At 36.3% G+C, this 144,179-nt stretch overlaps 1 long non-coding RNA gene across 3 annotated transcripts; it reads left to right on the top strand.

The window, feature by feature from the left end:
- Positions 1-48,193: 48,193 nt before the first annotated feature.
- LOC102154585 lies at positions 48,194-122,357 on the top strand. 3 transcript variants are annotated; one of them, XR_005383639.1, is made up of 7 exons: positions 48,194-48,308; positions 76,576-76,716; positions 81,095-81,143; positions 89,445-89,558; positions 89,978-90,115; positions 117,138-120,664; positions 121,104-122,357. It is a non-coding gene; the product is annotated as an uncharacterized LOC102154585 (long non-coding RNA). The 3 variants fall into 3 exon arrangements; XR_005383638.1 differs by lacking the exons at positions 89,445-89,558; positions 89,978-90,115; XR_005383637.1 differs by lacking the exons at positions 81,095-81,143; positions 89,445-89,558; positions 89,978-90,115.
- Positions 122,358-144,179: the final 21,822 nt, after the last annotated feature.

Here is a 144,179-nt window from a genome sequence, read left to right as displayed (position 1 = left end):
AAAAGAAAAAAGTAAAAAGGAAGAAAAAAAGAGAAAAAAGAGAACGAAAAAGAAAGAAAGGAAAAAAAAAGGGTGGGGGAAGCAAACAAATAAAAAAAAAAAAAACACGGGGGAGTATCTTCTGATTCTGTGTACTTTAAGTCCCTTGACTTCCCCTGGAACTTGTCTGGCTAGCTGGTGTTCTGGGGGAGAGGCCTGTTGTGCTGATTTTCGGGTGTTTTCACTTGGGGGAGCTCCTCTGACCCCTCCTGGTGCAGGGCTCAGTGGGGGTTGTTTACCCCGTGAGGCCCCAGGAGGAACAACCGCTGTGGCGGGGCCAGCTCTGCAGCCCTGGAGTCAGCCCCCGCTGTAGCTCCGGAGCTCTCCGTCTACAGGGCCTGGAGGCTCCGGGGCGGGGCCGCTGATCTGCTCAGCTGGGGCAGGAGCTTCCTCGCTGTCCTGGGCCCTCCCGGCCTCTGCCTGTCCCGGGGGGAGGCCGGATCCTGGGCTGTGTCCCGGCGCCCTGTGCTACGGGGCCTGCGCTGATGGATTCGGGCTCCCGCCCCGCAGCCCCCTCCGCGGAGTCTCCCCCGAGCCCCACCCGAGCTGCTCCCGCCCCGCAGCCCCCTCCGCGGAGCCGCCGCCCGAGCCCCTCCGAGGTGCTCTGGGTCCCGCCCTGCGTGCTGCAGCCCTTAGGGAGCTCGGCGCACTCTCCCGGGGCGCAGGTGTCTGTCAGTGTCCCCGGGAGCCCGAGGGCATCCCCGCCCTCCTGGGTCCTGCTCCACCTCCCTGCGAGGCCTTTCAGCCCGGGAAGGTCGGTGCAGCTCCTGCGTCTCCGGGACGGGGCTCTCCTGTCCTGGGGACACTCGCCCTGGCCTTAGCCCGGCTCCTCGCGAGCCCCCCCCCCCCCCCCCCCCCCTCCGCCTTGGCCGCCTTTTATTTCTTTATTTCTTTTTCCCCGTCTTCCTGCCTTGATAGAAGCACGAACTCTTCTCACTGTAGCGTTCCAGCTGGTCTCTCTTTAACTCTCAGGCCGAATTCGTAGATTTTCAGGGCGATTTGAAGGTTATCTAGGTAATTTGGTGGGGACAGCTGACTTGGGGACCCTACTCTTCCGCCGTCTTGCCCCTCCCCTCCTCTATTGGTCTTTTTAAAACTGTTTTACAAACTACTAAAGAAAACAGAGCTTCATGCTTTTTTTCTTCTAATTGTTTCATTTTGATTTCTTTCCAGAAGGGAGAATCTACAGTAAAGTCTACTTGAACAGTTCCTTAAGGAAGACAATTTAGAAGAATTTATCAGAGCCTTCCAGACACTTGATGGAAGTAATAGAAGTTTGATCGGGCACCTCATCTGAGAGCAGTTTGCTTGTACTAAGCAGTGGTTCTCCTGTTTCAGCCCTGAGACGCAGGTGTCAGACACTTCCTCACTTTGGCTCCATCTACTGTGTACTGCACCAAGCTGCCTCACGAAGATAACTCCACTGCATCTTTATCAGCTGCACCATGTGGCAGTAGTGATCTGTCCTGGACCTTCTGAGACACGGTCGCAGGGGCTCTCCAAAGGATCCAGCTTGGCTCTGACCCATATATATCAGTGTCTAAAGGGGGGAGGAGTTAATACCCTTCAGCCATCAGCCAGCCTTTGGCCAGTGGAGGATTCACCTTTCCGTTCCATTGTTAGTGAGTTCTATGGTGCATTCTACACCATCCCCCCTAGTGTCCCAGCAGGATCAAACACCATCAAATTCAGTGGTGATCCACTCAAAAGACAGACAATTAAGTTAACTTTTCCACCTTCTGTGTCTTCATCTTCTCAATACCTTATTTTGATTCCTTGGTGTCCGTTTCCCAAATAAATGCCTTATATATGAGTTTTTGTTCCAGGCTCTGCTTTCTGGGAGAAAATCAGGCCAAGGCATTCATTATCTGTGTTTCTTTCCTATTATCTTCTTTTGTGTCTTATTAATCCTATTCCTATTTTCTTACCTTTTCCAATTTCCTTAAAGTCTTTTTCTTTCATTTTCATTTTGACTTCTGTCATTTGGGGGATGAAAAATGATTTGCAGTTATAAAAGAGCAACTCGAAATATCCTTAAGATGATGGAAGTGTTCTGTATCTTGACTGTGGTAGTGGATATACAAACCTACATGTGTGATACAACTGAATAGAACTAAATACATGCAAACACAAATACAAGTAAAATTTGAATAAAATCTGTGGATTGCATCAATGTCACTGTGATGGTTGTGTTATAATATTACAGTTTTGCCAGATATTACCACTGGAAGGAACTGGTAAAGAATACGCAGGAGGTCTCTGTATTGATACTTACCATTGCATATGAATCTATAATTATCTCAAAATAAAAAGAGTTTAAAGAAAACACAACTTTGTTTTTCTTTAACAATAGTCCCTTGATTTACATACACATACAAACTGCAATCTTTTAGCAGATTAATGACCAGGTTAAATATTTATATATACATTTGTAAGAGCATATCACTTAAATTATGAGCTCATATTCAAAAGTTTATTTTGCTATTAACTAAAAGCCATTTATTAGACTTCTTGTTCTGACCAAACTGAAATCTATAGAAATAGTTACATTGTCTGGAAAGGGCTATACCAAATTAAAAAAGTATTCTAATTTAGGGCTTTCAATATTTATTAAGAAGGAAAGCATTCCTAAGCTATTTAATCTATGATAACAGAATCTATCTTTTGTAAAGGAAACTGTGTAAGATATGGTTAGTTTACAGCTTTTTCTTCCTTTTTTTGGTTAGAAGATTTGTACTCAGTTAAACCCATTTGAATGGTTTTTAAATTGACCATTTATTGGAATGCCTGGGTGGCTCAGTGCTTGAGCGTCTGCCTTTGGCTCAGGGCGTGATCTCTGGTCCTGGGATGGAGTCCCCCATCTGTCTCTCTGCAAGAAGCCATTAAATTGTGAGCTCATATTCAAAAGTTTATTTTGCTATTAACTAAAAGCCATTTAACTGGAATCGAGTCCCACATCAGGCTTCTTGCAGGGAGCCTGCTTCTCCCTCTGCCTGTGTCTCTGCCTCTCTCTCTGTCTCTCATGAATAAATAAATAAAATCTTTAAAAATAAATAAATAAATTGACCATTTACATTAGGGAAAAAAAAAGGTGTCATCTGGCTGGATCAGCTACCTGTTTCCTAAGAACCCAGAGACTGAATTTGTATTATGTAAAAATCACTTAAGTCGTATACTTAAGTATACGACTAATACAAAAATTCTATAGGCAATGCTTATAATTTTAAGTACTATCATTTGTCAGCATTATTTTTTGCAACCCAGGACAACTTTGGGAATGGAAGAAATGAAAAAAATAAATGGGCTCAGTGCTTTCCTGAAAATGCTTACCACTCTCCAGCCAATACATGCCTAATCCATGCAGTTTGCATTTGTCTACATCATTCTCAAATGTTCTCTTTCCCTGTTTTAGTTACCCTTGGCCTATACCTTGACCTTCTGCTGCCTGTCTCAATAAATTCAGAACACAACCATTTACTTGCAGCAAGTGGGAATGATTTCCCCAGAAATATAGCATCCAATAAAAGCCAAAGCCAAAGGAAATAGAAAGGTGAGGTCGAGCAGAATTCTCTCATCACAGGCTCCCCTGCTTTTTTCCTTTTGGCCTTAGATACTGTGCTGACCTCTGTCTATTTTTATGGCTAGATTAATTCTGCTATTTCAATGAGTCTGACTTTTCAGAATCATATGGTTGAGATGACCTTATGAAATGCTAACCTCTAAAAAGATTATGTGAAAAAATGATAAAAAGATGAAAAAAATTGAGAATTGCTGACCAAGAAAATACTGTAGAGATGGTCTTACTCAACCTTCTAGTTTCACAAAGAGGAAGGTAGGAAAAGAACAATTGAGTGATGTTATGTTAAGCTCATGGCCTTCAACACCAGCTGTCAAATCAGCAGTACAGCAGACCCAAGGCCAACTATATCCCCAGCTGGCAGAAGTATAAGGAATTCTAGAATGAGCGCTAAATAATTCAGATTAAAAACTAGAATTTCTAATGCTGAAATTCTGAATATCCACCCACCTGCAGTTGATTTTACCTTATTACTGGATCCCTGCTTTGTTCATTGCAATAGTCAGTGACTGGATGACATTTGCAAGTGATATACATCATATCCATGTTTCCCTGCATCATGTTCTTTAGGAGGTTTGTCCTGACTTTCTCCCTCCCAGCCCTCTCTCTTCTCACAAACTTCACACAGCCTGTAGAAGGACCCATGATTCTCATTTATTATGGATAAAACATACTACTTGTCTTCAGACTCTTACATGTCAACCTAACCAACGCTATGAAAGCTTGCTTTTCTAAGGACTTTCCGTCTTGGTCATAATCAAGACGGAACTATAACTAACCAAATTAGTTATTAATAACTAATAAAATAGTTATTCAACTTTCTAACTATTTTCCTTAAGCACAATAACCATGATAGTATTATTTTGTGGTTGTGGATGTTTGCTTTTTAAAAATATCACACCATAGTTAGCGTTATGTAAGACATACGAGGTACTTAAGAGATAACTGCCCTTTCTAACAGAGGTCTGTGGCATACAAATGAAAAAAATATATAAAAATGCTTTATTCTCAAGCATGATGCAAAAGTAAAATGTAAAATCTTATACTGAAGAGAGTAGACATAATGCAAACTGAGGATTGTTATAAATTTGAAAAGTAATTATTTTGTAATTTACAATTTTGGCACTTACTGTGGAGGATGGTTAAGAGATATTTCTTATTTTTCTTTCAAGCTACATTATTGTCTATAATTCTCTCTAGCTAATCAAAAGGCAAAGGGAAAATATCGTGAGAAAACCATGGTACCTAGGGAAAAAGGCAATAAATTTTCATTTTTATTTAAAAAACTTGTCAATTGGCAAATACATTTACAGTTCACATAATATATTCATATAGAATAAACACATTTATTATATATAAATAACATTGAATTTTAAGTCTTAAAAAACCTGTCCAATTAAAAATACTAATTAGCAATGAGAATGTACTGCAATTATACACACAAAGATAAATAAATATCATCAACCTAATGTTGAGCAAAAGAAGCTAAATACAAAAGTGAACATTCTGTACAATTCCATTTATGGGACAGTCAAAATCACACAATGCTTACAAGGTTCCTAGAAGTCAGGCTAGTGGTTGACTGTGGGTGGGAGTAATGCCCAAAAGGGGGTTTGTGTATCTGAAATTGTGATGCTTGTTCTCCATCTGGGATCTCGGTGCTGGTTTCATGTGTGTGTTTGCTTTGTAAAGATGTGTTGAGCTACAGTCATGTAATATACACACAGATGTCCCATGAGCTGTCTAGCTAGTTTTGTTTATGGCGTTCAAGTAAAATCCTAATTAGTGGGAAGCGTGTGTTTGGTAAGGGCATGCTACGTAATTTGGCTATATGGGAGTTACCATTTTAAGCCCTATCAGAACTTAAACAGACCAGTTTAGTCCTTACTGGAAACAAACAGATTTTGTGAAATCATGAGTCATTGTCTGAGCTGAATCAAATCTTCACGTTTTGAGTGGGATGCTCAGATGTGGAACGGTACTATGAGTGGACATTTCTAGTGGTTAACAGAAACCACATTGTATGCTTCTAAATATAGCTAAGCTCCAGTTGTCCTATTTTTTTTTGCATGACTTAATTGAAAGATAATAGCCATAATATTATAATTTAAAGCTATAAATACAATAGCTGCTTTGTGTAAAAGACAAGTCTGACAGTTAGTCACCTTATCTAGGACTGTAATTTCATTAGAATCATAACATGAATACTATATGGAATGCCTTATGTAGCTCTTTGGGTAACTGGGAAAAGTAAAACAATTTTTCAGGTTTTTTCTTTGTCCATTTTCTTTCCCTACTTGGCCAAAGCAATAATCACAACAACAATAACCACTGCCCCCACCCCACCCCCTGCCAAAAAAAAAAAAAAAAAAAAGTAATGAAAGAAAAAAAAGAGACGGCTTATTTTTATGATTCTATAAATAAGAAAACGAAGTCAGCAAAGCAGCTGACAACATTTGCATTCTTTGAGATGCCTTTCAGTTTTACAAAATACAGCTTTAGTGCTCATAAAATGAAAGAGTCACAGCAATGATTAATGCAAAAACTTTTTGCAGGCAGATATTCTACTACCATAGAAGAATATTGTCTAGTGATGGAAAGTTTATATATTGCAACTTTATGGGGAGCCCCTGTAAATGTTTTATCTTTAAACTAACCATAATCTCAATGCTCAAGCCTAAAATAAGTAGTTGGTAATAAGTAAACTTTCAGAGCTCTGACAGAAAATATAATATTGAGATTACCTTCTATGGTTGCTTTTTTCTAAGTGTTTCTGTAAAAATGTAGATTTCTCAGATAGCCTTTTCTTAATCCAAAATTTCATTATGTAGGTTTATTTTGGCCAATCACCTACTATGTGAATATAATAATTTAGACAGAGAAGAAGAGAAGTTCAGCAGGATAATTCTATTGGTGGGCTGGAGAGAAACATGAAGGCAGTGGTGAAAATGGATGTGCACAGCAAGGAGTAGACTTAATTTTCACCTAAGTGGATAGAATTAAGTTCCTCAAGTGATTTATTATTTGTATTCTTTTTTTGGAGAATATAACTGACAGAGAATTTGATTAAATAATAAATTGTACCAAAAAATTACTTAGAAAAAGAACTCTGGCACGGTGTTCTACCAGGGAATTTGTTTGTTTGGGTTTTTTTTTGAAAGATACTTTATTTCTTTAAGTGATCCCTACACCCAACATGGGGCTCAGACTTACAACCTCAGGATCAAGTCTCATGCTCCACGGATGGGGCTAGCCAGGTGCTTCTCTTCTGGGGAATTTTTAAATGGGTGATACGAATGCTATTTCCACCTGCCCGTTGTGTGGCTCAGCTAATTTTCTGGATCTCAGATTGCTCATCTGTGATATCAGGAATATGAACCAAATTGTCTGTAAGGTTCTCTCCAGTTCCAAAAGTTTAAAGTGCAATTGCACAATTTCCCCCTTATTTTTAATCAATTTGAACAGATTGTATAAATGACCACATGAGTGGCTTACGACATTCTTGGGCAGCGGCAAATGTGAACTGTCTTCTCATTGTGTTCATATGATATTTTTACAGGAAAGGATGATGGAAGAGTATATGGTGGAAAGAAGCATAACATGTAAACCAATCCAGGTGAGTGGTATTTTTAATAACTCAACTCGCCTGTTATGTGGCTACCATGTAATTGTCTCTCCTTTGCCTTACAGCAAAAACTACTATCTATGAATGAATGCACATGTTACATACTAATGTGTTATATTTAAAGCTCCCATATTGTCACTATTTTCCCTTGACCAATTTAATGTTATTCATTTTAAAAAACAGCTTATTGAAGTATAAATGACACACTAAACTACACTATTTTAAGTGTACAATTTGACAAGTATTGGGCATATTCACTGTCTTGATTGTGGTGATGGTTTCACAGGTATAAATTAGTATTTCAACACTGGGTCTCCTCTATCCTGGATAGATTCAGCACTTTCTACTATAACAATCTGCCTTCTTGGTTCCTTCAGTATACTTACTCTTGTAAGGCATATTAGGAAAAATACCCAACCTAACAAATCCACGTTGGAAATAGTGACAGCTAGTGGACAAATCAGGGTTATCTAATTATTATACGGGGGGATCCCTGGGTGGTTCTGTGGTTTGGCACCTGCCTTTCGCCCAGGGCGCAATCCTGGAGTCCCAGGATCGAGTCCCGCATCAGGATCCTGACATGGAACCTGCTTCTCCCTCTGCCTGTGTCTCTGCCTCTCTCTCTCTCTCTCCTCTATCATGAATAAATCAATAAAATCTTTTAAAACAATTATTATACGTTTTTTATTCATTATTTGATTTCTTCAATTTGATTTTTTTTCTTTCATTATGAGCCAGGAACTTTGCTGAGCATTAGAGATATTATCAGGCTGGATGAGAAGAGGTTGCAGTTTCCAAGACCTAATTGGAGACACACGTAAGGCAGCAATAGCATGAGGATGTGATGTAAGAGAAACATAGGAAGCTCTGGGGACTTTTTGAGGAGCTATATCCAATCTTGTGCATGAAGGAAGACTTCCTGGAGGGTATGGTGTCTAAAATCAAGTAGGATTTATCCAGGGAATGGAGTTTGTGAAATATTCCAGGAAGAAGAACCTAAATTTGCAAGATCTCCAGGGGAAGATAGGATTATGGAACTTGCAAGTAGCTCAGCACTCTGCGCTCAGAGTTAAGAGTTTATCAGGACCTGGGGCATGCAGGACCTGGTGGATTTTGTTTAGACACCTAATCCACCTGTCTGGAAATAACAGGATTCAGATTTGGCTAAGTCAAGTGGCTATTTGGAGAATTGTGGTTTGAATTTTGGTGATATGATTTTAGTCTAAATTAGGTGAATGAAATTGTGAAGTAAATAGCTTAAGAAGTATTTCAAACAGGGATCCCTGGGTGGTGCAGCGGTTTGGCGCCTGCCTGCCTTTGGCCCAGGGCGCGATCCTGGAGACCCGGGATCGAATCCCACATCGGGCTCCCGGTGCATGGAGCCTGCTTCTTCCTCTGCCTATGTCTCTGCCTCTCTCTCTCTCTCTCTCTGTGACTATCATAAATAAATAAAAATTAAAAAAAAAAAAGAAGTATTTCAAACAGAGAAGGTAGATTCTGTTGAAAACAAGAATTAAGGCTACTGCCCAGGTTTGTGGTTTGAACAATGCATTCGAACAGAATCATGATGTTGCTCACAGGATTAAGGCTTGTGGGGAAGAAGAAGGTTTGGTTTGTTTGATCCATAGTGTATTAAAATCGACCTGTCTGGTGAATAATTAGATACTTGGGTTTAAAGCTCAGTAAAGAGATCAGAGCTGGACTGGAAATTTTAAAAAATGAGATATAATTGCATAAGTTTAAGGTGTTGAAGTTGTTGATTTGATGCATTTATATATTGCAATGTGATTACTACCTTCGCATTAGTGAATATCTCCATTACATCACATAATTATTATTTCTTTTTTTAACGGTGAGAACTATGAAGGTCAGGTCTCTTAGTGACTTTGAGATTTATAATACAGTATTATTGATTATAATCACCAAGTAAGTTGTGCAATAGATCTCCAGAACTTACCTATTTACTAGTTGCAAGTTTGTACTCTTAAATAACATCTCCCCAGATTGTCTACCCCCAGCCTCTGGTATATACCATTCCACTTTCTGTTTGTAGAAGTTCAGCTTTTTTAGATCACAGATAAGTGATATCATTGCAGTCTGTGATTGATCCCTTAAGAATAACTGAAATGCAGGGGTACCTGGGTAGCTCTATGGGTTAAGAGCCTGACTCTTGGCTTCAGCTTAGGTCATAATCTCAGAGTCATGAGATGGAGCCCCGCATTGGGCTTGAGCTGGCTTGAGATTCTCTCCTCCTCTCTCCTTCCCCTTCTGCTCCTTCCCCTGCTTCTGCTCACTCTCTCTCTCATATAAATAAATAAATAAAATCTTTTTTAAAAAAGAATAACTTAAAATCAGTGTAAAAATTTCCATAGTTATACATTTTTTTCTTTCATACATGGTTCTGAGTTTTCTAAATTCTAATTACATATATATATTATTAAACAGAAATACCTAAAGACCTTACACGTTCTAATCTTAAAAAGCTTTGCCAAGGCCCTTGAATCTCTGACCTTTCTCTTTAGAAAAAAGAAGAAAAGATGCATTATGATTTATTTAAAAAAAAAGACTCATGCAGGGAATTAATCAAATTAATATCGAAGTCCCCACACAATACAAAATAAATGTGACTTTTATAGTCTGTGAGATAAAAAATCCAAATGGAACTGTTTTTAGCTATGTGTGGTGACATTTATGTCTAAGATAAACAGATTTTTCCACACCTTTATTTCTAGATAGTAGTATTTTAATAGAAGGATTATTAATCTTCAAATAATACTACAGATAATGAAATATCTTTATAAATCATGGATATTGATCTGAATAAGTCATTCATCCAAGAGATTAAAAAGAAAAGATAGAATGAAGTAGCAGAACGATGGTAATGTTTTAGTCTTCACTTTTAGTAATGGCAAAGCCAGGCAATCAAATGAGGAAGATACATTTTCAATCATTTTTGTGAGTCTAAATATAACTTTACAAGAAAATTGGATTCTGGATAGCAATATAAAAAAATGGGATATTGATATAAGTGTTTATGTTCTTATGAATAAAGTACTTTTATTATGACACTTAATTATTTTTATATGAATATAAAACCCTGATGTAGTGATAACTGTTTTTCACAAAATAATATGACAAAAATATTTCCATGAAAAAGAATATATGATTTTTAGCCCAGTTTAGATACCGGTTTATATTGATTCTTTTATCTGTTATTCTATATAAAATATTTAATACTTAAATATTTACAATTTTGATCTTTCCTCCATTTATTCCCTATTTTAAGGTAAGGGGATATTTTTCTTTTGAAAACTCTGGATGGTTTTGTGTCAATTAATTGTTGTTGAGTAATATATCACCCCTAAATTTAGTGGCTCCAAACAATAAACAATATTTCACATGTGCCTACTTCGATTTGATGGCTTTATGATTGGGCTGGACTTGTCATGCATCGGTAGTTGGATCTGTGGGAGTGAGCTGGTTTGGGAAGACCTAGGCTGGGCCTGCTGCGCTTGTCTCAGCTCCCCATGGCTCCTCATGCTCCAGAACATTATTAGCCCAGGCTTGTTTCTTGTTATGGTCAGAGCACCAAGAGAGTCGGTAGAGTGAGCATCTAGGGGCTTAGGTAAGTCATAGGCTCAGTCCAGGTTCCACAGAAAAAATTCCAAAATCAGGTAGCAAAGAATGAGAGAGCATGGTAGGGTTAAAGAAAGGGCCATTTTCCAATATTATATTATAAAGTGGAATTTCAATAAGAACTTAAAAAAAAAGAATAGGGGCCATTTTCTTGATATCAATCTGACACATGTGTGCTCTATTTATTTAATTGATTACAAACTGTTCAGGAATGGAAAAGGGATTTTTAAAAAGACATAACCTTTGGTGATGATGAAGATCTAAATCGTTATTTTAATATTTTCATTATTATTGGTTCCTGTAGCCAGTTGCAATTTATACATTGACTTTTTTTTTTAAGATTTTATTTATTCATGAGAGACACAGAGATACAGAGAGAGGCAGAGACACAGGCAGAGGGAGAAGCAGGCTCCACACAGGGAGCCCGATGCAGGACTCTGTCTGGGGACTCAATCCCTGGGACTCCAGGACCACACCCTAGGACTGAAAGCAGGCACTAAACCGCTGAGCCACCCAGGGATCCCCACACTGACTTTTAAATATTTTATAGGGAGACACAAAGACAAAAGAAAAAATACATCTTTTTTTTCTAAGTGCACTGTGAAATGCACAGTGACAGTCATGGATGAGAAAACATCTAGTCCCTTCTGTGGGAGTCACGGAATGTTTCCAATAGACAGGAAGGCTTGATCTCCAGTTGAAGAGATGAGCAAGGGTTTATCACATAGAAGGGGAAGGGCAGGATGTTCCTAGCCAGGGAGGCAAGGAGGACATGTTACATACAGGGACCACTAAATGAAAACAGTGTAGCCAGCAGTCAAGAGGAGAAGGTTGAGGTAGAAGTTGGAAAGTTTGTGAGGGCTGGATGGTGGAGGAATACAGACCTTATTTGGGAGAACTGTTCAAATCTGTGAATCTGTAAGACTTTCAAACTCTGCTTTCAAGTGTCCTGTGTATTCACAAATTCATGTCTACATCCAGAAAGCATGTCTTTTTCTATCCCACCTTGCATCCACCATGCTTTTCCTCTATCCCAAGGATTTGCTAATTTGACTGGGGACTCTAAGAAAGTGATTGGGCCATTTCCCACTTTTTTTCCTTTTCTTTTTTTCATAATCCTTAAAAAACCAAAAAGGGAAAGGAGTATAGTTCAACCATACTTGTTTTCAGAGTGTTCACCGGGAGATCACAACATAACCCTTCATTATTTGTAAAATAAATTAGTTCATTTGACTTTGGCTGGTAAGCCTAATATACTAAATATACCTTACTGATTTTAGTAGAGAAGCTGATACTTGCTTCCCTATCTATACTGTCTTTATAGATACTCTGCAGCCAATCAAAGGTGCAACCATCTTTTTCTACACCCCCCCCCCCCCCACTTTGGGATAACGTGTAACTCCTTTAATAGCATAGCAGGAGTGGAGTTTTGACCCAAGGAACCTAACCCATATGGTATGGTATAGAGTGAATCTTTCTGATTCGGTAAGGATTTGGACCAGAAACCTTAGAGTCTAGGCTAATTAGATATTGCTAAGTGTCAAGAGGTCATTAGATAGAAAGCCAGAGTAGATGAGACAGCTTGCTGGAGCCACTGGGGATAACCGAAGGCAAAATTCATTATGAGTTTTGTATTTGTAGAGAATTGAAAGTTCATTAAATTTACCAGTGAGAAGTAGAAATGAAAGGATGGCTTCTGTTTCTAACTTTCCAATTCCAGATGCATTTACCTTGGATAAGCATGTTTTCTAGTTTCACAAATATTTGTAAGATCATCTATATGTGTTAACAAAATAAAGTTCTATACATGTATCAGCATGAATGTCTTTCTGTTCTTGCAATTAAATAACCAATACATGATAGCTTTTGAGGCTTCTGAATTTTAAGTCCACCATGAGAAATATGTTTTCTGAAATGTTTCTCAAAAATATCTGTTTGTTTGTTTTTTTAAGTATTCTTTGGTAGTTAGGATTAATACTACTGGGGTTGACTTTCTTCAGGCCACTCTATTTTCCAGTTCTTGATATGACCTTTGGTTGCAAAGGGCACCTGCTCCATCAGACTCTAAAATATTGATAAGGAACACTGTCTAGCTGATGAACCACCAAGCACCACTAGGCAAGTGTTTGAAAGCATGCTTCCCTGCTCAATTTTCCATTCTGCAAATGTGTGTTGGCTTAAAGGTCAAGAATGGTACCACAGGGACTTTTGATTGCATTATTCTGATTTCTCAGCTATGAATCACTTTCTTTCCAAAGCTATCAAAGCAAAGGCTCTAAAATAAATTTAGTCATTACCCTTTATGATATTACTTCCACTTTTTTCCTGTCTGGCAAAATGCCTGATGTTGGCTGACATTGGGAAAGAGCGTTTCAATTCTGCCTAAGAAGAATGGGGAAGAGACAAATAAAATAAACAAAAGAAGCCACAAAATACTCCTTTCTATTTTCTATTATATGCCAGTGACTGGTTTTCTAGAACACTGAGCATACCTGCTTAAAGTGGTCAAATCAGAGTTCCTATACAATTTAATCTGTTAATCGATTTATTTATTAATAGACATAACATTGAAATATTTATTCAGAATAAATAATTTTTTGCTTTTAAGAAAGTTATATTTTATTATAGGAAATGTATAAATCTAACTTAGAAACACAAGACCACACATCTGTATATATGTCTGTGTATATATAGTTATTTAGACCATTGGCATTGTTTATGTGATTTCAAAGAAAGTAAGAAGACAACCCGTGGCTAAGGTATTATTAATTTTTACACCTTTTATCCACACAAATACATTTCTTTTTTCTTTTTTTTTCACACAAATACATTTCTTTTGCTTAATGCACTCATCACAAATTTAACACCTCATGTAAAATATAGATCTTTGTTTTTTCATACTAGTGTATTCACAATTTTGTTCAAGTTACTTTCACATTTAAATATTAATCTCTAATATCTTGGATTCCCTTTTGTGTACAGCTACATTTTTCTATAATATCTTTCTAGACAGATATATGTATATTTATCGATACTTATCTATACTTATTTATATATTATTATATTTCTATAATATCTTTCTAGACAGATATATGTATATTTATCTATACTATCTATACTTATTTATATATAAACACACTTTACTATCCTTTTTCCTGTTCCACTAATATCTTAATTTCAACGTGATCTGTTATGGTCATGCAGTGGTCCTGTCTGTCCATGATCTCTTTTCTTTTGCCTTTTGTGGCTATTGTGCTGTCCCATTAGTGAAATACCCCTTCCTCACATCATGTATTCCTGATAGGGAATCAATGGCAATGCTCACTGCACCTTGACCATGGGATAGACACCTAAACCAAGTTAAGCCAGAGATTTGTACACAGGAATGTGAAATGAACTTTGAGAAAGCAAATGATAGGAAGCAACTGTTCATTCAATCTTATAGTTTTAGTTACTTTATTAAGACATTCCAGTTCACTTTTGATTCAGCCTTAATAAATTTTATTCAATCTCATTTTTAATTCAAAGGTGCCTCTGTGGCTCACCGTTTGGAGAGACTCTGATGTCACTATTTGAGCTGAGACTGCAGTACAGGTGATGATATGGATTCATGTGTTTCACATACAGGCTTCCTCTCCCTAGATTTCTCCTAGGGTTGTATTTTGGGAAGGGAGAATTGAAAACAATGTTCTCTATTTATGGTATAAATTGAAAATTCCTTCTTGTTGGTTTTGTTCTGAACCATTGTAATCCTACATAAGAAATCTTAAGTCAGGCCCTTGACTGAAAGAGAACAAATCTAACATAGCACCATGCCCTGCCCCCCACCTGCCCATGGAAGGGAAAGGGAAAAAAGGGGAAGAGAGTCGAAAACTCTACCTTCTTAAATAAAGGAGTCACTATCTTCCTCTTCCTTCATAACCCTCATTATAAAAAAGTTGGGGATTTTTCTATGCATTGCTGTATTCAACATTTTCAGTGACTTTGCAAATCATTATGTACGCTAAGATACATCTAAAGAAGAGTGTATTGATGAATGGACATGAAAATAAGAAATTTTCAGACCCAAAGCACAGTGAAAGCAGAATTTCTGGGAGGAAAGTAAGGGCCAGAACTAACTTTCACTCTGCCACACACTAGAAAACTTGAATTCTGACTTAATGATCAATGGCACTATATATGACAGTGATAATATTTAGAGTTTGCTTAATGTGGAGAAGATAACAAGGTGAATAAGAATTCAGCAGGGTGGTCTGGATTCCTGTAGATCCAGTATGATCTAGATAATCAAGAGAATGAATAAGCTAAGACTTCAGAACAACACAAATTAAAAAAATATATTCCAGCCTAGACACAGCCCAGAGAAACTGTAGAACAGAAAAGCAAAGGAAAAGATTTTAACGTGGTGGATAAATTTGGAGAAGTGGCCATTTTCAGAGTAAGGAAGACTAATAGGCTCTTAGTAGCAATAGGGAAGGTGGAACATAATAGAATTACATCTATATTGAATCAGAAAAAAATATCTGTAATCTAGTAGTCTACTCTTGACGAAAGATCTTTTAGGAAAGAAGAAAGATAAAGATACTTTTAAATAAGAGCAAAATTTACCACCAACTACCCTTCTCAGGAAGGAGAGAAAATGGATAGTTTCCAACAAAAAAAGGAAGGACAAACAAAGATGTTTGTAAAAATGAGACTAAAACTCAGCAAACATTGATTGAATAAAAGCGAGAGCAGAAGTGATGGATAAAGCCATAATTTGATTTAAGTTAAAATTTAAGATTATGTGCATTAAATAGAGTAAGCATAAAAAACATAGCATGTAGGGATCCCTGGGTGGCGAAGCGGTTTGGAGCCTGCCTTTGGCCCAGGGTGTGATCCTGGAGACCCAGGATAGAATCCCATGTCAGGCTCCCGGTGCATGGAGCCTGCTTCTCCCTCTGCCTGTGTCTCTGCCTCTCTCTCTCTCTCTCCCTGTGTGACTATCATAAATAAATAAAAATTAAAAAAATATATAGCATGTAACACCCCAAAAAGTAGAGGAGGAAAGAATAAGGTTGAACAACACTCGATTGATGCAGAGGTTGGAGAGGTGAGGAGGGTGAGGTGAGGTTTTTATCACTAGTCTTGCCTGAAATGACAGCTATCAGCAAGCCTCTAGACAGTTTACCATCAGCTGATCCTTTGAACTCAGACTATAGATTAAGTAATGCCTTAGAACGGATTGGCTGCTAATCCATCATTGTCAATTCTAGGAACTCAGAAATAATGTGCACTACCATTCCTCATAATTAATTGGGAAGGGGCAGAGTTCACCTGGGAACAATTTGTTTTCTGGTTGGGAAGGGTCCTGGTATTAATACAGGTATAAACCACTCTTCATTGGTTGTAACTTGCAATACGCAAAAAAAATGTAGAGACTTATTATTATTATTTTTTTAATTGAAAAGCATTTCATTCTGTGATGGTGTTTAAGATCAGGCCATCCTATTTTCTATAGGACTCATCTTATAAATTTTATTCTTGTGTGTAAGTCCAAATATCCTGTAATGTAAACCATTAACATTTGTTTTGGTATGTTTTAATATTATTTTCCTTAAATAAACAAATACTGGCCTTCTAATAATTTGTTTGTATCTTAGGTGTTACTATTTTAAAAAGTGGATTCTTCAAATGTCAGCAAAAATATATCAGGGCCAAAGAGAATAAGAAAATTAGTTTCCACAAAAATTTTAGTCTTTAAATATAATGTTATTTTCTTAGAAAAATTTCTAATGATCACATAATGAATATATAATAATACATTTTGGGAAATGAACTTACTAAAATGTCCTTTCATTTTTATTTGTTTTTATAGACAGGTGACATTAACTCATTAGATAATGAAAAGCTACCCTATAATTTAAAGGTCTAATCAAAGTAATTAGAGTTCTGAGGATTCAATTATTTGATTTGATTAATTTGAAGCATTATAATGTTTTTATTTAGAGAAATCAAAGAGCAAGTGTGAAACTGAGTGAGATGAAGGATATCAAAAAGTAAAACATAGCTTTCAGGGATGGGAGACACTAAAATATCTTATATCTGGAAATTACATTAGAATTTTCCAAACTTTCTGATATGTTGAATTATGTAGGGAATGAGGATTGTTTGTCAGTGATCTTTTTAATTAAAGTAATTTCTTTCTTATAAGCTGAATTTTTCTTGCACTTTTGCCACCTTTCTTGTTGGTCCTTATAATTATTTTCTGATCATGTTCACTGTGATATACTTTTACCTATACACGAAGACTTATGTTAAGAAACATATCCGGTTAATTTTAAACTTTTTTTTTTTTAATTTTAAACTTAATAAATATCTTGTCATATGTTGTTTGCCTTAGATTAGTGTTTATCCATTTTAAACTCCTGATTTTTCTGAATTATATCTGTCATATTACTATGTCTTTTTTTAAAAGATTTTATTTATTTATTCATTAGAGACACAGAGAGAGAGAGAGAGAGGCAGAGACATAGGCAGAGGGAGAAGCAGGCTCCATGCAGGGAGCCTAATGTGGGACTCGATTCCAGGACTCCAGGATCACTCCCTGGGCCAAAGGCAGGTGCTAAACTGCTGAGCCACCCAGGGATCCCCGATATTACTTTGTCTTTGATGATTAAATAGATATTAACTACTCCCTTTTAAAAACTCTTAATCTCAGAATTTATTGTTGTCTCTATAGAGCCTTGGGATAATTTAGTGAATGAATGACTTATTTACTTATTTCACATATCTGGGCTCTGGTATCTTGCTTATTCTTTGATTAAGTACTTCAATAAAAACAAAACAAAACAACCCTCCCTGAATCGTGCTTTGTTATAATGAAAATAAGTTAAATTTTTGTCTGACTATATGAAATATTATTCTTTAATTAAAGGTAAGTATACATGGCACAAAAATAGACACAGTTCAATAGAAGAGAATACAGAGTCCAGAAATAAATCCATGCTTTTATGGTTAGTTAATCTATTACAAAGGAGGCAAAAACATGCAATGGGAAGTTGTCTCTTCAACAAATGGTATTTAGAAAACTGGACAGCTACCTGCAAAAGAATGAACTGGAACAATTTTTTACACTATAAACAAAAACAAACTCAAAATGGATTAAAGGCTTAAATGTGAGACCCCAATCCATAAAAATGGAAGGAGAAATTTGCAAATGATATATGTAATAAGGGATTAGTATCCAAAATGTATGAAGAACTTCTACAACTCAACACACACACAAAAACAAATAATCCATTTAAATGGGCAGAGGACATGAATAGACATTTTTTCAAAGAAGACATAGAAATGGCCAACAGATGCATGGGGAGATGCTCAACATCACTAATCATCAGAGAAAGGCAAATCAAAATTCTCATAAGACATCACCTCCCATCTGTCAGAATGGCTAAAATAAAAAATGCAAAAGGTAACAAGTGTTGGTAAGGATGTAGAGAAAAAGGACCCCTATGCACTGCTGGAAATGCAAACTGGTGCAGCCATTGTGAAAAACAGGATAGAGTTTCCTCAGAAAGATAAGTTGCCATATTTTCTAGTAATTCCATTACTGGATATTTACCCAAAGAATACAAAAACACTAATTCAAAAAGATATATACACCTCTATGTTTATTGCAGAAATATTTACAATAGCTAAGATATAGAAGCAACCCAACTGTGCATCAGAACAGATGAAGAAGATGTGAAATATGGAAGTGGAATATTACTCAGCCATAAAAAAGAATGAAATGTTGCCGTTTACAAACAGCATGGATGAATCTAAAGGGTATGATGTTAAGTGAAATAAATCAGTGAGAGAAAGATAAGTACCATATAAATTCCACTCATATGTGGAATTTAAGAAACAAAACAAAGAGGAAAAAGATACATACAAAAGCCAGACTCTTAAATATAGAGAACAAACTCATGATTGCCAGAGGGAAGTGGGTCGGGATATTGGTGAAATAGGTGAAGGGGATTAACAGTACACTTATGGTGATGAGCACTGAGAAATGTATGGAACTGTTGAATCATTATATTGTACACCTGAAACTAATGTAACACTGTAAGTTAATTATACTTGAATAATAACAAAATGATAGGTAGCACACAGAATTTTTCTTCCTCAAAATAATTTTTATCTAAGTTCTGCTAACCAGTGGATTTTGTTACCAGGTAAAAATGGTTTTATTATTGTATTTATTTATTATTAGAAAGGTCTTTACGTACTTTATCCATCAAGAATCTGGAGGAACTACTTAGCTTACATTAAATGGCAACTAAATCTTTAGGTTTCCCAAGCAAGCACAGAGTATTAACAAGGCAGACAGGGATGACTCTGTTAGTGTACGGAACAAGACAAAAATAAGGCATGTCCTTAACCACAGAGATGCCCAAATATCTCCTTCTTTTGTCCAGTGTGAATGATTTTTGCTTTGTTACCAATGACATTGCTAGCCCCATTTTATTCTTTCAACATCCTTGATAAATATTTTACAATTTATAGGTTAATAATAATATAGTAATCCTTAACCACATGATACAAATTATACATTATGTATTATAATACACATATGTTACATACTGCTAATACATTTTAATATAGTATATATTATGTGCAGAATATAATACACATTAAACTATATAATAATAAATATATAATTTTATTTATATAATCATACATTTATTTATATTGTATAGTTATATTTATAATATACTTATCTTTTATTAATACAATTAGTTTTATAATATAACACATATTTACGTTATTATACTGTAACATTGCTTCTCATTTTTGACAGTTCTAGTCCAGGACTGGCTCCTGCTTCCTTAAACCAGTTTACTTAGAATTTTCCAGCATAGGCCCAAATTTCCTATGAATGCCTTTCCAAGTCCCTTTTATTGAGATGCCCCAAAGTTGTCCTGGGTTGCATTCACCCTTGCTGTATGTACCTAAATAAATAAATATGACTTTGCTTATGTGTTCATCTACAGTTTTTACTACAGGGATAATATAATTCAGCCTATCAGAGGCTGAAGATGAGCATTGTCTACTTTTACTTCTGTGTAACCTTAGGCAAGCACTTCTAGTGCCATTATAATCTTAGAGTCATCTAATAATGTGAAAATACAAATTTGTGTTGTTTTGAGTACTAGATGAGGAGATAACTTTTTATGAAATATAAAATGATATTCAAGCTTTAGTTGTTAATGTTGTCATATTCTATTGTCTTATTATTTAGGCAAAATTCCCTTTCTGTTCATTCATTGCCCAATGAGCTCTGGCTGCTTGCTTTCTCTGGTAGAAAATGCTACCTTCTACACTACCACCTAGAGATAAGTCTGATTTCTTAATATCAAGGCTGAATTAATTAAAGAGGCAGTGCTCAGAAATAAATTGCTGTGGTTTCTATAGGTAGTTCCATGATTTCTGTGGTTGATGTTTTTTAGTTGACTCCACTGACCGTAATTTTAAGTAGTTTATATGAAGCAGAGTGTAACTGGCAAGTTCTCTAATAAGTGCTATTGTTTCCTAAATATAGTTTTATTCTTAACTAAGTGAAGTGCCCAAACATATCAGACTTCTATAGTCATAGTTTGTAAGCAAAAGCAGGATTCCATTTCAGACCTAATAAAGACTCTAGGGCTAGAACCCAATAACCTGCATGTTTTAGAAATAATCTCAGCTTCCTAACCATGCTAAAGAGATACATTTGGATTGAAGGTATAGACAGCTAAACTCTTGACAAATTTTATCTGCATCTTAAATTCTAAAAAAGAATTTCACTTGTAGCATAAAACCTTACTTTTCAAATCAGAGAAGGAAAAAAAATCCATGAATTAAAACCATTAACAAATAGCCAAAACATTTGTTTTAAATTTTCCCAAAATACCTTAGTATTTCATTTTATTTATTTATTTTTCTTCCAAGATTTTATTTAAATTCAAGGTAGTTCACATACAGTGTAGTATTGGTTTTAGGAGTAGAATTTAGGGATTCATCGGTTACATACAACATCCAGTGCTCATCACAACGCAAGCAGTCCTTGATGCCCATTCCCCATCTAGCCCTTCTCCCACCCCTGCCTCCAGCAACCCTCAGTGTGTTCTCTATGGTTAAGAGTGTCTTATGGTTTGTCTCCTTCTCTGTTTTTATCTAATTTTATTTTTCTTTCCCTGCTCCTATGTTCATCTGTTTTGTTTCTTAAATTCTGCGTATGAGTGAAATCATATGGTATTTGTCCTTCTCTGATTTATTTCACTTGGCATAATACCCTCTACTTCCATCCATATCATTGCCAAAATACCATAGTATTTCAAAGGAAAACAGGTCATAAGGAAAAATGAAACATTTACTTACTCCAGAAAAAAAGACGATGAAAAAATTATTCAATTGTGATTTAAGACATTGATAATAGATTGATTACAAAAATGGTCTAAATTCCCTAACATTATTTGCATCCATGTACTTTGTACATATTTTTGCTCCCCCCAAAAAAGTGTACCCAAAAAACTTTCAGTTGTAATTTTTAACATGTATGGAAGATTGATTGCAAAAGTCATCCAATTCTGTAATTCACCCTCAATTCTGAACTAAGGTACCGAGAGGCTTTCCATGTTTCTGGTGCCTCTGGGATCTCTGCCAAACAGTGGGAAGCTAGATGGTGAGAGCTCAGACTCAGGAGAAGGTGGATTACCCACCTCCCAGCTGACCTGAACCCATTTGCAAGTACATGAAAAAGCCCTCCAGAGTTCCACAGGTGCAGCCCAATCTGTCCAACTGCCAGCTGACCTTCAGACTCATGAGTAATGATTATGCTTATGGTTGAATACCACTGAATTTTCAGAGGGTTTATTACACACATTATTACATTAATGAGCAATAGCTCATTAATACATCTACATTAAAATTTAGAAGTCACTTCATATGTAAACAAGATAGCTCATTGGAACAACAGTTGGTATTAAAATTTAGAGTTTGACTCATATACAAAATAAATCTCAGCATATAAATAAAGTAATATTGTTGGGCCTTCAGAGAAGGAAAGTAAATAAATAAGTAGGTATTAAATAAGTAAATAGATGGCTGAGGGTGAGTTTTTTCAAGCATTCTCAGTCAGCCCTACTGTGGTTTATACCAGCTTTAAAATTGTTAAAGTTAAAATAGAACAGGAATCAGAAAGCTTTTCCTGTAATGGGCCAGATGGGAAATATTTTAGGTTTTTGGGTATACAGTCTTTATCACAACAACTCAAGCCTGCCATTGTAGCACAAAAGCAGTCATAGGCAAACATTAGTGAATGGGTATGGATGTGTTCCAATAAAAATTAATTTACCAAAACAAGAGCAGGCCTGACATCAGAGTTAATCCCTTTTTTGCTGCTTATAGTTAGGAAATCTACGTGTAGTAAAATTGTTGAGACCATCTGAGGACTTGGCAAATAACACAGAACCTAGGGAATCATGATGTGTGAAACCCAGAATTTAAATATTCTTTTGTGGCTTAGGATGCATATTTTCTGGATTTTTCCTGAGTACAATTTTGTGTTATTTTTCTGTTTCTTTAACATTTTAATTTATCTTAAACCCAGTTTACTACTGTAATTGCAAAATACATTATCTAGCAAACAAAAGAATAGTTATTTACCAATATTTCTGTGTTCCTGCATGAGTTAATTTAGTAACAAGCAAAGTAAATCTTTTATGAAACATTATTTGTTCATCCTGTAATCACCCAAATGAGTTATTTTCACGGATATTGCCACTTCAGCAGTAAATATTGACCCAAATGTTAATCTCTCATCATACTTAAAATATTTTTTAAAATATGCAGTGACAGAGGATTAGAGCATGTAAATATTTTTATGATATGTTAATTATTTTTTCACATTTGACAATATTGTCATGATTAAGAAAATAATAAAACCAAATTAATGTATTTTCCTTTGCCATAGCCACTTGGACACTATTAGCATATCTTGTAACTCAGAAAACACATTTCTAAAAGCTTTGCATTCTGATATAGTCAGTCTCAAGTAACAAGAGTTTTCTGAAAGTCTGAGTGCCAGGAGCATCCTAAAAGCTGAGCAGTTTGAAATATACCATGATAAAATAGTTTGGTTTTTAATGAAACCAGATTATCCAGTCAAAAATTTCAATTGCCCTACAATAATCTGAATTATAGATAATACCTCCTTTTTCTATTCTGGAAGCTATTAGTTCCTTAAATTAGACTCATTCCCATCCCTTATTATTGTAAGTAGAAATTTAACTTATTGTTATTATTTTTTTCTTATAGGAAACTGGAGGTCCCCCCCACAAGATCAGCCACATGGAATTTGCACACTAAATATGACTAAATACTCTGCGTGTGATAAGCACAGAGGTCCGTGCTCTCCAGTGACTCCCAGAAATTAGTTTGCAGAATTGAAGCTCCATTGATCCAGAGTGATACCTGGCTTGACAAAGCAGTTTATAATTGTCTTCCCTTCCCTCCTTGGTTGGCTCACAATCTTGGGATTTCCCAGGAGAAATCTGAAACTGCCCAGTACACAAAGCAAGGAGAAGACAGAGGGAGGGCACCCCAGATTAGTGAGTGGCAATTTTAGCAGGCAAGGGAATTTATTTATGGGCCTTGTGCCTGCAGCTGTGAGACAAGTCATCTCTGCAGCCACCAGAGAGTTAAGATTCTCTGCCAGAATCTTAACTGTTTACATAGAAGTTTGAACAGAGTTCAGTCACATGCACCACGTTGGGGATGGTCATCGAGAAGACATGACCACAAAACAACCTGTGAGCTAGACCCGGGCACTGGAGGCTCCTCTCCCCACCATTATCCTTGGAACGTGGCTTTTGCTTGCCTTTCCCGCCCTCAGAGGCAGTTGCAAGAACACACCCTGGAGGATAGTCACGTGGTGTTGAGAACACCTACTTGGTATACATTATACACCCAGTGAAATCTTTTTATTAATTTTGAAGATCTGGTGGGCAAGTGCAAGGATCTGGTTGCAATCCTCATTTTTAAGTTTCCTTTGCTTATTCAAATTACCTACCACCTTGGAGTGGCCTGCCTCTTTCCTCTGGTGTCTCCTTCCCGCTGCCTATGGAGAGTTCACCCAGAAAGCTCAGTAGAGAGTTTTGAATCAATACTGGACCAGATGGTCTCCACCCCACACAACTCTCTCAAGGCTGCATCCTTGAAAAGGGTTCCTACTGTGAGAGCAGCAAGCAAGGGTACATTCCAAGAACAGGGAGTATGCAAGGAGCCCCGGATTGTCCAGGCTCGGCTCCTGGCTCAGCCGGTGGTTACAACCTCTCGATGACCTCCTCCAACAGGTATCACTCCGCTGCCCTCTGCTGCTGTTTTCTTCACCTCCTAAATAAGATGCTTGACCATGTATCTTAATCTGGACATTCACCTTTGGAGGAATTCGGTCACCAGGCAAAACTGGTAAGCGTTATCCCTCTGACAGTCCTTTTATCAACAATGATAGTATTACTTTGAGATATCAAAAGAAAATGTAATTTTCAACCTTTTGAATTGTTTTAAATTGATTAAACTTTGATTATTTGGATACTTTATAAGGGAGGTTAAAAATCTATAAAGAGAGAAAACCAAAGTAATTAGTCCCAAAGCAATGTCTTGCTTATTTTTTGTCTGTATAAAAAACATAGTAAATTATACATAAGATGGTAAATTCAATGTGGCATATGAGGTACTTATAATATGCTTGAAATTACTATACTTAAAGCTAATGTTATGGGTTTTTAAAAAAGATTTTATATATTTATTTGAGAGGGAGAGCAGAGAGAGAGAGAGAGCGTGAGCTGAGGTGGGGGTGGGAGCAGAGGGAGAAGCAGATTCCTGGTTGCAGGGAGTCCCACAAGGGGCTTGATCCCAGGATGATGGGATCACGACCTGAGCCAGGTCAGACACTTCACCGCCTGAACCATCCAGGTGAACCGCTAATGTTATATTTTATTACACATGTACTTCTATAGATTAAGAACATGCATATGCATATTGTCATTATTGATCAGAGTAACTCATAAATAAGAGGAATAAAACATTAACTCGAAAGAAAATTGTTTTTAAGCAGCACACCAAATATCGGTGTGTTCTGCCCAGAGAACAGTTACAGGATCATTGTCTGATCAATAATGACAATATGCATATGCATGTTCTTAATCTATTGAAGTACATGTGTAATAAAATGTAACAGAGCAGAAAACTCTCATTTCATGAGAACCTGTTAACTTATTGTGCTTTTTTTTTCTTATTGTGCTTTTGATGTTAATTTTATCATGTTCTTGAGTTGTTTTTAACAAAAGTTCTGACTTCTACAAAAAATAAAATTCATAATCATTGTTGGTTTTCTTTATTTGAAGAATAGTGTCTAACATTAATTGTATAAACAAGACGGCAATGGTTTCTTGTCCTGAGATACCTGTAACTTATACTTATTTATGGGTGTGCTAGTAAGTCTTCTCTGATAATTCTTTTCAATATTGTCGTTCTAAAAGTTCCCAAATTAAAAGTAGCTGTGGGGAATACCAAAGGCTCACTCCAGCAGTTTGTAACTCTGAGACAATGGTATGTGCGGGGAAGGAGGGATGATAAAGTAAGGTCTGGAAGGAGGGATGATAAAGTAAGGTCTGGAAATTTTGTATTTTCTTTCTTTTTAAAAAAGATTTTATTTATTTATACATGAGAGTCACAGAGAGAGAGGCAGAGACACAGGCAGAGAGAGTAGCAGGCTCCATGCAGGGAGCCCGATGTGGGACTCGATCCCAGGACCCCGGGATTACGACCTGGGTCAAAGGCAGGCGCCAACCACTGAGCGACCCGGGGATCCCCATTTTGTATTTTCTATTTTATTTTATTTTTTTAAAGATTTTATTTATTTATTTGAGACAGAGAGAATGTGAGCAGGGGGAGGGGCTGAGGGAGAGGAAGAAGCCTAAGGTGAGCCAAAATCAGACGCTTAACTGACTCAGCCATGCAGGTACCCTTCTATGTTTTTAAGTAACTCAATAAGGCACTGAAAAATTTTTATCAAGACCATAATTTTAATAGAAATATGTCATATATATTATGTTTGCAATTGATATAAATATATTCTAATCATAAGTCATGTGGAAACTCTAGCACAGTATTTGTTAACTGATTTTTAAGAAAATTTTGTTTCTAGGAATAAAATATACTTGCCAATGTTGAAAATCTTAACACTTGCTTCATAGGATAGGTTCAAAAGTCTTGGAGTTTACAAATGCCCTCACTGATCCTGATGTTTTCTTAATCGCAAGAGTAACTGTTAGCTGACTCCATGTGACATAGTTGTATTTCATGCCTGACTAAGGAATTCTATCTCCCTCCATTCTGATCTTGTATTCTCTCTCAGTAGGTTGTCAGCATTATTCTCTTGTTATTGCTTAAAAGCTCCTGCTCCAAGACATAAAGAAAAAGTTAAATCTCCAGGGAAAAACAAATAATAAGACCAGTTTCTCAGATTGTTGGCAGAAAGGGCTGTAGCAGGCGCTCTGGACACCTGATACAGGAAGTAGGGCCAGAGGCTCAGGCTCCCAGTACCAGATGGCTCTGCTTCTGAAGCAAACATCTCACATATGGGGACTGAGTCAGGATTTTCAGGTTTATTGCTGAAGCAGATGATTTCAGGAGGTGAACTGCTGACTTAAGATTAGAAGAACAAGAATTAGTTATATAGGTCTGTATAGAACTGGGGGAAAGTTTAACTGTAGCTATTTGCTTGGAAATATTGTTGATATTGTTGAATGTTCTTTGTTCTGGTGGGACTGTGAGAAAACCTTTCTTTTTCTTTTTCATTTTTTTTTTTTTACTTCACTATCAGTTTAAAAGCATTTACTTGAAAAATTGTAACGATACAAATTTTGAGGGGAGGCTTCTAACTGACCTCAGAATTCATGAAAATAAAAACCTTATGGGAAGCCATGTTATATATTAAACCTAAGTGAAACAAGAATAACTAGAAAAGGTGATCTAACTAGTGATCTAAGTCCTATAATTTTATGCAAAAAATTATTAGAGTAATGTAAACAAAAAACAAATTCGCAACCATGTCTATGCGAGAGGAAAACACCATTTGTTTAGATATGACATTTCAAAATTAAAAAATAAAGGTTGTGTTTCCTGCATTTAGAATATGTCTCCAAACTCCTCTTTTTCAACGGATCTGATACTACTCTGGGGCTTACAAAAAACCAGCTTTGCTGTTAATATGGAATGCTATATCTTGGCAGGTGCATTGATGAATTTGGAGATTCTAGTTTCCAGGCTTGGACTGAATGACACGAAAAGGAAGAGAAGTTATGTTTCACACAAGAAATAGGGTGAGTAAATAACTTAAGGTGCTTTAAAAAGCCTCTTTATTTAATATTTTCTAGTTTTAAATCCTACAACAGGATATCATTATATATTCATCAACACCAACAGTTTTCCCTCTGTGAATAATATAGGCAAAATAGAACAGATTATCAAACTAATGTTTCTGAATAAGAAAAATCACTGTTTAATCAAATCCATGCCTTATGGATGGCCACAACAAGGTGCCAGGATTGCAAATCTCTCTATCCTCAGCCTCATCACACATTTTGATGGGAGGAAAATAAAAAGTAGACCAAAAAGAGCTTATGAATTGTGAAGGCTGAGAAAATTAAGGCCGTTCCACTTTAAGTTCAGCGTTAGCACAAGTACAGCTATCCCAGGCCCCTGCGAAGAAGAGCTGAAATGTACATTACTTCAGTTACAGGAAAAAAACAAAAGTCTACAGCTTAATGTCCTAGAAAACCCCATATTAGAATGAGAAGAGAGCCCAAGCCAGTGGCAGGAAGTCCCATGTCCGAATGAGAATAGAGCTCAATGCCCTTGAAAGCCCCATATCAGAATGTAAACAGAACTTGAAAAATTCCTCCAGCCCTCCTGGAGGTCCCCTAGACCAGCCCTTAAAACTCAGCTGAAACCCACCTCGGGGTCCAAGTCCCTGCTCTGCTGTGTCAGGTATACTTGGACCCAAGCTCGAGCTTGTAAATAAACCCTCGTGTGTTTGCACCAGTGTTGGCTCCTCAGTGGTTTCTCAGATTCGCAATCTTGGGCACAACATTTGGGGGCTCGTCCAGGATCCGAGAAACCCCCAGGACCCCATCCGGAGGGTTTCACGCATGGTGAGTTGCACTCAACTTTTTCCACCTTTTGCATGCATATTCTCTGAGAGCTCTAAACTGTACTTTTACCTGTAGGAATTCCAATCTATATTGGGTCGACATTGGCTTAGGCGGACGCGCTGGCCGGCTGTCGACGGGGGGTCTTGAGGAGATGTCCCTTGCCCCTGCCCAGAGGACAAGGGTCCTCATCTGTAAGGAAGACAGGGTCCTCATCTGTAAGGAGGACAGAGCTCCTCTTCTGTAAGGAGGATGGGGTCCTCGTCTGTAAGGGGGACAGAGATCCTCATCTGTAAGGAGGACGGGGTCCTCATTTGTAAGGAGGATGGAGGTCCTCATCTGTAAGGATGGCCAGCTGCCAGCCCTTCGGGTTACTTTCTGTTTTGTCTCTGTGGCCGCACTGGAACGATTGTCTGTGTTACTATGTCCTTGTTAACTGTTTGTGCATTTGTCTGTGTTACTGTGTCTTTGTTAACTGTCATAGCTGTTTACATAAGGAGAGAGAAATTTCAAATTTATTGCATATCAGAATGGCCAACCTTTGATGTGGGATGGCCCCGAGAAGGAACTTTCCACTTACCTATTATCTTATAGGTTAAGGCCGTGATCTTCAGGGACAAACCGGGTGGACACCCTGACCAGGTGCCCTACATACTGGCCTGGCAGGACATGATGGAGAATCCCCCTCCTTGGTTAAAACCATTTTTACCCCCCAAAGCAGAACCCATCGAGATTCTAGCCCTGCAGAAAGCTGAGAAGGAGACCGACTCTACGCACCGAGCGCCCCTTTATCAGGTCTTCCAGGATTCCTCCCTGGAGGACCTGATTCTCCCGCCGCCCTACCAGCACCCCCTCCCCCTTCTGCCCCTCCATTGGAGGCACCGGGGGCTGCAGAAGGGGCACCCCCCTCCCTGACGAGGGAGTCCCTGTGTGCCAGCTGGCAGCGGGGACACACGGATGGACACACCGGGCGGCCTCACCCCCTAAGGTGGGGCGGCAGACTCCACTGCCCTTCCCCTTAGCGTTTCCCCTCCACGCCATGGGACCCCCCCCCCCCCCCCCCCCCCCCCCGCCATGAGACTGGCGGACAGCTGATGTTGTACTGGCCGTTCTCCACCAGTGATTTATATAATTGGAAAACCCAAAATGCAAAGTTCTTTGATAATCCAAGAGATCTAATCGGGCTTTTAGATACTGTTCTCTTTACCCACCAGCCTACTTGGGATGATGCCGACAGCTCTTGCAGGTTCTCTTCACCATCGAAGAGAGAGAACGAATTCAGGTGGAAGCCTGGAAGTCTGTCTTGGGAGAGGACAGACAGCCAACTCAAAACCCAGACCTCATAAAAATGCTGCCTTCCTTTTATCCCGCCCCACCTGGGACCACAACTTGGCTGAAGGTAAGGAGAGACTCCGGGTCCACCGCCAGACTCTAGGGGCAGGTCTTCAGGCTGCCGCACACAAGCCTACCGGTCTGGCCAAGATATATGGTATGAGACAGGGTAAGGATGAGAGTCCAGCAGCCTTCTTAGAGAGAGTCATAGAGGCTTTTAGGCAGTACACTCCTATGAACCCAGAAGCCCTGGAAACAAAGGCCGCAATTATCATGGCTTTTGTTAACCAGGCTGCTCCAGACATTGAAAAGAAATTGCAAAGAGTAGAGAGATTGGGAGAGAAGAGCTTGCAGGACTTAGTGATAGTAGCAGAACGAGTCTATAATAATAGAGAAGTCCAGAAGAACAACAAACTAAACTAAGTGACTGGCAGACCTGAAACCTGGCCAAGATCCTGCTGGCCACAACCATGGACGGTCCACAGGAAAGACGGAGGCACCTCAAGAAGCTGGCTTCAGGGACAGGTAAGGAGGATGGCCCTGGTCCCCGTCGGGAGCGCCCTAAACTGAACAAAAACAAATGTGCTTATTGCAAAGAAGAGGGCCACTGGGTGAAAAACTGCTGTAACAAAAGATCTAAGGCCCCTGCCAAGATCTTGGAAACGGAGGACCTGGACGATTAGGGGAATTGGGGTTCAGCACCCCTCCCTGAGCCCAGGGTAACTCTTAGAGTGGAGGGGCAACCTGTTGAATTCCTAGTGGACACTGGGGCACAACATTTGGTTTTATTACAACCCCAAGGGAAAGTGGCAAACAAGACTTCATGGGTGCAAGGGGCCACAGGCACCAAACAGTACTCATGGACTACCTGAAGAACTGTGGATCTCGGTATGGGCTGGGTATCCTTCATGGTCATCCCTGAGTGTTCCTACCAGTTGTTAGGTCAGGATTTGCTAACCAAGATGGGGGCACAAATTTGCTTCCACCCCAAAGGGGCAAAAATCCTAAACAAAGAGGGGCATCTGATTCGGGTGCTTGTCCGAAGTTTAGAAGATGAATATCATCTCCACCAAACACCCTCAGCCCCAATGACTGACATTGACCATTGGCTGCGGAATTTCCCCAAGTGTGGGCAGAAACTGGGGAAACTGGGCTGGCCCGGCACCAACCGGCCATATACATAAAACTAAAGTGGGGGGTAGACCCTGTCAGGGTCCGCCAATACCCCATGCCTCTCGTAGCATGAAAGGGAATCACACCCCAAACATGACGACTACTGGATTCGGGCATATTGAGGCCTTGCCAATTGGCATGGAATACTCCCTTGCTGCGGGTTTGGAAACTGCACTCTAATGATTACAGGCCCGTCCAGGACTTAAGGGAAGTCAACCGGTGAGTAGAGGATATGCACCCTATGGTCCCAAACCCATAACCCTCCTCTCCACCCTGCCTCCAGACAAAACTTGGTATACAGTATTAGATTTAAGATGCCTTTTTCAGCCTGCCTTTAACACCCAAGAGCCAAGGCCTCTTTGCCTTTGAATGGATGGACCCTGAGAAAGGCATCAATGACCAGCTCACCTGGATTCAAAAATTCACTGACCATCTTCGATGAGGCCTTACACAAAGACTTGGGTGAGTTCCATTCCAAGCACCCTCATTTGACTTTATTACAATATGTAGATGATATCCTGTTGGTGGTGGAGGACCAGGACACATGCCTGCGAGGCACCAGGGACTTGCTCCAGACCATAGTGGCCCTAGGATACCGGACCTCAGCTAAAAAAGCCCAGATGTGCAGAGCAGAGGTGACTTACCTTGGCTACAAATTAAAGGGTGGACAAAGATGGTTGATGGATGCACGAAAGGAACTGTCTTAAGGATCCCACAGCCACAAACCGTCTGCCAGGTATGTGAATTCTGGGGTCAGCAGGGTTCTGTCGATTATGGATTCCGGGTTTTGCTGAGATGGCCAGACCCCTCTATGAGGCCACCAGGCACCAGCAAAATTTTGAATGGACAGAGGCCATGAACAGAGCCTTTAATGACCTTAAACAGGTCTTGCTGTCTGCCCCAACTCTCGGGTTGCCTGATCTAGCCAAGCCCTTCTACCTGTATGTGGATGAGAAAGATGAGGTGGCAAAAGGGGTCCTTGTCCAGTACTTACTTAGGTCCCTGGAAGAAGCCCATAGCCTATCTCTCCAAAAAGCTGGACACAGTGGCTGCTGGATGGCCCCCATGAGTAAAAATTATTGCTGCAGTGGCCACTATGGTCAAGGACGCAGACAAGCTGGCCATGGGGCAAGAACTGCGTGTTACCACCCCACACGCTATTAAAGGGGTACTCAAACAGCCCCCAGACCGCTGGATCAGCAATGCCCGTCTGACCCATTATCAGAGCCTACTGCTAAACCCCACCAGAATTTTATTTAAGCCACCGACAACCCTGAATCCGGCAACGCTACTCCCTAACCCAGACTGAGACCCCCCTCTGCACGACTGTCAAGAAATTGTGGCACAGGTGCACGGAGTCAGAGCTGACCTCCAGGACCAGCCACTGCCGAACGCCGATGCCACCTGGTACACGGACGGCAGCAGCTTTGTCCGAGAAGGAGTCAGATGTGCGGGGGCAGCCGTGACCACGGAGCCGAGACCGTCTGGGCGGGGCCACTGGCAGCCGGAGCGTCGGCCCAACGGGCAGAGCTGACCGCACTGGCCAAGGCGCTGACCGTGGGGGAAGGTAAACGAATCAACATCTACCCCGACAGCGGGTCCGCCCTCGCCGCCGCTCACAGGGAGAGGGCTCCTGACCGCAGAGGGAAAGACTGTTCAAAACAAAACGGAGATCCTTGACCTCCTGAGGGCCCTCTGGCTGCCCAAGGCCCTGGCCATCATCCACTGTCCGGGGCACCCAAAGGCAGACACGCCAGTAGCCAGGGGAAACCGGCGAGCCGATTTGAAGGCAAAGGAGGTGGCCCTTTCAGTGACCCAGGTCTTAGCAACCACAGTACCTGATCCAGGGGCACCGACCCTGCCCGACACCCCCAACTATACTGATGCTGATTTACACTGGATCAAACGCTTGCCCATGACCCAGTGCTTCCGTGGCTGGTGGAGGGCCGCAGACTCCAGCATCATCCTGCCAGAGGAACTGGGACGGCGAGTCCTATCCGAAATACATCGGAGTCCTCCCACGGGAACAAGGAAGATGGAAGACCTCATACGACATGCAAAGATCACTATTAAAGACTCTCGAGCAAAGATCGAGCAGATTGTGGCGAGCTGCCACGCATGCCAGTTAACTAATGCCACCGCCCATGGATAACCTGGCTCTAAGGGGACTGCCCAGGAACCTACTGGGAAGTGGACTTCATTGAGGTAAAACCTGGAAAATACGGATACAGGTATTTACTAGTGTTTGTAGATACTTTTTCAGGATGGACAGAGGCTTTTCCCACCAAACATGAAACAGTACAGTCCTGTGACCAAGAAATTGCTGGAAGACATCTTACCGAGGTATGGTTATCCTGTTAGGATTGGATCAGACAACGGCCCAGGATTCATCTCTAAGGTAACACGGGGAGTCGCACTAGTACCTGGGACAAATTGGAAAACCTTAACTAAATTAGCCCTGGAGACTGGTGGGGACTGGGTGATTCTCCTCCCCTTCGCCCTATATAGGGTGAGGAACTCCCCATATAAGATGGGACTGACTCCCTAAGAGATTCCGTCTTCCTCCACCTGTTATGCCCAATTTAAAACCTGAGGGGCTTGCTGAATTTGATGATCACCAACTTCTTTTCTCCCTCCAAATGTTACAACAAACCCATGAGCAGGTGTGGCCTAAGCTGAGGGCCCTCTACGAGACTGGACCATCCCCGGATCCCCATCGATATCCGCCGGGTGACTGGGTGTACGTGCGGAGATACCAACACAGACACTTCAACCTCGCTGGAAGGGGCCTTACATTGTGATCCTGACCACTCCCACTGCTCCCAAGGTCGACGGGATTACTCCCTCGGTCCACTACACCCACACGCCATTCTCAAGGACTTTGTTCCAGAATGGAAAAGCCAACCTGACAAGGACAATCCTCTAAAGCTAAGACTGCGCCATTCTCACTTATTTCCCACCTCCGAGACTCCCTAGTCTGAGGTTGTCCTTCAAAATAGAAGGGGATTAGACTTAGTCTTCTTACAACAAAGGGTGGGGGGGAGTTATGTGCTGCCTCAAACTTAGGATGTTGCTTCTTTGCTGAAATGTAAATGGGAGCGAGAACAGCAACAAGGTTGGTGAGAATCCTGGTTTAATCATTCCCCCTGGCTCACTCTGAGAGCAACCTGGACCCATAATTGGGTCCTTCCTTAAGTTCCTCTGAGAGGGGGAAATGTTGAGGCTGAGAAAATTAAGGCCATTCCACTTTAAGTTCAGCGTTAGCACACGTACAGCCATCCCAGGCCCCTGCGAAGAAGAGCTGAAATTTCCATTACTTCAGTTACAGGAAAAACACAAAAGTTTACAGCTTAATGTCCTAGAAAGCCCCACATTAGCATAAGAATAGAGTCCAGGCCAAGGGCAGGAAGCCCCTATTGAATGAGAACAGAGCTCAATGCCCTTGAAGGCCCCAATTCAAAATGTAAACAGAACTTGAGGAATTGTTCTAGCCCTTCTGGAGGTCCCCGAGACAAGCCCTTAAAACTAAGCTAAAACCCACTTCGGGGTCCAAGTCCTTGCTCCGCTGTGTCGGGTGTACTTGGACACAAGCTCGAGCTTGTAAATAAAGCCTCGTGTGTTTGCATCGGTGTCGGCTTCTCGGTGGTTTCTCGGATTCGCAATCTTGGGCACAACACATATAATATATGTATTTACATATGCATTTATATATGCATATATACATATATTAAGTACATATATACACTTAATACATGTATTATATTTATAAATATATATATGAATTTATATGATATAGACAATCAAATCTAGGAACTTCTTGAAGGCCAGGAAAATTAGAGCATTCCCAAAGCCCTGAATTTTGAAATTGGCCAGAAGTAGACAGAAGCATCTTACATTAAAATTGACTGAAGTTTATCTCAATGAAATAATTGTTGACTATACAATAGTCTGAAATGTAAATACTGCTTTCACTCTTTGAAAGCCAGTTGCCTTGAGAGTCAGACTCCTTTGCATATGTTTTTGTGTTATTAGAAAACTTTCACTCAGGGCTCACGAGTTGTCCACATTTTTTTTCTCTAAAATACGAAATATTCTATCACATTCCAGATAATAGAAATCAGCAAATACCTGAAACAGATCATAAAATTTTCAAATTTAGGAAACCTTTTCCAACCTGCAAAAATCCTATGCCTATGTAAGGATTGTCATTTACAACTTACTTTATGCCTATTAGAGGCTTAAGTTCACTTGGTAGAGGTAAATTTGACAGGGATTATATTCCAATAATGTGTTCTTCGATGAAGAGGGTGGAGGAAGAAAATCTTGTTTTATCAAGTAAGGAGTTCAAAGGAAACACTACATTTCCTTTTCATTCTAGAAGGTGAATTGATATCTTTATGTTCATACCTGATAGCACTGATTTACTATTAAATGGATTTTTACTTTTAAATGGATATTACAATGTACTTGCATATGAAATTCATTGCATCTTCTTTATTCAGCAAAGTTTTCCTAAGTGTGTCGGTGTCTGCTCCTTGGTGGTTTCTCGGATTCGCGATCTTGGGCACAACAATCTCAGTGGTTTCTATTATCATCATAATATTTAAAGAATACTGTCAGAGAAAAATACAAGGAAGTATGCCATGAATTGGCATGATAGTAGAATGATGACATGTATAGTAGAATTTTACGTGGGAAACCACTGATTTTATAGAAGCTCTGAAAGATGTAAAAAATTTGACTAGGCACAGATTAATTGAATTCCAATCCTTCACATCTTGTGGAAGATTTCAAAAAAAAAAAAAAAAGCAAGATTGATTTATTTTAAATTGAAATTATTTTAAATTAAAATGATTGATGGTATTTTCAAGGGAATATTACTGGTTCTGATTTTTAAAATTATCTGTGTAATATTGGCTTCCAAAAATTAACTGATTATTTTCTATTAATTTATTTTGAATGTTTGGGAATTGTTACTCCTGATTTATAACTGATACACAAAGACATATTTCCTTGTTATCATTCCCTCTTGGTTAGTTAAAGACATGAGTTTTTTGAGCTCTGTCAAAATGCAGAGATCGTCTAGTTCATCCAGCTCATGTTTATCAGGAAAGGAGTTTTCTGGGAGAGGATGGGTGACTGCCACTTCAAGGTTGCCAGCTGACTGAGTCAGAGTGGAAGGTAGGCTTGAGACAGTTAGAATTGGGAAGACAGCTAGGGTCTCTGCATTACTGATGGAAGCTTTTACTTCTTTCTTGTTTAGAAGACACTTGGTACTTCCTCTGAGATTTAAAAGTTGAACTTACTTGTGAAACTAGTTTGAAATAGTGCAAAAATATGAATTATTTTTAAATTAACAGTCATGAGTTAGCAGAGGCTCAATTTGGCACAAAGTTGGGCATTCAAAAATACACTTGGAAACCTGATTTTATTGTTTTTAAATATGGCTTTTGTGGTAGGTCTTATTTTAATGAAGAAACATTTCATAAACTGCAAATTGAAATACAGGCATAAGTAGTTTTCTTGGACTGTATTAATATGAAATTGTATGTGAATGCAAATTTGTAAAGAGTTTGGAAATTTGATGTCCCAAATATAAATAAAACCTTTTAATAAATACTTAAAATATGGTTTAAAATATAGTCTCATTGACTTTAGAAATTTTCCTACAAAAATGGCTGTGCTTCATTTTCAAAATAAAACAATTGAAATCAGAGTAATTGTGTACATTTCTCAGGTAATCTAGTAATGATAAGCCTAGATTCCAAGTGCACCTGTTCATGTAGACTTTGTCTTTTTCTAAATAAAGTAAAAATGTGATTCAAAGAAAATTCGATTAGGAAGTTAGGTTATTTAAAAAAAGTATATATTCTAAATTTTCTAACTAAGGAGCTAGCAGGTGCAGGACTTCTTAAGGAAAATAAAAAGATGATAAGAAAAAATTGTAGTTCTGATTATTTGCAAGACTATTGGCCTAAAATCGGAAACACAATTTACTTTGATAGTGTAGAAACTTGTATTCTCAAAATTTTCAACTTAGTTTCCTGCAGAGTTTAAAATATGATTGCCATTCTTATTCTACCAAAGTTTTGCATCATTTTACTACAGCAAAAATTGAGATAATATCAACACTACTATGAGAATATTATTATGTCCAATAAATTCTAGGAATTGTTTGGAAATATCAGTTGTATGGTTGACTAATTTTAAACAGGGAGTTAAGAATTCATTCAGATGCCCTCAATGAAACATCACAGTGATTCACTTAGAGAATGGAAAATCATTTCTAAGCAGTAAAATTACAAGTTTTAATCAGTCAATGGTTACTAGTCTAGCTCTACTTATAAAAAAAATAACTTCCATTTTTATGGTATTTGACAGTTAAGAGTTAAGATAGATACTACCTTGTTAACTCTTCATACCAACTGTTGGAATTAGTGAGATGAGTATGTTAAAAAAACTCCTAAGAGTGAGCAAGATTACACGTATCTGGTCTTTTTATTCTAAATCAATTTGTTTGTTTCCTCCCTACTTATGACACCATGTGTAAATCAACACTAGCCTTGAACTGTGATGAAGTCACTAACTTCAGTATTTTTTTTTATCCAATAAATGAGTTAAGTCCACTATCCATGAAACAATAAAGTAAGAGGGGGAAATTTCCCTAGTGATTGCACTGGCTAGGGAAACCTAATATAAGATGCAAAGTTTTAGGCTATCTATGCCCTACATATTCTCAGAAAAACCTTTGGAGATTCAACTGATTTAGAGTAATCTCACTCTCCAACAGTGTTCTGTGCCATAGCATTGCACTCATCATGGCTCACCTTCTCTCTAAGTTATATGTGATATAATTGGTTCTCATCTCAAATTCTTAGGGTTCCTGAAGGCCACAACTGGTTATGTTTCATCCCTGTATCTCTTATAATACTCATCAGAGTGGTCCTTGACAGTTTTGTGGAATAAAAAATTGCTGTATATATAGCTAGAAATCACTTGAGAGAGACATTATAAACATCAGTATATTTAAAAATGTAGAAACTGAAGCTCTACAATATTGACAAGGTTTTCTGTATAAGTAACAAAGTCGGATGCAGTCCAATTTATCTGTGTCCAAACTACCTGCTGCTTTCCTCTGAATAGTAATGCTTTCCATTACAGATATTCTTTGGTAACAACAGGTAGCCCATATCCCAAGTGGGCACATCATGTTTTTGATTCTGTTTGAAAGTGTAGGAATCTCATGTAAACTGTGCTCACACAATTCTGGGCTTACCTCAGGTTATCACTTATAATTTTTAGAATTTTTAAAAGAATTTCACATCTAGTTCTGCAACAAACCATCCTGTCTTTAAGAAATGATTTTCCCTTTGTGCATTCATCACAACACAGTTCTGGCTGTCAATTTTACTAAGATGAGATGTCACAAGTGCCCTAAGCACAGTCTTAGGGTACTACTCCAATTACTTAATTAACTAATTAAAAAATAGGAAGTCAAATTTTGCTCTCTCTTTCTCCTCTTTTCTTTCTCTTCCCTTCCCTTCTCTTATCTCTTTTTGTGAAAGATACAATTGCCAGCCATGGTCCTCTATCTAGTGCTCCAAATGCATTAGAAGATCTTGGGAAGTCATCATCAAGATAAAACAATCAACAAAACTAAAAGGCAGGCTTTGGAATGGGAGAAGATATTTGCAAATGACATATCTGATAAAGGGTTAGTATCCAAAATCTATAAAGAACTTGTAAAACTCAACACCCAAAAAGCAAATAACCTGATTAAGAAACAAGCAGCAGACATGAATACACTTTTCCAAAGAAGACATCCCGATGGCCAACAGACACAAGAAAAGATGCTCAACATCATTCATTATCAGAGAAATGTAAACCAAAACCATAATGCGATACCACTTCACACCTGTCAGAATGGCTAAAATCAGAGACACAGGAAACAACAAATGTTGACAAGAATGAGGAGAAAGGAAACCCTCTTGCACTGTTGGTGGGAATGCAAACTAGTGTAGTCATTTTGGAGAACAGTATGGAGATTCCTAAAAAAGTTAAAAATAGAATTACCCAATGGTCCAGTAATTGCACTATTAGGTATTTATCCAAAGGATACAAAATACAGATTTGAAGGGGTGCATGCATCCTGATGTTTAATGTAGCATTATCAACAATAGCCAAACTATGGAGAGAGCCCACATGTCCACTGATTGATGAATGGATAAAGAAGATATATATATATATAAAGGTGTATATATATATATACACAGGTATATATATATACCTGTATATATAAAAGAATATTGCTTAGACCTCAAAAGAATGAAATCTTGCAGTCTGCAATGATGTGGATGGAGCTAGAAACTATTATGCTAAATGCAATAGGCCTGTCAGAGAAAGACAACTACCATATGATTTCATCACATGTGGAATTTAAGAAACAAGGCAAATGAATATATGGGGGGGAGGGGAGAAAAAAGAGAGAGGGAAACAAACCACAGGAGACTCTTAAAGACAGAGAACAAACCAAGGGGTGATTCAGGGAAGTGGGAGATGGGTTAGATAGGTAAAGGGTTTTAAGGAGGGCACCTGATATAATGAGCACTGGGTATTCTATGTAAGTGATGAATCACTGAATTTTACCCCTGAAATCAATATTGCACTGTATATTAACTAAATAGAATTTAAAGTTAGTAAGAAAAAAATCTTGAGAACTCATTGAATTATAAAGAAAGTTGATTGAAACAATAATTTAGAATTTTTTTCCATATGTTCATTCATAGGCATTTATTAGGTATTTACTATGTGCTAGGCAAATTGCCCAGACACCGAGATATAAGCTGATTGCTCTGGCCAGCTCATAATCTAGGAAAGTTACAATTTTGTAAATAAACAAGTATTCAAGATACAATGGTAATAAAAAAGGACAGAAAAAGTTACAAAATATATATTTTAAAAATATTTTATTTATTTTATTTGAGAGAGAGTGGACATGAACAGGGGGAGGGGTAGACCTAGAGGGAGAAGCAGACTTCCCACTGAGCAGGGAGCCTGATGCTCCATCCCAGGACCCTGGGATCTCCTGACCTGAGCTGAAGGCAGACACTTAACCAACTGAGCCACCCAGGTGCCCTCCAAAATTACAAAAATATTTGATAACATCAAGGTCTGCTCTTCTAGAATATTTTCCCCACCTCCTACAACAATATTAAAAATATTCCATCATCAGTGCATTTGTGATTATCATAGCAATATGTTTCTATTGATGACCAAAATCTCCTGCAATTCAAAGGTTTTTTCAGGCATATGGCAGATGTTCAATAAACATGTTCACTAGGCCTGCTACAGGCTTGGAAGGGATTAGTAGATTTGAAGAAAGTAGCTTAATTTGAATAATAAAGAAGACCAAAAGATTCTTATTTTACTTAGCTTTATTAATAAGTTCAAACAATGCAAACTACTAAACATCTACAACACACTTCTCACAAATTCTGCACACTCTTCAAGGTTTCCAACAAACTCTGAACCATAAAGTATATATATACATATATATATGCATATGATATATATATATGATATTATTTCTTTCCAACCTTTAACAACTAGATTTAATAAAGCTTTTCTTAAAGATAGAACAGTTGTATTGCTTTTCATTATGAAGACATATTACAGTTAGGGATAGTAAAAGGGAAGTAATACTGACATCTGAATTTGAGGCATCCAACAGGAAATCTGCAAGGCTCACCATATAAAATTTTTCTTAAGAGTGAACGTGCATAGTCATTGTACCCATTTATATATCTCAACATACTTTTCAAGTTGCAACTATATGCTGAACCTATGAAGTAGTATATTGCTTAAGCATATATACACATCTATATATGCATGTATTAAATACTTTCTCTAATAGACTTATGCTATTTTAGCAATAAAATTATTAACTACCTACTTAAATAACAAGTGGAAGCCATTTGGGGGAAATTTTGATTTTCTTTTAGTGAGGATTTCAGAAATAAATGGTAGTTAACAGTGAAAAAGTTTCATAGTTCTTTCTAGTGATGACATAAGAAAGAAAGCAGTGATATAGAGGATTTCATTCTGTGTGAGCTGGCACACAAATAAGTGAGACAGTATAAACTCTGGGTGTAAGATTCTTGAGGCTGTCTGTGTTTTATTTTTTTTAAGGAAATTATTCCAGGCTATTTAATATAATTTATTGCATGTTATAAACACTCAAAAACAAGAGAAAGTTTGTGAAGACATATGAAAAGCTTCAAGCTGACACCTTTAGTTGAAATAGAAGATGATTGAGTTTAGGCGCATCAAGGCACACCTCTTGGAATCTTTTAGAAACAATTGAAGTGGAATTTCTTTTGGTGTTTGAAAGATATGAATCTTTATGTATAGAACTGTGCCTCTAATTGTAGGATATTTATCATTTCTGGGCCATCTGCAAACCCCACCCCCTAAAACACTGAATATAAATGGCACCTGCCTCCCCTAATTACATTGACAACCAAAAACATTGATCCTCCCATCTAAGGATCCCTAGAAACCCAGTTGAAAACCATTTAAATAGAGGAAAGGAGTTGGATAAAAAGAAGATGATTGATTCCCATCTTAACTAAGGTTTTCTTGTTGGTCTAATGTGTTTTATTTTGGTTTTTTTTCCCGCTGAGTAACAAACTCAACTCTGGCTATCCAAGGGGGAAAGTAATGAAAATATATTTGTCAGAAGAACTACTGGAGTCACCTAAAAATTTAAAGAAGATCATAAATCAATGCTCCGCTAGAGTTATTGAGTCTTACTATTTTTGTTGTCACCTTATAAGATGATGTGTTACCTACCCACCCTCAAATGAATATCTCTTATTTTATTTTAAATTCACAGCAGAGAGTGTGTTTGGTCTAGTCATGGTTATGACTCCCTCACTTAACGAGTCACTCAACTAAGGAACCAGGAGATTAGCTCAGGATATGCCACTAGAGAAGTACCATCCTACTAACCTTACAACTAATTCAAGAGATCTGCAACAACACATTTTTTTAAGGCTTCCTAATATTTGAAATTGTTTGACTTAGGTGTCAACATTTAAAAATCAGAAGGTTCCATGTGAACAGTTGGATAACACTTTGAAAACTCAATAATCAAGCAATATCATGTCTTTATTTTCACATATCTACAAACAATCCTAAAGCCAAGAAGAGTTCTCTTTCGATGGGGAAGCTACTCAGTATGTGCCAGATAATGAACTCTGGTTTCTTAAATTATTTATCAGGTCCTGCTGACATCTGAGTGTGACTCTCACATGTATTAATGAAGTGGGTCTTAGAAGCTTCATTCTCCTGGGATGGACAAAAGATCTCTCTAAGAGAAACTAGTTTTAAATTTCATATTAGGAGCAATGCAAATTAAGAAAAGTAAAAAAAAAAGTGCAAATATGATGTATAAAATCTGTAGCTTTAAGCTTTTCTGTTACCATTACTTCTCTAGATAGAAAAAAAAAAACTTAACAATTTCTTCTAAATGTAGAAGGAAAAGGAAAATATGTTGATTTTGAAGAAACAGCCATGTGCTATTTATAATGCCTTTTAAAAGGCAAGTGAGTTTCTGGAATGTGCTGACTGCCCTGTTTTTGGCAACTTCTTTTCTGCTCATTAGCTATTTCATATAAAGTAACATGAGAGTCCCAGCTGTACCTATTAATTCATTAGAGAACTGATTGCATTTTCATTTTCACCTTTTTGAGCTATCAGATGCATATTTATTCCTCATAAAAATGTCTTCACTTGCCTCCTTCACTTTCCGCTTTTATTTTAAACAACAAAAATATTCTTTTTTCTTTTAGATGCATTTTGACTTGTTATTTGCTCAAATCAGCAAACCAGAGTTTATTTTTTGCTTCCCTTTTTCTATTTTTTTATCAAGTTCCAACAGTTGATAATGATTTTTCTTTTAAGAAAAGGAACAACTTATCTTTGGATATTTCTATTTCCAAATAAAATGGAGTTTCTTGAAAATTTACCCTACAATTAAAAAGAATCAGCATGATATTATTTCTTTATAACCTTTAACAACTAGATTTAATAAAGCTTTTCTTAAAGATAGAACAGTTGTATTGCTTTTCATTATGAAGACATATTACAGTTAGGGATAGTAAAAGGGAAATAATACTGACATCTGAATTTGAGGCATCCAACAGGAAATCTGCAAGGCTCACCATATAAAATTTTTCTTAAGAGTGAACGTGCATTCATGTGTACGTGTAGTCATTGTACCCATTTATATATCTCAACATACTTTTCAAATTGCAACTATATGCTGAACCCATGAAGTAGTATATTGCTTAAGCAGCTAATAGAAATATTGATGAAATAATTAGCACAATCATAGTCACATGGTTAATTTTTGGAAAGAAATAATAGGCAGTATATAGTAGTAGAACCTTTGCTTTCTTTCATGTCATTATTTATAGATACAGAATTAATTATACCCATTAAATTCTTTTGCCAACTCCTAATGCATATTAATAATTCACTTCACATTAAACAGTGGGTCCTTAGGAAAATATTGGATAGTTCAGTGAGCAAGAAAACACACCAAACCTAGGACCTTGAGAGAATGCTGACTTTATTTTTGTTTGGTAAGCCTTTCATTCTTGGAAATCTTACACTGAGTCTCCATTAATCCTTCAACTACTGAAATGACAAATACAGTTTTGTAACTAGAATAAAATGAGCTCTCTTTTTGCATTAGTTATCTATTGTGAATAACAAATTACTACAAACCTACTGACTTAAAACTACAGATAGTTATGGGTCAAAGTCCAGGCATGGCTTAGCTTTGCCCAATGTTTTGGGTGTCTTGTGAGTTGGCATCATGGTGTCAACGACTGTCAGGAATATAATTTGAAGACCTGATTAGGGCAGGATCTTTTTCCCAGTTCACACGGTGTTGGTGGATTTCATCTTCTTTTGGGCTGTTAGGTTGAGGGCCAGAGTTTCTACATGGTTATTGACCTGAGGCTGCTCTAGGTTTTTTTGAACGAAAGGGGCTTTCCAACATGAAAACTTCCTATGTCTAAGGCAGCAAGGGTGAGAATAGGCTATCAGTACAGAAGTTACAACACTATAGATTGTAATCATGGAAACAAGGTCTCCTAACTTTGCTATATTTTATTTCTTAGGAAGGAGTCACAGGTTCTGTCTATAGTCAAGGGAGAGAGGAATACACAAGGCACAAATACCAAGAAATGAGGGCCTTTGAGGGCTTAGAGCCTATGCGCCATGCTATTGTACATACTATGGTTCAGTCCTTTGCAGATCTTCAATCCAATGAACCATTCAAGATAAAAGTTTTAAGCAGAAAAATTGCAAAAGTCATGCATGTTTTTCATGTTATTAAAGTTTACACTAAATAAATGTCATAGTGCATTGAATCAAATATGCTATTACATTTGTCCTTATTAATTTATTTGAATAATGTTGCATTTGAACTTCATGAAATACAGAGAAATGTGATGCTGGCAATTATATCTCAAATACTGTCAGATGTAAAATTTACCCATAAGCTTCTTTGTGACAATGCCCATAGTCAGGAAAAAAACATTTTAAGGGATTTTCAAATTTATGCACAGATTTATAGATGTTGGGATTAGTAATTTTGATCAAAGGAGTTAAGATGACAGCTGCCCAACCTCCAAACTCCATGGTGTGCTCAAATATGTTGGGAATGTCATTGCTATGTGAAGTGAATTAGAATGCCATGCAATACCTCTAAGCTTTCAAAGAGGCACCTCTGACTCTCAAAGGGAAAAATGGCTTTATGGGGATCAAATTAAGTATTATCATTTAAGGGACAAATCAGCTCAAGTTGAATGAAGAGAATTAAAAACACTTTGTAGCCAATAGATTAATCTCCTTGGTCGACATATATTTTGAATTAATACAGTGACTACAAGCTCTAATAAAAGCATTAACCAATCTTGATTAGATAAATTAATCCTTTCCGAAAGCAGGTTGTAATCTTGTTTTAGGTGTTATTAGATTATGTACTGTACAATCACAAATATTCATATTCATAGAATTTCCTCTTGAATAGTTAAGTTCTGCCAACCAAGGGATATTTGCTTTTGGATGCACTTCCAAAGAAGCATTTCTTCTTGTGAACTGGACTTCTAATATTATACTCCATATCTTTGTTTAATTCTTTTATTTAACATAACCTGAATTTATATAATGTCTTGTGTTCTCAAGTCTATACTCTCAAGGCTCATTTTTTCAGTTTTTAGGGTCCATTTTAAAGTTAAATAGGTGATTTACATGTGAAGTTTTCCTAGCTTTCTGTCAAAATTTATTGTTGTATCCAGTGTTAAGTCTATTACATAGAAAAAATGCTGAACATTGAAAAGCTAACATGATACAAAATAGGACTTATATTTCAATTCTTAATTCTACCTTAGAACAGTTTACTGCATGATGTCTTTGGACTCTTTGAAAGTACCCTTCTCTCAATTATGGCTTTTAAAAATAAGAAGTATAACTTATCTATTTATAATTTCTTTATGTGTACTATTACAGTCATATGTGATTTAAATAACACATATTCACACTTCTATATAAAATGCAGGATGAGAAATTTCTAGAGAATGAGATAATCATAAACAGATGTTCTAATATTTTCTTTCCTTACCTTACTGCAGTGTTTTTCATAGCCAGTTTTAGAAATCTAGATAGTAGGGGTGCGATAATGGTACAGATCAATGGTATAAAATATTGGCTCAGATATATTAAAAATAAAAATGAGTAATTAATAATTTTCACTCAAGGTAATAGCAAAGTGTAATCAACTCATACTGTTCTAAACCTATCCATATTCAGTTGTTCTAAAAATAATATTTAGAAGAAAAACATGGGAAAAATTTAATCTTTTATCTGCAATTTCAAAATTTAAATAAAGTGACCAGAATTTGTTGGCTTGTGGGTTTCTAATAAGTGTGCTATAATATTTAGTATTTATATAAATTCAGTCACATAGGTAACAGGTAGAAGCCAGTTGTAAGAAAGCTAAACATTTGCTTTAGAAATTTTGCTTAATAACATTTCAGGTTTGAAAAATAGAAATATAATATAGATAAGATACAGTTTTTATTTAAATTTGCAATACATTTTAAACTATAGCATTTGTTCCTATGTGAATGATAAAGTAGTAATTAAAAATATATAGCTAATTCCTACAAAAATGTTTTCTAATTTATAGATTAGTTTTACTCAAAAGAAAGATCATTAAACAAGATAGCTATTTTAAATTTAATTTGCATAATTGAATACAGTTAGTTGGCACATTGAGTTATTTGGCTTACCCCATCGTCACTAACTTCAAGTTATGCCTCATGGTAGCTGTCTTTGAAAATTGCACTTTCATTCTCCACATGAATGCATTTGAATTAATCTAAAACTACCTCATTTTAAAATTCCAACTTTCTCTTTAGGTTTTATCTCTATTGTTTAAAGCTCTTGCTTCACTCAAAATCATTGTCAGTGTTTTGGCATTGAAATACATGCGACCTTGTTCTAAAATATGTTTTTGTAGGTACATGTAGTAAACTGCTAGAACCAGAGGGACATAATGTCATCTCTGTTTGATTCATTCAGGTCCTGTAAGATCTTTTAATATAACATCATTATACACAACAATTACTATTGCACACTGCTGCTACCCAGAAGGTTGATTTTGGCATTTGCCTCACCAGAGGTAGAGATTTATTCAAAGGTGTAAACATGAATGCCATGAAATTGACCCACCTCACCTTGCTGACTCAAGTATGGGCAGACTCAGTTAGAAACTCTTAACTGTCAAGTAAGATCAGCTTTTCCTAGAGAAATGTCATGCTAATGATTAAGATTATTAATAGTTCACTTTTGGGGTTAAAGTAGCCTGACAAATTCTTTTCAGAGAGTGAGTTTTGAAAACAGTGCAGCTTGAAAGACTGAATTACACTGGGTGTATGGGATAGAGTACTAGATATCAATAAGATTTAAGAACAGGTATGAAAAAGAGAGATATGTATGCCAGATACATATTTTTAATGTAAACTTATAAAGTTGTGATAACCAATACTCTTTTACTTAAAAAGCACATTACTTGGTAGCATAGGGTCATCTATGAGTACATTTTTCACTCTCTAAAATTTATTCTCTTTCTTTCCAAATAGAGTTTAGTCCTTTAGATTTACTTGATAATGAATAAATTTAGGAGTTGATAAATTGGTATAGATTAATTTATAATACCCATAATTTTTGAAACTATATAACTTTTATATTTATATGTTATTAATTATATAAGGAAATACAAATGTAGTACTGGGTGACATTCCACAAAATTGGTTTTCTTATCTAGTGAATTTTAAATGGCATTTAAGCTTGAATATCTTTGTTCTTCTGAGAGAGGAAAGAATTTGATCTAGCGTAATAAAGTATAGGCTTTTAAGGCAATCCAAATTACCAGGAGACATTTAATTGGATGCAAGATTGAATCAGAGGTAGGACAGTTATGGGCACTTGGGAGATATTTCACATCAGTGGTTATTAATTTATTCTTCAAATTTGGAAAGTAAGGCTTCTGATGTATATGGTAGACGTTAACAAAATTGCATTTCATAGGTTATTTGCCTTGTTGCAAAAACACTGATTTAAATATTATATGAAATAAAAAACAAAATTTAACTAATTAGAAAATTCATAGTATGTTTATTATATGATAATTTACTTTCAATATAATTTGCCATGCATTTTTATTATTTTTATGAAATAAAAATTCATTGTTATTTGGACTTTCAGTTGTGATCTAACTGGAATGAGAAAAATGCACACAGTTCTTTACATTACAAAAATATGTATATATACACACTCAAGAGAAGGGGCCTTTTATTTATGGACGTACTTAGCAGTGAGGGTAAAATTTGGGCAGAATTTATGCCTTTAATTTTATATACCCATTTAACCTTGCAAGCTAGGTGTTTGTCTAAAATTTATCTGATAAACACAGGGTAATATTTCTGTGGTATCATGCTTAGGATGACTTACTCTATGTGGTAGAAACAGTCTTCCTATCCTCTAGCATACAATAATTTAGATTCATAACCCATGTTTAATAATCAAGACATTGAAATAAAAAGTTTTCCCTTGTAATTTATTTATATGTTAAAGATTTGAGTCCTAGTACCTAGATCTCATGTAAATAAATTATAAAATACATATATTTGCTATTTTAAGGCTGATTTGTGTATTTTTAAATGTCAGATACACCTAATTTACTGTGATTCAGTGAAATATGGGCTGAATAATGCATTTATAGGAAAATGCAGATAAAGCACTGCCACTTAACACATCACTACACTGGTTAAACTTTGAAACATTAATCAAAGCACATTAAGAACTGAATTTGGAGTGTGTGGAAGAACAAAAGCGATCTCTACAAATTGATTGAAAGAAGAAGAGTCTAGCACTAGAGACCTGTAATCACAGTGGCTCATGCTGCAAGATGCTGATCATTGCCATAGCAACAGACTGTTTTGTTACATCATGGAACTGAGGAGTTGAGAGTTATGAGAGCAGCATCCCACAGAGGGGACAAATGCAAGGCCATTATAGGAAAGGGTAATATAAGATCTACTCACAAATAAAGATGAGCATTTTGGAAAGGGTAATAACAAAAGCATATTAAGATAGATGAGCAGCTCATGAAAATTCGATTCTACTTTTATATTGGAGTTTTCATTTGCAACTATTCTTAATCACTGTTATCTCTGGCTTGTTTCCTTTCTTTCTCTTCCTTCCTCCCTTCCTATTCCCCCTCTCCTTCCTTTCCTTCCTTCCTCTTTCTTTTTTAAAAAATTGTATTAAGTTTATTTTAACTCCAGTATAGTTAACATATGTTGTTATATTAGTTTCAGGTATACAGTATAGTGATTTGACACTTCCATACATTACTTAGTGCTCATCGTGTTAAGTTTATTCTCGTTCTTCCTTTAATAAGACATAATAGAGTGTGCAGCTTAAAAAAGAAAGTTCAAATTTTTGTCCATTTTATTTCTTAAGACACTATATACTACTGTCAATTCCAAGAAATATGAAAATAGTTAATTTATATATTATAGAGATTACACTCTTATCCAAATCTTAGACTATATCTATAAAGTGGGGAAAATAGATCACCTATTAAATGTATATGTTCCACTCATATGTGTATCTATCCAATATTATGAAGCCTCCGGGACTCCACCATGTTGGTACATTGTTAAGCACAGTGTTCATTTGTGTAACAAATCCACATTTGTTCAAAACCTTAGTATATTCAGAATTGCACTTCCCACAGTGACTGAGTCAGGTCCAAGTGGACTGCTATTGCCACAGAGAGCAATGATAAAATTTGGATACAGTATAATAAGCAGCTGCCTGAAGCCACTGGGGAATGAAGAGCAGGCAGGCATGGAATACTTATTTGGAGAGGAGCTGCATGGTATTAGATCTCCATCGTTCTTACCTCAGGAGCAGTGAGCTCACGTGTAGGTGGGGAGGGGTGTGGTGGAAAGACCAGAGTCTTTCTGGCCTCAAGAACCAAATTAGGAGTTGCTAATTCAGCCACGTTGAAGATAGGTCAAGATACCTATGACAACATCTTGTATTTGTTCTGGAAAGGCCAGAGAAGGAGTCTTAGACTCCTTTGGCTGATCCCTAAAGCATCCTTGAGAGGAGCAGACTCAGAGAAAATCAAAAGACAAGAGATCTGAACCAAGAGTAGAACTACTGCCCCCCAAATAATTTTTACTTTGAAGTCACCCAAGTTTATTGGCTGCTAAAACAAAAAAGGCATTGCTTATAGAGAATAATAGATTTCAGAGTTTGTACATCTAAAAATTCAAAATATCTAGGACAGTGTCAAAGATAACTTTCAAAAACAATGAGGTAAAGTTATAAGCCTCATGCAGATATAAAAAACACTTGTGTAAAATTTTATTCTATTTATTTATCTAGAAAGTGACCAGATAGATTTTCTAACCAGTTTAAAGATATACATCAAGAATATTGAAATGAGTGTTCAAATGGAAGCAAAGCTTTTTTTGTTTTGTTTTGTTTTTTGTTTTTTTGTTTTTTTCCTACAGTGAAGAGTGAAGTCAAATACACTTTTACCAGTTGGGATAGAATTTGCAGATCTATACGTTAGCCACAGCTTAAAGAGTTATAAAATAGCTCAATGTTGTAAAACCGGAATCAGATACCCTGGAATGTATTCTAGGTAGTGCCTAATTTTCCAATGAAATACAATGTTTTTCTCAAAACACAAATCCAAAATTTCCTAACATAAAAAGGACCAGGAAGTCGGTAGCTTTCTCAACTGAAAAATACGATTAAATGAAGTCCATTTCAAGACGGTCCAGAGGCTTTAGTTAGGAAATCAGGATCTGAGAGCTATGATAATATACATGAAAGATACAGGAAAATTAGATTTCAAAACTTTTTTTAAATTTAGGAAGTCTTTTTCATTGAGAAAATGGAGATAACTCATAAGAATGGCTAATATTAAAAACCCTGACAATTCCAAGTGTTGCTAAGATAGGGAGAAACTATAATTCTCCTATATTACACATAGAAATACAAAATGTTTCAATCTGGAAAGCAGTTTTGGAGTTTCTTATAAACTTAAGCATATACTTACCATATGACCTATCAATGCCACCCTAAGCTATTTATCCAAGAGAAATGAAAATGTATGTTCACACAAAGAGAGGTATGTGAATGTTCATAGCAGTTTTATTTACAGTGGCCCCCACACTACAGAGTACACAAGTGGCCATTAGCTAGTGAATGGATGAACAAACCATGGTATATTCATACCATCGAATTCAACTGAGAAATAAAAAGAATGAGCTACTGAAGCACACAAGAGCATTGATGAATCTCAAAACTTCTTGCTAAGTGAAAGAAGCCAGACAAAAGACTGCGTACTGTATAATACCATTTATATAAAATTCTGTGAAAATCCAAACTTAGGTGACACTAAACAGATCAGTGTTGCTAGGGACTGTGGGGGGTAAAACAGTTTTCATTGGAAAGCAGCATAAGAGAACTTTTTGGGGAGGTGTAAATAGTCTGTATTTTCATTGTGGTCATAAATCCACAATAGTGTACATTTGTCAAAACTCAATAAACAGCACACTTTTTTTTTTTAAGATTTATTTATTTATTTATTCATGAGAGACACAGAGAGAAAGGCAGAGACACAGGCAGAGGGAGAAGAAGCAGGCTCCATGCAGGGAGCCCGATGTTGGACTCGATCCCAGGACTCCAGGATCATGCCCTGGGCCAAAGGCAGACGCTCAACCACTGAGCCACCCAGGCATCCCTAAAGAAACAGCACACTTTTAAAAAATCTTTGCATTTTTAGGATGTGGATGTTGAAATAATATACAATTTAATTGCAACATTAAATGCATAAAAAATTGATGCACTACATTATTGAAATTATTAAGAAAAGTTGAATTCATACTAAATTATAATCAATGAGATGTTGTAAAACTTATTTCAAAATGGCTATAGAATATATGAAAACAGTTTTAACATTTATTCCATCATTTTAATGATGATTTTCTGAAAACATTCTGCATGAATTAGCAAGTAAACTTGAAAAATGATACCAGTACATTTTATAGGTACTATTTTGATTTACCACAGTCACCCCAGAAATGCATATTAATAATTGAAATGTACTAAAATTCATTTTTTTGCTGATCTCTATTTTACTGACAATGAATAAAATTATCAGGAAATAATGTTTTAGTACTAAACATATAGGACGGTTTACATACAACTTCTTATGGGAGTGCTTGCTGTAATTTAGCAAATGTGATAAAAATAGCATAGGGCGTACTGTCAGAAAATTTTCATTTTGAATTTTTAAATTTTTTTTAAGATTTCTTATTTATTTATTTGAGAAATAGAGTGAGAGCAAGAACAAGTTGGGGGGAGGGACAGAGGGAGAGAGACAAGCAGACTCCCCACTGATCATGGAGCCTACTGCAGGGCTCGATCCTAGGACCCTGAGATCATGACCTGAGTCATGAGTCAGATGCTTAACTGACTGAGCCACCCAGGTACCCCAGAAAATTTTCTTTTTGTATCCTGGTTGTACTTACATATGATCTAATACGAATCACCTCAATGTACAAAACTTGAATTTACAACAGTAAAATCCAAAGATTATTGATTGATGCATTAGTTATTGCTACTACAATTATAGTGGCTTAGAACAATACAAATTGATTATCTTCGAGTTCTGGAAGTCAGAACTTTAAGATCAGTCTCACTGTACTATAGTTAAGGTGTTAGTACGGCTGTTTTTTCTGGAATCTCTTGGGGAGAATCCATTTCCTGTCTTTTCCAGCTTCAAGAGGCTACCTGCTTTCCTCTTGGCTTCTTCCTCCAAAGAGAGCAGTATAGCATCTCCAGATCTCTATGTTGACCTTTCCATTGCCTCTTTATAAGAACCCTTGTGGTTACATAGCACCCAATGGGATAATCCAGGATTGTCTCCCCACTCCGAAATCCTTAATCTGATCCGTAAGTTTCCTTTTGTTGTATAAATTCACATATTTACCTAGTTATGGGAATTAGGACATGGACATTTTTGGAGGAGCTATGATGCAGGCCCTCACAACTGGCAACCCTGAATTGTGCTACTTGCTAGACTTTCAATGGTGACTAAGAAAGATAAGGCCTCTGACCTCCTGGACTTTACAGCCTAGTAGGAATTTTAATAATCTTAGTAAGGTGATGTAGGACAAAAAATAATTTATAGGAAGTGGCAGGTACAAAACATTTAGGTATTTACTAGTATTTTAATATATGAAAAATAATAATAACATATTTTTTGGATAGTCCACATTTATAAGTGGTATTTAGAAGTTGGAAGCAATTTAGAAAATATTATCGTAAAAATTGTATGAAACCATGATCAAGAATGAAAAGGGAAATACCACTCCCTTTAGTGAATTAGTGAATTTTGTAATTTTTTCTAATGAAGTTTGAAGCAGAGAGGGTGTTTATGCACAATAAAATTAAGAGAATGTATTTTATAGATATTGTGAGCACTTTTTCTGGCAGTATCCGATGTATTCTTTATTCAAACACTGATGAAAGATAGATCTGCAGTTCAATGGATAAGCTCTTGAGACTGGGGAAGCGTACCCAAAGTTGTTAGTGTACAGGATGCTTAGCCTGAATTTGAGCAGAGTCTAGGCCTTCTAGTGCTGTGCTCTTTTAAGAACAAAAGTAGTTTGTGATGTTCTGGGAGCAGAACATGGAAGAAAATGTTAAAGCCCAATGGAGTATCAATTAGCTGACAAGTCCAAGTAATCGAGGTTGTCATGGTGATAGTGACGGCAAGTGAAGAAAGCAAAGTCCCCAGTAAAGCCATGCTTTGCTTTCAGTGTTATACAAGGTAGTTTTCATTGCCAGGGCTATTTTTTTTTTTTGACAGAAACCTGTGTTTTCGGTTAACTTTAAAATATATAGTGATATTTACATCTATGCTTGCCTTTTTTTTTTTTTTTAAGATTTTATTTATTTATTTGAGAGAGAGCAGGAGCTGGAGGTGGGGGCGGGTGGGGAGTGTAGGGCAGAAGGAGAGGGAGAGGGAGAAGCAGGGAGCCAATCTGAGCCTGGATCCCAGGGCTCCAGGATCATGACTTGAGCCCAAGGCAGCCGCTTAATGGACTGAGCTATCCAGGTGCCCCTATGCTTATCTTCTTCTATGTTGTGATTTCTTAAAAGCAAACTCAAAAATAAATTCCCTACATTTAAAGGACATGATTTTAATGGGTTTCCAAATTATTTCTCCTAATTTTTTTCTTTATAACCAATCAAGAATCTTACAGCTATTATTTTGAAAAATTTAATTATATACGTAAATTATATATTCTAGTTTCCAGTTGGTTTTAATATATTAAGCAGCCTAGAAACATTGTCTTGATATATTTTTTTCAGCTCTGGTAAAAATTCAAACATGTTTCTTTCCCCTACAACTTATGTTGAAAATTTCAAACATAAGGAAACAGTTGAATTAAGAATTTAATGAACATACATGAACACTTTGTTATCACAATTACCTACATTTTGCCATGTTTTAAAAAATCTTCCTGGAAAATAATAATATTTTTGTCTGATGAACCATTTGAGAATAAATTTGAGACATAATGATACTTTGCCCCTAAATACCTTAGTATGAATTTTTTAAGAGCAAGGATATTCTCTGATATAATCACAGTATAGTAACCACATTCAAGGAATTTAATGTTGAAGAGATATTCATGTTTGCTCAATTTCCAAATAAAAGATTTATAGCATTTTTCATTCAGAATTCAATTAAAGATCACACACTGTATTTGTTTTCATATTTCTTTAACTATATTTAATGTAGGATAATTCTTTTTCTATTATAGCACTGATAAGTTGGAGAACTGAGGCCAGTAGTTGGGCAGCTGGCCTCATCTGTTTCATCATGATCAGATTCACACAATGAGAGTTTGCACCATCACTGGCAACATTAAATTGGATCAGTTGACTCTTCATTGATAAAAGAATCATTTTTTTTTTGTAATAAATCATCTACAGGATGATACTTTGAGTCTGTCTCCTTATCCAGTTTCCCAACCACAGTTTATTCAATGATCTAGTATTTATTCCTGATCCTTGTTTCAACTAATTATTACTTGGATATTGTGCATTTATAATGTGGTATCCTTCTGGAAAAACAAGCTTATTTTCTAATTTTTATTATAATTATGCACTCTAAAAATGTATTATAATTATTACTGTCATTATTCTTTTAGATCTTCAAATTTTCCCACATTTGTCAGTGGGAACCCCATAAAGCTGGTTCTTGTATCCTTATGAAATGCCTGTTTTAATTTTTTTGCATTTCCTTATTTTCCTGCATAACAAGATACTTCAGGCACACTATGCATATTTTATTCTCTATGTGTCTGGAACAGGTAATTTTTTTAAAGAACCTTTCTTGCTTTTATTGGGGAATGATATGATAGCCCAAAATCTGGGCACCAGATATGCTAATTGGTCCTGGCTGTCATTGCTTCTAGGTCATTTCAATAGGCATGAGCTAGAAAAATAATAGTAAAACTATTTAAACCTTGTACTGATACCTTCACAGCCAGTTCAACAATCCAGGAATATTCCTCTTCTCCGTCTACATTTATATCATATTTCTCCCACAATAATGACATGATTACCACACTTATCAACGTATTTACCAATTTTCTGTATCATAATATTCAATACATAAACATAGTTTTAAGAATTATGAAACCAATATTGCTAGCTGTAGTGCATTTTAAATCTAGTACAAGATTCCTTTGGGGCACCTGGGTGGCTCAGTGGTTGACTGTCGGCCTTCAGCCCAGGGCGGGATCCCAGTGTCCTGGGATCGAGTCCCGCATGGGGCATCCTGCATCGAGCTCCCCGGAGGGAGTCTGCTTCTCCCTCTGCCTGTGTCTCTGCCTCTGTCTTTGTCTCTCATGAATGAATAAATAAAATCTAAAAAACAAAACAAAACAAAACAAAAAACCCCTTTGGAGTTCCTTTTTTTTTTTTTTTTTTTAAGATTTATTTATTTATTCCTAAGAGACACAGAGACAGAGGCAGAGGGAGAGGGAGAAGCAGGCTCCCGACAGGAGCCCGAGGCGGGACTCCCATCTCGGATCCTTGGATCACGCCCCGAGCCGACGGCAGACGCTCAACTGCTGAGCCACCCAGGCGTCCCTGGAGTTCCTTTTGTAGTTAGAAAATATCCAACTGAATTGTAATCAGATCATTGTGTTAAAAAGCTACTTTTTTTTTGTTTGGTTTTCAATTTTATATACAATTAAGTTGTTCTGTTAATGGTGATGTTTTCTTATATTCCCCTTTACTCTAATTTAATTTTGTTTAATGAATATGTAAAACCACATCTTTCAAAAGTAAAGTCATACTAATTCTGCTCAAAAGGGTTGTATTTCATTCTATAATTAGATTATTCATCTATTTTGGGTCATTTCTTTATTCCGACTTGAAGTATGGATTCAAATTTACCTATTCTCGGGATCCCTGGATGGCTCAGTGGTTTGGTGCCTGCCCTTGGCCCAGGGCGTGATCCTGGAGTCCCGGGATTGAGTCCGACGTCGGGCTCCCTGCATGGAGCCTGCTTTTCCCTCTGCCTGTGTCTCTGCCTCTCTCTCTCTCTCTCTCTGTGTGTGTCTCTCATGAATAAATAAATAAAATCTTTAAAAAAATTACCTATTCTTTGTTGGTTACCCAGTTGTCCATGTACTATTTATTGAAAAGTCCATCTTTTATTGATTTCAGATATCAACTATTTGTGTATATATATTCCTATGGAGTTTTCTCAGTAGGTCTTTCTCTTCACTGTTATTGCCAATCTGCTTAGTCTCTTATAACAGGAGAATAAAGCCAATTTACACTGATGACATAACTGACGTCTTTAGTCTAAAATCAGTCATATTATTTTATATTTTATATATGCACATGTTCTGCATCTACTTCTCCATATTGGTCTCTTGTCTCTCTTTTTAATTCAGAAATATTTCATGTTTATCATTTTAGTGTTACCTTAAAGATTTACTTATTTGGAGAGTGGCACAGGAGTGGGGAGAGGGGCAGAAGGAGAGGGAGAAAGAGAAATCTAAGCAGACTCCCACGCCCAGCGTGAAGCCCAACATGGGCTCCGTCTCATGGGCCTGCCATCACAACCTGAGCTGAAACGGAGTCCGCAGCTCAATGGACTAGGCCACCCAGGCACCTGCTAGTGTCACTTTTATACTAAGGCCTTATATAATGCAAGTTCCCAGTCTTTCTAAATTAGTTTCCTATTCTTTATTTTTCAGTTTTACCTGATATTTCTCTGCTCCACCTGTTAGGCATAGTACAATTAATGGGATTACTCTACTTTCCATTTTCCTTAAACTGTATACTCGTTTTTCATTATTTTTTAGTTGGAGCAGAGTATTTAATTATTATTTTTCATTCTGTCCTCACCTTGTTTTAGGCCTAGATCTACCAATCAGTAAATGCCTTGCTTTCCTATTAGTTCTTTTGCCAGAGTTTTCCCCACCAACCTTGGGTGGCAAAGCCTGTGTCCTAGACAGTTTTAGCAATGGAGATTCAAGAGTGCAGTAATCCCTGAGTTATTGCATGTTTAAGCTCTTTTTCTAAGGTCTTGATACTTGGACAGTTTTGTTGAATATTAAATTCTTGGTTCACACTTCCATTTTTCTGTTTCCTGTAGATGTGCTACTTCTCATTCCTGTGTTCTAAATTGCTCTCAAAACATCTGATGTCAAGTTGATTTCCTTTTTCTCTTCCTCCTCCTTCTCCTCTAATTCCTTTTTTTTTCCTTAAATAAATGCCTTGCTATTATTTTCCTAGAATTCTTGGGATATTTTTGCTCACTTGCTTGTTTATTAAAGTCTAGTCATTTTACTATGGTAGGCTATATTACTGAAGTGACCATCCCAGGTTAATTTCCTCAGATAGACCATGGAATCTTGCAGCATGAAATTCAGATCTTCATTTATTTCTAGAAAATTATCTTAGATAATTTTAAATAGATGTTTGCTTCATTTTGTTTTTTTTTATTATTTTTTTTTTAATTTTTTATTTATTTATGATAGTCACACAGAGAGAGAGAGAGAGAGGCAGAGACACAGGCAGAGGGAGAAGCAGGCTCCATGCACCGGGAGCCTGACGTGGGATTCGATCCTGGGTCTCCAGGATCGCGCCCTGGGCCAAAGGCAGGCGCCAAACCGCTGCGCCACCCAGGGATCCCATTTTGTTTTTTTTTTAAATGAATTCTATGCAGAAGTATAGCTTCTGTTTTTGTCTTCAGATCAAACACTGATTCTTTTTACTTCTTACTTTATTTTCTTATTCTTTATATCCCCTTATTTCATTCTCTTTATCTTGATTACTGTAATGGTTTTCTTCACTGATCCTTGTAATTTTTATTTCTAAGATATTTTTTGAGTTATTTCAAATTTCTCCCTTCATTATACACAATTCTTAATTTGCATGTTTCTTTTTTTTCCCCTTCTGTCCTCTGTTTTTGCTGTTCTGACACAGGGATTTTATCATATGCAAATAATTGTTCAAGGACTTTTTTGGTTATAATTTTCTTCTGCTTCATGCATGTTTTGTAGGAGAATTTTCATGAGCTAGAATCTATCTTATTCTGTTTTCTTCTTACAGTAGATTTGTATAAATGATTTTTTCCCCTCCTGTATCACAGAGGTATGTAACAGATGCCAAGGATTTGGGTTGGTTTATGGCACAGGTTAGGTGCCTTAGCAACAGACTGAAATAAAATTTGGCCTTCATTGAAGAGTGCTCTTAAGATCAACACCTGTGGCAGGTAGTGGGCAAAAGCAGTAGTGGGTGGCAGAGGGAGAAGTAGAGCAGGGGTACAGCTGTGGCTGTCCCCATGAAGTGATCTGGAGCTACAGTGGCCTTTCAAAATTGTCCCATTTAGGGCTGATGGCCAGGTCTTCACACTCTTGCTCCAAAAAGTCTTGTATGTGAGCCACCTCAAGAAGGAACATTACCGAGCAGCCTGGGTGGTTTAGTGTTGCCTTCAGCCCAGGGTGTGATCCTGGAGACCCTGGATCCAGTCCCATGTCAGGCTCCCTGCATGGAGCCTGCTTATCTCCTCTGCCTGTGTCTCTCTCCCTCTGTATCTCTCATGAATAAATAAAATCTTTAAAAGAAGAAGGAACATTACCTTTGATGGAGTAGCTTTCTGCAGTTTGGATAATCCTGAAGGGGCTGACACCGAGTCTGTCAATGGTATTGATATAGTTATGTATAATTTTGTTAAATTGATTGTATTTATCGGGGTAGGCGGACATGCTAGTATGTCCATGGGTCATCATTTTTTATTGTTTCTATAAGACTCTAACTTATTCTTCAGGCATCTTTCTTCACCTTCAGCATCAAGCCTCCAAAGAACACCTTTCATTTCATGCTCTCATCTGTCCTCAGAAGAACTACTTCCTCCTGTGAATTCATGCAATTTCAGGTCTCCTTCTTTCAGTTCTCCAGTGGCTAGCTTTTTTTGGCTTGAATTTTCCAGAAAAAAAAAATTATCAAAATGCTCCCAAAGGAAACTGGCAAGGCAGTTAAAAAGCAAAAGGAGGAAGAGAAGTAACAAATGAGCTTGTGATATCTGGCACAGTTGCATTGAGCCATAGAATTGTCTTGGTTGCCAGCAGTGAGGCTGGACTTTCATATTCCACACTCTAATCCCTGGTGAAGGACCACCTCTAGCTCTCTGCCTGCGGTTGGACAGGGCTTCACAGGTCTGATAGAAGGACTCTAGAGGCACAGTATAGATGTTGGCTTTTGGATGGAGTAGAATAAAGGTAAGAGCCATAAAAATGCCATCAAAAGGAAGCTGAGAGGGTCTCCGTGAAGTGCTGCTGTCATCCACTGACACTACTCACTGTTGTCCACCTGGTCTCATAACTGTTTTCGGATTTTCTATATTTAACATGGAGCTTTTCCATTTTTGAGGTAACTTTATGTGTTTTATCACCTTGAGGTCCTCCCTTGTTGTATTTTTCACAGAGTACCCCCTTGACTCTGTTACTTCCAGAAGGACTCAGAAGCTGACTGCTGAGTTTTGGTCTTTATATCCTATTTACAGATTGAAATTTAGAATAATCTCTATCTCCTGGTTATGCTATGGGCCTTGATTAGAGATTTTATTTGTTCATTTTTATTTATTTTTTTTTTTAGGTGGGAACCTTTTTTTTCCCTTTGTGGACTTTTTTGGAGTATGAGAGGAGAGATTTGGATTTAGGCTTTGAAGAGTAGATTATCTTCTTAACACCTTATTTATAATCATAATCATTATGATTATTTCTTGCATAGTTTTATGTTCTATACAATATGAAAACATTTTAAACTCTCTGTTTTCTTCAATACTCATAAAAACTTTATTTTTATTGATACTACTTTTTTTTAAAAAATTAAGAACTATGGATCAATAAGCTTAAATGAATTGCCCTAGGAAGCATGAGTGGAACTCAGTAATTTAGGGCTTATTGTCTAAGGGAATATAGTGATCTACCACTGAGTTACTCATATGTCAGGCATTGAGAAGTTAAGTATTTTGATTTGTGGCTCCAATTTAAGTAACTGGAAGTGAAAACCTCCAATTAGTTTGAAGCAATCAACAAACTCATCAATCCAGGCATTTATTTTCTATAATGCATTAAATTAACGTTTTTTGATATTTCTGAATTTTTTGGTACGTTTTTCTTCTAGCCTCACATACTTCTTTAGTCCTATTAGAAAGACTTCTAATTATTTTGGCTTAATTTTATAATATGATTTTATTTCTTCTTTTTTTTTATAGATTTTATTTATTTATTTGGGAGAGAGATTGATAGCACACAAGTGGGGAAGGGGGTAGAGCATTGGGAGAATCAGACGCCCTGCTGAGCCGGGAGCCTGATGTGGGGCTTGATCCCAGAACCCTGAGATCATGACCTGAGCTAAAGGCAGACGCTTAACTGACTGAGACACTCAGTTGAACTTTTGTTACACTTTTTCCTACAAATTTTTTAGCTTTACCTTGTAAGAATACATTAATTCCATGAAGTATTTATGACTGTTTTGCCTAAATGCAATCTCTTTTATTATATATCCAGCCAGCCATTGAAATTGTTTGGCATTATCAATCAAACTCTATAACTATGCTTTCATATAATATGTTCTTATGAGTTTTAAAGTAACAAAGATATTTTAATTGTCCCACTAAAACCCATTCATTTCAGCTAACATTATCCTTATTGTAGATGAAAAACTTGGACTTTAGATAAGATCTTGGCTACATTGAAGATGACAAGTAGGTTTTTGTCTCTTTAAATTTTAAAGGCCACATTTCTTTGGGTTTTCTGCCATATATTCTGATAGGGTGGGCTTTATCCAAATATAGGACAAAGAAATGATTACTTCACATATGTATTTCCCATTTCCATTCTATGTGGGAGTATAATGCCTGCTGCAGTTTTTTAGAAATGTCTCACTTTACAGATTCTTGTTGATCCTTTGTTAAACTACTAGGTGTTAATCACCAATGAAAGTTAAGATATGTCTTCTTTCAGAAGTATGTGCATAACTGGGTTCCTGGACAGAATTTCTGTGTGTGGGGGGTGGGGAAGTGTCTTTCCACAGCTTTAATAAAGAATGTTCTGCAACAAACCAACTGGGTGTTTTACAATTCAACTGAATTCTGACACTCTACATGCAGATAGCATCAGATCTTAGAGGTTAAGGGTTCAGTCCTATAAGACTGCCTCTTTCCCCACTCAGACATCAATTGCAAGCCTGGGTTATTGTCTGTGCTTCTGAACTGGCTAAATTGGACATTACTAAAATCTCTCCCCTGGCTGGATTAATTGGCAAAAGCAGCTCACAGAACTCAGAGAAACATTTTACTTACCAGATTACTAGTCTATTATAAAAGGATATAACTCAGGAACAGCCAGATGGAAGAGATGTATGGAGTAGGGTATGGGAAAAGGGTGTGCAGCTTTCCTACCTTCTCTGGACATGCCACCCTACCCAGTCTCCACATGTTCACCAATCTGGATACTTTTGAACAGTAACTGGTTGGGTTTTTATAGAGGCATCATTACACAGATGTAACTGGTTAAATCATTAGCCATTGGCAACCGATTCAACCTGCAGTTCCTCCCTGCCTTCCTGGAGATCAGAGGGTGGGATTGAAGGTTCCAATTTTTTTTTTTAAAGATTTTATTTATTTATTCATGATAGTCACACACACACACAGAGAGGCAGAGACACAGGCAGAGGGAGAAGCAGGCTCCACGCAGGGAGCCCGACGTGGGATTCGATCCCGGGTCTCCAGGATCGCGCCCTGGGCCAAAGGCAGGCGCTAAACCACTGCGCCACCCAGGGATCCCCCAATTTTCTAATCCCATGGCTGGTTCTCCAGACAATCAGCTGTCATCCCTAGGTTACCAAAGGGCTTTCCAAAAGTCATCTCTTTAACATAGAAACAGACACTTTTATTTTTTAAAGATTTTATTTATTTATTCATGAGAGACACAGAGAGAGAGAAGCAGAGACACAGGCAGAGGGAGAAGCAGGCTCCATGCAGGGAGCCTGACGTAGGACTCCATCCTGGGTCTCCAGGATCATGCCCTGGGCTGAACGCAGGTGCTAAACTGGTGAGCCACCCAGGGATCCCCAGAAAAAGACACCTTTATGGCTCCCATCACTTAGGAAATTCCAAGGGTTTTAAGAGCTCTTCCAGGAATGGGGAGGAAGACCAAATATATATATATATATAATCATGACTGAAAATATTGAAAGCCCAAACACATAAATCCTAATTATCAAGATGTCAAACTAAGGAAGGTGGAGCTTTTCTTGTGGATGGATAAATGGAAAAGGATGTCTCACACTGCCACTGTACTAATGGGAGTATGAATGTCTGAAGTGCAGAAACATCAGCTTTGCCTAAGCCCAGCGCTAATACAGCAGACTGGGGAGCTGAATGAATTTGTTGAATAAATGAATTGATTAATCTAGCCTGCTTCTTTATTGAGTGAAGCTGTCTGCTAATATTTTATGAAAAACTGATTTTTTCCTGTTCTAACAGTCTCAATAATACTAATGAGATCTGAAATCTGCCAATTTTTCATGTGGAGTCAAACATAAATTAATAGTAATGACTCCATTTCCATTTTATCCATTTATTAATTATCTTTGCAATCGCAGTTTTGAAAGGATTTTTTTTCTGTGTAGCAGATGGGTTAAACATCTGTATTTAGCCATTTTATTGTATCAAATGTGCAGTATAAAGTGTATATGCTATCTAAATTGAATGCAGCCATTCAAAGAAAAAAAAGTTTTAGATTAACAAATGTTTTTATCAAATTTTGTTGAATTTTCTGGAAAGAATCCCATTCAGCTTCAATAACCTGCAGTTCTCTTTGACTTTTCCTTATAAGATGCTGTATATAGGTATTTTCATTATTCTAGAAATATGGTTTAATTTTCAATTTCAAGTCTTCATATTTCTGAAAGGATATCAATTTTGTTTTGGGGGCATATACGTATAATTATTTCAACAAATACATTTTCAGGGATCCCTGGGTGGCTCAGCGGTTTAACGCCTGCCTTTGGCCCAGGGCGCAATCCTGGAGTCCTGGGATCGGGTCCTGCGTCGGGCTCCCGGCATGGAGACTACTTCTCCCTCCTCCTGTGTCTCTGCCTCTCTCTCTATCATAAATTAATTAATTAATTAATTAATTAATTAATTAAATCTTTAAAAAATTTTCGTTTTATTTAGGAAATTAAATTCAACAGAATTAATAGTCTTAATAGTTTTAAATTTTACTCTTCTGGATGAATTTTGACTGTATAAATTATTCCTTCTGTGGCAATATCACTGAAATTCTTTAAAATATTGTATAACAAACTAAGCTATTATGAGGAAATACAGTACATTGGTTAGAACACAGCTCCTAGAATCAGATTCATCTGCCGTGAATACTGGCTTCCAGAGCAACATAGAGATAAATCAAGCAGGGGAAAGCCCCAGAACTTATGGTCTAAAACAGTTGTTCTCAAACAGCTATTTATGTACATCTGAATCACTTGTAGTACTTATTAAAACACAGATGACTGTATAGCACATGAGGGCTTTCTATTTGGTAAATCTGGTTTGTAACTTAAGAATTTACATTTCTAACTTGTTGCTGCTGTTGCTGTTGGGGCAGAGATAGCACCACTGAAGATCTAGTTGCACTAACTAAGCTGTTTTCCCAGCTTTACATTATTGGCGGGAAGGAAAAGGTGCTTCTGACAGGTCCCCACTGCACAGTCTCCTTCAAAAATCATAGCCTCTCCTCTGCCGTAGCAAGACCTTGAAGATTAGTCACATGTGCGTTGCTGTGATAATCCCAGGACTCCAGGTCAGACCTCATCTCCTACATTCCAATTTCCCTATGCCTCAACACTTCTCTGCCTCATTTTCCTTATTTTATCTTTTCCTGGCTTTTCAGTCTTTTCTAACTGTCCTCTGAAATTCACCGTGTATCACTCTGTTCTCAACTGCTTCTCTTTGACTTTTGTTTTAATTAGAAGTGGGCTCTTTGCCACAGCCATTGCTTCCTCTGCAGTCCCCTCCAGTAAAGGCTCTTTTCTCTTCCATGCTCCTGACTAATTGGCCTGGAGGTGGAGTAGATAACCCGGCTGCTTCTTAATCATGCTTCCTTCCGTCCTTCTGAACTCTATTCCCAGCTTTTGAGTCTAATGTCATTGGGTGTATCATCAAATTGCCCACCTCTGACATTCACCTCCTAATACTTAATTAAATCATCTTTATTGGACGAGGATATTATCACCTAATTCACCTCCTCTCTCCTGCAAGACTTTAGACTTAATTTTTTTGGTAATTTCAGTTTCTGGGTAGATGAACCTCCTGAAACCCTGTACTCCCAGTTTCTTGAATGATCATACCCTCCACACTCAGCAACTCATTCTCAGGACATAGCCCACATTTTGTCAGTATCTGTAACAGCAAATCTTTCATTTTCTCAATTTCAAGCATCTGTTCAATCTTCACTCTTTCTTTTCAAACCACTCACAACATTCTTCACCACCAGGGGAACTATGGCCTGTTTTCTACCAAACTTTAACGAACTGTGTCTCTGTTTAACTCTTTTATATCCCATTTTACCCATACTTCAAAATATATCTAATTCAGGTCATTTCTCACTGCCTTTACTACTACCAGCCTAATCCAAGACAATCTCATCAGCCTCTTCATGTTTCCACTCCCAATGCTAACCCAGTGGATTCTCAACACAATAGCTGGAGCTTAGGCTTTTCCTCTTAAAGATGTTTGGCAAATTATGTCAGAAATAGTTTGTCAGAGATCCCTGGGTGGCGCAGCGGTTTGGCGCCTGCCTTTGGCCCAGGGCGCAATCCTGGAGACCTGGGATCGAATCCCACGTCAGGCTCCCGGTGCATGGAGCCTGCTTCTCCCTCTGCTTGTGTCTCTGCCTCTCTCTCTCTCTCTGTGTGACTATCATAAATAAAAAATAAAAAAAAAAAAAGAAAGAAAAAAAAAGAAATAGTTTCTCATCCCTATCAAAGTAAGAGACAAGTTCCTATTATTAGTCAACATTAAAAAAGCAATGATCCTTGTTGTGTTTTTCACACTGTCCAGAAATGTTCCTACTTGAGGGCCTTTGTACTTGCTGTCTCTTTGGCCAATGATGTTCATTACCAAAATATGCACATGCCTTGCTCCATTATTTCCTTTAAGGTCTTGCTGAAATGCCACATTTTAATGGGCTTTCATGATAATTCCTACTGAAGTTATGATTCCTAAATTCTATATCTTTCTTATGGCTTGTTTTTCTCCATACAAGTTTCACCATATAAAATCTTTTATACTTATAATTTTTTAAAATATAGAAAGGTGTATAAAATACTCTATATTGAATCTTGAAAAACACAATGAAAGTGGTGTTCAGAGGAAATTGTTAGTCTTATTTTTTTATTAACATAAAAAAATAAGTAATTCCTTATATTTAAAAAGGTAATAAAATAAAAAGATAAATATAAGAAAAGATAGTCACAGGGCTTAATAAATACTAAAGCATAAATTAATTCTGAAGTAGAAGAGGAATTTTTATTCAGAATAGAAATTATGAATAAGTGAAATGATGGTTTTTAAGGAAAATGAATAAAAGAGACATTAGATGTTCTGAAGAATTAATAAGGGAAGAAGTATAGAATTTTGGAAATGATAAAGGGGAATAATCAAAGTAACATTGTGTGTCAGCTATACTCAAATAAAAAAATTAAAAGAGGGCAAAGTGAGTAAATACAGAATATGATAAAAGGGATTATAGTTTGTTCTGAAGGTCAAATATTACTTTTGTCTTATAGCTTTGTAATAATTTTTCTTCAAACAGTTCAAAACTTTTTAAAAATGTCATGAAATTTTCATCAAAAAACTTTTTCCTTATGTTTATTATATAAAGATATTATGAAATAAAATTTCCTTATAAAGGAATTATAAATACAGAGCAAACTCAAAAATTATAAGAAACCATTTGCTCAAATCTACAAATAAACTTAATACCATAAATTAAATAGATAAAACATAAATAAATAAAGTTGACATAAAAAGAGAATGAAAAATTAAGGAAATTACCAGAATAGAAACCAGGAAAGTTATCAAAAATCTATTTCTCATTAATCTTGCAGCATATTGATTTTCAATACTATTTCAACAATGTAACTATTGAAGCTCTAGATATCACAGTCATATTTCAGTCAGAAAGACAGAAGGACATGAACACAGCATTTTACTTATCTCAATGTGTTCAGCAATTCTACTTGCTAGGAAAGTTGGAAAATAGAGACTATATCTGAGAAGCAATATGCCCAGACAAAAAAGTTGTGGTTATGTTATGAAGGAGATTGAGTGAGCCAATTAGAAATCCTTAGTACAAGGGCATATAATAATATCTGAATAATTATAGATATATAACATCATGAAGATGTTAATATTCCCAAAGAACAAAGCTTGCCGTACCAGGTATTAGCACAAATTACAAAGTCATGGTAATGACAGTACTATGGTACTAATATGAGAATGTAAAAAAAAAAAAAAGAAGAGAGATTAATGTAAGTTCAGAAATATGTTATCCCACACTTGTGGCAGACCTTTCTCTTTGGTGGAAATGCTTTAGGAATCTAGGAATAAGTGGTGTTATTAGGATATTCAACTAGTTGCATGGAGAAAATTATATCCCTATCTCACACCAACTATAAAAACATATCTAAAAATATTGATTTAAATGTGAAAGTATGCAATAAGAAAAATAATGTGGGAGACAATCTATATTACTTCAAATGGGGAAGAATTTCTTAAGACATTGAAGCCCTAAATACAATGGTAATCATTGAATGATTTGGCAACATCAAAATTACGAATTTTTGCTAAGGAAACACCATGTACAAAGCAAGGTGATGCCTGACATGGTGATATTATTGCAATTTCTGAAGTCAATAAATATTTACATAAAATAAAATACCTCATCATTGTCTGAAAACCTTGCAGAATGAGACCTACTCAGCTATTTCCCCTCATCTCATTCACAATGATTTTAATTATTACTAATATCATTATTTTAAATTTTATACAGACCAAACCTTCTCCTTTCTCAGGAATTCTCTCATTTGCTATTAATTCTGCTTACTGGCCCACAGTCTGCTCCTTTCTACTTTCATGTATTAGTTTAAAATTTACCTCCTCAGGCATGCTTCTTTTGGCCATTTAGAAACACTCTACCCATTTAATTTCTATCCCAGCTCTGCATTATAATAGTAGATTTATTACAGTTTTTATTACAGTGGGTAATTATGTTGTTTCATTTTTGTGAGATAATGGAGAAAAAGTCTGTATTTTGAAAGTCAGTTTTTCTGAACTAATTTTGATGAAACTTGGGATCCTGAACTAAGGAGTAAGCAAATTAAAAATAATTTACAGCTCTGTGGATTGTGAGAACTACACAGAGAGATTTGCACAACTCCATCTTCAAGGAAGAGTGATGGCAGGGGCTCTGGAGACATCTGTGCCTGGATACACATAATTTATCTGGCCCATGGAGAGATTTATTTATAAACGAATTAAAGAGTTGGAGTCAGAACCCAGCCCCATTACATTTTCAAGGAGGCCTCTTCAGGAGGAAGAGAGCAGCTGGCCTTCCTTCTATAAACAGAGAAAATGCATTTTTTTTCTTCATTCCTTGTTTATGACACAGACATCAAATTGTATAGGCATAGGACATTCAACCTGCCTTTTGGCGTGTTGACTCAAGATAAGAATTGGAGGATGGTGAACAATATGCTCACTTTTTAGGTAAATAATTATACTCTATCTTTGGTTTAGAGCACTTCATATGCACTGCAAGACAAAATTAATAAGGGTGAGTATTCCAATCTTGAATGGCTGATTGATGCTGGGAAATCTCAGGGCCTGTGCTTGCATGTGTTTGAGTGTGCCTCTCTGTGTGTGAGGATGTGCATTTGCCATTGTCGGTCCATACAGACTCAGTGACTTCACTTTTCTTTCTTACTAGTGACATGTTATCCACAGTGTTTCTTGCCACCCAGTTTCTTGTGCCATGGCCCAAATCATTGGACCAGTTTTCATTTTGTTTGATTGTTTAATTTCAAAGTTGCTGTGTCTATACCTGTCTATATGCTCCCCATGCAGTCCCAGGTCTCTAGTGTTCTCTGTCAGACTCTCCATGACTTAGGAAAGCAGATACTTGAATGCTTCAGCACTGCTCTACCATTTAGCATCATTCTCATCATAGGTTAGACTAGGAACATAGACTTAATGAATAAATACACTTCCAAAATTTTAAAATGTTGAAATTTAAGATGAAAGCAATCAAGATATTGTAAAGATGTGCTTCCTTTACACCCATATACTTTCATTTAGAAACTAAAATTGGTTCAATATATTTTTATTTAATTTTGCCATGAAACCCTACTGAGGGATGCTTAGACTGCCTTTAGTGTAGTCTTCTCTTTTTTGAGGATTTTGGTTATTAATGCCTTTCAAAATATACACAATGGTATTTCAGACTGAGACCAGTCAGGCAAATGGAAGAAATACCTGATTCCATGTAGAATTTATAATATTCTGATGATTTCTAAGCCTACATAAATAGATTTGTTTAAGTTTTAGAGTTATTGTCAAATATTTATCACTTTTGGTGATATCACTTTTGGTAAAATGTTTGTCTTTTTTTGAGACATAACTCACATGGCACATTACAACACTATATCTCAATATTCACTCAGATTTATAGTATTATTCTTACCTGGCATATATAATTATTGTCACACATCTTTTAGTTGATGAGTAGTAGATTTTTTTTCTCACAATAATGCCTATATCATGGCAATAGTTGTTTGATTTCTGTTCTATTTTTCATGTGTTTTATTGGCAAACACTTTAAAATAGCTTAATCAAATATAAATTGTAATGATTAATTTAATGTAACACACAAAGTGAAATAGGAATAAACATTTGCATTGAAAAAAACTTACCTTTTAGTAATTCAACACAAAGGCATACAAAGTGGTTTCCTTGACAACAAGAGATAATAAAAATTTATTTGTGAATTTAAGATTATGTTATTTCTTAATTAGATACATATTGTTTTAATTTTACTGTGAGAAAATTCTTTTGTACTAAACAAATCTAGGTAAAATAGTCCTGCCATTATAAAAGAAATGTCAAAATTACCCAGATCCAGAGAACTCAAAAGAAAGGGGGTTAAGCAAAATTGGTTTTGTTCAATTTAAGTTAAAAATAATATTATAAATACTCACAGAGTATTTTTGAAAATGCTAAACAAAAGTCTTAAATGAATAGGTATTAAAGTATTTAATAAAACGAATCTGGGCTTAAAATTATTTAAATCTGTTAGTTTTCTGGACCATGTCAAATGTAGGTTATTTCACAGATGAAAGAACCAGACAATCGATTTTATGTAATTATTTTAGTTATCTATTAATTATCATTATCTATTATTTGAAAATAATACTGCTAATTACAAAATAGAACTACTGCATTAGTGTATTTGTCAGATTTGTCCAAAATAGCAGAACTAGGATAACATATATATTAAGAGAGATATTTTAAGGATCTGGCTCATAAGATTGTGTGGACAGGCAAGACCAAAATCTGAAGGTTAACTGTCAGATTGGAGACTTATGTAATAGTTGATGTTGCAGTCTTGAGTCCGAAGGCTGGAAATCCTGGCAGGATTTCTTTGTTACAGTCGAAGGCAGAATTCCTTCCCTGGGAAATCTCAGTCTTTGCTCTGAAAGCCTGCAGCTGATTGGGTGAGGCACACAGACATGGAGGGGAATCTGCTTTGCATAAAGTCATCTGATTGTAAATGTTAATCACATTAAAAAATACCTTTACAGAAACATTTAGACAAGTGTTTGAAAAAACATCTTGTCACCAGTCTAGTCAAGTTAACACATAAATTAACCATCACAATCAGTAATTAAGATTTCAACTTCAATTGACAGAAGCTTCAAATCAAAATGACTTGAATAGTCAAGCTACTCGTTTCCTCCCATCAAAAGAAATCAAATGACCCCTGTGTTGGTGGAACTAGATTCTTTCTGTTTTTCAATTTTCATGCTGACTTTATCCTCAATTTTATAGCAAGAAAGCTTTAGCATTTTGAGGCTCATATCCCAGAGACAGAAGAGAAAGACTGTTTCTTACTATGTCTTGTTCTTAGGATTAAGAAATGCTTCCCCAGAAGTCCCACCACCATATTTCCACTCACACCTCAACATCAGAATCAGCCATGTGGGATCCCTGGGTGGCGCAGCGGTTTGGCGCCTGCCTTTGGCCCAGGGCGTGATCCTGGAGACCCGGGATCGAATCCCACATCGGGCTCCCGGTGCATGGAGCCTGCTTCTCCTTCTGCCTGTGTCTCTGCCTCTCTGTCTCTCTCTGTGTGACTATCATGAATAAATAAATAAAATCTTAAAAAAAAAAAAAAAGAATCAGCCATGTGCTCATTTCTGATCTATACTGTCAAGAGGAACTAGGAAACTTGGCCTTGCTTGGATCTGTCACCTGATGAAATGTCTGCCACGAATAATTATATTTTTACCTATATTTTCATATTTCTTTGGGATTATGCCTATTCTCTTTGCAGACTTGCTGTTGGTCTAAAACAAATAGCTGATAACTGCATGGATATGAATCTCAAATCTTGTACTTTCTCTTGCTTACTGAGCATTTCAACGAGGATGTGACACAGCTTCCTTGAATTTCAGCATTTGTAAAGCAAGCTTTTAATTTTCCTCTCTAACCTACTATAATTTTTATTTAGTGGTTAAAAAACCACTTGCTCAATTATTCCACAGAGAAAACTTAGAGTCAATCTGGACATCTTATTTTCTCATACCGATTACCAGTTGTTCACAAAATATAAGTGTTTTTGTCCTAAACTCCTCATTCTGATTCTTCTTCACCATTCCCATTGCCACTTGCCTTATCCTGACCTTTTCATTCAAAATTCTGAGTACAAATGGTCTTTTCTGACTAACCAAATGCCTCGCATCTTTCTTTGAAGGATACTGCTGTCAAAACTGTTTTCCTAGAATTCAAATATGATTACTTAGAAAACTGGCTCAAAACTCTTCAAAATAACCATTTTAGCTGGTGTGATAAAATCTTAACTATTATAAATATTATCCCCAAAGGAAATTTTCTTCCCTGAATTGTCAAAATTTTCACAGTTTATCTACTCAATCCAGGTATATATTTCTAAGCTAGTTTCCTGACTACACCTTCCCAGGGCTCCTCTACCTTGCTCCCTGAGAAGAAAGAAATTCCCACTTCCTTTCTATTGTTAGCTAGACATATTCACTTTATCTAGTAGACTATGGTCAAACTGAGAGTTGGAAATGATGTTCAACTTTGCACCCAGAGGCTAACATAGTGGCTGCTACATATATGATTTCCTTTTTTAAAAAATATTTTTTAAAAAATTTTATTTATTTGTGATAGTCATACACAGAGAGAGAGAGAGAGGCAGAGACACAGGCAGAGGGAGAAGCAGGCTCCATGCACCGGGAGCCCAATGTGGGATTCGATCCCGGGTCTCCAGGATTGTGCCCTGGGCCAAAGGCAGGCACCAAACCGCTGTGCCACCCAGGGATCCCCTACATATATGATTTCTTATGGATATTTGTAATGATGTTTAGAAAAAGTAGTATTAAAAAATATAGTATTAATGATGGTTTCAGAGACCGTGCAAAGATTTATAAGTTTCCAAAAGATTTAAATGGATTATGCCATCTAATAACCATAATAACCTTATGAACTAGATGATATTATCACCCTTCTTTTATCAAGGCACCTATGGGTTAAAAATAATTGCAGCAAACTAAATTAAGTGTCTGTGGTCATAACCATGATCATATTATATCTTAGATTACTTAAACTGAGAATTTGTGGGTGTATGCCTTTGGGTGTGTGCATACACAGGTATGCATGTGTGTATGTATGTATATTATTACCTACATTTGCTGTCTGCATTTGTCTGTCTGTACACGCCTTCAAGTAATAAGAAGGACTTTGCCTATTTTGAAATCACTGTTGAATGAATAACGAAGTCAACCATACAAACAATTGAATAAATGCCACTTAAAAAAGTGACTTCGGTGAATGAAAATTTTCTTTTTGGTAGTCATAATTTATTTTATTCTGGAAAATGAGGGTACTATCACCACTATGGTCAACATTATCGTGAGAAGTACATCTTAATCACTTTTTCAGAGCTTAAGGAACTTTAATAACAAATTATATAATTTGATTTGATCATGACTAGATTTCTTTTTTTGTTTGTTTGTTTTGAAAATTGACATAAAATAAAGCCTTTTGAAAATGGTTAGTAAAGGGTGCACAGGTGGCTCAGTCAGTTAAGTGTCTGCCTTCAGCTCAGGTCATGATCCCAGCCAGGGTCGTGGAATCCAGCCTGATATCTAGCTCTCTGTTGGGTGGAGACCCTGCTTCTCCTCCCTCTGCCTGCCACTCTCTCATCTTGTGCCCTCTCTCTCTGTCAAATAAATAAATAAAATTAAAAAAAAAAAAGAGAGAGAGGAGAAAATGGATCAATAAGATAAAATTATTTAGAAAAGCATATCCTAAAAGTATGTCTTTTATTGTATTATCATGTAATTATTAGAATAAAGTATGTTATATAAAATTATAGTTAAATAAAATTATAATTATTGTTAAGTAAATATGCACAAAGTCTCCATTTTTGCACTTTTAAAGTTCAAAATGTTTGTTTTATTTTTTTTTTATTTTTTTTTATTTTTATTTATTTATGATAGTCACACAGAGAGAGAGAGAGAGGCAGAGACATAGGCAGAAGGAGAAGCAGGCTCCATGCACCGGGAGCCCGATGTGGGATTCGATCCCGGGTCTCCAGGATCGCGCCCTGGGCCAAAGGCAGGCGCTAAACTGCTGCCCCACCCAGGGATCCCAAAATGTTTGTTTTAAAAAATGTTTGTTTTATGTCATATTGTGCAATGCTCACTCCTATTTTGTTGCAGTTTCCATCTGTATATTTAGATTTTATGCAGAATAACTAAGCAAGTGACTTACTGAGTTAAGGAAGATTGTGATATTATGGTACAAAATGATAAGATGTTTGTATAAAGCAGAGAGGCTGTTTTTATAGTGTCTGTATATATACATATGCAGACTGGTAAAAAAATGGAAAGCAGGGTATGTGAGGTCTTAGGCCAATAGCCAGAGACTTGTATTGGCGGTATTAATAAAATACTCCACTTAATGTGTTCAGTCTGCTGTGGCTTGTCTATAAACAAGACACATGCCAGCCTTAGTACTTACAATAATGAACTGAAAGGAAGCTAGCTGCATCAGAATTATGTAGTCAAGAGTACTTTAATTAGCAAACACAACCGAAATAAAAATTCAACTATTGCAGAAAAGGCAATATATCAAAAATTACAAGGCACCAAAAAGCAAAAGATAAAGAAAAGTATTTTCAAGAGATATAGTGATCAGGAGAATGAGACTCAGATGTTGGAAGTGTCAATCAGGAATTAAAATATCTATGATTCATATGCTAAAGATCTAGTAGAAAAGGTAAACAATAAGCATGAACAGATGGGGAATTTTAGCACAGAAATGAAAATGATAAGAAAGTGACAAAGGGAAGTGACACAGTGCTAGAAATAATATCATCTATGAGAAATTCCTTTGATGGGGTCATCTGAAAACTCTACATAATTATGCATTTGAATAAGAAATCTGTGATCTTGAAGATATATCAATTGAAATGTCAAATTGAAATATAAAGAGACAAATAATTAAAATATAATAGACAAAGTAGGATATCTAAGACTGATGGGAGAATGTAAAATGGTGTAATATACATATGTTTGGAGTCACAGAAGGATGAGAGAGAGAGAGAGAGAATAGGACAGGATAAATATTTGAAGAAATCAATGAGGATTTTCCAAATGTAATGAAAGATATCAAATGACAGACATAAAAAGCTTAGGATGAAACAAAAACAAAATCTAAATATGACATTGTAAAACTGCTGAAAACAAAGAGAAAAATAAAAAATTGAAGGTAGAGAAAAAAAGACGTTTTATACAGTGGAATGAGACAATAATGACAACAGAATTCTTGTCAGAAATTCTGAAAACCTTGAGTTAATAGAGTGATAGTAGGTGCTAAAATGATAAAAACAAAAGCTGTTAATATAGATTTCAGTTTATCTTTCTTTACTCTTTTTCCATTTCAATATATTTCAAAACTGAAGGCAAAGTAAAAACTTTTTATGGCAAATAAAAAACAAGAAATTTATTGCCAGCAGCCCTCCCTACAGGAAACTTTAAAAGAAAATGTTCAAACAGAAGGTATGAGGAATAGTTGGATCTACAGAAAGAAATAAAGAGAAAGTGAAGAACAAAATACAAAGAAGATATTTTAGAAATTTTAATTGCTTTAAAAATGACTGTCTAGAACAAAAAATAGTAACAACGTACTATGAAATTTATAACATGTAAAAGTAAATACATGACAACAGCAGAAGAATAGGAAGAAGGGATAGGAAATATACTGTTTTAAGATTCTTGCATTCTATGTGAAATTTTTTAGTATTTTTAGAAAGTAGATTTTACAAAATTAAGAAACATGAAGAGAGCATCAATTAAAAATAAAAGGAGGCATAAATAATAAGCTAAAAGTAGAGATAAAATTAAATATTAAAAATTACAAATCCAAAAGAATACAGAAAAGGCACAGCATCAAGGTGAATTATGATAAATAGAAAGCAATTAGTAAGACCATAAATGAAATCCAACTCTATCAATAATCACAATAAATTAAAATGTTTAAAAACTTTAATTAAAAAATAGGAGTTGTCAGATTCGATTAAAAAAATCACAATATAATTGTGAAAAAGAAACTGATTTTCAATATGAATAAATAGATAAGTAAAATAATATGCAAACACTAGTCAAAAGAAAGCTGGAGCATAGTAGGCTTCAGACAAGGAATGTGGTTAGAAATAGTAGGGACATTCCATAATATTAATCAGGCCAACTTACCAGGAAGACATACAATCGTAATATGTATGCACCTAACAAGATAGCCTCAAAATACATAAATCAGGTACCAAAAAGGTAGTTAAACCTACAATTATATTTGAAGACTCCAACACTCCATTCTTAACTAAACATAAAACAAGTAGGTAGATAGTGTGTAAAGGAGTAGAAGACCTAAACAGCACTTGTGGACATCTAAACCTAATTGATTTTACAGAACAATAATATTAGGATGCACATTCTTCTCAAGTGCACATGGAGAATTAATCAAGAAAGCCCATATTTTGTGGGTGCTTGGGTGGCTTAGTCAGTTAAGCAGCTAACTCTTGATTTCAGCTGCGATTATGATCTCAAGGTTCTGGGATCAAGTCCCATGTTGGGCGTTGCACTCACTGGGGAGTCTGCCTGAGGATTCCTTCTCTCCCTCTCCCCCTCCCTCCACTCATGCATTCTCTCTCTCTCTCTCTCTCTCTCTCTGGGATAAATAAATAAATATTTAAAGAAAGAAAAGAAAGAAAGTCCATATTCTGAGCCATTAAAACAAACCTCAAAAATTAAAAGAATTGAAACCATTTAGTGTATGTTCTCTGATTATAATAGTATTACATTAGAGATGAATAGCAGGGGATCCCTGGGTGGCTCAGCAGGTTAGAGCCTGCCTTTGGCCCAGGGCGTGATCCTGGATCCCGAGATGGAGTCCCATGTTGGGCTCCCTGCATGGAGCCTACTTCTGCCTCTCTCTCTCTCTCTCTCTCTCTCTCTCTGTGTCTCTCATGAATAAATAAATAAAGTCTTAAAAAAAAAAAGAAATGAATAGCAGAAAGATATTCAGGGAAAATCCTCAGATATTTGGAATTTAAATAACAAATTTCTATATAACTTCCAGATTACAGAGTTGGGTAGTCAAAAAGGAACTTATATAATATTTTGAATTGAATGAAATTAAAAAGATTATCAAAATTTGTGGGATGCTATAAAATTAGCTTTCATAATGATATTTATCACATGTTCCTCTCAGAATTTAAAACAAGAAAGTTTTAAATCAATAAGCTAAGTCTCCCTCTTAAGAAATGAGAAAGAAGAGCAAAATAAACCTAAAACATGAAGAAATTAGGCGATAACAAAGAGTAAGAATCCATGAAATTGAAAGCAGAAAAAAAAAAGAAAAGAAAAAACCAATGAGACCAAATGAGGCTGATTCTTGAAAATGGTCAATAAAATTAATAAACCTCTGTCCAGATGCACTGAGTGGAATGAAAAGAAGATACAGATTATTGATATTAGTAAAACAAAGGGGACATCTCTACAGATTTTACATACACAGAAAAGAAGAAAGCAATAATATTAGGAACAACTTTATACCAATCAGTTTGATAATGATTGAAATGGACAAATTTCTCCAAAGACACAAACCACCAGAGCTTACTGAAGAAGAAATAGGTAATTTGAAAAGTTCTGCTCAAATTGAATCACCCCTCAGTAATCAGTCCTCTAGAGTCTCTTCAAAAGCCCTCTTACATCACTAAGCGTTGAGTTCTGGTATTACAATTATCCTCAGGGTAATTGCTGTCAGAGTTGCAATGTGACATGTGCTTTAAATTTGGTTACTGTAGGTCTTGAATTGGGAAAATAACATTATTTTACAGATTTGGGCATTTAAAAAAGTGAACAATGCATCTGGGGTTTGGTGCTGATCTAATTAAACTTGTGAGGCTGCAAAGGATTCATCCCCACCCAGTGAGAAGCAGCCAGGTTGCAGTTGCTGTGGGAACAGCGCCACCAACCAGGTATTGAGAAGCTTTCCGTTAATAGTTATTAGAATGAGAAAATGGTGGGTGGGGGCAGATTTGTTTGCTTTGCACTTTAAGATATGCATTTTGTTTTGTTTTGTTTTGACTTACAAGAATGAGATAACCTTATTTTGGATTTTAATTTCCTTGGATTTTAACACCTTAAGAAGCTTTAATTATTGTAACCGACATTAACAATTTTGGCAGTTCTGTGTAGCTGTGTTTTATTTATGAAGTAGCTGTATGTAACATCCAAATGCCCATCTCTGATGGGCTATGTACAGCAATTTGGAATAAGACATAGTATATGGAGTGAATATTTAGTCCTGGGTGAAGAGAGCTCTGGAATTGATAAATATATGTTTCAGAGCCTTTGGGAAGCAAATAATTACTAACCAATAGAAATTCCTGGAAGATACACAAAGGTGAATTGGTTAGTTTTGGGGCATTGGGGCCTCCTGAACGTAGGAGCAGATTAGCAATGGTATGGTAGCTATAACTTCCCCAAGGATGGTATAAACAATTGTGTAAACAGTGGAGACGTTAAATCCCATATTTAGAAATGCTTAATAATATTGGTGAATGTTAGAATGAGGCCATTTTCCCCACACCTAACATTTCTATGCAATAGTCTTTAATACTACTGACATGTCCATTTTTTTTAATTTTTATTTATTTATGATAGTCACAGAGAGAGAGAGAGAGAGAGAGAGAGAGAGAGAGAGAGAGGCAGAGACACAGGCAGAGGGAGGAGGAGGCTCCATGCACCGGGAGCCTGATATGGGACTCGATCCCGGGTCTCCAGGATCGCGCCCTGGGCCAAAGACAGGCGCTAAACCCCTGCGCCACCCAGGGATCCCTGACATGTCCATTTTTACACTTCATTTTTAAAACTTTTCTTTATTTAATTTTTTTTTTTTTAATACGTCCTTAGGAGAAATGGAGTTGTTTAGCTTACTGGAGTGATAGAAGCAGCTGGGCAGCTAGGAACCAGCTTTCTTTTTTCTCTTCTCTTATTGGAAGTCAGTTGCTCAGTGATTTGCTCCTGCAGAAACAAGTTCTATAAGAAGCAGACTCCAATTTTAGAAGCACTTTGATTATCTAACTGCCTACCCATGACCAAATAGAGCACAATATTAAGAGGTCTAGTGTTAAGAGGTGTCTGGGTGGCTCATCAGACTCTTGATTTTGGCTCAGGTCATGATCTCAGGGTCCTGGGATTGAACCCCAAATCAGGCTCTATACTCAGTGGGGAGTCTGTCTGCTTAAATTCTCTTCTTCTCCCTCTCTGCCTCCTCCTCTGCTTGTATGTGTGGTGTGCTCAGACATGTGTGCACGTGCAGGTGCTCTCTCTGTGTCTTTAAAATAAATAAATTAATAAATCTTTAAAAAGACAAAAAAGAAATCCAGTGTTAATTTGCAACCAGACCATACTGTCTACTATAAGCTTTATAAAAATGCCAATATTCTCTCCACTTGCCTTACTGTTCTTCAGTTTTCAATTGGTTCAAGTGTTAGGATGTTGGAAAGAGGGTGGTTATTTATTAATTTCTCATAATCTTCCAATTTTTTTTGGTCTCTGGGCCATTTATTATTGAAAGATGAAAGGAGATAGCAAACTTGACTTTGTACTGTATAAGTCACATTAATTTGATTTAAGAAGCAATTAGTTTACTATCAAAATTAATGCTTTGGGATATATATTAAAAGATAGTATTGTGTTTAATTGTTGTTATGTGATTTAAAATATAATAAGTATTTGTTCTACATGTTATAAAGTCAATACTTTTTATAATGAGTAGAACAATTGCTATTCACTAACATTTTATTTTACTATCTTCTGTTGTCAAGACAACCTTCCATTCTTTACTCAATATACTAAGCAGTAAAAAAAATTAGTTTCTCAGTCTCATTTAAATAATTGGACTTGTAATATTGATTGCTTTTTTTAAAAAGACTTTGTTTTCTAACCTTTAACTATTAATTATAATTACTATACTTTAAAAGGATACAATTTAATTTAATTTTAAGGTTGTGTAAAAGAAAGGCATCAACATTTCAAGTGTATAAAGAACTTTCATGAAAAAAACTATTATAAAACTGTACTTAGTATGCTTTGTAACATTAATAGTATATTATAAAAGATGTTATGGTGATGTATATTTATAATGGTCTATTTTAATAAGATAGTATTTCAGAATGTGGAGAAATCTACAAATAGCACATTTTCCTGAGTGAAAAAATACGATGTAACCAGCAGTGATAAACTCTTCTACCTTCTTGTATTAAGGTGGCTATGTCCTGGTCAATAGTCATACCAGGCTTCTGCGTGTTCCATTTAGTTGATAGTTAATTGGTATAATTAATGCATTTATTTGTGAATTACTTTTACAATTATTTTTAAATGTCTGCTTTGTGCTGTGTGCTGTAGCTAAAGCTATGAGTAAGACAATTGCTTTTTCTGTTTTCATGGAGCCTTAGAGGTTCCTCTTCATCTGCTTCTGCAGAAGGAAGGAGAATCCAATTATGGGAAGAAGTAATTACATTTTGGGCATTATGAAAATCTGTATTCAACACTATTTGAAGCTTTTTTATTTATTTGACATATTTAGATAGGATCATATTTTACTTGTAAAATCATCAAAAAGAGAAGCTATATATTTTTTTAAGTATTCTCATTATTCTATTTCCCATTTCCTACATTAAACATACAACGTTTTTCATGTATCTTCCTAAACATTTAAAAATTAAGAAAAATATTTTAGTTTGTATTAATCACATTACAATGAGGAACTGAGTACTGTTTTCTAACATAATTTTCTAGGCAATTATAATCTTAGAGCTATTTCCTTGTCAGTTTATCTAGGACTGATGTATTACTTCAAAACTGCTATCAATTTAAACTCAGTGGGTATAGTATTATAGATGAGTCAGTTATTCTAGATGAATAAGTTCTAGAGATGTTGTACAACATAATGCCTGTAGTAAACAATAGAGTATTGTACACTTCAAAATTTGTTAAGGGTAGATCTCATGTTAAGTGTTCTTAACAACAACACCGCCCCCCCTACAAGAATGAAAAGAAAGAAAAAGAACAAAGAAAACCATCAAAGGAATTGGGTATGTCTGTTTCCTTGATTTTCGTGATGGCATCATTTGGTTTTGCATTTTTGCAGACTCATCATATTGTAACATTAAACATGTACACTTTTTTGCATATTAATTATACCTCAATAAAGCTATTAAATTGTTTTGCTAGAGATATAAAGTTGCCAACCAGAAAGTTGATGTCAATTTAAATCCTGTGCTAGTAATGTATGAAATTATATACTTCTCATAACCATTCTCTATACTAGATTTTATCACATTAAAAAATTATATACAGCCAAATGATGAAGGAAGATGATATACCATATTGAGTTGACATATCCATTTTCCTGATAATTACTGAGGTTGAATATCTTTCTGTATACATATTTGCCATTAATAGTTCCTGTGTACTTAACCTGTAAATTTGTCTTCATATTCATTTCTGGTCCTCTTTCTTACCCCATCTCATCTCTTTAAATAATTACTTAAAATTCTAAGCTATTTAAAGCACATAAATATAGGTAAAATCAACCCAAATACCACACACACAGGATAAGACATCTATAAATGTGATTTTAAATGTGTTTGTTGTGCATACACATGCAAATGAAAAAGGATCATATTATGCATGTACTTTTCTCAAGAGCCTTTTCTTTTATCCAAACATAAAATATGGTCCTTTATTATGTCAGTTACCATACAAAGTCAAATCATTTTTAAGTGGTAATATATTCATCTTATGTATGATGCACATAATTAATTTAACCTATGAGAGAATGTATAGAATGTGGACAGTTATTTGATATTATAAGCAACATTGCAATGATAATCATTGTGTGCGTGTGCGTGTATCTATGTATATATAAATATATATTCCTGTGTACACACACACACACACACACACACACACACAAACACATACTTTCTACATTAACACCTTAGGATAAGTTCACTGATGTGAAACAGGTGGGACAAATGATATGCACATTTTAAACATGATACATATTGCAAAGCTGCCTTTTACAACGCTTGCACAAATGTGCAGATTATTAGAGAACTGGTTTTCATACAGCAATAACAAATCCTAGAACTATATAATGTATTTCTTCATATTTTCTTATCAGTTAAATGGCAAAGATGTCTTATTATTGCTTTTATTTGAATTCACTTATTAATGTGGTTAATGTTTGTTGAAAAGTTACTGGCCCTTATTTCCTTTCTTTTGTTCTAAATTACTTATTTATGTTCTTTGGCTATGTTTTTCTCAGGAATTTTTCTTTTTCAGACCAATTTGTTAAAAACTCCTTTTGAATTCTTACCTATGATAAAATCGAGTAAGTATTCTTCAGTTTATAATTTAAAACGTATTTGCAACATATGGAATTTACAATATTTATGTACTTCAAGTTAGAAATAGTGCTGTTATTAATTACATCTTTTTTGGTCTTTTTGTCAATTTGATAGTTAATTTTCCAGCTCAAGTTTTTCTAATTCAATAGCAATTTATATGCAGGTATATTTCTGAATTATTTAATTATAACTATCAGTGTTGTACTGATGCCATGTTGTTTAATTAAAAGTTTTGTAGCTTGATAACTGGTTGGGAATCTTCCTATATGAGTCTTTATTTTTAGGAGTTTTCTATTCACCAATATTTTTTCTCTCAAAGATTAGTGTTAAAATCATTTGTAAAATATTAAGTAAATCTAAAATCTTCAGATAATTTTAATGTATTAAAGTATTAATAAAATTCAAAGAATCTCAAACTCCAGCAAATTTTTTAATATAAAAGTTGACACACTGATTCAGAGTTTTATGTGGAAATTCAAATTCCTGTGGAGCAAAAGCAATTTTGAAAAAACCCACCCAAAGTTGGAAGCCTTATACTTCCTTAATTGGGCTTAACGTTGATAAGATCTATTATAAAATAGTAATCAAGGTAATATTGGTATAAAACAGACAAATAGATCAAGGGAACAAAAAAGAGAGTCTATATTGATCCATGCATATATGAACTGATTTTTAACAAGGATACTAAAATGATTAATTCAATAGAGAAAGATATAATGTTTTCCATAAATTGTGCTGGGACAACTGGATATCTTCTTGGAAAAATGAAACTTTATCCTTACTTCATACCATGCACAAAAATTAATTTATGATAGATCATAGTTGTAAACCTATCACCTGGAAGTGTAAAACTTCTAAAAATACATAGAACATTCTATTTGCAAATTTGGGGTAGGCAAAGATTTCTTGGACAAAATGTAAAAAACCCAAGCAGAAAAGAAAAAAAAATGATAAACTGGACTTTATCTCAATGAATAATTTCTGTTCTCCAAGAGATACTATAAAGAGAATAAATAGTAAAGCCCAGTCTTGGATGTAATATTTGTTTTGCGTATATTTGACCAAGAGCTTGTATCCAGAATATATAAAGAATTCTTACTACTCAAAACGAAACTTGGAACATCTGGGTTGCTCAGCGGTTGAGTGCCTGCCTTCAGCTCAGGGCTTGATCCTGGGGCCCTGGAATCGAGTCCTACATGGGGTTCACTGCATAGAACCTGCTTCTCCCCCTGCCCATGTCTCTGCCTCTCTTTCTCTCATGAATAAATAAATAAAATCATTTAAAAAAAAGAAACTCCATTTAAAAAAATGGGCAGAATGTTTGAATGGAAAATTCACAGAAGGAGTCTACACATGGTCAATAAATACTCATTATTCTTTAGGGAGATGAAAATTAAAACTTGAGATAATACTTCACATTGACTTTAATGGCTAGGATCAAAATGACTGGTGAGGGGATCCCTGGGTGGCTCAGCGGTTTAGCGCCTGCCTTTGGCCCAGGGCGTGATCCTGGAGTCCCGGGATCGAGTCCCACATCGGGCTCCTGGGGTGGAGCCTGCTTCTCCCTCCTCCTGTGTCTCTGCCTCTCTCTCTCTCCCTCTCTCTATGTCTATCATAAATAAATAAATAAATATTAAAAAAAATGACTGGTGAGGCTGTTGTGATGTATATATCCTCATGGATGATCTCCAACCATCCTCATCTTCTCATATTCATGCTCTTTTAATAACCCCCAGACTTGAAAAACTTTCTTGCAATAAATGGACAATGGAGCACTTGATGTGATGTAATTGCTATGATTAGGTTATAGGAAGGTTGTGACTTCTGACTTGCTATCACTCTCTATCACTGGCTTGGATTAAGCAAGCTGTACATTCGCAGAAGTCTGTGTGACATGGAACTGATGGCAGTCTCCAGACAATAACCAGTAAGAAACTAAGACTCTAAGTCCAATGGTACTCAAGGAACTGGATCCTATGAAAAAGCAGCAAAGTGAGTTTGCAACTGGACAATCCCCAGGTGGCTCTTCACCTGAGATTCCAGTTTTGGCCAACACCAACAGATGTGGAGGAGTATGACCCTCATCTTCCTCATGGAAATGCAATATGATTCAGCCATTTTGAAAACCATTTGGTGGTTATCTATAAAATTAAACCGTATCCACCATATAATCTGCATTTTTACTACTATGCATTTATTGAAGAGAAATGTGGTACAAATTACACAAATTGAATGATATAAAACAACAAAAGTTTATTCTCTTACAGTTCTGGAGGATAGAAGTTTAAAATCATGATGTTGGCAGGGTCATCCTCCCTCTGAAGACTTTAAGGAAGATTCCTTCCTTGCCTCTTCTTGGCTTCATGTGGTTGCTGGTACTCCTTGGCATTCTTGGCTTGTATCTGTATCATTCTGCATCTATTATCATATGGCTTTTCTCCTTTAGGGGGTGATTATATGTCAAATGTCCCTCTACTTATGAGGATACCAGTCACTGGATTTGAGGTTTATCCTAATTTAGTATGGCCTCATTTTAAAAAAAAAAGATTTATTTATTTGTTTTAGAGAGAGCGAGCGAGCATGAGTGGAAGGGGTAGATGGAGATGGAGAGGGAGAGAGAATTTCAAGCGGACTCTGTGCTGAGCAGGGAGACCAATGGGGGCTCAGTCTGACGACCATGAGATTACAACCTGAGCCAAAACCAAAAGTTGGGCACTTAACCTGCTGCACCACCCAGGTGCTCCTAGTTTGACCTCAATTTGCTTCAGGAATATAAAAGATATTAGTGGGGAAACAACAGAATTCAAATAATGTCTACAGTTTAGTTAATAATAATGTACTAATGTTGTTTTACTAGTTTTGACAGATGTACCTTGGTTATCTAAGATACTAATAGGGGAAAATGGGTGAGAGTTATACAAGGACTTTCAGTATTCTCACTGCCACTTTTAAATACTCTAAAATTATTCCAAAATAATTTAATTTTTAAAATGAAAGCTATGGTGGTAGGTGCAGGGGAAACTTAATTTAGATTGAGTGTTTGAAGCAGGGTTTTGGAGGACTTTGTATTTAAGCTATAAACAAAACCTCAAATACAACCAACCCTGCCAATAATGGGAGACAGAGCTCCCTGGGCAGACACATAACCAGTGAGTAGATACTGGGAGGGAAATGTGTTTGAGGTGGTGGGAGAATGAAAACCTTCAGAGTGACTGGAGAAGTGTAGATGAAGGAGAGCTCAGCATGAAATTAAACTGAAGAGTAGTTTGTGAACAGCCTATGCAAGTAATTAGAATTTGACAAAGGAAAGAAGGAAGGGAAGGTGGGAGGGAGGGAGGAAGAAGGGGAAAAAAAAAGAAGAGCATTTCTATAGTACTTTCTGTGTACCAGATACTGTTCTAAGCACATTTCACATATGAGAAGTTTTAATTCTTGCCTTAGCTGTATATGGTGTATACTCTTATTATTTCCCAATTTATGGTTAGAAAAACTGCCTCAGAAGGTTGGAAGCTTGCCCAGTGTCAGCCCAATGCTAAAAGGCAGAGCTGTGGCAGTCTGATTTCATGGTCTGCATTTATCTACCCGTCATTGCCTTGAATGCTGGCCCATTCCTTAGGGGCTAATACATCAATTTAGACAAAAGATGATAGTGATTCAGGCTGAGATAGAGTGAACTGGATGGGTTTGAGATGGCCTCTAGGTAAAATCAAATGGAACTGCTGGTAGCTTAGAGAAAAGTAATGAGGAAGAAGACAATATCAGGAATGGCTCTCCAACTTCTATCTTGATTAGATTATTTACTAAATGAGGGAACAACAAAGACGTTTGGTGAGGGAAATCAAAATTACAAGGTTTCTTTCATTGTTTGGGATACTGAAAAAAATGTCTTGGTAGATGTGTCAAAACTCAGCATTTCAGTGACCTCCTCTCTCTTTCTCAAGTTGAAGAAGAGTGTGAGGAAGGTCATCAGCCTGCCTGGAGGAGGGAAGGCGGCCACAGTGCCAAGGGCAGGCAGGTGCTCAGGCTGCCTTCAGGCCACCACAGGTCACTTACTTAGGTGGCTGGTGTTCTCTGAGTGCCCTACTCACAGTGGATTCTGTTCCTTGAGGCCAACTGTTTTTCCTTGCTGACCTTCCCCATTTTCCTTGTTATTTGTGCTGCAGATTCTCATGAATACGCAGGAGGCTGTTGACTCACCCATTAGCCCCTTCTGTACCCTACACAAGAAACAGCATCATTTCCCTAACATGAAGGAATAGAAAGGGGTCCCAGATGCTCAATCAGGTCCTCTCATGGCCGAACCCCAATACAACACCCTTTCCCTGTGATTCAGTTAGCCTATGGCAGACAACCAGAGCACAAGACATTTTGCTGTCATTTGCTCCATCAACCTGCCTGTGTTCATCCTCAATAGGGGAGTCAGAACACATATGGACAACTTTCCTCCCCTTCCTCTTCTCTTTCCCTTGACTCCAGGAACCAGAAGAAATCTAGTTATTTCTCTTTCCTTTACGCCTGGCACTTCCCCAGATTGTATGCTATTTCTTCCAAAGCTGGTAACCCTCATCTCTTTCCTGGAAGGACCAAAAAGCTGGAATACCTCGGAAAGAACATGGATCATTGAGAGGACGAGAATATACACCTGTAAAAATAGTTTAATTCTCTCAAAATAATTTCCCCATTGCACCCATTTACACCGACATTTAATTACCATCCCTTTATCACTCAATACAGATGTAGACATTAACGCTGGTTTATTGTCCTTGTCACTGCTTCGAATTTAGATACAAATTAGGGAATTGGGCAGGCCTCCTAGTTCCCCAGAGGAGTGACCCTTTAAAGGAGTTGAGTGATTTTAGAGAGTAGATATACTTGATCAGCAAGGTTTGTAATTGAGACTGAGACTGAAGACAAATGGTTCACATCATGGGATATTAACACAAAAGTTAAATGGACTCAACATAAAATTTCAATATTTGAAAAATGACTGTATTTAACTGAACACCCCACTGAGTTTGACTAAGATGTCTGTAAGATCTGTTGTTTCCAAGCAGGAAATACAAATCTAAAATATGTTTTGTACACTTATGAAACTTGAAAGCAGGCAACAAATTCCAGGGATTTGATGTGTTTTGGGATTTTCCTTTCTGTACATTATTGTCAGTGGAGTATCAAAAATCTCTGCAGACTATCAAAAATCTCTAAAAACATTTTTTTGGAGTATCAAAAATTCAATCTTGGCTTACACTTTATTTCTATTAAATTATGTCATGCACTCAAACATTAGTACTTTTTAAACATTTTTATTTATTTTTATTTTATTTATTTAAAAATTTTTTTAATTGGAGTTTAATTTGCCAACATATAGCATAACACCCAGTACTCTTCCTGTCAAGTGCCCCCCTCAGTGCCCGTCACCCAGTCACCCCATCCCCCCCACCCACTTCCCCTTCCACAACCCCTTGTTCGTTTCCCAAAGTTAGGAGTCTCTCATGTTCTGTCCCCCTCACTGATATTTCCCACTCATTTTCTCTCTTTTCTCATTTATTCCCTTCACTATTTTTTATATTTCCCAAATGAATGAGACCATATAATGTTTGTCCTTCTCCAATTGACTTACTTCTCTCAGCTTTGGTTAGCTTTCAAAATGATTTCCTAACTTGTGTTTTCACACATGTTTTTCATGCGAAGAACTTTGTGAGATCCATATTCATTTATGATTACCTACCTTCTACCTCTTTTGGCTTCAGCCTCTTTCCTCATTTTTAGTAAAAAGAATTTCTTCTTGGCTTATGATGTCATTTTCTCATATGCATCAGAATATTTCTGTAAGAATCAAACAAAGAAAAAGGATAGAAGTGGAGGATGGGTACTTAATTTGTATTAATTCTGCTTCTGTTAGTCTCAATTACTTTCCTTGGCTTCTTAAAGCTTCCCTCCTATTTGGTGACAGGCTTAAAAAAAATCTTAGCTCCTGAAGTAATCTCAAATGAGATTCAGTAGGTATTATATGTAAGTGATGAATCAGTAAATTCTACTCCTGAAACTAATTTACACTTTATGTTAACTAACTAGAATTTAAATAAAAACTTGAAACAACAACAGCAAAAATGAGATTCAATGAGATTGCTGTCCCTCTGCCCACAAATAAAACAAGAAGAGAAGGGATTTGAGATCAATTCCCCCTGCCATGGATTTTCTTCTTATGTCTGTTTTGCTGCCAATTATTCCAAGTTCACTCTTAACCGCCTTTTCTGGCTTGCCCATGTGATCAAATGGGCATAGTATTAGCTTAGTTCCTACTCTGAAGACTATTAACCGGCTTTGAATAAGCATATGAATTTTCATGCACTAATGGATATCTTAGGTCATTCTATTCTTATTTTTTTAAAAAAAGATTTTATAAACAGAAGTGATATCTCATTTTTGTTTGAATGATCATGATTATGATTCTGAATGAAGTGGTATTTTAAGCAGTTTGAACATCTTTAGCAAATTATTTTTGTGACTGTCTCATTTACCCAATCCAACCATTTCTGGGAACTTTTCCTAAGGATTCCATTGCACTCTGCTCCTTGCCATTAGAGAATGCTTTGCTCCAGGTGGTAATTACGTGGCTTCCTAAAGGTGTCCCCTTGAGGTCAGAAGCCCTGTATGTATCAATCTGAATGGCTAACCAGCAACTGGAGTCTCAGCAAGTGCTGAAAAAAAATGGACAATTGATAACATCAGTTAAAACCTCTTTTTTTCCAAAAAACATTTGTCTTTTCTTCAGTCTAAACTACAGATCTTCTTACTTAAGTGCATCTCCTCTAAAATGGGTACTTTTCCCCCTAACATCAGACATATAAATACAGTACTTTATTCAATTTAAGACAGAAATTCACTTCCTTTAGTTAAATATGTAGCCCTGCAACATAAATGGATAAATAGAGAATAATTATTTGGGGCATAATGAATACCCTAAAGAATAGGTGTCAGAATACAATATAAAATTATTAAATAAGAAATTTATTTGCTGGTTTGAAATATGTACTCAAGAAATAGAATGAGGGAAGCCTCTATTAATGAGCTATTAATTTCTCAATTAATGTGGGCAATTGTAAAATCATGGATTTCACCCTGTGGTTACTAATAGAATATAGAATTCTTTGAGAGACAGAATTATGTAAAGTGTGTGATTGTTTCCACAATTAATACATGTTACAAAGATGCTTTAAATAATGCCCGATCATTTTTAAAAAAGATTTTATTTTATTTAATCATGAGAGACACACAGAGAGAGAGAGGCACAGGCACAGTCAGAGGGAGAAGCAGGCTCCATGCAGGGAGCCTGACGTTGGACTTGATCTCGGGTCTCCAGTATCACCCCCTGGGCTGAAGGTGGCGCTAAACCGCTGAGCCACCCCGGCTGCCCTGCTCAATCATTTTATGAGGAAATTAGTTTCCTTTCATGAGAAAGTTGGGAAAATGATATAGCAGGACCATTTTCATTGTTAATTTATGAAGTGGCAGGTTGAGAATTATTGACAAGACTGGTCTTATGATAGGCCCAGAATATGATTTTTGAGTTTTCCTTCATGTTCTTTCAGTTTTCAAGAATTATAATCTATACTTTTTGCTGAAAATAGACAATTGTTGTATATTGTAAAAATTTAAAAATGCACTAGAAGCTTTTCTACTGTTTACGCTTCTAGATAACTGCTACCATTTGATGTACAACTCTCAGATTTTGTTAATTATGTATATAATTTTTTTGGTATAATTCTATAAATTCTTTAGTCTTCTTTATGTTTCCTTTAGTTAAAAAGCAGTTTTTATTGTCAACATGAATATGTTCATTCTGTAGTTTCTTTTATTTAAGAATTATTTGAGAGAGAGAGAGAGAGAGAGAACATGTAGAAGGGAGGGGCAGAAGCAGAGGCAAAGGGAGAGAAAAACATGAGCTGATTCCATGCTGAGCATGGAGCCCGATGGGGGGTTCGATCTCATCCCTGAGATCACAACATCATCACTAGAGTCAGTTGCTTAGCCAACTGTGCCACCCAGCTGCCCCTATCCTATAGTTTCAATGGCTATTAAATATTTCATGGAATGAAGGCATTGAATTCCTACTTCCCAGATCTCAAACGGTTAGATATTTAATTTTTCACTTAAAACTCATGTTGCATCATATATCCTTAAAAGTATGTGCCTTTAGAGAAATATATTGAAAATATATTGTGAAATTGATGCACTGGCACATTTCAAAATTGCATTCCTCCTCTTGGTCACTCTCTATATAGCTTTTTGGCTTTCCACATCAGCCAGAGGAGGAGAACACCCATTCCTCCAAGGAAGACCACTTGAAGTTCAGATCTGCAAATATTGCACTTTGCATCCAAGTGGAAAAGCAACCGGTATAATACATGTGGACAAAATTTCCTTTTTTAGCACTTAATGTTAACTTTGAATTAACTGAATTTAAATACAGTACAGATTTTCCCTAATTTACACAGTATTTTTTAAAAAGTCACTGTAAGATGATATTTTGGGAGGAAGGGGTGTAATCCCTAACAAATTTTCCCATATAATCTGCTTAACCAAATTGTCCATATTTTATGTGCTGCTTGTGTTTTCATATCACCCCACAATATCTACTTTATTAACATATCTAAACCAGTGTATTCACTTTATTAGTCTGTACTTCTGAAAAGCACATAGGTAGAGAAATCTCTCACTTTTTTTTTATTGTTCATCCTCATAACATATATTTTAAATGAACAACTTCTCAGATTTATTTCTGAACCCTTTTTGGGGTGTTTTTTTTCCTCTACAGGAGGAACTACAGGGACTACATCTAGTTTCATGCTCAAAATATATTTGCCTATGTATTGACCCTAAACAATAGCTAATTTGTTGGCCTCGACTTGCCACTAGGGGAAAGCAATCCAGCTTAACTCGTGTCAAGTAAAAGGTAAATAATTTGTACCATACTAAGCCTATTTAGAGAGCTGATGGTAAGGAACTTGAATATATCTCTGATCTGTAAGAAAGTGAAGCATGTTGAATTGAGTCAGGAAATAAATCATTTCAGACAATTTGAATAATTGGTTTTTAATATTTTTAAATTGAGGGGACATACATGCAATAATGTATATACTCAATGCTACTCTGAAGTATATAGCTCAATTATTTTACATATGTATGTACATGTGTACATAGAATAAGATGTAGAACATATTCAGGGTTATATGAGTCTCTCAGACACATTTCCAGTCTATGCAGCCCCCCCCACACACATGCACACACACATACACATATACACACACTCTAAAAGTAACTATTTTGAAATTCTGACTTCCATGTTTTATTAAATTTGTCTTTGCCTGAGCTTTTCCTGTTGTGTAAATATTCCATTCACTTCTTTTTTAAAAAGATTTTAATTATTTATATGGGAGAGAGATCATGAGCAGGGGGAAGAGCAGGGGGAGAGGAACAAGCAGACTCCCCACTGAGCAGAGAGCCTGATGCAGGGCTCAATATCAGGACCCTGAGATCATAACCTGAGCCAAAATCAAGAGTCAGGCACCCCTCCATTGACTTCTTGGTAGACTTTAGTAGTCTATTTTGGGCTGATAATGGCACTGCTGCTATGAGTTAGTTCTTGTGTGGGTAGAGACACACATTCATGGACACATGTTTGGGTACCCTGATACACTCATGTCTTTATTTTTTTATTTTTTATTATTTTTCATCTTTTCTAAAGACACGGAGAGAGAGAAAGGCAGAGACACAGGCAGAGGGAGAAGCAGGCTCCATGCAGGGAGCCCGACATGGGACATGATCCCAGGACCCCAGGATCATGCCCTGGGCCAAAGGCGGCACTAAACCGCTGAGCCACCTGGGCTGCCCCACTCACTTCTTTAGTGGTGCAATTGCTAGGTCATAAAATTGGAATATAATTCACTTTATTAGAAACCCCAAACTGTTTCAACGTTTGCAGTACTGTTTTACACCCCAATTGGCTAGGTAAGGGTGTTTGTGCTGTTCCACATACTCACCACAACTTGACATTGTTAATCATTTTAGCTACTTGGTTGGGTATAGTGAAAATTTTCTGTTTTGCATTAGATTGCAGATAAAAACAGTAGTTTATTACAATATTGCAAAATAAAAGATCTCTCAGGGATCCTCAATTCCTTAATGCTTTATACACATACATTTTGAGTTTATTATTATTCCTGTTGTTTCATCTTATTGTTTTTTTCCCCTGTATTTTAACATTTGTGTTCTGGGGATTTTTCATATGACTGAGGATACTTACTACTAGGTGGCTGTTATATCTTGTGTGCAGTGATAAACCTCATCTTGGCTTTTCATCCTTTCATCCCTTCGATTGCAGTTAAACTACATGCAGTGAGTTTAATTGTCTTTTGAAATGTATTCAAAGGATTCTGCTACCACTTGATGCTAAGGAAAAGTTACTATGTATAGAATCTAGCTAGGAAATAAAGTGGTGGGGGACGCCTGGGTGGCTCAGTGGTTGAGTGACTGCCTTTGGCTCCGGGCATGATCCCAGGGTCCTGGTATCGAATCCCACCTCGGGCTCCCCGCAGGGAGTCTGCTTCTCCCTCTGTCTATCTCCCTGCCTCTCTCTGTGTCTCTCATGAATAAATAAATAAAATTTAAAAAAAAGAAATAGAGTGGTGGACAAATATATTTTAGCGACACGAATATTCATCGTGGGAGGAATATCTGTAATAGCCTTTTTTTGAGCTATTGTCTAATTTATTTTGTTTATACTTTAATTGCTATTTCTGAATGAGAGAGATTATTGATAAAAATCTTTGTCTAAATAATTCTTAAAAAACTCAAGATAAATAAAATTAAAACTCTTAATGATTAGGAAACACTAAGTCATACTTTGTCATCATTACTTTTTTCTTCTTAATGCTACGTAGAATAATGGTGCTCTGTAAAATACATGGCTTCTTAAACACAGTGAGTTACAGTATTACCCTCTGTTCTTTTAAGATGTTCATGCTTTTCAGTGCTTTGTCCATTTCTCTAACCTCCTCCTGCCAGGATCAGTTTAGGCTGTTGGCTAGGCAAAGAAATGTGGGATCTCCATCTGGGAATGAGGGGGGTCGCTCGATTTTCTAGATTGAGGCCGTTAAGCAAGTTGAGGACTGTCTGCAAATAGCATTCATGGAATGAAAAATAGGGGCGATAATGGGAAACCTAATGCCAAACCTAATGAACAGCTTCCTATTTGCTGTTCTGAATTCACTCAGCCCATTTTTGGTAATTGTAACAGTGAGTATCACAAGCAGTTCTTGCTGACTTCTTCAACCATATCAATCTTTTTCTACAGTCCGTACTTAGAACTGCAAGGGATCACATTTCACATTTTGGGCCATAGTGAAGGCATTTCAAAATCCTGTTGCTAATTTTTCTTCTCTGTTTAAACGAGTTCATGATTTTTCATGTAGGTTGGCCCCCAGAGTTTGCACTTCCCACACGGTCTGTGTAACTGGCCACAGCTCTCTGGGAAATGTTTTTCCTACTGTTTACCTGCATGCAGACGCAGTATGGTCAGCTTGTAATTATTCATACCTCCCCTCAGTTTCTAGTTCTATATAAGTCATTAAAAACAGCTTGTCGGGGATCCCTGGGTGGCGCAGCGGTTTAGCACCTGCCTTTGGCCCAGGGCGCGATCCTGGAGACCCGGGATCAAATCCCACGTCGGGCTCCCGGTGCATGGAGCCTGCTTCTCCCTCTGCCTATGTCTCTGCCTCTCTCTCTCTCTCTCTCTCTATGTCTATCATAAATAAATAAATCTTAAAAAAAAATTTTTTTTAAATAAATAAATAAAAAGTTTGTCTTGCTGAATTCTATCCAAAACTATTGGGAACACATTTCTGGTTTTAGCATTTGATTCTTATTCCTTGAAGAAATCGACATGTCAGTCCAGAAACCATGTTTCACAGAATTTCCTAAAAGACCAAAGAGAGTATTCACTTTCATTAAAGCAAATTAGCATATATTAGACATCATTATTGCTCTTTGGTGAATATTTTGTAATAGAACATATTTTGGTCTTTAGTAATTATATGTTGAGGGATGTTTGTTATCCCTAAACTTCCCAGTTGATCAGCACATAATACACAGGGTTGGGGTGGGTAGGAAGGAAGATAGAAAAGATGATGAGAAATGATCTGTTTTTGTTCTTCCCCACCTCTTGGATATTCTCACCTGTATGGGATTTTTTATACTAAGATGTCCAGTTTGGGGATACTTCATATAATCTTGATACATATTAGTTTGAATCATATTAAATTGTTTTTTAGGTCATGGATGATCACAAATGGTGATTTCATGTGGTTCAAGATAATACTTAGGAATAAAAGTTAAATGCTACAAGAATGTGCCATAAAAAACTATAAGTGCCATTTTTAAAAACAAATACCAATGTTTTAATTATTAATGGGAACCAGAAATTGAGACTATTAGCTTCTCATGTTGGTATTTTATCAGCTTTTATATTCATACCATGAGAAAATTTATACATACACACATATAAATAAAATATAAGTATAAAATATAAATTTTATATTTTATAAAATATAAATAATGTGTTAGTTATTAGGTTAATACCCCCATTAATTGCTAAGATTTATTGATCACTGCTTTTGTGCAAGATTTTGCTCTAAATAGTTTCAATGTTTCAGTTGATTTAGTCCTTTCCACAAGTCTACGATCATAATGATTTTGGTGCTATTAAGGTTCTCCATTTGATAGGTGAGTAAACTGAGTCTCAGAACAATATGTAAATTTCTTAAGACTACTTGGCTAGTGGGCACCAATATCAGCTCCAGTCCTGCTCTGGCTCCTTATGTCAGCCAATTTCTCTTTCCTTCCTTTCCACCCCACTTTTCCCCACATCTTGTAGTTGTAGTGCACAGTCCTGAATTCTTCTTTCCTAAGTAATTTCTCCCCATCCTGCGAACCTTAATGTCCTATGAGTATTTGGATGCAGCTGTCACTGAGGCAAGAGAGGGGTGCTGGGATACATCTCCCACAATGGCTACCAATGCATTTACTGAGATTTGTGGGGACAGGGGTGTGTTCCTGGAGCACTGTATTCCCTGTGACCTGTGCTGTGACCAGCGGCACAGAGATTTTAGGATCCTAGCTGTGCAAGTTGGTGAGAGAGATACAGCAGATAAAAAGGATTGGGACGCCTGGGTGGCTCAGTGGTTGAATGTCTGCCTTTGGCTCAGGGCGTGACTCCGGGATCTGGGATCTGGGATCGAGCTCCACATCGGGTTCTTTGCAGGGAGACTGCTTCTTCCTCTGTCTGTGTCTCTGCCTCTCTCTCTCTCTCTCTGTGCCAGAGAATGAATGAATGAATAAATAAAATCTTTTTTAAAAAAAGGATTAAAGGGTAACTGGACCTCTGGGGAATGCTCCCGAAACAAGCTGCCCCCACCTCATACCGATCCCCATAAAAGACAAGGAACTTTTCATGGCTTGCAAGTTTCCTAATGAAAAAACACTTCCAGGAAGACAAAATGGCAAACTACCGAAAATAAAATCAGATACGTATTGTGGATTTTCCTTCCTCATTTTAGAGTACTTGGTAGCTTATAGACTAAACTGACATATAAGGTATATTTAGTAATTAAAAATAATTTTTTAAGTGCTTGGCAATTACCAGGCCGAAAAATACTATAACAGAAAAATCGAGTTTTGTTATTAAATTGCACATCTTGTAACTCATACTCTGTTCCTCCAGCGGCTTAGCAAGGGCATTTCATGAATTCCTTCTGCATGCAAAGCTTGTTCCATATAACAAAAGCTACTCTCTCAAACTCCACAATTCACAAAAGGGCATTCCAAGACTGCCTTCCTGGGTGTGAGAGTGTTTTGGCTTGTTCCGAGAGAAGAATAAATTTCTTGGCTGCGATAGTTGTTCTTAGGGACTGTCACTTTTCCTGGCTGTTAAAGTATCTAACTGATTTGTGTCACCAAGTATAAGTCATCCAAAGCTATAACAAAGATCATAGTACATGGCATGCTTGATTGGAGATATTATTCTCCTTTCTCTGGGGACAAGTCCATAAAAGGTGCCTTGCTCCTATGACATTCTCAGCAGCTCCCTGATACCAGTAAGGTCACATGATTTCATTTTACTTTTCATAGAATTTTCAGCTGGAAGGATTTTGATTCCTAAACTGCAGGGCCGTCAGGAATATTACCTTAGATTGTATATTAGATTTATTTTCTCTAATGATTCACTCTGGTCCTTTGTACCCTGTGCTGTGCTTCTTTATTTATTATGTAACTTTTAGGTAATAGAAATGTCATTTTACAGGCACCTTGCCCTGGATCAATTCATGGCTATGTTTACTCTTATATTAACTTATTTTTCCTAATATCATACTCTTATTTGGTGGTGGAGAGACTACCTAGATTCAGGAGTTAGGTATTATCTAGTTAAACTTCTCCTGAGTTTCTAATGCTAAATGCAGGTATGTTGTTAAAACTTCCTTCAGGCTATCACTGAAGGATTTTATAAAGTTAACATAGTTATTAAGCCAACTCAGATATTGTATATTGATGTAGGCACCATCCAGTCTTTTCTTTCCAACGGAATAAAAAAAATCAATTTTGACTATATATCATGTGATTAGATTCAAATATTTGTTTAACATTTAAAAAATATTCAATGAGAAAATTCTATGTGTCAGTCACCTTTCTGGGAGGATCAGGATTCAACAGTAAACACAGGAGATGAAAATACTTGACTTCAAGTTGAGAATTGGCTTTTCTACAAGTAAAGGGACTGTATTTGATGTTTGTAATATGCCTTCTCTGACCATAGGCAAATGTTGAGAAGTAATTTAACTGAAATTCTGGAGAGAAACTTAAAAATAACCTAGTCAGACTCATAAAGATTATATAAATTATTAAGGAATGATATTGTAAGATTATCATAGTGTGACAGATTTATGGCCATTCATATTTGAGAATAAATTTACCTTTTGTTTAAAATTAATTTTAATTATAGATGGATGCATTTCCAAAAGTTGCAATAAAGGCATTTAAGAGTCTGCATTGTATCTTTTACAGTTAAATAAAATGATATCGGGGGCAGCTGCGTGGCTCAGTTGGTAGTGATCTCAGGGTCATGAGATCAAGCTCCACATTGGGGTTCATGCTGAGTGTGAAGCCTGCTTAAGATTCTCTCTCTCTCTCCCTCTGCCCTTCACCTGCTTTCTCTCTCTCCCCGTGTCTCTAAAACAAAACAAAACAAAACAAAACAAAACAAAACAACACAAAAAATACAATTCAAACCAAGGACCATGGACACTGTCAATAATTATGTACCTTGCAAGTAACCACTCCCTACAACACACCCACCTACATATAGCCACTGTTTCTGATCTAGGAAAGTATGATATTGCAAAGCAAAGAGAAAATAGCAAATGATTTCTACAGTAAGAAGACTATAGGATATGAGAATTAAAACTTAACAGGTCACAAAAATTCTCCATAGGCACCAATTATAAAGAACAAAACTTTAACATATCTTCTGAACCAGAATTAAATATCCTTAAATAAGCAATTGTAGGCATGATGAAAATCTTTATTCAGAAATATTGACAAAAACTCAGAAAATAAATGAACAAAGTTAAAACAAATAAACAAAAATTAGGAAGATATTAAATGAGAATTAAACCAAAAAAAAAAGTTGAAAACATTTTTAAAGATTGAAGAAAAAATTGTAGAAAAAGAAAAAATCACTATTTTGGACTAAAATACAAAATCACCAAAAGATTTGACCAAAAGCATAATAAAGATATTTTCAAAATAATAAAGGAAATAAATTTTTAATGATTTAAAATGGATCTGTAAATAAATGATCTATCTAGAAAGTAGGAAACAAATTCAATTATATTTTTAGTGGAAAGTTAGAGAGGAAAAAGTAATGCTAAATAAAAATATTTAATACTATAATCCAATTTTTTTTCTGGAAATAAAGGATCTAAAATTATTTTTAAAGGGGCCACCATGTACCTGGAAAAGTTGACCTCCAGCTTTCAAAACTAGGACATATTCTGATAAGATGATATTAATAAGAAATGAAAGTAAAGTCTCAAGGCCTAAGGCAAAGAGATCAAGTCATCTTCAAAGGAAAGATCAAGTTGACAGTGCACTTAAATGAAATCTACAAATCAAGGGAAACTTCAGCATTTTCAATAAAATAGGAAAAATAAAGTATAAAGAGAGTATTTATGAAAAATACCAAAGAGAGGTCTGTTTATCTAATCAAACATTAAAGGGAAAATTTTCTAAAGGAACTGAGGGAGGGAAGTAAATATATCTAATTGTAGAGCTCATTCTAAAATAAATGTGGATTCTAATGTGGAAAATATTATTTAACAATATAAAAATACTGCTGTGAGTAATGTAAAAAAATGTATGGGTAATGTGAAACTATTAGGAGTAATGTACAAAAAAGAAAGTGATACAATGATTTGTTGTCACATTGTTAATAAGTGGGAGTCAAATAAATCACATAAAACTGACCCCAGTGTTAGACGCCCAAGTGAGGATAAAGGAGATTGAAGGACAGCATTATAACTATATCAGTAAATATGTAAAAACCTCAAGAGCTAAATACAGGCATCCCTAAAGACTCAAAATGAAGCAAAAGAACTAAATGAGTTAGAGCTTGAATGAAGAAAAGAATCACATGAATAAAAAAATTCTGATAAATAATAATCAAATCAGTCATGTAACTAAATGCATATGGTCCTCACTCAAATATTAAAAAGAGAAATTTCAAATTAGCCCCCACAATGCTATGTACAAGGGACAAACCCTAAAATGAAGAGATTCAGAAAGTTTAAAAGCAAGAGGATGGGCAAAAGAAAACAAAAATAGGAATAACAAGAAAGCTGGGATTGTAATCCTCACGTGAAGAAAAAGTTCAGGATTCTGGCTGACAAGTATTAAAATATAACAAGGTTCAGAGGTGAATTGTGTTTGCTAGCTGGCTTTACCCAAAATAAAGTCAACTTTGTCTCTTCATCGCTGGAGGTGACTTTGCAGCTTGGGGGGCTGGATGCCGCCCTAGCAGTTAGGAGCCAGATTCCCTGATCACATTTCAGAGCTATGGTTCCCAGGTCCTTGAGAAAGCTGTTCCTGGCATAGGGAAGATTTATATCTCAAAAGGGAAGAGAAAGAATTTAAGATTACGTTTCTAACGTAAGTACTAAGAAAGGGAGGTCCAGCCTAGAGTAGGGAAAAAAAAATCTAAGTTTAGTTGAAGACGGGAAGTTAAGGCCTTCTTAGATTTTCTTTATTGCTCAGATCTAATCAAATAAATTAGGATAAAGAAAGTAAGACATGATCTAAGAAGCCTTTGGACGTAGTATTCTGATTGACCACTCTTGGTATGATGTATTCTAAGCATGCAAACTAGTGCAAAGTAATTTTAAATATTTCCTAGTTTGTTACTGATGTTATGTATGTTATGTCACGTTATGTTATGTTTCAGAAGCAGCGATTTTGACACAAATCTGTGTATATTGTAAGGCTGAGCAAGTGGTAACTAAATGCAAAGTGTGTGTAGCAGGGGACACATAATTGAAACTTGGAGTGAGCAAGGCAGTTTTCAAGGATGTTATTGGCAAAAGTGGGGAAGTTCAGATAATGTATCAGTTTTATTTTATTTTATTTTATTTTATTTTTAAATATTTTATTTATGAATCAAGAGAGACGCAGAGAGAGGCAGAGAGAGAAGCAGGCTCCCTGTGGGGTGCTTGATGCTGGACTTGATCCCAGGACCCAGGATCACATCCTGAGCCGAAGGCAGACGCCCAGCCACTGAGCCACCCAGGTGTCCCAATATATCAGTTTTAATTTGTGTATACTTGATGATTGTATTTTAGATGTCCTTGTTTTTAGCTACACCTTGAAATCTTTATGAAATCACATGTCTGCAGTATATTCTCAAGTTTTTAGAGTTATGAATGACAGAAAGAGAGAGAACACATAAATTTGGCAATGCTAATAATGGTAATGGTAATGGTAATAATGATTATTAAATCAAGTAAATCTAGGTAAATGCTATTCATCATACTGTTCTTTCGACTCTATCGTATGTTTAAAATTTTCCAAAATTCTCCACCCTTTTGCCAGACATTGAGCATTTCCTCATTTGGAGCTGTAGACCAAAGTCCTTCATCATCACATTGTGTTCCCAAAGCTAGCATTTGAAGTCTTGGTTTCTGAAGCATGAGCCATACTGCCCAGAGGGCACTTGAAACAATCCACATTTGAATTTTATTTCTATTTATCTTTTTATCTTCTTTTGTATTTTTGCATGAAATCTCCAATGTATATAATAGATTACTATAGACATTTATGCATGTAACTTATACATAAATACATAGCTACATTAGCGTCATTTCTCCAATGAAGTTGGACAATCCAAAATATGACACTTGAGCTTTCGGGCAGAGCATTTATGTGTCAAGTCCTGTAGCGAAATACAAAGCCAAGTTTTCTAAAATCAAAACATTCTCTCCAGAGAGAGAATGCCTTTCTCATTAAGACCACTGTGTCCTCTGTGAATTTTAATAGCCTAGTATGCAAGACTATAATTTCACTTTTTATTATTTCTGTGTCTTACTGAACCCTGAATAATGGTCTCTGCATAAACTCCATTTGTCATTGGAAGAAGTGTCAGTAGATTTCACTACAGATGGAAGTTTTTGAAAAGTTATTCACCTTCCTCAAGACAGAACTTTAAAGGGGTGGAGTGAGGGAAGAACAGATAATTTTGGCACAGTCCACAAGTGCTTTTAAAGGTATAAACAACAGGCAAATTGTAGACCTGTTCCTGAAGCTGCAAGTCCCATGCTACAGCAGAGGACAGAGTAACCAAGTAAACAATGTGGCAGCGATGGCTTCGTGGATCCAGGTGCACATGTGAAACTGAAGGCAGAATCATGGTCCCCAGAGTCCAGTGAGTGTGGCCAAGAGTCTGATAAATGTGGACTGGCCTATAGAGGAAGATGAGGATGAAGAATGTAATTAATTGATTAATTTTTTTCAATTTAGAAAACTTCAGCTTTGTAATAAGTTTGTAAAAAAAATACTTTACTGAATTTTCCTGGAATTGAATATATCATTTTTCTGTTAGCAAGCAGAATGGAATTCAAAGTAAATTCCATAAATCGTTATGAAAAAGATACATTTTGGATGATTAAAATTGTGATGTGAAAATCCCCATCTGCTACCTAAAAAAATTGAATTTTTCTTACTCCTACTACCAGAAATAATCATGAATTATTTTATGAGAGCTTTCTTACGCCTGTTGGAAAACTAAAAATAAATGTCTTACATATATCCATCAAATAAATAGCATTTGATAAATATTTATTGAGTGTTTATTTGTTCATGACCCTGTTTTAAGTGTTGGGAATGCTGTGGTAATAAAATAAAGTTCTAACAGATTTGCTAAGAAAATTTCAAGATCATTGCTTTAATTCAGGTAAATTGTTAAATATATTTTGGCAAATGAAGGGCAGCAAGTATTTATAATCATGTAACTTCTCATCCTAAGCAGTTTCTTGTTAACATTTGGATTTTATTACTCTTCTTAAAGTAGAGCATCTACTTAATAAGCAGCATCTCTGTCACTTTTTCTTTCCATCTAAAAAAAGTCCTGGAATGTTTATCTCCTGTCCATCAGTGGATACTGAGACTAGTTAGGTGGGGGTTGGGTACTGATATCTTTTTTTTTTTTTTTATACATTGTATACATTTATTGGAGTTCAATATATCAACATATAGCATAACACCCAGTGCTTATCCCACCAAGTGCCCCCCTCAGGGCCTGTCACCCAGTCACCCCAACCTCCTTGCCCACCTCCCTTTACACTAAGCCTTGTTTGTTTCCAGAGTTAGGAGTCAATCATGGTTTGTCTCCCTCTCTGATATTTCCCACTCATTTTCTCTCCTTTCCCCTTTATTACCTTTCACTATTTTTTATATTCCCCAAATGAATGAGACCATATAATGTTTGTCCTTCTTTGATTGACTTACTTCACTCAGCATAATATCCTCCAGTTCCATCCACATCGAAGCAAATGGTGGGTATTTGTTATTTCTAATGGCTGAGGAATATTCCATTGTATACATAGACCACATCTTCTTTATCTTCTGTCGATGGACACCGAGGCTCCTTCCACAGTTTGGCTATTGTGGACATGCTGCTGTGAACATTGGGGTGTAGGTGTCCCAGCGTTGCACTGCATCTGTATCTTTGTGGTAAATCCCCAGCAGTTCAATTGCTGGGTCGTAGGGCAGGTCTATTTTTAACTCTTTGAGGAACCTCCACAAAGTTTTCCAGAGTGGCTGCACCAGTTCCCATTCCCACCAAGAGGGCAAGAGGGTTCCCCTTTCTCCACATCCTCTCCAACATTTGTGGTTTTCTGTCTTATTAATTTCCCCATTCTCACTGGTGTGAGGTGGCATCTCATTGTGGTTTTGATTTGTATTTCTCTGATGGCAAGTGATGCAGAGCATTTTCCCATGTGCATGTTGGCCATGTCTATGTCTTCCTCTGTGAGATTTCTCTTCATGTCTTTTGTCCATTTCATGATTGGATTGTTTGTTTCTTTGCCGTTGAGTTTAATAAGTTCTTTATAGATCTTGGATACTAGCTCTTTATCTGATATGTCCTTTGTAAATATCTTCTCCCACTCTATAGGTTGTCTTTTAGTTTTGTTGACTGTTTCTTTGGCTATGCAGAAGATTCTTCAATAGGGAAAAACTGAGAGCCTTTCCCCTAAGATCAGGAACAAGATAGGGATGCCCACTCTCACCACTGTTGTTCAACATAGTACTAGAAGTCCTAGCCTCAGCAATCAGACAACAAAAAGACATTAAAGGCATTCAAGCTGGCAAAGAAGAAGTCAAACTCTCCCTCTTGCAGATGACATGATATTGTATATAGAAAACCCAAAGCCTCCACCCCAAGATCGCTAGAACTCATACAGCAATTTGGCAGTGTGGCAGGATACAAAATCAATGCCCAGAAATCAGTGGCATTTCTATACACTAACAATGAGACTGAAGAAAGAGAAATTAAGGAGTCAATCCCATTTACAATTGCACCCAAAAGCATAAGATACCTAGGAAAAAACCTAACCAAAGAGGTAAAGGATCTATACCCTAAAAACTACAGAACACTTCTGAAAGAAATTGAGGAAGACACAAAGAGATGGAAAAATATTCCATGCTCATGGATTGGAAGAATTAATATCATGAAAATGTCAATGCTACCCAGGGCAATTTACACATTCAATGCAATCCCTATCAAAATACCATGGACTTTCTTCAGAGAGTTGGAACAAATAATCTTAAGATTTGTGTGGAATCAGGAAAGACCCTAAATAGCCAGGGGAATATTGAAAAAGAAAACCAGAGCCTGGGGGCATCACAATGCCAAATTGCAGGTTGTACTACAAAGCTGTGGTCATCAAGACAGTGTGGTACTGGCACAAAAAGACACATAGATCAATGGAACAGAATAGAGAACCCAGAAATGGGCCCTCAATTCTATGGTCAACTAATACTCGATAAAGCTGGTACGTATATCCACTGGAAAAAGGACAGTCTCTTCAATAAATGGTGCTGGGAAAATTGGACAGCCATGTGCAGAAGAATGAAACTAGACCATTCTCTTACACCAGACACAAAGATAAACTCAAAATGGATGAAAGATCTAAATGTGAGACAAGAATCCATCAAAATCCTGGAGAAAAACACAGGCAACACCCTTTTTGAACTTGGCCACAAGTTCTTGCAACTTCTTCCAAGATACATCTATAAAGGCAAGGGAAACAAAAGCAAAAACAAATATTGGGACTTAAAGTACTGGCATCCTAAGGTTTGTAAGCCAAGCCTTGGCTGACCAGGATGGTGACTTTTTCCATTAAATAACAGGTTCAAAGACATCATTGCTCTGGTTATCCATGAACTTGGAATGGCCCTGGTTTGTTTGAATTTTTATTTTAAACACTTAAAATTTATTTTAAATGTATTTTTAAATGATTTAAATGTTTTTAAATCACCTTATGACTTTCCCAGTGGTTGAAGCTACATTAAAAATCATAGAATAAAAAAAGTTAGGTAAAAAGAGTTCTTAAAGTGTCTAGGTAGCAAAAAAAAAATTCAATATCAGGAGGCTATTTGAGAATTCTATAATAGGTATTCTGATTTCTACAAGATGAATTTAAAGAGTTAAATTAAGATAAAGTATATCCAAGTAAAGATTACCTTGGATACCCAAGGAAAATAACTCACAATTTGCGTAAAAAATAATCTTTGATATTTGGTTTAAGGCTTCTGTAAGACAACAACCTACTATGAAAAGGAGAAAAGGGCCCAATGCAAATAGATCATTCATATTTTCTCACGGAGGAATTATGTTCTTTAGTGGAATATATCAAGTTCTAAATATCTGTCAGTCTCAACAGAAATTACCTCCTCTCTGTTGACAACCCTTTGGAGACCTATTAAATGAATTTAGAGTAATTTTAATATTATGTTGATTCAAGTTCCTTTCAAATTTGTATATTCTGTTCTTTGCTGCTCCTGATGTATTTCATGGATTTTTTTTTATAATTTTATTTTTTTTAATTTATTTATTTATGATAGTCACAGAGAGAGAGAGAGAGAGAGAGAGGCAGAGACACAGGCAGAGGGAGAAGCAGGCTCCATGCACCGGGATCCCGATGTGGGATTCGATCCTGGGTCTCCAGGATCGCGCCCTGGGCCAAAGGTAGGCGCCAAACCTGTGCGCCACCCAGGGATCCCTATTTCATGGATTTTAAATGTGAATCATTAACTACCTGTCTTGGCAAACAATTTCCTTTTGCTTACATTTCATTGTTTTATCATAATTTTAATCTCTCAATTTACTGATTTATTAGTCACATTTTTGTGAGGTTTTATTTATTAAACACTCAAAGGAGTTTTTTTCTTCTGCTTTCTTGAGGTAACTTCTTTCACTCTGGGTTCCTTATCAGATATTTGCATTCTGTGTTCTTGTAAAAATGTATATATGTGTGACATATGCATATTTGTATGCAGATATATTTATTATAAGGTTATATGGTTAATTACCACCATTTAAAAAAATCTTGATCATGCTTAATTGGGCAGCTCATTCCTAGGCCTATTTATTCTGAGATAATCTGAATGGATTCCACTTAGAATCTTTCACATCTTATCTTTGTTTCTCTTTTATTCATTCATTCAATTATTTATTAAAGAGAATGGAGTTGAGTGGATACTATGCTCTGTGTGTCAGGCACGGTGCATGGTTCTGGTGAATCAACACTGATAGAAGTGGACAAAATCCTTGTGATGATGGAACTTTCTGTTTTCTGGGGAGACCAAAAGACAAGTTAAACAGTTTGTATCTTAGTGAAATAAAAAACACAAAGGAAAAGAAATGAAGAAAATGAGATAGAAGGTGTGCTGGATTTTGGAATTTTAGACAAGAAAGATGATGCTGTTGAGGATGTGACTTTGGAGTCCAGACTTCTTACCTCTGGGCAACAACAGGAGGGCTGGAAAGGCTTCCACCAGCAGTGAGAGGGTTCTGCTGGGGAGGACTGTTCTGGCTGGGAAAACAGGTCTGGGTTTCTCTTGGAGGGTCCTAATAATTGATCTGCCTTCAGCTGGCTGTATAACCTGTATATGTAACTCGAGGTCACTTTCCCACCTTACTTGGCACAGAACTCTGGAAAATGCGCTGGTTTATAAACTTCATTCCTGGTAGATTATAAGTTAAGAATTTTACCCTGTAGTGCTTTTTTTTGTTCCTTATTAATTAAAAAAAAATAAGTCTTTTATCCACCTGGATTCAGTTCTTTATAATGAAATAAAACTCAAGTTATGTAGTTTTCATTAGTCTATTAAAATGAAGGGAAAAAAATCTCTGCATAGGAAAAAAAATCTTCAAAATCTAGCAATAAATGATCAAATAAGGATAAATGTTGCAACATTATTAGACATAAATGGCTTTTTAAACCATGTAGATGATTCCTACAGATTAATACAAAAAGAACTAGAAGGAAACCAAACAGCATTAGAAAAGTGGGCTTCTAAGAACAGACAGTCCGCAAAGAGAGAAATGTTTATTTCATTTATATATGTGAAAAGATGCTTTAATTCAAGGGGCATAAGAGAAATGTCAATTGAAACCACAGTGAGATAGCATTTGATTTTAGCTATTAGACTGGCAGCAATGAGAAACATTGATAATACTTTTGGTGAGGGTGTGGATAGTAACTGGCACTCTCACATATTTGATATAATTCTAAAGAGGTATGTCATTGGTGGCTAGCAGAGCCTGAGAGGACAACCCTGGGATGTACAGGGTTTCATGTATGTGATTGCATTATTAAAGATGTAATGCCAAGCTTGCAGAGAGATTCTTGGCTTGCTGGTTTTGATGGTACAAATGGCTATGTGAGGGAACCGCATGATATATAGAACTGGGGTTGACCTCTGGGATCTGAGGTTTGCTTTCAGCCAACAGTCTACAAAACCCTGAGACCCTCTATCTTAAAGTGCAAGATAATGAATTCTGCCAGTAACTTGAATGATCTTGGACAAGGATTCTTCCCCAGTTGAGAATTCAGATGAGATCCTAGCCCAGCTGACAGCTTGATTGAGATCTTACAGATAACTCAGCTAAGCTGTGACTGGACTTTAGTCCCATGGAAACTGTGAGAAAATAAATTCATCTTCTTTAAGCCCATTATTTTGCACTTGGTATTTTGATATATAGCAATATATAATACAGCATCTATGCACAAAAATTTGGTGATATATATAAATAATATTAATAAACAATTTGGTCAGTAATTCCTATTCAAGGAATTTATTTTACAGTTTTACTATGAATATGTACAAAAATAATTCATTATAGTAAGTTTTTGTAATAGCAGCAGAATGGAAAAAACTCTGCATGTTTATTAATAAATATCTAATCAGTAGTGATAGATTATGGTATAATCACTAAAGAACATTATAAACAATGAAGATAGTATGTATATTAAATATATCTCCAAAATGATTCTTTAGGGGAAAAATCGGATGCAGGACGTCGTGTATAACTATGTTACTCTTATAAAAGGGCAAAAGAATGCACAGAGCTAAACTTGTATAGACATAGATTATCTTTGGAAAAATACATGAAATTGGTAATATTGGTCACCCCTTTGGAATGGCATGTGGGACTGGAGAAAGGCTTTGAGAAACTATGTTAGGGCCCACTTTATTTTGTATCTTTTGGATTTTTAATTATGTATATGTATTTCATATTTAAATATGTTATTGCTTTTAAATGATATGAACTAGAAACAGTTTTTAAAAATAATGAAGTTATCTCAGTAAACTTCAAGAAACTATAGGGAACTAATGTTTTCCAGAGTGTATGATTACTGGCATCTTCAACTCTTTGATGGTTAATGCATTTGTGAAGCAGTCTTGATGTTGTTTCTTTCACTTTTTATGTACATGCTGCATTATTCATTTATTCAACAAATAAATATTTGAGTGCTTGCAAGATGTTCGGCTACTTATCACAGCTTTAGGTTCTGTGAAGAATTTATATATGAATAAGATAATGTCCCTAGTCTCTGTACTTTATAAAGTAGCAAAGGCAGTGAAAGAAGGAAGAACCAGCTAACAAGGCAGGATGTGGTCAGAAGTCTAAATGAAGCACACAGGGTTTGTGGGTGCTTAGAGGAAGTTCTATCTCCTTTCTGGTACATTCAGGGTAAAGAAAAGTGCATTTAATTTGATGCTAAACTTTGGATAAAATATCACAATTTTAGGTGCATTTAGAAAGTCATTTCAAACATATGGAGTGGGTGATTCAAGCCACAGATCTATGGAAAACTGTTCTATGTTCCCATGAAGAAGGCACATCTGCTTTCTGGCTAGAAGGTAGAATTCTTAAAGGCGTGTAGTGAAAAGTGGAGGTAAGGGTAAATAAGAGATTTTTAGGAATGACTTGTGGACTTCCTTGAAAATAAGAAACTTTCTTTAATAAGAAATGATAAGCAATATGTGACTTCTGAGCGGAGTGATAGAACAGTCAGAACTGTGAATCAGGAATACTACTCTAACATAGTGTAACAATGTAAGATCAATTGTGGTTGCCTTGAACTTGGGGTTTTGTTGTTGTGTAGGAATTGCGATGGGAGCAGTCATATGGAAACATAAAAGTGGAACTCAGTAGAAAGTTAGTTGACTCTCAGCTGAAGATTTTGAAATAGATATGATCACTGGAAACATGAAAAAGAAAAAAGAGGGGTGCCAAGGAATTATATTTGTGAAAACTCTCATTTGAGGAACAAAATGAGTCATAAAGTCATATTTCTCTGGGAAAAAAATGTAAGAAAGGAATTAAGATTTTACCTCATTTAAGGTAGCTGAAAGATTCAGACACATTAACACATCATAATGAATTCACATTTTATGGTTTGTGGTTAAATTAACTCAAAATTAAATACATATGTGGACACACACAAGAAATAACACTTCTTATTTTTAGTAAGAGTCATTATCATTCAGTTAATTACTAACATTTTGTCTAATTTTTTAAATAGTCAGTTTCCTATGGAACATTGGAAAATACAAGTATTTGCCTCAAATTATTATTTTGGCACAAGGTTTCCAATGTATAAATAGATTTCTCTATAGGGGTGTGTGGAAAGAATTGTTTTAAAATTCAAAGTGTAAAAAGACATGATGATCCCACCAAAGCTTCCTCACATAGTTGATTTTTCTAATTCTTAATTAGAAATACTAATTTACTTGAATATTTTAATCGCTTCTATAATGGGAAAACTGAAGTAGGGAATATCAATTGTTAATAATTTCAGAGCTGCTTCTAATCGTGGAGACAAAAAAGGGAAGATTTAAAAAAATATCCCTTAGCCATCTGGGTTAACATTCAAAATAGATTAAGGTTGAACTTTCAATGAAATTGTTACATTCATTTGCATGTCGAGTTTCCCAGCATGAAGTGACTTCTTTTTTAACAAAAGATAACCTGTACTTCAACCTCTATTACTATTATCAATGTGTCCTGTCACAGTGGCAATGCGTTCCTTTCAAGGCAAAAATGGCACTCTACCCCAGATCCCCTTTAGAAACTATTTCTGGTCCAGGCAGCTCTGCACACATTATAAATTCCTACTATGTGGAAGACTAGTCAGCATTTCTGTAGCAAAGGAGAATATAGACAGCATTTATCAGTACCAAGCACTCTGATGGATGTTAGTAAAGCAATGTTGGAAATGAAGACATGGCCTCTGCTTCACAGAATGTATAGTGTACTTTAGTAGACAAATATTTTTCAACTAATTTCCAACAAATTAAAGGCTGTGTGAATTAAAAGGTAACTCAACTCAAAAATGTCAGGCAGGGGTTGAGGAATGGAAGTATGACAAATCCTAGACTGCAACGATAACATCCATTGTTAGAAATACTTCTAAAAGAAGAGTTGTTTATATAAATGTTGGTGCCATTTAGAGAGATAGAAAATATAATAGAGGGAATTGAGGTAGGGAGTGCTGTATGGAAAATTGTCTCAGTAGCTTCCCAAGTGTACTATTAAACAGGCTATTTTGGAAATGTTCACAGACTAGATTAAGTTGCTAACATTATGTGCTTCACTTAATTCATTTTTAACGCATAAAGCAAAGCAAGGAGGAAGAGATGGGGTGAGTTAGCAACCTTAGAATGAGGTGCAAAAGGATAGAAAGAACATGCTACCCGCATCCTGTGTTATGCAATGCTTATAGGTTCTATCTCCTTCAGATGCACCGGTTTCCGCCACTGACAGTGTGATCATTAGGGGCAGAATTGAGGTTAAAGAAGGTGGTTTAGCAGTCAAGTTGAACCTGGAGTCAACCCATGCTGTATTGGTCAAGTATGTTTACCAGTTGTCACTTTCCAATGAGCCTGTGAATAGCTCTAAATATCATCTTAGTTTTTTTAGGACATAGGGCCAGAAAAGGATGATAAGCAGTGTCCCCAAATGATGGCTGATGTGGAGAAGATAGCAGTTTCTCTGGAAGTGGCATGATCCAGAATTTATAATTTGATCTTTCCATTTGTTCTGTTTATAAGTAACACTTTTGTCTCATCTGTTTTTTTAAATTATATATCCCATTTATCATATACATCTTCAACAGGTCTTACAGATTGCTAACTTACTGTTAAAACCTAACATATCTTATAGATTCAGCCAATGTCTTCTGAGATATTTACTTGCTTACTCACCATCTGTAACTCCTTATGAGCTTGCTTACATCTCAAAGGCTACTCATTTACTCATACTCTATAAGACTTCTGATGAGTCTTAATCTATACTATTTGTGCTTCTTTTTAAATTTTCTCAAGTAATAGAACAAAAATACATTATAGTGGGTAAAGAATATTAGGTTGATTTGGGATGTATTGATATTTGAGGCATCTATATGAAAATTGGGGGTAGGAGGTGGATATATGAGTGGGTTAAGATGGGGCTAATAATATGGAGGCTATATTTGGAGAGATTGGAAATAGGATTCATATGGATTATTATGAAGTGCCAAGTAAAGAATGTTGAGAGAGGTAAAATAGCCCATGATAAATATCTGATGAAAGCCAAGTTTCACTGTTAAATGAAAAAGAAATCATGACTACAGTTTCAAAAGGAAAGTAAAGAAGCTAGTTCAATAAACACTAACAATAAAGAAAGAAGGTAGTCAACTTCAATACAAAGAAAATGGACACATTTGGCAAACCAATGTATGATGATGAGTTTTAAACACTGTCCACTGGGTTCATGATGATGATATCTATGTTTATACTTAGAGCTACTTTATCAAAATGAGAAGTGAAAGGAGTGAAATACATTTGATAATGGCAAAGTGGAGACAGCATCTATTATAGACAACTATTAATGAAGGTTGGAAATACAAGTACCTAGAGAAGTGTGTGGGATTCATGGAGATATTGTTTTAACAAGAGACATGAGATACTAGGGCAAACTGGTATGAAATCAGATTATGGGAAAAAAAGAGTTTCCTGGGAATTCAGGATATGGAAATCAGCATACCATAGCATATGGTAGAGTTGGCTTTTTGTGGTAGGTGGATGGAATCTCATTCCATTGTCATATAGAGTCAGAAAGAAATGATGGGGCTGACGTATTTCAATTGTTTTATATTTGATGATGGAAAGTTGAGGAGATTACAGTCTAGTGATTTATATTTTCTTTGAAGTAGAATGCCAAGGGTTTTACTTGCTTGTAAGTTCTGTTTATTTGTGGTGAAGGTCCTGCTTAGGATAGAATTTAGGTTTTACCACACATCTGTGATTGTATAATTTTTTTCCATATTGCATAAAACTGATTAGTTTCAAGCATTGACTGGATTACTAGATTTCCTAGAATGGAACTATAGCCAGAAAACATTCATGAGGCAGATGAATGATATTTCAGTTATCCTGAATGGAGCGCCTGAAATGGCAGCTTTGGAATCTAAGTTAGAGACTGAAAAAAGAATAGGAATGATATATTTGGAAAATCAGTTAATTAATTAGATGGTGGTCTTAAAAATTTCAGATCCAAGGTAGTTTTAGATGATGAAAAATTCTAGGAAGTAACTATAACTTAGGCACTGAATTGAGTAAAGTAGAAAGTCATAAGGGATATACAATTTAGAAGTCAGCATACTGTTAGGTCATCCAGGTAGACAGAGTTCATGCAGTGTTTGGCCATGCCCTGTGGTGGGAATTGACTTTTGAAAGTGAAAACAACTTTGAATTCTTGGGAATAGCTTACTAGGCCATGATTTATTCTCCCTCTTAATCATCACTCTTTTTGATATATTAATATTGTGTTAGGTATTTTCCATAAATATTCATAAAGGACGTTGGTTGATAATTATCCTATAATTTTTTTTATTTTTTGGAACCTCTAGTATTAGACATATTTTGGCTTCATATAATGAACTGGCAAAGTTTTCTTTCTTTTCTAACAAGTTTGTATAAATTGGTCTTATTTCTTACTTAAGTAGTTGACAGAACTCAATTAAAATTCTGTGTGCTTAGAGTTTCATTTATAGGAAGATTCTTTTAAAAACAAATGTAATTAGTATTTTTTTAATGTAAGGCCATTTTGATTTTCTGTTCCATCTTCTGCTTTGGCAAGCTGTGTTTTTAACATGCTTGTACATTTCATCCAGCTTCTCCAATTTGTTATCATTTGTTGTCTACTTTGTTATCAAAGTTGTTTACAATTATCCTTTCCTTGTTTATACGATCTATAGTAATATCCACCCCCACTTTCATTTCTAATATTTACAATTTATTCTCTATTTATTTCTTTTTAATTAGTCTAGCTAGGTCTTTTTAAAATAGATTTTGTTGGTCTTTTTAAGGAATCTGTTTTGTCTTTTTAATTTTCTCTATTTTTTGTACTATATTTTATTGACCTTGTTATTATTATTTTCTTTTTTCTACTTAATTTGGATTTATTTTTCTCCCCTTTCCTCGTTCTTAAGATAGCACCATAGGTCACTTATTTTAGCCCTTCAAATAATGTAAGTATTTAAAGTGATTAATTTCCTAATAAACATGGTTTTAGCTAAATTCAACAACTTTCTATATACTGTATTTGAACTTCCATTCAAATTGTAGTATATTCCCATCTTTGTTAGATATCCACAGAACAATGTATTATTTAGGAGTGTGTTTTGAATTTCCAGTAGTTGAGGTTTTTAAAAAATATCTTTGAGGATTTTGTTCGGAGAACATACTATTTCGATCATGTTATTTTTAAAATTCTTAATTTATTCACAAAGACAAATCCTACAGATATGAAAAGAAAGTATATTTTACTTTTGAGAGGTGCAGTGTTCCATAAATATTTCTTCCACATTCTTTTTGAAGCTTTCAGTAGGAATAGGCTTCCAATAGTATCAACTCCAGGTACTAGTTTTTTGCTGTTGTTGTTAAAGTACATTTTGAGATTTTGTTCAGAAGGTGTGGAAGAAGTACTGGAGAATATTTTTGCTTGGTGCATGTCTATTTAAGTTTTACCACTGAAACTAAACAATTATTTTCTTTAAAACTCCTTTAATAGGTGTAATTTATGCTTTTTTGTTAGGAAAAAAAAACTATGTAATTAAGACTTCTCTTAAAGACTTCTAAAAATATCAATTAAAGATATGAGGGTCAAATGAAAAATACCTGGTGTGGGTTCATCCTCTTTGGCTCTTGTCCTCTGTTGGCCTTTTCTGTAACTGCAGCGCATTCCTCAGGGAGAACCAGAAATAAGGCAAAAGGAGCCAATAGCGAACCAGGGCTGCCTTCCTCTTTGAGATCAAGATATTCCTGGCATGTTCGAAGAGTTGCTCTCTTTATTTTACCCTCGAATTTCAATTTTACAAAGTATATTTTTATTTTATAGACAGACACAACTGTGTCTATACTAAAGCTTTTTGGAAAATTTTTTTCCAGTTTAAAGGTAAAAATAAGATGCTCATTTTATATTTACATGGTATGAAATAATAGAATTCAAAGCATACACTGAATTTACACGATGAAAGTAATTTAGTCGTTCTAATGTCTGTCAAATGAAGTTTCTGCTCCAAGGAGAGCTCTGGGTGTATTACAGAGAAAAAAGATTATCTGATGCTATAAATTAAAACCACATTCTGGCAGAACGTTCTATCCTTTGAATAGCATCACAATTTTTTTCTGAAATGGTTTTTAGTGTTGTCATTGAATTTGTATGTGTATACTACTGGAATAGACTCCTTATGATTTAGAGGAACAAAAGCTTGCTATGGATAAATTTGTTGTTTATTTAATGTTTCATCTGATTCTTAGCTTATCATAACATTCTACAAAGTGTATTTTCCCCTGTTGTAAATGGTAAAAAAAAAAAAAAAAAATAGGTAGCTAGTACCTGTGGCTCACACAGATAAGGTACATTTTGTATCTTACTGAGAAACAGTCTCTGCATAGTGATAAATAGAAGATTATTAGGATTCCTTGGAAATTTCAACTCTAAATGTTAATACAATCAGACATTTCTAGTTAAGAATGCCCTATACACAAATTTTTTATGTCTATTTTAGGTCATAGCTAATATAAAAAATACATTTGCAAGGCCAGCAACTATTTTAGCAAAAGTTTTAAGTCCTAAGAAAGACACACCTTCAAGCTCACCAATAAAATATGGAGTTAAAATCTAATAACATACTAACATCATAATAATAACGTACTAAGATGAAAAATTTGGGTGTAAGATTGTGTATAACTTGTATGTAATATAGGGTTAAATACAAATGAAATAAGTAGTAGAGACACAAGCTACAGCATGTTACCACTGTCCAAGCAAGACCTGGTAACCTTTGTATCTTCAGTTTACGATTCATCAGAAGTGCTTGGATCTAGCCTTTCCTTCCAAGCTAACTCATTTCATTCCTGTGTCTGCTTAAAATTATTTTAGCAGGATGAACATCTCTAATAATTCTCTCCAAATCCATCTCTTTACTCTGCTTTATTTTTCATACTGGCACAGAAACCACCTGGCACATTATGTATGAATTTGCTTATTTAATTATCATTGTCTTTCCGCACTGGCAGGGAAGCACTAAGAAGGTCATGTTTTTGCTTCTGTTCCATTCCAACACCTTTGGGATGCAAGTCGTAGATATCGGTTTAATGAATGAATTCATCTGTGGTTGAAACAAGTATACAACTCTTCTCTTACCCAGATAGTAAGCTCCATTCTATTGGAGGACCTTGTATAATTCAACTTTGCTAAATTAGCGGCATATGCTCTACTCCCTTGAGGCACTGCACACATTGTTCCCTGCAGGAGTCTTTCCTGCAGCTCTGTTCATGAGCTGCCTCACACTCTCACCTCCTATGGCTCCACGGTAACCAGAGTCATCTTTTCCTTTCCTTGACAATGTTCTCCTGCTTCAAAACCACTTCTGCCGTGTGTCTGTTGAGGTTTCATGGTGTCTGTTGTTCAGGAAAATCTCTCCAGTCAGCTCAGAATCCCCTTCTAAACCCATCCAACACTCCTACGAGTTTTTGAAAAAGGCCTAGTGGCCTCACTCGTTTGGTCTTGGAATTCTCTGTTGGTGTCTCCTCTGTGGTTTATAGCTTATTCTGCTCCTGTGTCAGATTTTTAGTTTGCTTTGAGCTTCTGTAATTTATAAATAAATATAATTTACTGGTGTAGTGCTCCAGAGTTGCAAAGTACTGGTAGAGCTCCAGAGTCGTAAAGTACCAGTATGTATATTTTTCTATTCAGTTGAAAATAATCTATTTTTTCGACTGGAAAATGACTTACTATTTCTAATGACAATTCCCCTTGCAGTTATTTTTTGGGAAAAGACACCTATTCTTTGACCCTAAGAGACAACAATTTCATTACTTCCAGTGACCACAAGAAAAATCTTTTCTTATGATCATGGGTCCATTTTAAATTTCCTGAAACATCCCAAAGATTTTCTTCCCAAATAACACATGCAGGTATCCCCAATTTCTAAATTTCCCAGGATAGTCAATCATATTCTGTGCCTGGTACAATTTAACCTACATTGCTTAGGTCCTGTCATATATGACAACATCTTTAATAATTAGAAACGATAATGAAATAACAACTATACATATACTGTGTACTCAATAGATTGTAGGCTTGTGTGTTCAGCACTTCATAAATGTTATCCTATTTATTTTCACTAATAATAACTTTCCTGATGAGATAACTAGGGATGAAGGAATTAAGCAATTTCAAAGAGAAGGCAGTCCTTAGTGGTAAATTGAATCTTATTGCTCTTCTCCACTCTACTAATGAAACCTTCCCTGTCCTGCTCCTGAAGTTCATTCAATCAGCCCAAATCTGAATGCCTCATCCTTGTATAGCTCACATTCTAATGAGTTGCCCCAATAATCAGATGGGATGATGTATGTAACCTGGCAACCCATGTGCGAACAAGAACTAGTACGGCTTTGGCATTCAAGTCTGCTTCTGCATTAAAAAAAAAGAAAAGGTGTCAGAACACTTGCTCTTTTGGGGGGGATTTAGGGAGAGCAAAGCAAGTCCAACCGCCTTTCTTATATGCCTTGGTTCCACTCATCTACACTGGTTCCAAATCGATGCATTCTGTCATTTAGCTTCAATTGGAAAGTTGTGAAAATCTCTGGGTAAATTGAGAGAACATGAAAACTTCAAATTGAGCTGGTGAGAAAAGGGAAGGCATTCATTCTGAATATTCGCCACCTAGGAGCAGATTTGCACTAAAATCTTGCTTTCCTTTTTTGTCTTGGCAAAACTAGTTGCATCACAACAGGAAAATTGAATTAAACCAGTGCTTTTAATAATATCATTGGGGAAATTCATCAATAAATAGATGGACTTGTTTTCTTTTTCAGATATGTTTGGGCAGAAGGCACTAAATTGTGTCATTTACAAAGAGAATCACTAACTGAGGCATTTATAACAGCAAACAGTCACAATAATGTCTGTTTTAAGCTGAGTGTATTTAATGTACAGTTATTTAGGACCACATAAAAACAAACCCATTAGAAAAGGAATATACTTGGGTCTTACATAATCATCATACCTGGAAAAATTATGTTTTGGTGGTAGGTCTTGCCATGGGGAGATTCTCCAATATCTAACCCTAGCCAGCTTGTGTTAATATCCAGAGATTAAATCTTGAAAGGAACATGACTATAAAGAATACAGAGCAGAAGTGTTGTTTAGGTAACCAACACCATTCACCTGCCAATTCTCACAGCCTGTTATAAAAAGAGGATTTATTTCATTCAAATTTGATCTGAGAGAGATCATCACATCATCCAATCTGCATTATTTGGTGCATGTTGGGTAGAAAAGCTCATTCTGCAGAGAATCATCAGAAGTATTTTCTCATCAGAATGAAATCATGAGAAGAAAGTGAAGACATGTTATGTGATGGGGAAAAAATAACATGTAGTTGCTGAAAGCCGTGAGAAATGAGAGAAGGTCAATGCTAGGGAGAAAGGAAAATGTCAAGAGTCTGTAGGTGTCATGCAGGCAGGAGTAAAATCACATGCGGTTTTTGTTTGGAGCACTGTGAATGTTAAAAATGTTATGTAGCTTTGCATAACAGGTGGACATGGCCACAGACAATGCACTGAGCTCTGATTGAGTTATTTGGGCTTGACCAACACCTTCAAAGCGCAGGACTCAAAATTTTTTCAAGCCTTTCTACAGAGCTTTAAATAAGTTTCAGTACTACCAGGGCACAATACAAACAATGGAGGACCAATATCATAAAAAATATAAATAAGTGTTTTCATTCAAAGAAATACTATATAACTATTGTAACTATTGATAACAATGTGTAGAACATATTTAGTTAATAATGACAGTAGATGGAATATGGGTGCTAGACCTTTATGGTATGGAGGAACTTAGAGACTAGACCAGAGAGAGAATGTGAAGTGTGCTTTGTTTTGCTTCATTTTAGTACCATGTATTCGCATATAACATAAAATAAAAAGATGCTTCAAAGGAAGAGCAGTACTGATCTCTGTATGGGAGGACCACACGTTCTTTTATTTCATTTTACTTTTAATATGTATTTTCTAACGTTTTCACTCTGAGCATTCATTAGATTAGAAGAAAGTTAATAACAGAAACAACAGTGAAGAGAGCCAATTCTCCTATGTCTCTTTTTTTTTTTTTTTTTTTTATCTTCTGATCTAGTGTTTTCCAAGAGAGGAAGCCATGGTCACTAACAGCAAAATGGCATTAGTGTTGACCGCCAAACTAATGCAAGGAAATAATAGCCTTTTCCTCATTTTTTCTTCATTATCCTCCTCAGGCCTGGTGCTGCTCATACTCCCCCTGGACCATTCCTGCCCTCACATAAACCAATCAATGATGCTGAGGAACATTCAGTAGCCATCAAACAAGAAACACTCCGAGGAAACCAATGAGTAGCACTTTCCCATCTTTGCCTCAGGAACTCTGCCTCCTGGTAGAAAGGGTCCAGCAGAGTGGTGACCTGGTGACATATATATATATATATATATATGTATATATATATATATATAGGCTGTGCTGTCCATGCAGGCCCTGGCCTGTTGAGGAGTCAAGTGTTTTCAATGATAATAAAGATCATGAATAGTTTAAGACCTTACTGTCTATAGAACTATTTAATTTCTTTTGTGAGAAGGTAAGTGAAATTAGGAAACAAGATAAAGTGGAATACAAGTCAAAATGCCCGGGGGATACAGACTACTGTAGATACAACGATAATGCATTTGGTTTTCTTCTTTGTTTTAATTAAATCCATCTAGTCTTTATCCTCTACAGATCTAACACTTCTTAAAAGTGAGGATAAAATCTCAAGTTTAGAAGGAAACTCTTGTTTTATTGGACATTAAGTTAATCCTTTACTTTTTCTTAGTGACACTGTGTGATATTTTCTTCTGAAAAATAGTAAGCCATTGTTTTGTTTTAAGACACATGAATGCTTTTTAATTGATACAGTAGGAATTCATTTCTGAGAAGACAAATGATGTCATTCTCCCTGCCCCCAAGTCTATGCTTATATAAATCTTTGCTTTCATTGATTTATATTCATGGAGGAGTTTCTAAGAATAAATTTTCCTCAACTAAGTAGTGGTGGCATTTAAGTGTCTTGAGGATCCCACTTGAGATTTGAGTAAAGGCTGAGGAGGAAGTTTCCAAATTGGGGAAGAAACAACAGATCATGATCTATAGCAATCGTGTGGTCAGCTGGCTGTTCCTATCTATCCATTGAATTAAATATGGGCTGATGGATGACACCTTTTACATTAAATAAAACATGCTTTCTCCTCTCTCACCCGTATGAGACTCATGTATTCTTGGCTCAGTTTTAATTTTCCAATGTATTACATTAATATAGGAGCTAAAGCATGCAAATAATGTAGAATAGTGGATAATCCCCTCAACCTAATAGTGGTCACCATTTAACAAGTTGGATTTATGTCTCTGGTATATGGCTTCATTTAGTCATTATGCCCACTTATGGATGAATGGAGGGAGATTTGGTAAAATTAACTCATCTGCAATTTTGCCCAGCTGGTTTATGGAATAATTAAAACTATGGTTCAGCCTGAGCCAATTTATTTCACCCCTCCTCTATATGAGCTGTTTAAATTTTATACAAAATTCAAATTTTGATCTGCATGTATTCTTGGAATATCAAACATTTCAAAGATAGCAATGAACTCTGTGTTAAAAGTAGAATGAAAGACGTTGGGATTTGAAATCATAATGGGAATTCAGAGAAGCTTTCCCACATTCTAATTATGTATCTATCTCCCTCCTTAAAAAAAGAACTGTTCTTTGTTCTGCATGTGATACTGAACAGCAACTCTTGTAACCCTCAACAAAGGAAAAAAATCCACACATATATGTGTACATACATACACAAGGACCCAAATTTTATGTCTATAAAACTCGGTAGCCCAGATACTGTCTGATGCCTAGCAAACCAGCAGTAGTTAACATAGACGGTCAGTTCCAGCAGTTTCTTCTTAAAAATAGTTATTAATTTTGCTTCTGAATCTTCCACTTGTCCAGGGCTCGGAAGGGATGGCTTATCTTTGCTCTGCACAGCATTAGCTGGGATGGCTCTACTGGGGATAGAAGAGCCACTTACTGGGTGGCGGGCAGTTCAGTGTTGAAGTGGGACAGTTTGGTCACTCATGGCTGGAAGCTGGGGTATAGCACTTCTTTGCATGCGCCTCTCCATGTGAGCATCTCCCTGTAGGCTTTGGCTTCTTCACAATCTGGTGACTTGGATACAGGTGTGCATATTCTAGGAAAACCAGACAGAAGCTATGCCAAACTTTAGACCCATCCTCAAAAGTCACACAGCACCATTTCTGTTGCCATTACCCTGTAGCTATAAGACGCTACCTGAGTGGACAGAAGCATGTGCAAATAAAATTAAATAAGCATTTCTGCCACCCTTTCTGATTGAGCTTTAAATAAGGAAATAAAAGCAGCACTATCCACAGACAATCGAAGATTGGCTTTATGTTCAACCTGAGCACTCTTATAAAATCAAGTTCTCCCTGGGTACACATCTAGAAGTGTATATGTTTTAGAAGCATCTAGTTGGAAGTTGCAAACCTTTATGTTCCCAACAGTACATGTGTTACTTCTCTAAGGAATATGCCTGGTGGACTGTAAGACTTTTACTTCTGCAAATGTTACTTAAAATTATAATTTTTCTTTTCAGGACAGCACTGAACTGATTTCACACTGATTTCATTATGCTCCACTTAGCACCCGACACACTGCCTTGCACACCTGGGTGCTTAATAATGTGATTCGATGATGAATTCCTATTATAAACCCTTCATGGGATTCAAAAACATTTCACTGTATGATTTGGGTTACAGTACTTGACTGAAGTCCTTTTTTCCCCTTTTATTCATTTAATACATATTTATTGAGGATTTCCAAGGTCATAGTTTTTAATTATTGGCTTTGGGAGTAAAATAGAGGGAATCTAATAAATGCCTGATTTTTTTGAAATTATATAAGGTCCAGGGCAGATGATATAATTTAAATCTATTTATATAACTTAGATATATACAAGGCTGTGCATAAAGGCCATACCCTTGTCCTTTGAGGGAAGGGGCAGTGTGTTTATGTCACTTTGGAATGTAAGATAATTACACAAATGGTCAATTCAGCAAGTACTGCCATATAAATAGCCAAATGTCTCCTACGAATATCCTTTTACCTCCGTCTCAAAGAGTGTATTATGTTTCTCTGGTTAGAGTTCTGTTTTATGTGTGCATTTTTAAATTCTGAAATACATGTTTAGAATATAAACTTATTGTGATACTTATTGTGACCCCTTGGACAACTTTAATTTTCTTCATTTATCTATTTAAAATGGATTTGGGCCACAAACAAACAGATGTTAGATGCTTAGGAAAGAAATGTATGTGTGTTTAAATATCTATCCTTGCTGTTTTAAATACATACTTTGCCAACATTACATGCAGACCAATCACACTGAGGCCACTGAGAGTGAATGACTGTTATAAATTATTCTCTCGTCTGTGATGATTTTCTGGTGCCACGTGGAATCACATGGAGAATGCATAACCTGGAAGCAGTAAGGTTACATTTCTTTAGTTATAGATTGAATATTTCCATTTGTTACAATCTCACTGACACTTATTCTTTCTCTGGTCCCCAAGTCAGTGTTATATTTTGAATTTCTAATGGAATGAAGGTGTAGACCTTACTCATTCTCCCAAGGGTCGCTGCCTTTAATTTCCAAGAGGAGGAGTGTATGGCAGTTCCACCCTAAACTGTCGACCTGCCAGCAGCCAGGTACATATAAACTCTCCTTCTTGTTCAGTGTCCTGCTGCTCTTGCTTCAGAGCAGAGTCAATGGGAGAGGTCATTCTGCCTTAATGGTACTCAATGGACTGGTCATCGAGTTTACCTTGGCTGATATGCTAAGGAAGATTTTCATTTCTCCTGCAAATCTCTTTTATTTCTCCAACTGAACAGCATTAATAAAATATATTTTATTGCTTGTTTTCTTCTAATTTATTTATTAAAAGAACATTATTGTGCATATCTGGGCAGTACAGGTACTACTTTGGTGCAATTCTGTGTCCTCCTTTAAATGTACATTGCTTTTTAAATGTCTTTTAGTGGGAGAACATTTATACACTTAGAGGCTAAGTGGGATTATTAATATTTCTTTTGCTGGGTTGGAATGATTTCTCCCATTAATTCAAACATACTTTCTTTTTTATTGCAGCTAACTGGAATTGTTCTTCAGATACAAGCAAAGTTCAAATCTGTTTGATTTCATAATGATCCACTTCAACTTGAAATGATAGGATTAGAGCCTGGATTTTATAGTGTAGTTAATTTTTTCATAAAATGTGTTACTGAAACTTCTGTTGTTGTTGCTGTATGTCAAATTGCCTACTGCTGTAGTAAACAACCCACATGAACTGACAAGGTCTCCTGCCTTTGATGGAAACACAAGGTCTTGGGAGAAATTAACCAGGTTAAAGGGATTGTTATCAGAGTGATAGTTAAATTTTGAGGAAATGGGTGTGCCGACATTTAAGACATGAAAAAAAATAGAGGTTCTTATAATGTTTATCTCTTGTACTTAATAAATTACCATAAAGCTAAGAAGTATTTGTAGAGCAGCGAGGGATCCATTCATCCCTTTCTTTCTTTTCTAGTTCTAACTGTCCCTATTTCTTTTTAATCCTTCCAATGGATGAGCTAATGATCCTATTGGTTTCAGCCTTTCTTCCTCTCTCGAAGAAATCATACACCACCAACATCCACAAGGAATTCCTTACACTTATCACAGTCTATTTTAAAATAGTTGGCAATAAATATACCAGACATCTAACTTACTTCCTAATGGTTTAGAATTGAAAAGGAAACCGTATTGACTCACTGACCTTGTATAACTCCTGGAGATCTTTAGCATGAGATATTTGAAAAATATTAATTCACTGTTGCCAGGTAACATCAGACACAGTCAGTCATCTAACCCTGGAGGAACTGACCAAAATTAAAAAATATATTTAAAATCCTACCCTTCTCTCCAAAGAGTAATTAGTGTGCCAGAGTATACATTGGTATTTATTTTCACACAAGCTGTTTTCCTTAAACTGTTTTATATTTTCTTATAAATAATTATAATTCTTAGGAGATATGCTAACCAGTTTGAGTATAAATTCTGTGTAAATAACCCCTTGTATTAATTTTTCAATTTCTAACTTTTAGACAACAATGATTTAAAAAAATGGTTTTAAAAGTTATTGAATAAACCAATAATCTGGAAAATTTCCTGTTGCTTTTATTTCAGACTTAGGTTCTATGTATGAGAAAGTAACTAGTTTGTGCTTAAAAAGTATTGGAGAACAGTGGTCTCTTGGTCTCTCAGTGAAGTCAATCAATAACTTCTTTGAGAACTGCAAGCTTGCAGGTTATTCCAATCAGGACTGTTGTGAGATGTAAAGTCAGAGGAAGTGTCCAGATTTGATCTTACATAGTGAATAACAAGTCAAATATTTCAGAATGTTATAGTTTCATTATTTCTAACTTAAAGCTTGAACTATAAAACAAGAGCAGAAAAATTGAGTTCAAAATCTTTGTTTTCAATATCATAAGATATCTTTTAATACTTAACTTTTCCTAAGAAATATTAATTGGGTAAAATAAGTCCACCAAATAATGACTGATTTTATTCTTTCTACTATTTGTGCTTTAATGTTTCAAGAAAACATATGATACAGCAAAATTTTTTGGAAAGAAAGGGCATGCTTTCAGAGGAGCATTTTAACAGCTTTGAAGCAATGCCCTTATTCATCTTGAGAGTTGTCTTTTAATTGATTGATATTGATTTATATTTAAAATAGTAGTAAATATTAGGGATATATAAGACTTACATTTTAACTAGGGTTGCATTGGCTAAGTTTGTTTTATTCATAGTTGTGAACACTGAACTTAATAACAAAACATGAACAGACATTTCTCCAAAGAAAACCTATACATGGCCAACAAACACATGAGAAAATGCTCTGCATCACTTGTCATCAGGGAAATACAAATCAAAACCACAATGAGATACCACCTCACACCAGTGAGAATGGTGAAAATTAATAATAAAGGAAACAACAAATGTTGGTGAGGATGTAGAGAAAGGGGAACCCTCTTGCACTGTTGGTGGGAATACAAGCTGGTGCAGCCTTTGAATACAAACAGTGTGGAGGTTCCTCAAGAAGTTAAAAATAGATACCTGGCCACCCAGCAATTGCACTACTAGATATATACCCTAGAGATACAAATGTAGTGATCTGAAAGGGGTATCTGCACCCCAATGTTCATAGCAGCAATGTCCGCAATAGCCAAACAGTGGGAAGAGCTGAGAAGTCCTTCAACAGATGAATGGATAAAGAAGATGTGTGTGTATGTGTGTGTGTGTGTGTGTAATATTCAGCCATCAGAAAGGATGAAAACCTACCATTTAGATTGACATGGATGGAACCGGAGTATATGAGGCTGAGTGAAATAAGTCAATCAGAGAAAGAAAATTATCATATAGTTTCACTCATATGTGGAATATAGGAAATATCACAGAGGATCATAGGGTAAGGGAGGGAAAACTGAATGGGAAGTCATCAGCGAGGGAGAAAAACCATGGGACTCTTAATTCTAGGAAACAAACTGAGGCTTGCTTAAGGGGAAGTAGGTGAGGGGATGGGGTAACTGGGTGATGGGCATTAAGGAGAGCATGGGATGTGATGAGCTCTGGGTGTTATACACAACTGATAAATTATTGAACACCACATCTGAAACTAATGATGTACTATATGTTGGCTAATTGAATTTAAATTTATATATATATATATATATATATATATATATATATAAATATTTCAATTTGACCCATAATAATGTAGCAATTTTCTATTTGTTTCTTTTTGGTTATACTATATCAGGGATGATCCTGAATATTTTATGAATCTCCTCCTTTAATCCCATTTAGCCCTGTGAGAGACAGACTGTCGTGGTCATCACATAAGAGATTAGGAAACTCAGATGGAGACAGACATATACTTCCCCAGGGCTGCACAAGTCAGTGGCAAAAATGTCATGTGAACCCAGGCTACCCCACATCAGAGTCTCTGCTCTTCTGGGCTAACCAGGGCTACCTAACTCTCAGATTTTAGAAAAATAATAGCTGTAATTTTATAGTTTCTATTAGATGCCAGAAAATGTGATTTCTCTGCAATATCTCCTTTAATCCTTTCAACAAATATTGCAAGGTAAGGAAAATCATTTACCCTCCTTAAACAAAAGAAAATATTGGTTCAGAATGTGAATAATTTATGCACTTGCTCAAAATTATGTTACCAACTGCCAAAACCTAGAACATAAAGCTTTGGGTTAAGTTAGCCTTAGGCCTTAGGTGTTTCAACCAACTCCGGAGTTTTACAACATTATTATTTTTCCTTTTAAAAAGTTACAGTGGAAGTGATGAAGCTGAGATTGTGGACAGATTTCAGAAGAAGTAGACAAACAGGGATCCCTGGGTGGCGCAGCGGTTTGGCGTCTGCCTTTGGCCCGGGGCGCGATCCTGGAGACCCGGAATCGAATCCCACGTCGGGCTCCCGGTGCATGGAGCCTGCTTCTCCCTCTGCCTGTGTCTCTGCCTCTCTCTCTCTCTCTCTCTCTCTCTGTGTGACTATCATAAATAAATAAATAAATAAATAAATAAATAAATAAATAAATAAATAAGAGAGAAGTAGACAAACAAAATCTAAGGTATTATTGCGAACCACATAAAGGACACAATTTTGAGTAACTGCAGATTATTGCCAGGAATAACAACACATGCAAAAAATTGAAACAAAGATAAGGAGCATGGTCAGTGTTGCAAGGTGGTTTCCTGGGCAACAGACTCTAGGTAGAGATTAACACGTGCAGAAGCTTTATGAGGAAATTATCTTGGGCATTACTTGTGACAGGGGGCAGGTGAGGGCTTAGGGAGAATTTGAGCAGTGATGCAATTGTAATAAAGGTCTAGCTGACTATACTGGGATCTCTGGACCTGGGATGGTCTTTTGGCATTTTCTTTTTTTGGAATATGAAACTCAGGCCCTTATAATCCAGCATTATTCAGTCGTAATCAGCTAAGGAAAATCACAGGCTTCCATTGGAAATAAGTGTGACTTTCAAAGGAAGCCAGTTTCTTTAGCCAAGGTAATTTCCAAAGAACTAAATTGGCTTGAACTTTCAGACTTTCTGGTCTGAAGTCAATAATAATTATTATAATTATATTAAATATAATCATATATATAACAATGTTATATATATATAATAATTATAATTATCATTTTTGGTTTGTTGTATGGGTACCTATTTTTCTTTTCCATGATTTTATGTTTTTCTCCCTTATTCACTTTTTCTAAGGTATTCATTTATGAAGGGCTTCAATGCTAATTTCTTTTTTTTAAGTTTGTGAGTGGGGTGGTGTGTTTATCTTGCATCAACTTCATTGATTCCTCATATTTGTATTTTTGTACTTATTATTAAATTTGTAAAATTTCAGGGGCACCTGAGTAGCTCAGTCTGCCTTTGGCTGAGGTTGTGATACCAGGCTTCCTGCTCAGTGGGGAGCCTGCTTCTCCCTCTCCTTCTCCTTCTGCTCCTCAGCCCCACTTGTGCTCTCTCTCACTCAAATAAATAAATAAATAAATAAAATCTTTAAAAATAAATTTGGAAAAGCTCAAACAATATTTGTTCAAATATTCTTTATATCACCCATCTCTTACTTCTCTGCTATTCCAATTATGCAAGGGGTTATACCTTTTCATGTGATGCCATAAATCACTGAGCTTCTAATTTTTATTAGTCATTAATGCAGTATTCTCTTGGAAGGATATGCGACCTTGGTGGGAAACTTGTTTTCAATTAGATAATCCAAAAGAGAGCATGCAGCTGGGGGCTATAATCTAGGAACATTCCCAGTAGCTGGAATATAAATCCTTTGTTCCTAATGGGGGATCCAGGCATTGTATCACAATCTACCATAAGGAGTAACTACAGAATTAATTCATCTACTCATTCATTTGTTTCTTGAATATCTTTACATTATCACATAGAGATGTTTCATTGTTATTATCTTGTTAGGCATTGCAGACATGTTGAAAAAAGAGATGAGATCCTGTTTTCAAGGACTTTAAAGCCAGTTAGAGTCATGGACTTGGTGGTGAGGGAAGTTTATCCAGAAGAGGAGAATAAAAAGCTGAACCTTATGTTAAAAGTAGCCAAGCAAAAGAGTGGGCCCAGATAGCATTTGAGGTGTAAGAAACAAAGTCTTGGAGGCAAAATTTTTGAAAGAAGTTCTTTTCTGGGAGGAGGTAAAAAGTAATATGAGCTAATGAGAAAGTTAAAATTATAGAATTCTATATGAGCTGTCTCCAGAAAGGGTCAATTTCTGAATCTCATTATGGTAACACAGCGTTTCATAATTTCTTCTGAATTAACACTGACTAGAAAAGTGTGTAAATGATAGTTCTAATTTCTTTGAAACCTCATGAGTTCTTATCATTTTAACTGTATTTTACACATGCTCCAACGTTGTATATCCACGTACGATTTAGTAGAAAATAATATTTTAAATATTTTTTATTAGGAAAAACATTGGTTAATCATACTAGAGTAAGCCCATCCCCACAAACCCACCCAAATCAACAAAATGATAACAAACATTGAAGAAAATATCTTTAGTAGGAATAGGAAACGGTGAAAATCTTGAATGCAGATAGAAAGCAAACATGCCAAATATGTGGAATGTGGATCAAAATAAAAAAGGGAGCTGACAAATGACACAGACATGCAGATCTTGAAGAGGAAGCAAAATTAAGTGTATGAATCCTAAGAGTCCTCCCCTGTAATCCAGCATTAGACTAATGAGATTTCAGAAATACTGAGTGTGCTGCTGAAGAGGGAGAGTGTGCACTGAGAGACCAATTTGACAATTAAATAGATATCAACACCCTTCTTAAAGGTGCCAAGTATATGCAATAGGGAAAGGACAGTGTCTTTGACAAATGATGTTAGGAAAACTGGACATCAATAGGCAAAGGAATGAAATTAGACCCTATTTTACACCATACACAAAAATCAACTCAAAATGCACTAAAGACTTAAATGTAGGACCTGAAACTGCAAAACACCTAGAAGAAAACTTAGAGGAAAAGCTTCTTGACATTGATCTTGGCAATGTTTTCATGGATATGACACAGAAAGCATAGGCAACAGAAGCAAAAGCAGACAAGTAGGATTATCTCAAACTAAGATAGTTTCTGCACAGCAAAATAGATAATCAGTAGAGTCAAAAGGCAGCCTATGCAAGGGGAGAATGTATTTGCAAACCATATATCTGATAAAAGGTTAATTTCCAAAATATATAAGGTGCCTCTACAGCTAAATAGGAAAGAATAAAAATAAGTAACCCAATTAAAAGATGTCTAAAGAAGACATACATTCAACAGATATATGAAAAGTTGTATAACATCACTACTCATCAGGGAAATGCAAATCAAAATCTCAATGAGATTATCACCTTCTGCTTTTTAGGATGACTGTCATCAAAACCCAAAAGTGGGACACCTGGGGGGCTCAGCTGTTAAGTGCCTGCCTTCAGCTCAGGGAGTGATCCTGGAGTCCTGGCATTGAGTCCACATCAGGCTCCCTGCATGGAGCCTATGTCTCTGCTTCTCTCTCTCTCATGAATAAATAAATAAAATCTTAAAAAAAAAAAACCCAAAAGATGACAAGTGTTGATGAGGTTGTGGAGAAACTGAATCCTTATACACTGTTGATGGAAATGTAAAATAGTGCAGCCACTTACGGACAACAGTTTGGAAACTTCTCAAAAAATTAAAAATAGAACTACCATAAAATTACTCAATCCCACTGCTGGATATATGTCCAAAGGAAATGAAATCCTACCATGCTGTTCATGAGAGCATTATTCAAAAAAGCCAAAATATGGAAACAACCCAAAAGTCCATTGACAGAATTTAATGGGATATTATTCAACCTTAAGAAAAAAAGGAAATTCTACCTTTTGTTTTGACATGAATAGACCTGGAAGACATGTTACATGAAGTAAGTTAGGCACAGAAGGATGGATACTGCATGATTTTGCTTATATGAGGAATCCAAAGTACTCAGATTTGTAAGAGCAGGACATAGAATGGTGGTTACCAGGGAATGGGGACAGGGATAAATGGAGCATTGTTGTTCAGTGAGAATAAAGCTACCATTATGCAAGGTGAATACCTTCTAGAGATCTGCTGTACCACTTAGTGTCTGTAGATAATATGGTATCGTGTACTTAAGCATTATTAAGAGGTTAGATCTTATGTTAAATGTTCTTCACACACACACACACACACACACATACACACACACACATACATACACCTCAAGACCAAAGGGACACAAGTAAACTTTTGGATGTGCAAGCTTATCAAATTGTATACTTTATTGTGTGCATTTTTTTTGTATATCGATCATATTTCAATAAAGCTGGCATAAAAAAAGCAAAGCTGGAAACGACTTTGAGAAGCATAATTTTTCAGTTCCCAAAATCTTAAAATGTAAATAAATGGTTTATATTTTCCCAAAACTGGATGGAGTTTGAAGGGTAAGTAGTGAGTGGAAGGAGGTGGGAGTCTGACTCATTTCCCTTTTGGAAGCCCTGCCTCCTATATCTGTGGAGATTGGGATATCCTGGTACAAAGAGCTTACAAAAATAGATTTTTCAGTGAGCAACACAAATTGCTTAATATCCCAAACTAAATGTTAAGGATCTAAACTAAATGATGTAGTCTTGGTAAGGCTTTTTTAGAAGAGCAAAGCAGAACTTAAATTGACAGAATTATCTGTTTCACTTTCCATGAACGTCCCTGTGTCATTCTTTGTTCCAATCAAAGTTGAATATGGGTCAGAAAAGAAATAGCATAATGTTATTCATAAATACTCTAAAAAAAACCCAAAGAAAATGAAAAGCGAGGAAAGCAGAGTAAATAAAAGGTAGATGAAAACATCTCAAGAGGGATTTTATTAAGACATGGCATAGATTTGAGAGAAATGTTGCTTTATAATCTCAGTGAAATGACAACATATATTTTCTTTCTTTCTTTCTTTCTTTCTTTCTTTCTTTCTTTCTTTCTTTCTTTCTTTCTTTCTTCTTTCTTTCTTTCTTTCTTTCTTCTTTCTTTCTTTCTTTCTTTCTTTCTTTCTTTTCTTTCTTTCTTTCTTTCTTTCTTTCTTTCTTTCTTTCTTTCTTTCTTTCTTTCTTTCTTTCTTTCTTTCTTTCTTTCTTTCTTTTCTTTTTCTTTCTTTCATTGAAGTTCTATTTGTCAACATATGGTATAACACCCAGTGCTAATCTCATCAAGTGTCCTCCTCAGTGCCCCCAACCCCCCGCTTGCCTCCCTTTCCACTACCCTTTGTTCATTTCCCAGATTTAGGAGTCTCTCATGGTTTGTCTCCCTCTCTAATATTTCCCACTCAGTTCCCCTCCTTTCCCTTATAATCCCTTTTACTATTTCTTATATTCCCCGTATGAGTGAAGCCATATGAGGATTGTCCTTCTCTGATTGAGGAGAAGCATAATACCCTCCAGTTCCATCCATATCAAAGCAAATGGTGGGTATCCGTCCTTTCTAATGGCTGAGTAATATTCCACTGAATACAAAGACCACATCTTCTTTATCCATTCATCTATCGATGGACACCGAGGCTCTTTCCACAGTTTGGCTACTGTGGACATGGCTGCTACAAACATTGGGATGCAATCATCTCTCTTCTTCTGCCTGGTGTAGGTTTCTCCTGTTGTTCTTTCTCCAGTTCCTTTAGGTGCAAGGTTAGCTTGTGCATTTGAGTTTTTTTCCAATTTTATGAGGGAAGTTTGTATTGTGATGTATTTCCCTTCTAGGGCTGCCTTTTCTGTATCCCAAAGATTTTGAATGGTTGTATCTTCATTTTCATTAGTTTCCATGAATCTTTTTAATTCTTCTCTAATTTTCTGGTTGACCCATTCATCTTTTAGTAGGATGTTCTTTAACCTCCACCTGTTTGGGTTTCTTCCAAGTTTCTTTTTGTGATTCACTTCTAGTTTCAAAGAACTGTGGTCTGAAAATACACAGGGGACAAAACCAATCTTTTTGTATTGGTTGAGACCTGACTTGTGACCTGGTATGTGGTCTATTCTGGAGAAAGTTCCAGGTGCACTTGAGAAGAATGTGTAGTCAGTTGCATTCAGATGGAAAGTTCTGTATATACCCATCTTGTCCAGTGTATCATTTAAGGCCCTTGTTTCTTTGGAGATATTGTGCTTAGAATACCTGTCATTTGCAGAAAGTGCTGTGTTGAATTCTCCCAGTATTAGTGTATTATTATCTAAGCATCTCTTTACTTTGGTTATTATTTGATTGATATACTTGGCAGCTCCCACATTTGGGGCATAAATATTCATGATTGTTAGGTCCTCTTGTTGGATAGATCCTTTAAGTATAATACAGTGTCCCTCTTCATCTCTTACTATGGTGTTTGGGATAAACTTTAATTTATTTGCTATGAGGATTGCTACCCCAGCTTTCTTTTGGGGACCATTTGAATGGTAAATGATTCTCCACCCTTTCATTTTCAGGCTTGGAGGTGTCCTTAGGCCTAAAATGAGTCTCTTGTAGACAGCATATAGAGGGGTTTTACTTTTTTATTCAGTCTGATACCTTGCATTTTTTGATGGGATCATTTAGCCCGTTCATATTCAGAGTAACTATTGAAAGATATGAATTTAGTGTCATCGTATTACCTGTTCAGTCCCTGTTTTTGTGGATTATTTCTTTGGGCTTCCCCTTTCTTTTACAGGGTTCCCCTTAATATTTCTTGCAGAGCTGGTTTGGTGGTTGGTCACATATTCTTTCAGTTTCTGCATATCTTGGAAGCTCTTTATCTCTCCTATTCTGAATGAGAGCCTTGCTGGATAGAGTATTCTTGGCTGCATGTTCTTCTCATTTAGGACCCTGAATATATCTTGCCAGCCTTTCTGGCCTGCCAGGTCTCTGGAGAGGTCTGCTGTTAATCTGATATTTTTCCCTATATAAGCTAAGACTCTCTTGTCTTCCACTGCTTTAAGGATTTTCTCTTTATCTTTAGAACTTGCAAGTTTCACTATTAAATGTCGAATTATTGAATTGTTTTTATTGATTTTTTTTGGGGGGGGTCCTCTCTGTCTCTTGGATCTGAATGCCTGTTTCCCTCCCCAGATTTGGGAAGTTCTCAGCTATGATTTATTCAAATATACTTTGTGGTCCCCTCTCCCTCTTGGCCTCTTCTGGAACCCCAATTATACATAAATCCTTCCTTCTCAGGCTATCATTTATTTCCCTAAGCCTTTCCTCATGTCCTCATGATGTCTTAAGTGTTTTTCTCTTTTTTCCTCAGCTTCCTTCCTTATCATCAAATTGTCTCCTGTGTTGCTCACTCTTTCTTCCACCTCATTAACTCTAGCAGGACATCCAGTTTGGATTGCATCTCATTTAATCTATCTTTAATTTCAGCTTGATTCGATCTCAATTCTGCAGTAACAAAGTCTCTAGAGTCCTTTACGCTTTTTTCCAGAGCCACCAGTAGCTTTATAATGGTGCTTCTGAATTGGCTTTCTGACATTGTATTGAAATCCATATTCTGTAGCTCTGTGGCAGAGAGTACTGTTTCAGGTTCTTTCTTTTGTGGTGAATTCTTCCTTCTAGTCATTTTGTTTAGTGCAGAGTGGCTGTATGAGTGGTCTGAATCAAAAATATCAACCATGACTCAAGTAAAATACAACCTAGATGATTCCAAAGAGGTCAAAGACTAGATAATGAAAAAGAAGATCAGAACAAAATAAAATAAAAGGACCACTAAAGTGAAAAACAAATCTTAAAACAATGTAGCAAAAAATAAAAGGCCAAAAACCTCAAAGAAGAAGAAAAAGGAAAGGAAGAAAAAAAAAGTAAAGAAGAAAAAGAGGAAAAAGAAAAAAAAGGGTCTGGGAGATGGTGGTGGTGAGGAAGTGGTAGTGGAGGGAGAATGTAGTCTATCTGAGGGTCCTAGAGGGTGATCCTCTTGTTTCTTAGTGTATTTTGTTCTGTATGTTAGAAGATGCTCAGTCCTAAATTTATGTAAATGAGGAATACTAATAGAAAGCCCCAACATTGAACACCAAAACACGCAAAAGATAAAAGAGGGAGGCCGACTGGGAGTGAAGATAGAATATAATCTAATAGAATGAACCACTTGGTTCTGGGTGCATGCTGGTCATGTTTAGAAGGTCAGTATTGTAGAACAAAATGAGGCAGAAAAAACAAACAAACAAACAAACAAAAAACCCCATGTATTACGTATCTCCCAAAATTAAATTGAATACGTTGAAGGGAATCCAGAAGTGAAAAATATATCTAAGACATGTAACTGTAGAAATATAAAAGTCAAAAAGGAAAAAACTTAAAAATGAACAGCTAGTAAAATATTGTACTGAAAGTGGAAAAAGAAAAAATATTGTAAATTTTTAGTCTGATATAAATACGAGTCATAATGGAAAAAAGAGAAAAAAGGTACCCTCTAGTTGTATATACTATTTTCCCTTGATTTTTCTCTCATTCCTGGAGCTTTCCAGCACTGCTCGGTCCAGAGCTTGCTCTTCCTGCGTCTTCCAACTGGTCTCTGGGGGAGGGGCCTGCTGTGCTGACTCTCAGGTGTGTGCACCTGGGGGAGCTGCTGACCCCAGGAGGCCCCTGCTCCCTGGTTCTGACCCCCCAGGCACAGGGTAACACCAGGAGGAACAGCACCACTGGCGGCGCCAGCTCCCCAGCCTTGGAGTCAGCTCCCCAGTAACCCCCGGGGCTCCCAGTCCACACTGCCTAGGTGCTCCGGGGCGGGGTGGGGGGGCGCTGACCTACACAACTGGGGGTGCCTGGCGGGAGGAGCCTCCTCCTTGTCCTGCGCCCTCTCTGCCCCCACCTGTCCCCGGGGGGAGCGCAGGATGGGAGCTGTGTCCCCGACGCCCTGGGATCTCGGGCCTGTGCTGCTGGACCCGCACTCCTGGGACCGGGGCTCAGCCCCCCACCTCCCCCTCAGCCGCCTCCTGACCCTCGGCTTCTCCCGAGGCCCGCGGGGTGCGCTCCAGCCCTTTACGGAGACCCGCAGCGGCGTGGGTGGGCTTACTCTGGGCGTGGGCGTCCCCGCACCCCCTCCTGGGATCCCGCCCCAGTTCCCTGCTGAGCGCTTTCCACCCGGAAAACCTCCTGTGTGGATTTTCAAGTTCCCGCGTCTCCAGGGCGGGGCTCTCCTGTGGCAGAGGCTCTCACAGCAGGAGGTAAAGATTGAGCACTGACTGAAAGGAATAGTAAGACCTTCCGAGAATGAAACACTCTAGAAACAATCTAACAGAGTCATCATGACAGAGGACAGAGCCAGGGATATGATAACAAAGGAAATCAAATCCCAGTGACACAGAAAGAACAAAAGATACGAAGTTGTAGAGGACGTGATGGATGTGAGCAGAGCAAAAGGGATCCAGTGGTGGTTCTGGACTCCCAAGCATTAAAAAAATGCCATCAAATAAATATTCAAATCTCTAATGGAAGGTAACTGCTGAAGCAAAGGCAGGCTTGAATCTAAAGATCAAAAGTCATATAGAATATGGGTTGGGAAATGAGGAGTGAGAAATAGGAGTTTGAAAAATAGAGCTGTCAAAAAAGAAGCCACATCCTGATTGTATTGTAAGGAATCCCAAAATTGAGGAAAATATTAGTATGACCACAGATTTTCCTATATTTAGGAAACATAATGTTATATATAATATTTCCTTTTAACACTTAGAGTAGAGAAACATCTACAATTTTTGAGGACAGTACTTCTAAAGAGTTTTATGTCATCTAAATTATCTTTCAAATATAAAGTAAAATTATACGCTCTCAATTTTTCAAGAGTTTAGAGGACTCTTGATAATGAATATGGAAGCTAGAAATAGAATAATAAGATGGCTGGTGGAAAACATTGCATCTTTTTATAGAGACCTGAAGTTAATTAATTGTAAGACATGCCTTTTATATAATAAAATATAAGTACTGTAAAGAATAACAAAATAATTATATAAAGTTTTGAAATAGGGAAATGTCAAAGCAGTATAAATGCAAACATTTCACCATTGATCATAGTAGGGGGCTGGTCACTAATTTAATGCCAAAAATCAACGTTAGAAAAGATTCTGACCTCTTGATGTTTTCCATAATTATTTTTTCATAACTCTAAAGAGATCTCCTAGTAACTCATATTACATTTCATTAACATTAAGAAGCCATTAAAAAAAGAAAAGATTAATAATGAGGTGCACCACTATTTTATTTAGCACTAATGAAGAGAAATAAAGGCTACAAATAAACTATGACACATTATTAAGATGTCCTTGACTGTAAGAGCCATTCTGATTTCAAAGACCTTAGAATGTAGAAACTCAAGAATCTTTAATTGATACAGCACCCTCTGTCTTTTGGTGAAGAAGCATTTATCTGAAGTTCAAAAATTATTTTAGTTTCACCTTAATATCTACATATTATATCTGAGTAACATTGAGTTTAAGATTTTTGTTTAAAAATAACATTATAAGGCATCCCTGGGTGGCGCAGCGGTTTGGCGCCTGCCTTTGGCCCAGGGCGCGATCCTGGAGACCTGGGATCGAATCCCATATCGGGCTCCCGGTGCATGGAGCCTGCTTCTCCGTGTGCCTGTGTCTCTGCCTCTCTCTCTCTCTCTCTGACTATCATAAATAAATAAATTTAAAAAATAAAAATAAAAAATAAAAATAACATTATATAATGTCATTTACATTTACTCTTATACTCCTTTCTACAATATATATATTTATATTCTTTCTCTCCCTCTCTTATCTATTCATTCATCTGTCCAACTATCCTCACATACGTCTATCAATAGAAAAATTCATGTAATTTTGCATCACAGATAAATCAAAATTTATTCATGTGATTGTATTTAATACATATGTATGTGTATTTCCATATGTGGTTTCCTTTGTTCTTTTGTTCTTTCCTTGAAATTTTTATAATAGACATCTATCAAATTTGCAAAAATATCATTATTCTTAGAAAAATTGCTTTCTGTCCAGGAATAACAATACCAAAAAATGTCTTGCCATTTTTCTTACAAGATATTGTTGCATTATCTACCAACTACAGAGATTTATCTTGATATTCATAGATGTGATCCTGCACATACAGTTTGGTGTCCAGGCCATTTTTTTCTGCCTCTTTTTGTCTCATAACATTTCTGAGAAGTGAAATATATATATATATACATATATATGTATATACATGTATACACACACATATATACACTATTTGTTTTCACTGTTCTATATCTGAAAAATCCCTGCAGATCAATTTTCAGAAAACTGCAAAAAAATAGCCAAATATAAAGAATAGTGTTTTCTGGATGTTGAAATGCTGGTAGACATTTTTATTGGTTTATCTTCTTGCTGATAGATTGAGTTGCTCAGTCCTATGGCAGATTATCAGGGACTGTGATCCAGGCTAATCAATTTACTGCCTCAGAGAAATACTTGTCATATGATTGTTATAATTGATAGTTGACTTTATGATATGTTTATTTTGCAAGTAGTAATCGAATTTTAATTATATGTAAATAAGCAATGATCAAGTTATTCTTGGTCCATAAAATTAAATTTGAGCCAAGTCAAGAGGGGCATGGAGAAGAAGCATAGAATTCTGGCACTGTCACCTATTAAAAGTATGTTACTGGAAAATTTATTTAACTTCCAAAACTTCACATTTTTCATCCATAAACAAGTGTTTTTGTGAAGAATAAATGATAAAAAGTGTATGAAAGCATTAGCTATGCCATATATAGCACGCATATGAAACAAAAAGGTAATGTTCTCCATTAACCAAAGCAACCCTGTAGCCAGAGAAGGAGGGAAGGCAGTAAAATGACCCCAGAGTGGGCCTGCATGAGAAGTAAGGGGCTGCAGTAGAATCCCCACCTTGAAAAAGATGGAGTTGGAGTTCCAGAAGGGGCAGAGACCACCCTTAGCTGAGAACTGGACCCAGGTACTCACTGCCTTGGGGACATGCATCCTCCAGCCATGTGAAACTTGTAGCCTCTATACTGCCAACTTAGAGCCTACTCAGAACTGTGGGACTCAGTGATCTGGAGAGTATAATTATAAAAGAGCCAGAGGAGAAATGGCATTCTCAAGGTTGTCTTCAAATACAGAACTTCTGCCTCTGTTTTTGTGGAGAAAATAACTCAGTCATATGGCATGTAGAAAACTAACAATATGCAACATAGAAACAAGCACACAAATTTAGTTCAGAAAGGATGTGAAAACTATAAGTATCAGGGAAAACTTGAAATAAGTATATTTATAATTCACAAGCATATAATGGAAGGACGAGTGTCTAAAATGGAACAGTATCTATGAAACAAAAACAGAATAATTGGATAGAACACCTAAGCAACAATAATGGCAAGAAAAAGGAAACATAACAAGTAACCACAACTCTGAAACTTTATTTTTATTCACTTGTCTTCCCATGTGTAATAAAAACAAGTTCTCCACACCTGTTGACTCTAGCATTGTTTTACTGCTATGTTAAGCCCATGGCAAGGTGATACAAAGAGATCTGGAAGTAAATTCTGGATCTTTACTTGTGTGCCATATAAGTTTGGAGAATGTGCTTAAAATCCCTATGACTTCAAGTTCCTCATTGGAATAGTGTTAAGAAATAGTAACTCAGGGACGCCTGGGGGGCTCAGCCGTTAAGCATCTGCTTTTGGCACAGGGCATGATCCTGGAATCCAGGATCAATTCCCACAACAGGCTCCTTGCAGGGAGCCTGCTTCTCCCTCAGCCTGTGTCTCTGCCCCTCTCTCGCTGTCTCTCATGAATAAATAAATAAAAATCTTAAAAAAAAATAGTAACTCAGTGGGGGAACATTGAAGATTAATCAGCTAATGTTTATTTCATAATAAACCCATCATATTAACTTTAATTACTGATTAACAGTGTTTAGCCTTGAAATGAGCCTTCCAAATTATTCATTATTTTTTAATAATTTTAATGAACAATGGACTCATTATGTGTGGTAGCTTTGTTTGTTTTTTACCCATTACTAAGACTTTTTTTTTACATGAAGGAAAATGAAATTATGAAATACCAACTTTAAAATCCCCAACTGGCACCCTCTTCCAGGTAAGCAAGTGTACTTTTTAATGGTTTCGCAAATCATTCTTCATTACACAACAAAATTGTCAAGATGGAAACTTACTCAAACAATTGTACAATGTTCTTTGTGTTTGTTTTTTGTTGTTGTTGTTGTGTTGTTTTGTTTTGTTTTCACATTACACTCCTAACTCTTGGCAGGGCTACTGGTGAAAAAGATCCTAATTTGTGTTGATTTAATTGACAAATGAAAAAAAATCATGAGGAATATTGTATGAAATCTTTCCATAATCTGGAATACATTGATTTCTTTTTTCTCTTTTTACAGTTTTAACTTAAATTCCAGTTAGTTGACATAGGGTGTAATATTATGGAATTCAATGATTTCTTTTGATTTCAGTCTGCATTTGAAATTCTCCATGTCTTTTGGGCATAAAAACAAATATGGTTCTTAGGAGTTCTATTTATCACATTATCCGTGTGAAACTCTACAATTTGCAGCAAAGATATAGTATTATTTTGCATTTGCAATTGATTCAATAGTTTTGGGTACATTGCTACACAAAATTGAAACAAATATATTTGTGGAATATTTTAGTCATAAAATTCTAGAAAGTGTATTAATGTTCAGTTCAAATATTTTAAAAAATTATTTTCATATAAAGTAAGTTTGCAGCATACATACATTAAAGGGTTTTAGAACTAAACATATTGCAACAAAAACATGCTATTTTTTCATACCCATTATGAATATTCAAGACACTTGATCATATTAATGCAAAACTACTTAAAATTGTATGGGAAAGTTTTAATTTTATATCTCTTTATAACGAATTTATGTATTTGACTGCCAATGAGCTGCTTTAGATTTATTTTGAATCGTGAATTACCACTTACATCTTGATGGTTTTTAAAATTATGATTAGCAGAGAAAATGTATGCTATAAATTATAAATGTATATGTAGATAGAATAATGTTAGAAAAATAGTTTCAAAATTTTCAGATGGGCCAAACTCTTGAAAACATAGCCTCATTCACATTTCTCTTAAAATAGGTCATAGTTTTACTATCATTAGATTCCCCCTTAAAAATATAAGCTGAATACAAAATACTTTTCAGATTATATTTTTGATGATTGGTTCAGCAAATCAAATTATGCATACTTTGTAAGGAAGGAAGATTTTTATGCTTAAATTTTCATAACAAATTACAGAGAGTTTCTTAGGGGAACAGTGACATCATGTTAATGTACTCCACTACAAACTTCTCAAAAATAGGATGTTCAAAGGACAACATCTATTGTTTACAGGTCTGCTTCCTGAAGGAGGAATGATGCCATCAGGGTAGAGGGCATAGCATTTTCTCCATTAGAGTGGAAAGTCTTTTCTCCAAAATGGTATTCCTCACAAAAACCTATAATCTTAGTCTAATCATGAGGAAAAGATCAGATAAATACATATTGAGGAGTATTCTACAATATACCTGATGAGTACTCCTCAAAACCATTAAAGGACTCCTCAAAGTCATTAAAACAGGATCTTAGAAACTGTCACAGCCAAATGAAGGCTAAGGCCACATGACAGCTAAATGCAATGCAGTATCCTGGGAAGGGCCCTGAGACAGATAAAAGGACATGAGAGAAAAACTAAGGGCATTTGGATAATTTTGCTAATAATATACCAACATTGTTTTATTAGTTCTGACAAATACATCATACCAATATAAGCTGTGAACCATAGGGGAAATAGTGGTACCCAGGAAATCTCTATACTATCCATACACCTTTTCCACAAATGTAAACATATTTTAAGGTAAAAAGTTTACTTTAAATAGGTGATGGGGATGTGCCTGGGTGACTCAGTGAGTTAGGCATCTGACTTGATTTTGGCTCAGGTCATGATCTCAGGGTCTTGAGATTGAGCCCCACATCGAGCTCTGTGCTGGATGTGGAGCCTGCTTAAGATTCTCTCTTTCCCTCTCCCTCTATATCCTGCCTCCCACCCGCTCATGAGTGCACTCTCTCTCTTTCAAAAAATAAAATAAATAAAAATAAATAAATAGGACATGGGGATTAAGGAGTGCACTTGTTTTGTTGAGCACCGGGTGTTGTATGGAAGTGTTGAATCATTATATGGTAGACCTGAAACTAATATTACACTACATGTTAACTAACTGGAATTTGAATAAAAACATTTTAGAAGTTCTCTTTAATAAAAAAATAGAAGATGAAGTTGACATCTGGCAACATTGGGCTCCTCATACTAATGAAGGGGTTACTGTACTGGCTGCAGAATTAATCCCATCATATCAAAGAAAATTGCATTGCTATTACACAATGAGAGAAGGAGGTGCATACCTGGAATATAAGATACTGTCTGGGACACCAGTCAGTAGTCCCACGTTCCAGATAGCAATTAATGGAAAACTACGGAAACATCAAAGAGCCAGGACTGGACTCCTAATGGCTCAGAAATTGCAGAGATGAAGATGATTTGAGTCCCTCATCAGACAAAGAACCACACCAAGATACTTGCAGATGATGAAGAAAATAAGCCACGAGAATAAAAGAACAAAGGAAGAGCTCTGCCCATGTGAACAATTGTGGAAATGAGGATTGTAATAGTTCTGAGTTTTCTGCCTTATTTTGGTGTGAATGTATTAAAATACGATTAACCAGTTTTTCCCTTCTTCCATACACCTATCAACTCCCAGAGGAGTGTGAGTAGTAAATAATCTTAAATATTAGTATTCAGGATACAGCATATTCAAGAGGGTATGACTCAGCTAAAAGAGGAGAGAAGGTCACCTGAAGGTAGATAATGAAACTGTGCATCATTTTGGGGGAGAGGTTAGAATGTTCCATGTATGAGAAAAAGCAGAGACATTGCAGGGGAAAGCATTACTCTATGAACTTGAAAATTAGATGTGGTTAAAGAGGTGTGCATGGATGCCAAGGCAAGAGGTTGACTGTGGTAGTGTCGAATTATGTCAACTGAACTATGTTTCCCAGAATTCTCTTTATTGTATATTGGATTTAAGAAGTTGTGCAAGATGTGAAAGTAAATGGGACCAGCAACCATTGCGGTTTGAAGATCTCCATGGGACACAGAAGTGCTGTCACTCCTGCACGTCCTCTCTGATATACCAGCTGGTTAGCCCAGCAGGTGCTCTTCCTTCAGAATCTCTACACCCTGGGCAAGGGTGAGAAGGTTGCCAGCTCCTTCTGCAGACACTTCCACAGTCAAAGTTGGAGACAATGAGACACCTACACAGGTCTCCTTTTGTCCTTGAGGGTTTCAGTTCATATTAATGGGTTTGAATTTGTTGCTCATCCAACATTTTTTTCTGGACTCATAGCACTGGCTCCAGGCTACCACAATAGCTAGAGGCTTTCCAAAAGCTTCTTTGTGAGTTTCTGCATTGTCAGGATGAATCACTACAGTTAATGCCCTATTTCATGTCATGCATAGTAGTTTTGTTTCTCTGATCAGACCCTAACCAATATAAAACATGCAAAGGAAGGAGGTGGAAGGAGTCCTAGCTTGTTAAATGCTTAGAGCTGATGGATGGACCTTAATGGGAAGCCAGGGGACACATAAAAGGGTCACTAATCAGATAATTTGGGGAAGCAGGCTGCATTCTCCTTGCCAGTACCCCAACACTGCCTTAAGAAGCAGAGCTTAGCAAGTGTGTTTGAGTAAGAATTGAAGTAGCTAGCAGAAGACGGAACTGTAAAGAGTGTATCCCAGGAAGATAGTAGCACCTTGAAGAGACAAGGAGCTTTGAGAAGCAGCAATCAAGATGCTAACTTATCCCAGTAGGCAGCATGGCCTTTCCCAACCTGCACAATTACAAGAAACAAGATCTTGTATTCAATCACATCTGTATTCAAAGACAAATGAACAAATGACAAATGATTATCAAATTAAAAGAGAAGTGGAAAAATCAAACCTTACTAATTACTTGAAGAAAAGCAGTAACCCGAAAGAGCCATCAACCTTAACCAGCAGAAGAATTAACACAAGACTGCTCAGGAGCAATCCCAAAGCATTTAGAGATTTAAAATAAATGTATTTAGAGACAAAGGACATGACTTAATTCCCACAAAGCAGAGTGTTACAAAGTAGGAAAAAAAAACATATGTTGAAACTTAAAATATTATTGTCAATGAGTTAAAAATGAAAACAATCTAATACAGAGGATAAAAAGCAGAATGAAGAGACTGAAGTTCATCCACATGGGAATATGAATTGGATTCATAATGAATTTTTATTAAATACATTGAATGTAGGATGACAAAAAGCAAAATCTTAAATATTCTCAGGGAAAGAGAATTTGAAACTGGATTCCTCTACCCAGCCATTCTAGAAGTTGTGAGGAAGGACAACCGAAAACATTTGGTGGGGATGGTGGTAGGTGAGAAAATTGGAAATAATGCTAAGATTATTTTCTTGTTCAGAGATAAAATACAGACACTGTTCAACTCCAGACTGCACTGGAAAACTATATTTTTAAGTGTGAGATGAATGAAACCAGGAAAATGTGTTCAAATCACTAAAGGAAAAAAAAAAAAAACAAGGAAAAGGCAAAATAGAAACCATAACTAGAAAACATGAACTAAGACAGTGGGAATGCAATCAGGCAAATCAATATAATGGTAAGGATGAATTGGAGATAATCTCAGCGCTTCAAATGACTAAGCAAACCCTGTGCGATAGGCTATTTTCAAGGGACTCTAATTTAAAGTAGAAGAACTAAAGCATATGGAAATACTCGAATGGAAAGACTGGCTGTATAAAGACCAATAAACCACATATTGTAATACTGATGTCAGGTGAAATACAAAGCAAAAAGTTTTGCAAGGGTTGAGAGAATGCGTCTGAAAAGGGTGAAGGCTTTGCAAATGGGAAGCATCCACTAGGTCAGCGAATACAAGTGACACCAAACGGAAGAAGGTTGGACAGAGGTTTTGAGGATACTCTTATTATGACAAGAAAGGGGCTGAAAACAAGATGGACCCAGTGTAAACCATTCTGGAATGTGGGAAGAAGTGGGGAGTTAAGTCTTAACAGATGAGTTCATTGGAGAGTTTGCAAACCCCTGGGCATGCTGGCCCCAGAGCTGGCTGTCTTGTGGAGGAGGTCCTGCAGCTGTAATAGATCCAGGCTCCCCTCACCCTCCCTGTGGCCAAGTATCAGACACAGAAGTGGAAAAGGCCTTTAGAGAGGGCTCTGAAGAAAAGTATCCCTTTCTTAAGGTATTGATGTCACATTCTGTTTGGTGGCAGGCATTCTCAAAAGGAGGGCATTCTCTGGGGGTTGGCTGGTCTGAGCTTCTCCCACTAAAGCAGGCCTCTCAAGACATTTGCCTCAACAAATGTTCTTGAAACTAGTTCATCACAGCATCTTTCCTTGTGGGAAGGTAAGGAAATACAAGAGAAGAGAATTATGAGATTCTACTACTAAACATCAATCTTTGGTGAATTCAGTGTTCAAATGGTAGAAATTAAAATGCAAAAAATTGAAGGAAACTCGTTCCTTGTGGAAGTAGATGTGGTGGAGTCCATGCACTCACAGACACTTACACACATTCATACCTGTGGATAAACCTTGAAGATACGCCTACCATATCCTCTGAGAGTTCAGAGATGGCTAGAAACAAACCTGGTGGCATATATGGAGGTAGGTGAGAGGGTTTGGGAGAGGTGGATTGCCCCTGGAGTGCATCCCGGTAGTTTCTCATTTGGTATCACGGACTCTGCGCAATGGGAATCCTGGCTCTACCATTTACTGGTTTTGTGATACTTGTATGCAAAATAGCATGATAATGGTATTTAATTCACAGGGCTATTGTGAGCATTAAATCAGTGAATCTAAGTAATGTGCCTAGCCTTTCATTTGGTTCACTGAATGCTCAATAACTGTTACTATTATAATTATCTTTCTTTTCCCCTACTTGGTTATTTGCCAGAAGACGAAAGAACAAATAAACAAACACATATCTGAAATGTGAAACCTGACAAGTAGTGAAATTTTAATAGAGACTTCTGTTAAACAAACGATATATATATATATATAGGCAGACAGGAAGACAGTAGATCTCTATATAAATACATCTGCTACATATAGTTGGTATATACAGTCTCATAGAAAGTTCTTCACCAGAGGAACACATTTATTTATAATATTACCTCCTATAAGATTTAAAATAGATTATCAATTTATATAACCTCTAATATGCCTGTCTGATGATGACTACTAATAATAACAATAAATCTTTCAGAACAAATCTGGGTCTCAATACTTTCGTATTTATTCTGAAAACAAAATCCAATTTTTAAATATCCTAGTTTGGAAAGCAATGTTTTGACCATTTTGCATATAAAGGTGCTACTGAAAAGTTGGATTTATTTTTCTTACTAGAGATAAATATAATATGGTTATTTTTCTTTCAGATGCATTAACTTCTTCACGTGTTTCCTGGGATGATAAATACCAAATACTATTTCCCATCTCTGTTTTCTTCCCTCAATCATCTTCCTCTCTGTTTACCCTTCCTCTCTGCCTCTCTCTATATATATAACAGAAATTTCTCACAGAATATAGCACACTTTTTGTTTCCTGCTAGAGAAGGGCGTAAATGAATATTGTGAGATATTTTAAAATGCAGGGTACAAATAATCTATTCTAAAGCAAAGAGCAAAAACTTTTTTTATTTTTTAAGTTTTATTTGAAGTGTAGCAAACCATAATAAAAGGAGGAAAGTCTTAACTGAACAGTTCAATGATTACTATAGCAAACTCATAATCTAGAGCAGGCCATCACACTGAGCATTTTAGAGCTCAGAGGGGCCTTTTGTGTCTCCACCCAGATGTTAATCTATCACATATTCAAAAGAAAAGAACTATCATTAATTCTTAAAATAGGGTTTTATCTGTTTATGACTTGAAAGACATTGAATCATAAAACTGGATTTTTTTTGTATGTGTGTCTCACATCCTTCACACAAGACTTTCATATTATTTAAATCGCTTCATG

The sequence above is a fragment of the Canis lupus genome, chromosome 34 (assembly GCF_011100685.1).
Source record: "Canis lupus familiaris isolate Mischka breed German Shepherd chromosome 34, alternate assembly UU_Cfam_GSD_1.0, whole genome shotgun sequence".
Lineage (NCBI taxonomy): Eukaryota > Metazoa > Chordata > Mammalia > Carnivora > Canidae > Canis > Canis lupus.
Note: the sequence above shows the minus strand (reverse complement) of the source record. Positions and strands in the feature narration are given on the sequence as shown.